We start from the raw sequence: 140088 nt of genomic DNA, 5'->3' as shown, positions 1-140088 counted from the left end.
GCTGCTAGATTCTATTGAGCAGGCGCTGTTGCCAGCAGGAGGTCCGGATTGGGGAAAGATCGGGGCCATAAAACAAAAGGCAGGAGAACCAATTGGAGAGTACCGAGAAAGGTTGGAAAAGGCCATTGCGCGCTGGGGAGGACTGGGTCCGATGCAGCTGGGAGGGCTACCCCAACCATTGGTAAATCAATATCTAATCGAGGGGCTTCGGCCGGTGTTAAAGAAACAGGTACAGACCGTCCTCTTCGGCTGGAAGGGAATGACAACCAACGAATTATGCGACAAACTGGAACAATGCCCGGGCTCCTCCCTAGAGGAGAAGAAGGATATTAAGGAGGAAATATTGCAAATGTTTGTCCAAGAGAAACGGGCTCAATTTAATCAGAATAAAAAGGGGGATCAGAGTCAGAACTACATACACGAACAGTGCCAGAAGTGGGGACCTGTTCGAGGTCCAGAGGAACATAGGAGGAGTTGTTATCCTCTTTTCTATAAGGGCCAATTCCCCAACGGAGAGTGGATCCACAACGAAAATGAGAACTGCGACGGTTGTACTGAGGAAGATTTTGGACTAATTAATATGAACGAGGTGAAACAACAATGGACAATACCACCCCCTTTTCCCCCTCCTCCTCAAAACCCTCAAACTTGGACTGTGCAAGGGCCCCCTCCCCAAAATTGGTATCCACCAAGACCCCTTCTCCAAAACCCCGGACCACCCCCCAATAGTGGGATGCAGAACGGACCAAGGGGGAACTGGGCCCCGCCTCGGGGTCCGCCGCAGTGGCAACCAGTGAACCAGTCACATTGGGGGCCGCCAGAACGCCGGCAGGGCGGAAGGGGCGCTGTAGAGGGACGACCTATGCCCTCCGCACCACCGGTTCCGCAGGAACCGTGCCATTATTGCAAGCAGATGGGACACTGGATACGTGATTGCCCAAAGGCTCGTAAGGGGTTTCAGCCCCAATACAATAGAGGGGCCTATTGACGGGACGCTGGCGAGTCGCCCAAGGAGTGTCCTCTCTTGACCATGACACCGGCAGAGGAACCAACCATAATGTTGGACGTGGAGGGAAGACAATTAGAATTTCTCGTAGATACGGGCGCGACTCGCAGCACAATTAACAAGGGGCAATTGCCCTCTTTGCGCCCTACGGCCAGGAACGTTCAAATACTGGGTGTTTCGGGTTTACCCCAAGCGCTTCCTATTTCGGAGGAAGTGCGAGTAACATGCGGCCCGCTGGAGGCTAAACATGCTTTTTTGATGACCACTACCGCCCCGACGAATTTGCTGGGACGGGATTTATTGTGCCGTTTGGGCTGTCAGATCTCATGTACCGAGGAGGGAGTTTTCATAGACGTCGCGGAATCTAAACGCGACTTGGTAATGACGGCATTGTCTCGGCCCGGCCCCACCGTGTATTGGTGGCGCATGGATGAAGGGGCTCTGGCTACCTGGATGCATATCATAGATAATGTGTGTTTGGACAACGCAGTTCTGCGAGATTGGCTACAACTGCACGAAATTTCGATAAAAACCTTAAAGGATAGTCCACCCCATTGCACTGCGTACTATGATGCAACGGGCGACGACGAGAATTATCGAGAAAAGGTTAAGGAAAAGCTGGGCGAGCGCACGCCTCTACACTTGTCACGGATGTGGATCGGCCGCGAGGGAATAGGAATCGAGGCAGTCCTAACCTCGAGTCAGCGTGCATTGACCCGATACCCCGAAGGAGCGGCCGCCCATGTTACCCTCACTACTGCCAAGGGGTGGCCGCCGGAAAGTGTAGGTTGGATGGTAGGGAGGTTACGTGAAGTTCCCCTACAAGGTTATCGGAGTAAGAAGGGCCGTTGGACTTTGAAACGGCTCCAAAATGGCGAAGGGTTCTCAATTGACTTCAAGACACAACGGAGGGATGGAACGTTCGAAGCAACAGAGTTGCCTCCTAAGGGCACCTATGCCATGAGGGCAGTGCTGACGGACCCGGGTGAGTCAGATTACCTCCTAGCGGAGGTGCCAGACAATTTATGGCCCAAAAGCGACGGTGAGGTTGGACGGATGCGAGACGCCGAACCTCTAGTGATAGCAGTGCAGCCGGGGATGCGCTTGCCAAATGTAAAACAGTATAAGCTACGACCTGAGGCCGACGTAGGCATAGCACCAGTGATTCAATCCCTAGTGGAACAGAAGATTATCGTGGAAACTAACAGCCCATGTAATACACCAATTTTGCCAGTTAAAAAGCCGTCAAAGGACAAATGGAGGTTTGTACAGGATTTAAGGGAGGTGAACAAGGTGATACAGGGCATACACCCACTAGTTCCAAACGGAGAAACCCTCATGATGTCAATTCCACCGGACGCAACATACTTCACGGTCATCGACCTTTGTTCTGCGTTTTTCTCTGTGCCCATCGCGCCTGAGTCACAATACTTATTCGCTTTCACCCATAGGGGGCGCCAGTATACTTGGACAGTACTACCTCAGGGGTTTTCAGATAGCCCCACTCTGTTTTCCCGGGCGCTGCACCGCGACCTGGCGGATGTGGAATTGAAGGGAGGGTCAGTGTTGCTGCAATACGTTGACGATTTGTTGATTTGCTCCCCTTCAAAGGAGGCGTGCGAAATGGATTCTTTGGCCCTATTAAAGGCCTTGGCGGCCAAAGGCCACAAAGTAGGCAGACCAAAACTTCAGTTTGTGCGGCAGGTTGTAACTTACTTGGGACACGCCATTTCGCATGGAAAACGAGAATTGGATGCTGGACGGGTGACCGCTATCATGGAGCTGCCTCGCCCTCGCTGGCAACGACAAATGCTGCGCTTCCTAGGTATGACGGGATATTGCCGCACTTGGATACTTGATTTTGCGCTGCTGGCTAAACCACTGTACGAGGCGACCAAATCAAATGCCCCGGACCTATTGATATGGACGGATGAATTGAGGCGATGTTTTGACGGGCTGAAACAGGCGCTGGTTACGGCACCGTCATTAGGACTCCCGGATTATGCGAAACCATTTACCCTTTACACTCACGCCGTGGGAGGTTTCGCCCAGTCAGTTTTGACACAGACCCATGGGGATAAGGAGCGGCCGGTGGCCTACTTTAGTAAAAAGTTAGACCCGGTCGAACAAGGGTTTCCGGTGTGCTTGCAAGCCGTGGCAGCGGCCAGGTACGCAGTAGAAAGAACAGCGGACATTGTTATGGGACACCCAGTAACGCTACGAGTACCGCATTGCGTCACTTCGCTGTTGTTACAGCGAAGCACACAGCATTTGTCTAACACTAGATTAATGCAATACGAATCCGCACTGATCACTGCAGCCAACATCACGATCGAACGTTGCACGACGCTCAACCCAGCCTCACTGATGCCCACTCCTGAGGAGGGCGAACCTCATGTGTGCTCCGACGTTGTGCAGCTAGTCTCCACGGTGCGATCGGATTTAAAGGACAATCCCTTAGAATACCCCGACTGTATATATTATGTCGATGGATCAGCTAGGCGCGCATGGGACGGGTCTCTGTTGTCCGGGTACGCCGTGTGCTCGGATAGCGAAACGGTAGAGAGCGGGCGTCTTCCACCTACATTTTCCGCACAGCAGGCGGAGCTGTGCGCCTTGACCAGAGCGTGCAGCTTGGCGGAAGGCCTTGCCGTCAACATTTACACAGATTCGGCCTACGCTCACGGCGTAGTCCACGATAAAGGAGCCATCTGGAAGATGAGAGGTTTTCTCACATCTGCCGGTTCAGTGATAAAGAACGGCGCGCTGGTAGAAGGGCTCCTCCGAAGCATTTTACTTCCCCGCGCTATCGCGGTAATTAAGTGTCGTGGCCACCAAAGGGCGGACACTGACGTTGCCCGGGGCAACGCAAGGGCGGACGAGGCGGCAGGAAAGGCCGCCAACCAACAGATAGAACGCAACATGCCGATGGTGACACGAGCACAGAAGACAGCCGCACAGATTGCTGACATACCGACTGCGGGACCACCCGCCACACCAACTAAGGACGATATCATAAATTTGCAAAATGCTGCACCGACGGCCGAACACGAGGTCTGGCTCAAACGAGGAGCGATACGCCCTGGGCCAGGGGAAATGTGGACCCTTGATGAAAAACCTATAGCACCCCAGGCTTTACTGCCTTGGCTGGCACGCATGGCTCATCAGAATGGTCATGTGTGCCAGAGGGGGGTGATGGGACAGATAGACTACACTTGGGCAGCGCCAGGACTGTCACGGATTGTATCCGAAGTGTGCCGATCGTGTGTGGTCTGCCAGCAACACAATAGAGGGGCGCCGCCGAGACATGCACATGATGGGGGACGGCCCCCGCCAAGTGGGCCGTTCGCAACTATTGAGTTCGATTTTACAGAATTGGAACCAAGCTTGTCGTTTCGCTATGTGTTGGTAATCGTAGATACGTTCACCAAATGGGTCGAAGCATACCCATGCGTCAAATCCGATGCTCCGACAGTAGTGAAGCGCCTCGTGCGGGATTTTATGTGCAGATTTGGCATTCCCCAGATAATTTCGTCAGATCAAGGAGGCCATTTCACGGCGCAGGTGGTTAAGGGCATCCTGAAGGCGTTGGGCGTTAAACAATCCTTCCATTGCGTCTACCACCCACAGTCCTCAGGACTTGTGGAACGAACGAACAAGACTTTAAAGAATAAACTAGCGAAACTTTGCGCAGACACAGGCTTGAGGTGGCCAGAGGCTCTTCCGCTTGCATTGATGAGCATTCGTTCCACCCCGGGTCGCACTACGGGCCTTTCCCCCCACGAAATATTAATGGGACGACCTATGAGCTTGCCCGTTTCAGCACCAACAGACATGTCCACCCTTGCTTTGCCAGTAATGGATGACATGCTTTTGAGATTTTGCATAGGCTTGTCGAATGTGGCACGCAGCATCCATGCTCGAGTACGAGAGGCGCTGCCTGAACCAATAGGCCACGCCATCCACAACTTTCAGGCCGGCGACTGGGTGCTCGTGAAGCACTTCACCCGCAAGGCTGCTTTGGAGCCACGGTGGAAGGGACCATTCCAGGTGCTACTGGTCACACCGACGGCAGTCTTCTGCGAGGGTAAACCTTCGTGGATCCACGCCACCCATTGTAAGTTGTCCTTCCCCGCACCACAAGCCACACAAGACACCGCACCTCACATTGCTGCAGACACCACACCTCACACCGCTGAAGACAATGCACCGTCTAGGGCACCACAGTCTCCTAAGGGCGGCGATGACGGTCATGATGATGGGAATTCTGGGCAGCTGCCTAACAAACCCCGCCAAGGATAGGCTTCTGCAGTTTAACCCACTGAGAGAGGATCTCCCCAAATACCCAGGACACGACAACTACACGTTATTTAAACTTTACTCCGTCAAATACATAACGGCTCCCCGGGGACAGGGGATAGTAGTACATTGCTGTGAGTTGGAGACACATTTCAAGTGGTTATCTGTAAGATGGATGGAAGCCATGGTGGTACACAATGGGACACCACAGGCACGCATGACAACCCCACGCATAGTCTTAACTAAAGTTAGACAGGTGGAAAATGGAAGGTTTACTGGGACCGTGAATAGTCACGCCGCCGCAGGATATCAATGGGGCACGGGCATCGACAATACTACTCTCCTACTGTCGCATGCCCTCGTCGGCCCACACACCACGATAATACTTGAATGTGGAATATGGCCCCCGCGCACGCTGATTAGAAGGAACAAAAAGAGGGGAGAGACCCAACACCAATTCCGGCCTAGTTGTGCCGCCTACGTCATTAAACCCCCTCCTGCCCAGGAAGTAAGAAGGAAGCCAGAGGAGAACACATACTGGAAGGTCGCACGGCATATGGCCACAGTACAGAATAGGACACAGTGTTGGATGTGTATGCACCTTCCCCGCACCAGCACAGCAGGCATACCAATGGTAGTGTTACCCCTATCACTCAATGATTTGTGCTCGAAGCCACTAGATACCAAATGCATTAGTACAACTCTGACAAGCCAAGGTTCTGATGAAACCGCGTGTAAACGAGTTTTCCAGTACTCCCCTCCCATCCTGTCCCGACACTTTGAGGAACGTCCGGCGCCGGTTTGGGTCAAGCCGGCATGGGGGGCCCTCTGCTTAGAAGGAAAGGGCCAAGTAATGGTAGGCAAATCCGTGTGTAGAGATACCCTTCCCGCGGACCCGAGAAAAGGGAAACACACGCTCCTAGTGAACGTTACAAGCTCGCCCTTGCATAACCTCACACACCTCCAGTTGGCATGGAAAGGGGAAAACGGGACAAACACTATCCCAGGTCTTCTCACTTGCATGACCACCCATTTAGTGGCCCCGCACGGGACCATGTTTGTATGCGGGAATAAAGCTTACCCGTATTTACCTGATAATTGGGGAGGAATTTGCTATTTAGGATCAGTTTTCCCAGAGATGGAAATGCGACAGCACTTGCATAATACCACCGCACTCATAAGGACACAACGAAGCACCTATTGGCACGACGACGACACCACTACTTTACACGGCGCTGATTGGGAGAAAGCCGTTAGCTTCTTCTTCCCATGGGCTGGGACGGTCATGAACAGTTACCGCATTGACAAAATTGCGTTAATCTTAGAAACTGTGGCCAACGCCACCGCTACAGCACACGACGAAATGTTGGACACAGTTGTCCATCTGCGTACAATGGTTATGCAAAATAGGGTTGCATTAGATATGCTATTGGCAGAACGAGGAGGGGTATGTGGGATAATTGAGGGTAAATGTTGCACTTTTATTCCTGACCCCTCACAGGGTGTCAGTGCTGCTATTATAACGTTAAGGGAAAGCGCTCACTCATTGACAAGGGATCGATTGGATCGGGAAGCCTCCCACCAGTGGCTTACCGACTGGTTCAAGGGGTGGACAGGCACAATTGTAAAGTGGGTACTAACCGCCTTGGCAATAGTCCTTGGAATCGTGGTTTGTTGTGTAATAATCAAGGCTTTAGTCCTTGCGTGTGTGAGGAAGTTTTCCACAGGATGGACACTGAAGACGACAACAGAAAGGGCCATGGTGATGCTTGAAAAGCTGACCGTGGGTCCAGAGGACACACTGGCCGTCGACGTGACTGCAGACCGCGGATCCTGGAACGACGACCCGGACGAGCCACTGGGCCGCGACAATGAGATCTCCGCTTCCGAAGATTGTTCTTCCATTGTTGATATTACCGATAATGACGTCGAGTACACTTATGCGGACCTCGAAGCATTTCAGGCTACCAGGAGGCCGTTTAAACTGGGCCCCGACACGTCGGAAGAAGAAATCGATGATTTCCTGAAGGATTCCTCTCGTTTCTTCACGATATGCCATGCCGTGGCTATGACTATGGGCCGTCCACTCCGCAGGCCTACGCCACCTGAAAATAATGTTACTGATGATGTTACCAATGATGATGTGGGCCACTTGCGAGGGTCCCCGGCTGATGTTTATGTTTCAATGCAGGCTCTGCCTCTCCATGTTTCACGAGCTCACCTTTATGTCTCACAAGCCCACAGTGAGTCAAACGCCACTGACCCAGTTCGGGATTTGGACCCAGCTGTGAACCCAAGCCCGGATGGAGAGGAACTCGATCGTGAAAATACTCTGAGTTCCGAGTCTGATTGTTTTGGAGATTCGCCCTTGAATAACAGCGAAGCAAGCAGCATCGCCTCGGACGATCTCGACTTTGACCCAAAGGAAGTTTCTCTCCCACCTTTGGATCGTTATGCTTTATTTCATGGCCATAGGTTTGAGCCACCTGATACTGACGATGTTGTGTCTTCCCCAGATCACCAGCACGTAAGAGACCTCATGAACATGAATATCGATTGAGCGCTGAAGATCGACAAGGATTTCACTTGGGGAAGCCTGGGCGAGCTCCAGTTGGGGAGGAGTCCGGCTGCACCTCTGTGGACCAAGGGTGGGTCGGAGATCTTCCTGGGTGTGGACCCCGGTGGAACCAGAGGTCTTCGTTGTGGATTTGGCGCGCTATTCGATCTTCATGTCTCTACGGTCTCACCTCATACACCCATCTACACCCGACTTACATCATACATCCACTTACACCCACTTGCACCCACACACCCGCGGATCAGCCTGCTGGGTTCGTTGTGCGGTACTGGGTACGGGACATGCTCACTGGGCTGCATTCGTGTGGTACGTTACGTTTAGTTACACTCTCTCTCTCTCCCACCTCTTTTGGTGGATTTTGTGTGCCATTTGATCACTCTGCTTTTACGGCCTTACATTGCATACTCACATACAGACGCGAATCATCCTACTGAGTTTGTGTGGTGCTTTGGTACGGGACATTCTTACGGGGCTGCCTTCGCGTGATATGTTGAATGATTTTTCTGTTTTTGTTTGAAATAAAGGCCTTTGATTGGCTCGTAGATAACTTTGTATCTTAGATCCAAAAGGGCGGTATGTAGGGAGCTGTAATGCCCCTCCCCCTTTGTATATCCTTGCTGCTTTACCAATTACCAAGTATAACCAATTATATGTTTTGTTTTGACTTGCTACTGTACTCTTTTATGATACTGAGTTCTTTCTACTGCATTGAGGATGTGTAATATCCTAATAAGGAGTTCTCTGCCTGTGTGCTCTGGCCTGCGTGGGCACAATCTCTAGTTCCCCTTTCCAGGCCTTGGAGGCAACTCTTATCTCTCTTTGCCTTTTTCCTGATTTTGCCATTATCTTGCAAGTTGACAGTTTTACGAGTGTCCACTCCCCTTTGTACTTTCCCAAGCCAGCTGCTATACAGAAAGTTGTAAACATGTTGTCACATAATGCTGACCATCTCCTTATCAGAAGCTAACCCATGACTGGCCTTGGATGAACTTCCTTTAATTAACTGAACAACAGGATGGGACTATGGTGGGGGACCCAATGAGCCCATTCTGTCTCTGTGTCTTGTGAGCTAACTCCACCCCTGACTTTCCTTTATATTGTTGTGGATATGAGAATGTTTTTTGTATTTTGTTGTTGTGGTAAAATGTTGTTGTAAAAGGTTGTTGTAAAATATCACCCCTCCTCCCTCCGTTTGTGGTTGTATAAAGGTCAAAGGGCGTTTCCGTAGTTAGTCCATAAAACATACATGCAGGACACGATATATCCTTTCTTTTGACAGTTATATCCTTATTATGTGTATTAGCGTAAGGCTGTGTCTTCCATTAATTGAAATACTCCATTGCACCAGTGAAAGAGAATAGATCCCCTTTCCTTCCCATCCCCAAAATCTCCATCCCATATTACATCCCCTCTCGTCACCGCTGAGCCCTCGATTGCCCATATTACCTCCGATCCAATTGCCGCCATTGACCACGAGGCAGGGTTGGGGGAAGGAAGGCGTTTCCCCACCTCGTCAGAGAGGGGAGGAGTGAACCAGCCCCGCTCGACCAACCATGAGCCAGGGGTTTGGCTACAGAGGGCGGAGGAAGAGCGGCCGGGGAGGTTCGCAAAGGTTGAGGGGCGGGGGCCTATATAACCCAAGGCAGGGGTGTGGCCAGGAGAGATGCGTTTTTACAGAGGAGAGCAGAAGACAGAAAGGCCTGGAGTTGGACTTTGAGTTGGTCTGAGTTGGTTGGGAGTCGGTCGTCAAGTGCAGAGTGGTGAAGAGTCAGTCAGTAGAGGTGGTGGTCAAGTGGTTGCGTTGGTTGCGGTGAGGAGTCGGTGGTAAAGAGTGAGGGACCAAGAAAGAAAGAGAAAGAGTCCTGAAGCACGAGAGGAAGTTGTTGGACTGGGTGGGACTAAGGAAGGAGAGAGAACCCGTCACACCAATCCACCAAGCTCCGCGTTGGCTCCACCAAGCGTTCAGCTCCACCAAGCTCCGCGTTGGCTCCACCAAGCGTTCAGCTCCACCAAGCTCCGCGTTGGCTCCACCAAGCGTTCAGCTCCACCAAGCCCCGCGTTGGCTCCACCAAGCGTTCAGCTCCACCAAGCTCCGCGTTGGCTCCACCAAGCGTTCACCTCCAGCCATCCACCTCCTGCAATTCCCCGCGTGAGTCCGTCTTTTGTTTGTTCTGTCCTGGGTTAATTAAGTCTGTATAAGCTAGTATTTTCCCTGTGTCACCTGCGTCTTATGTGTTGTAAATAAACCTTGATTGCTTTCTTTTTGCTTGTGTGTAAATAGCCAATAAATTCAGTCGTATTTCCAAACCTTTCTTTGCCTTCTTTTTCCTCTTTGCATTCGTCGCCTTTGTCTTTTCCCCATTGGGCAGCTACGGTGCGATACGGCCAAAGTTCGGGTGGAATCGGGTGAGTTTTGTTAGGTCGCGGTCTTACACCACCGCTCGGTCTATAACATCTAACCGCGATCTATAACAATTGGTGTCGGGAGTGAGATTCGAGGCCCGACCAAATTTTGAAAAAAAAAAACGAATAGAGGAAAAAAAAAAATTTGGTCAAAATTTGGAGCGGCCGAAATTTGTTTTGTTTTACGAAACTCGAATTTTGCAAGTCGCGCCATGGCTGTTCAAGGCGACGGGATGCCGGTGGGAGAGATAGACGGGGTAGAATCGACCCAGGACTTAGGAAAAAAAATGGTGGAGGAGAGTAAAGAAGGTGTGGTTGAGGGTGTATCAGGTGCACAAAATGGCGTCCTCACGCACGTGGGTGAAGCGGCACCAAATTTTGCCGCGCCCGTGACCGTACCACTACCAGCGGGCTTTGATGTGGGGGACTTCATGGCGCAATTCACCGAGATGCTGAGAATAGAGGGGGAGAAATTGAGTAATAGAATTGACGCGATATTAATGAACGGAATGAGGGCCAATAATGAGGGAATGGCGAGGGACAGAGCCGCATACGAGGAAAGGGAGCAGAGGGACAGAGACCGCAAGTTGGGCGAAAGGGTCCCAGGGGTGCACGAGGAAGTAACGCGGGCCGAAAAGCGCTGGTTGAGCGAAGCGGAGGAAAGCACGGGTACAATGACGGGGGTAGAAATCGCGACCCGGGGTTTGGAAAAGCCGGCGACCGATGAGGTAGAGGGAATTTTATTAAAGCCAACGGTCGTCGAGGTGAACAAAGAAATTATGGGTATAGTTGAAATTGGAGAGACCGGGGACTTAAAGTTAAAAGAGCAACAATCGGAGGAAGGAATGGAAATTGCTCAAAGTCTAAATGCACATCCTGATGCTGTACTCGCTAATCCAAATGGAAGTTTGCAGGTTTTGGTGCAGGGAGGAAGAAGAACCCCGAAGGTGAGACGTGCTGTATATGGTGCGGGTAGATTTTGCAGGAGGATGTTTAGCGACAAAAGAATTTTCGCGCGCTTGGGATCGAGGAAACACCCGGGCGTTGGTGAAGGGTCCCGTGTGAGTGGAAATGGCACGCGTGGGAAAAAAAAGTGTGCGTCGGCGAGTGGGTGTGGTATAAAGTGTGGGAGTGAAACCGAGTGCGAGCAAGAATGCACGTCGGTGTGTACGGGGTGTGACACAGGGAGTGAGAGCAATACGGAGTGCACGCCCATGGTGAGTGTTACGGAGGACGTAACGGAGGAGAGGTGTGGACCGAAGTGTGCGCAAGAGGTGTGGTGTGTAACAGAGAGAGCGTTGGTGGAATGTACGGACGGCGTTGGAACGCCAGGTTTTGTGAGGGTGAAAGGGGTAGCGTATGCTTGTAAGCATGCAAGTGAAGCGTCGATGGTAACCGGTTTAGTGGTTAGAGCGACGGATAGCCGATGCGAGCACTCGGTGCGAGGGGTGCTTGGTTGGGTGCGAGGCCCGGCGTCGATCGAAGCTGCGTCGTTTCTCTTCGAAGCGTCGTTGCCGATTCGGGCTTGGCCCCGCCCCGCACGGTCGAGTCCGGGCTTTGTCGGGCGAGGCGACCGGTCCGGTTCAAGGGCGAGTGGGAGGAGGCGGAACGGTGCCCCCTCGTGGGGACGGGGTTCCGACCGGGGGAGATGGAGCCATCGGGCCCGGGACCGCAAGGTGCCGCGCCGAGATGGTGCGTGGAATCTCGGTCCAACCAAACCACCTCCCTTGAACCGAAAGCCGGACGGATTCAACCTGCAGGCAACCAAACCACCCGAATTCATTGCTCGGCTTTACGAAGCCGAGTTTTAATGATGTCATGACGCACCGAGGCTAGGATATAGCGGACTGTGATGATGGTGATCGTGATAGTGATAGTGTTTTGGACCCAAAATTTGATGATTGGCAACGGATTGGCAGTAGTGATTGGCAGATGATGGGCAGTGATTGGCCAAATTTTTAATTTGTTGAAATTTGATGTGCAAAATTGGTAGTGAGAGACCCCCGATGTGGTGGGATGGCAAATCCACCATCCCTCACAGACGTGGGGCAAAGGAGCTATAGTTTATGGGGTGTATGGCAGTGAAAACTAGCCCGGGTGGGTTAGGATATATTGTAGGGATCTAGAAGAGATTGACATTAGGTAACGTTAAGGTTAGTTAGTGACTGATACCTGTAGTGGGGACGCAGGTAGATTAGTGTGGATTATAATGACGAGGGAGCGCAATAGTTAAAGGGACGACTGGGAAGCGCAAGTTTCAGAAGGGAGTAGTTAGCTGAGATGATGTGGTGTGTGTGAGGATTGAACAAGTGTGATTGCACAGGTGTGCAACTGGACAGGTGTGTGGAGCAGTGTATGAGTAGTGAGTGTTGTGGATCAGCGCGAATGCGCTTGGGGAGAGAAGGGTGCAGGTGGCACCAGGTGTGAGAGCACAGGTGTGCAACTGAACAGGTGTGTGGAGCAGTGTATGAGGGAGTAGTGGTGATTGTGTGTTGTGTTGACCAACTGGTCCAGGAAGAGGAGGAGGGTGCAGGTGGCACCAGGTAGGATTGCACAGGTGTGCAACAACAGGTGTATGTGGTTGTATGGAATAAATGGTATGGAGTAGTGGAATGGATGGTCGTGGAGTGAGAATGGTGGAAATTGTGGAGTGGAGTGGATGGTGCAAAGGTGTGAATGGGGGAAGAGTGGACCCCCATCACGGATACCCGGGGCGGGTAGTGTAAGTGTTAGGTAGAGGGTACAGGTAAATTGTAGTTGGATATTGGCATCTGTGGTGCGGGTGACAGAATGGTATGTGGATGGGTGCGTTGGTGTTGTGGAAATGGCTGGGCGTGTAGCCTGTTAGTGTGTGTAGTTGGTTGGGCGCTCCACCACTGTGAGGATGTCGGCCAGGTGAGGCCGCAGGTGGGCTCTGGGAGCCGGTAGTAGTTGTTGTGGATGGGGCCCGAGGATCCGGAGGACGGACCCGGGTAGCCCAGTGCCAGAGGGCACCGAGTGGGGTGACAGAGCCAGGAGGGGCCTGCCCCAGTTAGATAGGTTAGGGTGAGGAGCTAGGTAAGCTCGGGTGGCAACTGCAGTGGTGGAGGTGTGCAGGTGGGTAGACCCACTGGGAGAGGTACACGTCGCAGCCCAGAAATTGTGCTAGAGCACCGGGAGATGAATCGGGGGAGTGAGACCCCAAATTGAGAAGCACCACAGTTTGGCCAATGGGAATTGGTTTTTAGAACCCATAGTGTAAGAGGGCCAATGGTTTGGCCGGAGAAAGACCCCGGGTAGTGTAAAGTGTGTTAATGTCATTTAGAAAGTAGTTAGGATGAAGTCTCCTCGCACCATCTGCATCCACTCACCTGAGGTGACAGGTACTCCACACCATGCCATGTTTAATTATTTTTACTGTGCAAATGTTTGGAATGTGAGACGCATCATGACGTGGGTGTGACATTGTGCGTAATTCCATCTCTTCCTCCTTACGAGGATTGATGATGAATTGATGATGGCAAATTTTTGAAGTAGAGGGATTGTGGTGACGAATTTGGTATAGGGGAAATATGGGGAAGACGTGACAGTAGTGACGAATTGGTAATGTGTAGATTTTGTACATATGGCGTAAGGGCAAGGGTAGGCTAGGTGACAGGGGGGTGACGTACGGTAGGGACGAGCTTTCTCACTTCGCCCTCCGTACGCATTTTGCCTTGCATTGCCTTTTTGACGTGTACCCTTGAGACCTTACCCCTCGCTCATCTGTCTTGTCCCCCCTTTTTGTCTCCCACATGAGGACCTGAGCGCCGTTGGGCGCCGAGGGGAGCGTGCGTGGGTCGGCCATTGTGCGCCCGAAATTCCCAGAACCAGCTGTCTGCATCGATGCACCACGTTATGGACCACATGTCAGTGGCCGAGCACCACTTATGGACCCCATGGGTTGGGGCAAGGCCCCTCTGCTGGAACCGGCCATGAGGGCCCGAAATCTTGCTGGCGGACCTTGGCCACAGGGCACCGATGCCCCACAGGTGAACCACACTAGTCGGCCCTGTGGGCCATAAATAAAATCAAATAAAAAAAGGACACATTGGGCACACTTTATTGAAAATAGGCCGCCAGTAAGCAAAGCAAAAGAATGACAACATCTGGAAGAACAAATAATAACCAGCAGAGGGAGCCGAAGAGCAAGAGATCACCTGCAGGGTTTGGGTTTGTTGGATTTATTTTATTGATGAACAGTGGTGACTGCACTGATTGGTGCTTGAGGGTGTGTTGGTGCGTTATAGGTGCTTTCATGGTGCATTGATGCAGAGCAGACTGTCCTCCCCCCAGAAAGAACAATTACAGGTCCTGGGTTAGTTTTGTAAATAAAAATAGCGTCAATTGTAAATAATGCTTCCCACCGTCAGTGTGTAGTTTGAAGACCATTCCGCAATTCGGTTAACTGTGGGCGTAAGTCTGTTAGGCAGGGTGCAATGGAGCAGCGGGACACATTTATTTATGTTTTTAAAACTGTCGCACTCAGGGTCAGGCTAAAAGTAGAGGGAACTACACCTACATGCCACACTAAGGTAAAAGTAATAGGCCCGGGACGTGCCTAAGGGGAGGAGGGTGCAGTGTTGTGGATATGAGAATGTTTTTTGTATTTTGTTGTTGTGGTAAAATGTTGTTGTAAAAGGTTGTTGTAAAATATCACCCCTCCTCCCTCCGTTTGTGGTTGTATAAAGGTCAAAGGGCGTTTCCGTAGTTAGTCCATAAAACATACATGCAGGACACGATATATCCTTTCTTTTGACAGTTATATCCTTATTATGTGTATTAGCGTAAGGCTGTGTCTTCCATTAATTGAAATACTCCATTGCACCAGTGAAAGAGAATAGATCCCCTTTCCTTCCCATCCCCAAAATCTCCATCCCATATTACATCCCCTCTCGTCACCGCTGAGCCCTCGATTGCCCATATTACCTCCGATCCAATTGCCGCCATTGACCACGAGGCAGGGTTGGGGGAAGGAAGGCGTTTCCCCACCTCGTCAGAGAGGGGAGGAGTGAACCAGCCCCGCTCGACCAACCATGAGCCAGGGGTTTGGCTACAGAGGGCGGAGGAAGAGCGGCCGGGGAGGTTCGCAAAGGTTGAGGGGCGGGGGCCTATATAACCCAAGGCAGGGGTGTGGCCAGGAGAGATGCGTTTTTACAGAGGAGAGCAGAAGACAGAAAGGCCTGGAGTTGGACTTTGAGTTGGTCTGAGTTGGTTGGGAGTCGGTCGTCAAGTGCAGAGTGGTGAAGAGTCAGTCAGTAGAGGTGGTGGTCAAGTGGTTGCGTTGGTTGCGGTGAGGAGTCGGTGGTAAAGAGTGAGGGACCAAGAAAGAAAGAGAAAGAGTCCTGAAGCACGAGAGGAAGTTGTTGGACTGGGTGGGACTAAGGAAGGAGAGAGAACCCGTCACACCAATCCACCAAGCTCCGCGTTGGCTCCACCAAGCGTTCAGCTCCACCAAGCTCCGCGTTGGCTCCACCAAGCGTTCAGCTCCACCAAGCTCCGCGTTGGCTCCACCAAGCGTTCAGCTCCACCAAGCCCCGCGTTGGCTCCACCAAGCGTTCAGCTCCACCAAGCTCCGCGTTGGCTCCACCAAGCGTTCACCTCCAGCCATCCACCTCCTGCAATTCCCCGCGTGAGTCCGTCTTTTGTTTGTTCTGTCCTGGGTTAATTAAGTCTGTATAAGCTAGTATTTTCCCTGTGTCACCTGCGTCTTATGTGTTGTAAATAAACCTTGATTGCTTTCTTTTTGCTTGTGTGTAAATAGCCAATAAATTCAGTCGTATTTCCAAACCTTTCTTTGCCTTCTTTTTCCTCTTTGCATTCGTCGCCTTTGTCTTTTCCCCATTGGGCAGCTACGGTGCGATACGGCCAAAGTTCGGGTGGAATCGGGTGAGTTTTGTTAGGTCGCGGTCTTACACCACCGCTCGGTCTATAACATCTAACCGCGATCTATAACAATATAAAGCAATGTTAATTGAATTATTTCAGAGCATCTTGTTGTACTGTTGGTCATTCCTTGTGAGTTTCAATGCAACTTTGCTGTCCTCAAGCTTGAGTACTCGAGTTCCAATAAATATATCCGTTGCTCCTTTCTTCTGAGTTCTTCTGAGTCCCAAGTCCTAAGTCCCAATCCGACATATATATATATATATATATATATATATATATATATATATATATATATATATATATATATATATATATATTCCACTGGTTTATGTGAAATATCATGAAGAAGGGTAGGACTCCATATGGGGAGATAGAATGGGGAAAAAATGCTCGACCCATCAAATGTATACAAAATGATACGCTTAAAAGCTGTTAAGTGAAGTCATAAGCCTTTAAAAGCCACACCTCTTATCCTCGAGCATTTGCATAACTTCAAGACTGATAAAGATGCCAGAATACATCGCTATATTACCAAATTGGGATAGCCTAAACCGCCAAATTGTACTTCTTCTTTCTTCAGCCAGCCTAGCACAATAATGGCTGTAGCGATTCTAATGATTCTAATGTGAGGAAACGTCAGTGTCTCTGGGGTATTGCACTCATACCACAACAATCCCAAAAAAAATTAAAATAATTGCTGAAACAAACAACAACAAAAAACAAAAAAAACAATACCGTCCCTACTACCATTTTAGATCGACCCCAATCCAAAACCATATTTTATACCTTCGTTAACCCCCCCCCCCCCCCCATACACCCACCCCAATCCCTCCTCCTTCCAAATTTCCAGCTTTCCTTCCTGACTTCCTTTCTGTGGCCATTTTGTCCACCCCAGGCATCCTCTCCTGATCCCCTATTCCTCCCCACACTCTGTCTTGTTGTCATGGATTACACGATAATTGCAGATTGCATAATTACCCCTCATGCATTGCACAAAGTGGGCTTGAGCAATTGGTTCACTGTCTGTCTGCCAGTCGATTTATATGGTCGAGGAACTACTTGATTTCAATTTAATTCTATATTTTGAACACTGTAGAACACGAATAGGAACGTGAGTCAGAGCACAAACCTGCAGCTTAGCAGTAATTTGGCTCTGAATTTGGTAGATTCTATGAATCTTGTCCCGAGTACACATGTGCACAACGTGGTAAGGCAATTGCTTTTGTCTGTCTGTTTGTCTGTTAAACAAAATTGAAAATCATTCCAAACAGAAAACTTACTGTTTTTAAGGACGTCATAAAGGACACAAACAACAGGCAAGAAGAATTAATGTGACATGTTAGATAGGGTGGTGTAAAAGACGGTGCATCAATGGCGCTAAACTTACAATTAACGGTTTGTTTTTGGGGGTTTTTTCTACACACTTTATTTGTTAATTTTTTTTGTATACAAAGTCAAGACATGTGGAAGAGCTAGAACACAGAATGGTATCAGAACACGACAACACAAAAGGAACCACAGAAGGTGGTGGGAAATACCAACAGCAGGGCAGAGGGACAAAATAGACAGAGATGGACAAACAAGGGATGCGGGTAATGATGAGGCATAGGGGACAATGCAGGAGGTGGACAAGATGCGTAAAAAAGCAAGCAGTACCTTCTTCTTCTTTTTTTACGAATAAGCACCGACAACAAATACCAGCACCCACTTAAACCATGAAAATGGTACAAAAGTGGTTGGGGAATAATTGGACTTCAGTGTAATCCACCAGATAAGGAACATGATTTCCACTGTTTCAGCAAGTGTAACCGCCCTCTTCCCCACGGGTGTAGTTTTGTGGTTTCCGGGTGTAGTTTTGTGGTTGCCGTTGGCTAAATTCTAGCTCATCTGCCTCATATTGAGGGTTCCTCTACCCCTCTCAGCTACCCGAGCTGCCCCAAACCAGTCCAATCCGGATGGGTGTTTTTTTTTAGGAGACGCCATCTTGCTGGATGGCCGTTGGCTCCCGAAGGGAGCTTATCTGCCCTTTTGTCTGGTATTGTTTTTAGTCTTGGCAGGGTTTCACAGTCACCTTCCCCACTACCAAAGGCTGTGATGGGTTTAGTCATTTTTAGTCATTTAGGTTTAGTCAAATTTAGTCACCTACAACTCGACCATGCACAGGTAGCACTGGGTTACATGTTACCAGTGGCAGTCGCAAAAGACTGACCGAACTAACATTGAATGTTTTTCTTGTGCAAAAGGTTACCAATCAGTTTTGCCTCTCACACCCTCAGGTCAGGGGAACTTTGAGATTCTTTGTCTTCTTCATATTCCAATAAAGTTCGATGCCCAAATCCTATTATTACTTGGCAATTGGTCACTGGCTTTGACACCAATACAAATTTTTATTACGGACCATAGGTATCAAATAGCTACATATAATCTAACAAAGTTTCAAATGGAACACCTCGCTGCCATTGGAGCATTTAAATTACATCAGATGCTCCCAGCTTACCGACTCGATGACAGAAGTCGCCATTTGCATTTTCCTGCTTCCATCCCGACCGGTTTAGAATCCCGTGCGGGCACGGGTAACTTCCTAGTTCCAATGAGGCCCATGTCCAAATTCCAATAAAATCCCATGTCCTTTTTCTCAAAACTGCATGGGGAAAGGTGTTCTATGAACTCTCTAGTGTACAAGGGGAAATGGTTCAGAATAAACAGAACTGTTAAACATGTAGGTGTTGAGCTAGGCTACTTAGGCCTCCTCTATCAGGCTGGAGTAAATGAGAACTTTACAGAATGAGAGACATCTACTAAGACTGCAGGGCAGATGGTGGTTATAAGAGGAGTTCCCAAACAAGGAGCGTAGACACAGGGGAAGGACATTAGGCCCATCAAAGCCTGCACGATTATTACCAACATATGGTTGTTGTTTGTCCATGCTCTATCCTTTTTAAATGCTGAGCAAGGAGGCAGCACTAACATTTTTAAAGTCTTTGGTATGACTCGGCCAGCGTTCGAACCTCCGTCACTCGCAGCAGACACTCCATCCATAGCAGCTATGCATCTCCTGCAGGGGTTAACACAATACTTATTACCCTGCACACACGAAGCGAAAAGTGGGGTTAAGCAATTAGGTCACTTCTGTCTGTCTGTCCATGTGCCTACAAACTTCAGTTTATGATCAAGGAACATATTGATTTCAATTGAATGATAGTTTTTGAACATGAATCAGAAAACGAACATGTAGTTTAGCAATAGTTTGGTTTCCAGACAGGAAACCTACTGTTTTTAAGGATGTCATAAAGGACACAAACAACAGACAAAATGAACTAATGTAACGTGTTAGATAAAGTGGTGTATAAGACAATGCATGAATGACGGTAAACTTCCGGAATTAATCCTTTTTTCTGCAACTTTTGAAATCTTTATTTTATTTCAATTTAATTATATACTTGAACACTACAACACAAATCACTTTCTACCAATTCCACAAAATACCAGTTTTGCAGCACTTGGACGTGTTAAATAAGGTGGTGTGTACGACACTACACAACGGCGCTAAACAGGATTATGCATTCATTATTATTCTCGCACCGAAGTGGATGTGAGACTATTGCATTGCCCCGTCTGCCTGTCTGTGTCTACGTCTGTATGTTTTCACTTTAAAAAAAAAAAAAGGTTTTCTCTGCAACCGCTTGATCGATCAATGCAAAACTTTAAACATAGGAGGGAATCCCCAAGGAGAATATTTTATTGCTGACTCTGACGTCATAGGTCACATTGTATGGCAGCCATATTCAATTAAAGGGGGGAAAAAATCGCACCCTTGTCCGAAGGAAGCGGTGCAGTTTGGCAATATGTGTGCAATCCATGCAAGTTACAGGACTTCCAGATGCTGACAACTTTAGAACCCTTTAGAATTACCCTTTAGAAATACCGTTTAGAACCCATTATAATTACCCTTTAGAAGCCATTAGAATTACCCTTTAGAATTACCCTTTAGACCCCTCTCGAATAACACTTAATAACCCTTTAAAATTAAACACGGTGGGTTGGAAAGGTTCTTCTTCATTTTTGACGGACAGATGGACGGATGGAAGGATGGAAGGACATACCCTTCACATACCACTTCCATACACCTATAAAATTAAACACGGTGGGTTGGAAAGGTTCTTCTTCATTTTTGACGGACAGATGGACGGATGGAACGACATACCCTTCACCACTTAAAAACATGGACATCATTTTCTCCGAAATTACTCAGCAAAAAAAATTGAATCTTGGCATATATCATCAACTCCCCATGGGGTATATAGGCCATTATAGGGTGATAACAATGATATCACCAGTGAAGTGGTATTCCAGCCATAATTGATCGAATTGAAATCTTTATCCAAATTTTTTGGTTAACTTCATATATCTGATATATACGACCCGATATGAGTGAAGAATTAAATTTATGATGTTCATAACCCATGCCAAGAAACTATGCGACATAATAAGATGCATGGATGATATGGGTATCTAGGCCATAATAGCAGTGGGCCATAATAGTAGCATTGTTCCGTCGACTATGGTATTTTTGATCAGAATGAATGCACGAGTCGAGACGATGCGCTCTACGTCTGCCACCGTTCTAATTAATTATTGCCAAATGATACTGCTATTATTATTGTCGTTAATATGATTAATATTAATTAATGTACGCTTTGTTACAATGTTACAATGTTACGACTGCCGCCGTTCCAATTAATTACTGCCAAATGATACTGCTATTATTATTGTTGTTAATATGATTAATCTTACTATAATTCACCAAATGCCTGTCTGTCTGTCTGTCTGTCTGTCCGTCCATCTGTCTGTTCCCAGGTACCGCAAAAACGGCTGAACCGATCGCAACAAAGTTTTGGGTGGGTAATCCTCGGACCCCCTGGAGTAAAATAGGCTATATTGTTTTTCCATTTTTTTTTTCAAATTTTCCAATTTCTAATTTTTCCACTTTTCCAGTTTTTCCAAACACGATGGAATAATATTTACCGATATGAACAGTGATGTGGCTTTTATTGAAATTCTACAAATACTGTTTAGATTTTGATGATTTGCATGTGATATGATTTAACGGATGTTTATATAAATCGTTTGAAAATAAAAAAAAAGCCTTCAATTTCTGATATTTTGCCTTTTCATTTGGGCCTCCCAATTGAAGCCCCGCCCGTAGGGCGGGTGCCGTTGCTAATATTAATTAATGTACGCTTTGTTACAATATTATCATGGTTTTTCTTCTATATTTTACAACTTCTTTATTTCCACAGCCATGCTGTGAAAGGACCTATTAAGCTGCTTTATACACCTTAACAAGGCGTGTGTTTAAAACATGGGAATTCTTCCGGATTCTTTGTAGTTAATTAGCCTAATCAACTTAGGAGGTCATGACGATCATTTTGATGTATCATATTCCACATCAGAAAGTTCTTGTAGAACTCTCAAAAAACATGCCTCACACACATACATACATACACCTCATCCATTTATTCTTCTCCTCCTGTTCTTCTTCCCATTATAAGGGGTGAGGTCCAATGGTACCAAGCTTCTGCCCTGTCTTGACACGATACTTCTTCACTTCCCTCTGTCCTCAGCCAACTCCTTCCACCCTCCAACCACCCACACCTTGCTGATGTCCCTCCTCACACAATCCTCCCATCCCAGCTGCGGTCTACCTCCTTTTCCTCCTACTTTGCTCCTTCAACCCATCCACTCTCTTTCTCTCTTTGCCATTCTCTCTTCCCCCATCCACACAAAGTGTCCAGCCCATCTAAGTCGGCATTTCGCCAATCTCCCCGTCAAGCTCATCTGCACACCAATCTCCTACCTCAGTTCGTCCTTCCTTCTCATATCCACCCTTTTCACTCCCACAATCCTCATCACTCAGTTGTTCTCGCAAACCCGCAGCCTCTGTTGTTGTCTCTGTCAGTGCCATCGTCTCCAGACCGTAAAGGCAGGCCGGCATTACACATGACATCTGAACCTTTTCTTTCAATTTCCTTGATATATTTCTGTCTGCCTTTACTCTTGCGCCCTCCTCGATGCATTCACACCCACCTGGATCCTCCTCCGCACCTCTGCCTCCGACTTACCATCCCTGATCACCGTTTCACCCAGACACTCAAACCTATTTCCTTGTCCAAGCTTGTTCCCCTCAACCTGATATTCATTTATTTTCATCTCTGCCACCAATTTGCTATCCTCAGTCACTGTTTCCCCCCAGATACTCAAACCTATTTATCTGTCTGATCTCCAACATGATATTCATTTTTTCCCTGCTACCCTACCCACATCAGCTCACTTTTCTCCATACTCATCTTCAGACCATGTTTTCTGGAATGCTTCCTTCCACTCCCCCAGTATTTCCTGTATCTCCCACCCACTCTCTACCACAACAACCAGATCGTCCGCATACAACACACTCCCCAGAATACCCCTCATGTTAACCTTCCTGCTTCCCAGCTCCATCACCATGATAACGATGAGTGGACTGAGAGAGCTTCCCTGCCTTAAACCGATGTTCACGCTAAACTCCTTTGACATCCCAGGACCAACCAAACTCTTTCCTTCATTCCCTTGCACATCCCTTCCACCAACCTAACTTCTGCTTCCGGCACTCCCATCCATCTCGGTGCCGCCATCAGCATCTCTCTCGGGACAGTGTCGTAGGCCTTCTCCAGGTCCACAAATCCCAATGCCATTTCCCCTTGCGTCTCCAAGCGTTTCTTCCCCAGATCTCTCAGTGTGAACATTCCACCCGTCCTTCCTCTCCCGTTTCTAAACCCCTGCTGCTCTTCTCCGCTTTCCTTCTCCACACTCTTCTTTATCCTCCTGTCCAGAACCCTTTTCCAGCACCTCCATGACATGTCATGGGAGTGTAATGCATCTGGAGGATCTGTGACATCTGCAATTCGTCTCTCAATCCAAGCAGCCATCGACTTATTCATGATGCATTCCCAACCATTTTTACATTATGAATAAAATATTCATCCAAAGTTCTCAGATGAGGTTGACCTCCCACTAATGGTAAACACCGCTCTAAAGATTGTGGGTGTGTATATGTGATGTCATCAGTGGATGAAACCGATTAAGAAATGTCAGATCCTTCAACTGAACATGATTGCTTTCACTTTGATGTGCTTGTTCCTTCTTTGTTTTATTAAGGGGCAATCTATATATTATGTACGCAAATATGGCTGACCTTTGGAGTTCCAATCTTGCCACCTCTTGCAATTCCTCCCCTTATTCCTATTTCTTCCAAAGCTCATTGGTCCTTCCCTTCCCGCTCTCATAACCTCCCAACTAGATCATCCTTCCAGCTCTCAATTTACTTTCCCTGCCCCCCAAAGTCCTCCCCCCATGCATATGTAATAAACAGATGGTCTATAAACTCTTCAATTTCTCTGGTCGAAACATTGCCAACGTGTTTAATCATTTCCCCTGTATCGGGATAATTTCCTGATTAATGTCTGCCTTTCGTCGTTTATTTGTTTATGAAGCATTCGTTCGCAATTCAATTGAATATGCTTCTCCCTCCTTGGACTGCAGTTCCTCCTGCCCATCTGTCATATCTTCTGCAGGCCTGCTGGCCACTATTACTATCAGGCCCTAATGCCCATCTTCAGGACACATTGATCCGAAAAGGATTCGCTTTTGAGTTGTGGTCATGGTAGATAGTGCAATGGCATTCTCTCCTTGCATTGCCAACATTTCATTCTCTCTAGATCAGAGTGAACTAGAAAGGGACCAAGCTGTTTTGTATTCCACCGACAGGCCGGATCTGGATTCGGACCTGAACCAAAATCCAATCGGCTTGTTCTTGTCGCCGAACCAACTCATCCATCGAGTTTTGTCATAATCCGTCAACAACATTTTGAAATATCGACCTTTGCATATATCGTTTTGGCCATATCACTCAATGGTGAAGAATCACTCAAAAATTTCTCGTATCCCGATCCGGATCCTCACGAAAATTGAATCAATTCTTCCTTGTCGAAAACCCAACCTGTACACCAAGTTCCGTCATAATCCGTCAATAACGTTTTAGGATTTCCTGCTCACAGACAGACAAACAGACAGGGGTGAAAACACAAGCTCCGTCCACATTCGGTGTGCGGAGGTAATTAACGCAAAATAACCAAGTCCTCCATTAATCCTCCACATCCGCAAAGGCTTGAGCACATCGAAATGGAGAATAGGCCAAGAGTAATCGTGTATATAGGCCCAAACCTGGAAAAAAATTATAACAAGCTGAAAATTTCAGGAAAGATGCCTCTGGGTATGATAAATAACATATAAAAAGTCCCCGAAAATCCTCCTTGTGCTTTTCAAGATGGACGCCAAAATGGCCGCCATTTTGTTTTTTATCATATCTTAACAAGTAGACATGGTAGAAATGCAAACAAAGTGTCGAAACATAGGTTTTCAAATACAAGCAAGCCTATAAAATCATTAATTACATGATTAAAACACTCAAAATATCCAAAACCAAGATGGCGGCCAATATGACCCCAAATATGGCCACCGTTCTCTATTTTATCATATCTTAGCAACCAGATATGGTAGAAATGCAAATAAAGAGTCTAAATATATACACAAAGAATTAAGTTAAGCACCCCCCCGTTTTTTTACAACCTCGCACATTACAAGTTTGTTGTCGTCAAAACAGTGTAATATACCCATGATATTGCTATATTTTCTGGAGAAGTGATATTATGGTCACATAAAAACATAACAATCATGCCGTTTTCAATATTTTATTCTGAATAATTTAAGGTGAAATTTTTTGGGAATTTTAGGCATATTTTCACCTCAATTTAAGTATGGAGCTATAGGTCCATCACGGACAGTGTGGATGACGTTTATGTTTTCTAACGTACAGTCATTGTTCTGAGAAGACCTCTAGCGATCTTTGCGTCAATAACGTGTGTAGGACCCACGTGATCGGATGGAGCAAGGTGCTGTGACAACCATCCCCTGGCCTGCGTACAGTCCTGACCTGAACCCCCTCGAGCACGTTTGGGACATGTTGGGACGACAAATTGCGAAGATGGTCCCTCCAATAGCCAATCTGGATGAATTGGAACGTGCATTACATCGGGAATGGAACAACCTGCCACAGCAACGCATACGACGGCTTACAGGGTCTATGAGACGTAGGGTTGAGTCAGTGATCCGATCACGTGGGTCCTACACACGTTATTGACGCAAAGATCGCTAGAGGTCTTCTCAGAACAATGACTGTACGTTAGAAAACATAAACGTCATCCACACTGTCCGTGATGGACCTATAGCTCCATACTTAAATTGAGGTGAAAATATGCCTAAAATTCCCAAAAAATTTCACCTTAAATTATTCAGAATAAAATATTGAAAACGGCATGATTGTTATGTTTTTATGTGACCATAATATCACTTCTCCAGAAAATATAGCAATATCATGGGTATATTACACTGTTTTGACGACAACAAACTTGTAATGTGCGAGGTTGTAAAAAAACGGGGGGGTGCTTAACTTAATTCTTTGTGTATAGGTTTGAATCCATTTAGATCATTAAGTATATGACTAAAACATTAAAAATATCCAAAACCAAGATGGCAGCCAATATGGCAGTAAATATGGCCGCTGTTCTCAATTTCATATCTTAGCAACCACTTGCGATAGAAATGCATAGGTTTGAAGACCCAAGCAATCTCATGAAATTATTAATTACATGTTTTAAAAACCCCAAATCCCCCCAACCAAGGTTTCTACTTTTATTTGTCATTTCAGATCATGGATGTGCCTTGTATAATATGCAAAGAGAAGCTGGGTTTGACTGACGTTGCAACAGTTGGCGATAAGGGCCGCAAAACACTTGTTTTGGAAAGCTTCAAGCGAGGAGATGGGCTTCATGAAGTACTGAAGAAAACATCACCACTGAGACTTCATGTTGCATGCCGCAAGAACTATACCCGTCAAAGCACAATAACTGCTGAAAAGAGGAAATCATCTGCTACTCTGATACAAGATGAAGAAACACCACAACTGCGATCAGGTGTTTCTACATTTGACATCAAACGTGACTGTATGTTCTGTTCAGAAGTTATAGCTGTTGACTATAAAATAGCGACCAAACGCAGGAAAGTTGTTAGCAACGTTGAAACCCTACTATTCCAGGAAACTGTCTTGAATCATGCCACAAATAGACAAGATGATTGGGGTAATGTTGTTGCAGATCGCATACGACACGCCTTTGATCTAGTGGCAGCTGAGGCAAAATATCACCGTAATTGTGCCTCAGCATTCCTCGGAGATAAACATGAAAAATCCGTTGGCAGGCCAAATGATAAAGTAAAGGATGAAGCTTTCAAGCAGCTTTGTGAATTTCTCGATGAGAATGCCAACCACCACAACACAAGCAGCATTCTTAGCTAACAGTAACAATACGAAGAGACTAATACAAACTCTACGTGAAAAGATGCTTATGGCTGGCATACGTGTCAAGCAGGCTGAAGCAGACGCAGACACACTGATTGTTTCAACAGCGCTAGCCGTTGCAGAGTCAGAAGAGCTGCCAGTTGTTGTCGTTGGTACAGACACTGACTTACTTGTCATGTTGGTGGCTCGAGCAACCGCTACTACAGATATGTACATGTTATGCCGCAGCAATCCTGTAACGGTCTACAACATTCATGATATTCAGCATGCCATAGGAGACACCAGCAATCACTTGATGTTTCTACATGCTGTGACAGGTTGTGACACTGTGTCTGCGATCTGTCGTCAGGGCAAGCGTAAAGCTTTCAACATTGTGCACCAAAAACAGGACTATGACTTGTTGGATACCTTCACAAAAATTGGAAGCACCCATGACGAGGTGAAACGAGCAGGAGAAAGCTTTATTCTCAAGCTGTATGCGGCCAACAACTTTGAATCGCTTGATGAATACCGCCACATTGCATACAAACGGGCAATTGGTCGCAGTTCCCTGAGTTCATCTTTTCAGCTAGCAAGTCTGCCTCCAACTAGAGCTGCAGCAAAGCAACATTCGTACCGCACTTATCTCACGGTTCAAGAATGGATGGGAAATACTTTGCCACCAACAGATTGGGGATGGAGGTCACAGGATAATACCCTCGCACCAGTGGAAACCGACATCCCTGTTGCCCCTGACACTTTGCTCAACATGATTTTATGCGGGTGCAAGGTTGATGGATGTGGTGGTATGTCATGTGGATGCAAGAAACAGGGATTGTTTTGCATTTCAATGTGCAGCAAATGTACCGGCCAATCATGCAAGAATACTACACCAACATTGTTGGATATGGATGATGAAGATACAGCACCAATACCATTGGATAACGAGACTGAAGATGACAATGAGGATCATCCATGAAGCAACATGGTAATAAATGACTTTATGCTCAATTCATAAACTATGAAAAGAACTAAGCTTAGAGGGTATTAAGGCTTCCCTAATTTCCTTTTATATTATACTACTGTGTTCAAAAAGTATCCGACCTTTATTTTTCGTGCGTAAAAAAAAAAGAAGCTAGGGAGGCGTTGATTGGTGCACGTATGTAGGCGATCCTAATGCGCACGCGTGAATTTTTTCCCACCTGCAGAAGCTGTCATTCGAAGGCAGACCGCCGATGAGCGAGGACATGTAAGCGAGCGCCGTCGGATTTTCGTTTTTGACAAAATGACGGAAAAACTTGAACAACGCCACTGCATCAAATTTTGTGTAAAGCTTGGCGATTCCCAAGTGGAAACGATCCGCAAGATTCAACACCGTTCATTCCATTATGAAGGAGGATTTGGGCTTCAGGAGAATCTCAGCGAAGTTCGTACCAAAGCTGCTAACGATTGAGCAGAAGCAACTCCGTTTGGTAGTCTAGTAGGAAGACTAGGTCCCCCTGCACCCCCCGGAGATATACTTCTAATCAGTGTTTCTAGATTGGAAAAAATGTGTAGAAAATGACTAGCTATGGCCCCAAGCTGAAAAAATGTCCCACATACCATTTTTATGCAAATTACTGCTGCAAATTTTATGCAAAATTATGCAAATTTTATGCAAATTTTTGATGAGGAGTAGAGTTGAGGGGTCTTTGAGGGCTTCATCGAGGTGCTCTCGGTTGCAAGACTGGGTCATTCTGAGAAGCACAGCAGGGTCAGAGATCATGATGTTCTCCTCCTCAGTGAATCTCTCCATCAACAGCCTCTCCATTGCCTCACACACTGTTTTGAGGCAAAAGAGGGACTTTGCGTAGGCCTTTCCACTGAGAACACCTTTGAGAGATCCACTTGTTACTAGTTGTGCCTCAAAGAGAATCTCTGCATATCCAGAACCACGCATCTTGTGTCCAGTGAGCATCCCGATGTAGTTCATGGATGTGTGGAAGGGTCCAATCGTTACTACATGACTAGCAAATTCATTTGGCCAGCGCCAGATGATGGGAAGGGCTTTCATGCAGACACCCAGATCAAATGTATTCAGGACCCATCTCTGACCCACCTCAGCAGTTGCTGCCTCGGAACGCTTCAGTAGCTCACGAACAACTGCGTTGTCTGTGATCGGTTGGTGGATAGGCGTGCAGTAGTCGACTGTTGATTTGCTGGGTGGGGGAGAACCAGTTGCAGAGGTGAAACCCCCTAGCCCAGGCACAGGCTGCAGGCCATTGCCATGCCATGCAGGCACCAGGCACAGACCGATCACAGACAACGCAGTTGTTCGTGAGCTACTGAAGCGTTCCGAGGCAGCAACTGCTGAGGTGGGTCAGAGATGGGTCCTGAATACATTTGATCTGGGTGTCTGCATGAAAGCCCTTCCCATCATCTGGCGCTGGCCAAATGAATTTGCTAGTCATGTAGTAACGATTGGACCCTTCCACACATCCATGAACTACATCGGGATGCTCACTGGACACAAGATGCGTGGTTCTGGATATGCAGAGATTCTCTTTGAGGCACAACTAGTAACAAGTGGATCTCTCAAAGGTGTTCTCAGTGGAAAGGCCTACGCAAAGTCCCTCTTTTGCCTCAAAACAGTGTGTGAGGCAATGGAGAGGCTGTTGATGGAGAGATTCACTGAGGAGGAGAACATCATGATCTCTGACCCTGCTGTGCTTCTCAGAATGACCCAGTCTTGCAACCGAGAGCACCTCGATGAAGCCCTCAAAGACCCCTCAACTCTACTCCTCATCAAAAATTTGCATAAAATTTGCATAATTTTGCATAAAATTTGCAGCAGTAATTTGCATAAAAATGGTATGTGGGACATTTTTTCAGCTTGGGGCCATAGCTAGTCATTTTCTACACATTTTCTCCAATCTAGAAACACTGATTAGAAGTATATCTCCGGGGGGTGCAGGGGGACCTAGCCTTCCTACTAGACTATGGAGATCGCACAGGACATGCTGGAGACTGTGAACAGCGATCCCAGCTTCCTCAACACAGTGATCACTGGCGATGAGTCCTGGGTTTATGGGTACGACCCAGAAACCAAGTTGCAGTCATCACAATGGAAGCATCCAACATCCCCGAGGCCAAAAAACACAAAATTTGATGCAGTAGCGTTGTTCAAGTTTTTCCGTCATTTTGTCAAAAACGAAAATCCGACGGCGCTCGCTTACATTTCCTCACTCATCGGCGGTCTGCCGTCGAATGACAGCTTCTGCAGGTGGGAAAAAATTCACGCGTGCGCATTAGGATCGCCTACATACGTGCACCAATCAACGCCTCCCTAGCTTCTTTTTTTTTACGCACGAAAAATAAAGGTCGGATACTTTTTGAACACACTACGTACATAATTTATATGTGCCTACTCATAAAAGTAAGGTTTGATTTGGCTTGGATTTGTCAGCCACACTGACGTTCATACTGGTCGCCATCTTGATTTTTACATTTTGGGCTTTTTAATCATGTGATTAATGATTTCATTGGATTGCTTGTGTCTTCAAACCTATATTTAGACACTTTGTTTGCATTTCTATCATATGTGGTTGCTAAGATATGATAAAATAGAGAACGGTGGCCATATTTCGCACCATACTGGCCGCCATCTTGGTTTTGGATATTTTGAGTGTTTTAGTCATGTAATTAATGATTTTATAGGATTGCTTGTGTTTGAAAACCTATGTTTCGACACTTTGTTTGCATTTCTACCATGTCTACTTCTTAAGATATGATAAAAAACAAAATGGCGGCCATTTTTGCGGCCATCTTGAAAAACACAAGGAGGATTTTCGGGGACTTTTGGTATGTTTTTTAACTCATTTTTCTGGACCTTTCCTGAAATTTTCAGCTTGTTATAAATTTTTTCCAGGTTTAACTTATAATTCTTGGCCTAGAAGTGCTTTTCAAGGTAATGCGTGAGCATATCTCAACGACATGTCACGGATACCAAGGGCTGCGGATTTTGGGTCTTTGGGTAAACTAGTATGGTGCCTAGAACTAGTGTGGTGTCTAGAACTAGTGTGGTGTCCAGAACTGGTGTGGTGTCTAGAACTAGTGTGGTGCCTAGAACTAGTGTGGTGTCCAGAACTGGTGTGGTGTCTAGAACTAGTGTGGTGTCTAGAACTAGTGTGGTGTCTAGAACTAGTGTGGTGTCTAGAACTAGCATGGTGCCTAGCACTAGTGTGGTGTCTAGAACTAGTGTGGTGTCTAGAACTAGCATGGTGCCTAGCACTAGTGTGGTGTCTACAACTAGTGTGGTGTCTAGAACTAGTGTGGTGTGTGGAACTAGTGTGGTGTCTAGAACTAGTGTGGTGTGTGGAACTAGTGTGGTGTCTAGAACTAGTGTGGTGTCTAGAACTAGCATGGTGCCTAGCACTAGTGTGGTGTCTACAACTAGTGTGGTGTCTAGAACTAGTGTGGTGTGTGGAACTAGTGTGGTGTCTAGAACTAGTGTGGTGTCTAGAACTAGCATGGTGCCTAGCACTAGTGTGGTGTCTACAACTAGTGTGGTGTCTAGAACTAGTGTGGTGTGTGGAACTAGTGTGGTGTCTAGAACTAGTGTGATGTCTAGAACTAGTGTGATGTCTAGAACTAGTGTGGTGTCTAGAACTAGCATGGTGCCTAGCACTAGTGTGGTGTCTACAACTAGTGTGGTGTCTAGAACTAGTGTGGTGTGTGGAACTAGTGTGGTGTCTAGAACTAGTGTGGTGTCTCGAACTAGTGTGGTGTCTAGAACCAGTGTGGTGTCTAGAACTAGTGTGGTGTCTAGAACTAGTGTGGTGTCTAGAACTAGCATGGTGCCTAGCACTAGTGTGGTGTCTAGAACAAGTGTGGTGTCTAGAACTAGTGTGGTGTCTAGAACTAGTGTGGTGTATAGAACGAGCATGGTGCCTAGCACTAGTGTGGTGTCTAGAACTAGTGTGGTGTCTAGAACTAGTGTGGTGTGTGGAACTAGTGTGGTGCCTAGAACTAGTGTGGTGTCTAGAACTAGTGTGGTGTCTAGAACTAGTGTGGTGCCTAGCACTTGTGTGGTGCCTCAAACTCGTGTGGTGTCTAGAACTAGTGTGGTGTCTAGAACTAGTGTGGTGCCTAGCACTAGTGTGGTGTCTAGAACTAGTGTGGTGTCTAGAACTAGTGTGGTGTGTGGAACTAGTGTGGTGTCTGGAACTAGTGTGGTGTCTAGAACTAGTGTGGTGTCTAGAACTAGTGTGGTGTCTAGAACTAGTGTGGTGTCTAGAACTAGTGTGGTGTCTAGAACTAGTGTGGTGTCTAGAACTAGTGTGGTGTCTAGAACTAGCATGGTGCCTAGCACTAGTGTGGTGTCTAGAACTAGTGTGGTGTCTAGAACTAGTGTGGTGTCTAGAACTAGTGTGGTGTCTAGAACTAGCATGGTGCCTAGCACTAGTGTGGTGTCTAGAACTAGTGTGGTGTCTAGAACTAGTGTGGTGTGTGGAACTAGTGTGGTGCCTAGAACTAGTGTGGTGTCTAGAACTAGTGTGGTGTCTAGAACTAGTGTGGTGCCTAGCACTTGTGTTGTGCCTCAAACTCGTGTGGTGTCTAGAACTGGTGTGCTGTGTAGAACTAGTGTGGTGCCGAGAACTAGTGTTGTGCCTAGAACTAGTGTGGTGCCTAGAACTAGTGTGGTGCCTAGAACTAGTGTGGTGCGGAGCATGAGTGTGGTGTCTAGAACTAGTGTGCTGTCTAGAACTAGTGTGGTGTCTAGAAAAGTGTGGTGTGTAGAACTAGCGTGGTGCCTGTAACTAGTGTGGTGCCTAGAACTAGTGTTGTGCCTAGAACTAGTGTGGTGCCTAGAACTAGTTGTGGTGTCTAGAACTCGTGTGGTGTCTAGAACTTGTGTGGTGCCTAGAAATGATGTGTTGCTTAGAACTAGTGTGGTGCCTAGAACTGATGTGTTGCCAAGCACAAGTGTGGTGCCTAGCACTAGTGTGGTGCTTCAAACTGATGTGTCACCTAGAACTAGTGTGGTGCCTAGAACTAGTGTGGTGCCTTGAACTGATGTGTCACCTAGAACTAGTGTGGTGCCTAGAACTAGTGTAATGCCTAGAACTAGTGTAGTGCCTAGAACTGATGTGTTGCCTAGAACTCGTGTGGTGCCTAGAACTGATGTGTCGCCTAGAACTAGTCTGATGCCTAGAACTAGTGTGGTGCCTATCACTAGTGCGGTGCCTGAAACGAGTGTAGTGTCTGGAACTAGTGTGGTGCCTAGAACTAGTGTGGTGCCTAGAAATTGTGTGGTGCCTAGTGCTAGTGTGGTACCTAGAACTAGTGTGGTACTGAGAACTAGGGTGGTACCGAAAACGAGTGTGGTGCCTGGAACGAGTGTGGTGCCTAGAAATTGTGTGGTGCCTAGAAATTGTGTGGTGCATATAAATTGTGTGGTGCATAGAAATCGTGTGGTGCCTAGCACTAGTGTGATGCCTAGAACTAGTGTGGTGCCTAGAACTCGTGTGTTCCCTGGAAATTGTGTGGTGCATATAAATCGTGTGCTGCCTAGCACTAGTGTGGTGTCTAGAACTAGTGTGATGTCTTGAACTAGTCTGATGTCTTGAACTAGTCTGATGCCTAGAACTAGTCTGATGCCTAGAACTAGTCTGATGCCTAGAACTTGTGTGGTGCCTAGAAGTTGTGTGGTGCCTAGAACTAGTGTGGTGTCTAGAACTTGTGTGGTGCCTAGAACTAGTCTGATGTCTAGAACTTGTGTGGTGCCTACCACCAGTGTGGTGCCTATAACTAGTCTGGTGCCTAGAACTAGTGTGGTGCCTAGCACTAGTGTGATGCCTAGAACTAGTGTGGTGCCTAGAACTAGTGTGGTGCCTAGATCTAGTCTGATGCCTAGAACTTGTGTGGTGCCTAGAACTAGTGTGGTGTCTAGAACTTGTGTGGTGCCTAGAACTAGTCTGATGTCTAGAACTTGTGTGGTGCCTACAACTAGTCTGGTGCCTAGAACTAGTGTGGTGCCTAGCACTAGTGTGATGCCTAGAACTAGTGTGGTGCCTAGAACTAGTGTGGTGCCTAGAACTAGTCTGGTGCCTCGAACTAGCGTGGTGCCTAGCACTGGTGTGGTGACTAGAACTTGTGTGGTGCCTCGAACTAGTCTGGTGCCCAGAACTAGTGTGGTGCCTCGCACTAGTGTGGTGCCTAGAACTCGTGTGGTGCCTAGAACTAGTCTGGTGCCTAGAACTAGTCTGGTGCCTAGAACTAGTGTGGTGCCTAGCACTAGTGTGGTGCCTAGAACTCGTGTGGTGCCTAGAACTAGTGTGGTGCCATGCCCTGGTGTGGTGCCTAGAACTAGTGTGGTGCCTAGCACTAGTGTGGTGCCATGCCCTGGTGTGGTGCCTAGAACTCGTGTGGTGCCTAGAACTAGTGTGGTCCCATGCCCTGGTGTGGTGCCTAGAACTCGTGTGGTGCCTAGAACTAGTGTGGTCCCATGCCCTGGTGTGGTGCCTAGAACTAGTGTGGTGCCTAGCACGCTCCGTCGAGATTCTTGCTTGCACCCTCTCCAACCGTGTGCCGTCGCTTCAATGCAAGATGTCCTGTTGGGGTTTCATGGAGGTGGATCACATGTTGAGTTTGAAACAGGATCCAACTGATCTTGGGATACAATCTGTAGTGCGGTTGACCTCTGGTGAAAACAACATTGTGGTGCGAATGAGGTGCACGGAGAACGATGGCTCAGATATTTACATGAAGGACAAGGGACACGTGCCAACAAAATGTTCTCTCGACCAGAATTTCACATACAGTAGGTGATGTCGCCATACTATCATCATTATGTGTGCCAAGCAGCGAATGGCGACTCCATATCCCGTGCCCCACACCGCTCCGGCTTCAAATTCCATTTCTGCGCAGCTTGCGCCATCTGCCGGAACACAACAACCAGCCAAATCCAAAGGGAAAATACAGGGAAGCTGTGAGCCAATCAGCCAAGGGTTTCAATAGGATTTTCCAAGTAGTTCCAAAGTTTTCCTCAAGTAATCTGACCCAATGCTGACGATAAACGCCCCTCTCTAGGTTGGTAGATGATGATGTCATACTTTGAAAAAAATGAAAAACTAAAGGTAAAAAATAAAAGACCGGTAGATTTAACATGCCTGGGTTGCATTTCATTGCGCATTCTCAGTCAAAATCCACCATAAAGAGCCCAATAAAAGTTGGAAGCCATCACGTGACTCGACCAGCCTATTTGGGTCCACTGCAGGACAAAGACCACCCTCAACGTGGTCCTTTCTGTTCTCTTCAATGCAATTTGTGGCCATCTCATCCTTAATCCATCTATGCTTATCTACCAGGGCCTTATTCATAGCCAATCAAGAAAGAGCAATAAGATATTGCAGACCCTCGCCTGGATTTGTTTTGTGCGGTGTTTGTGTGTTGGTGAAATTTGTTGAAATCTTCCATAATGATTGTGGCTGTGCCGCTGATGCAATGCCCTCTGCTGGTTAGCCCAGGGATTTGGATTTGGCCTGGTTGCCCGCAATAGCTCGCCTACTTTTAGCACCCGCAAGTGCACTCATGTCGTTTCTCCACGGCTGACTTGTAATACCCTCTCACCACCACCAGGTGGTGCTATACTGGATACGTCGGGGTCGGTTGATGACAAACAAACACCGTGTTTTATGGTTTTATTACAAAGAACTAACAAACCTGCTCAAGTTCCAATAGTAGGTAATTACCCTGCGCTCACGAAGCGAAAAGCGGGGTTAAGCATTCAGGTGCCTACGTGTGCCGTGTGTGTGCCGTACGTGTGCCGTACGTGTCTGCATTTTAAAAATTCATTTTCTCGGCAACCGTTGGTCCGATTGACACGAAATTTTACCATAGAAGCGCCTCCGCCTGTAGAATATTTTTATTCATAATTATGACGTCATAGGTCACGTGGAATGGACGCCATTTTGGAAAAACGTTACACCTCTATATCTCCCAAACCGCTCAATGGAAAAATTGAAACATGGCTCATTGTCAAGTACTCACCATGGGGAATAAGATATGTTGATGGTGATGTCATCGGTGCCTTAATTATGACGTCATAATTCGACAAGTACAACGCTTGATCTGATCAGTATGAATAAAACAAAAATTCCTCTGCAACTGTTGGACCGATGGACACTAAATTTTCAGATTATATGCGGCTCCTCCTCTAGTATGTTTTTAATGATAATTATAACGTCATAGGTCACATGGTACAGACGACATCTTGGAAAAAATCGAAAAAAGTTGCACCTCTATATCTCCAAAACCGCTCCATGGAAAAAATTTAAACATGGCTCATTGTCAAGTACTCCCCTTAGGGAATAAGATATGTTAATGATGATGTCATGGGTGCCTTCGTTATGACGTCATAATTCGACAAGTACAACACTTATCTGAAAATTGTGAAAAAAAATTCTCAGCAACTGTTGGTCTGATGGGCACGAAATTTTCACCATAGGAACGCCTTCTCATGTATAATATTTTAATGATGATCATGATGTCATAGGTCATGTGGTACAGGCGCCATCTTGGAAAAAACGAAAAATGCTGCACCTCTATATCTCCAAAACCACTGCATAGAAAAAATTGAAACATGGCTTATTGTCAAGAACTCCATATGGGGAATAGGTGTTGTTAACGATGACGTCATTGGTGCCATAATTATGACGTCATAATTCGACAGGGACAACGCTTCGTCTGATCAGTTTGAAATGTATTGAGCGTGATCTATGCAACAATTATATTAGAGAATATAAATTTATGATGTCATCGCTCACGTGGTCTGGCAGCCATATTGGATGAAAGAAAAAAATGTTAAAGAACAGAAGAGTTGGCTCGCAACAAGTTGACTGCGCAGGGTAAGTATTCTATGAATACCATCTAGTTAAGAGACGTAATCACGTGGCAATTTTGATTTGATGTTCCGTACTCTTTGCAGTGCATTTGCAGTTCACCTGGGACGGAGAACCACTTCGTTTCTCTGGGAATGGTCACGCGTTTGTGTCTATCACCGGCGAATAATCATCGCAAGGATGAATTGTCTGAAAGAGACTTCCAATACTAAATAATCGAGCATGCAAAGCACTACTGTCCCACCCTCTACTTTCCTTCCTATCATTATCCTTACATTTTGGAATCCTCACCATCCCTAACTCAAGAACTGAATCAGGCCCTCTGATGACAATCTCGACAATTTTTGGCCAGGGCCAATTTTCAGTCGGCCAGGTTTTTTGGTTTTTCAACTGACAAAAGCTTCCAATAACTCGCCACGATGAGGCACATCCACTACAATTTCTTTAACTGAGATTGTTCCCACCTTCTTGTCGGGTCGGTCAGGGACCGTTTTTGGAACAAGTCTTCCACCAACCAGCATGCCAGGCCTTGAAAGACGTTCGACTGAAGGAGTTGAAAGACGTTCGACAAATACTTGGACTTCTCCACGTGTCAGGATTGGCAGGATAGCCTCGAGGTACGCACACTCCCCTCTAAGCTGTCCAGCCTGGGTTCAAATCCCAACCCAGCTATAAACTTTCATCCTTGAATGGACGTTAAACTGGGCGTCCCATCTACCGACATTAGTTGGTGGACGTTAAAGATCGCACGGTGTCCTTCGCAAAGGGTAGGCGCGTACCCAAGAACAAATTACAAATTCCTACCCTAAATACTGCTGGGCAGGCAATGGCAAACCACCCAGAATAACCCTCGCCGAGAAACTGCTCCAGCAGCACAGACGTTCTAACATCGTATGGCACATCAGAATCAGAACTGTTTCTCAAACCCTTCATTCCATCCAACCGCCATTTTCCATCAAGCCTTCATCCTCCTCAAATCTTTATGCTCGCCTTGCCAACTGATCTAAACTCGTGATGAAGCCACATGTCCCTGTCGTCATCACATCGTGGCTTTCATTCCTTCCCTTCTGTTTAGCCTCATCGGTGACATGTTCACGAAGGGAAGTGTTTTAGCAGTAATTATTTCAACATAAATGCAAATGCTTCTTATTATTTTTGAAAGGACGTTTTGCGGGGTTTTTTTTGGTGGGTAAAAGTACTTGACCCACCTTTAGACCCACGTTTAGACCCACCTTTAGAGGCCATTTTTACCCGCAGAGCAGGGGTTGGCCTTTTTCGGGCACCGTGGTCCCCTTTTTGAAGGAATGTTTTATGGCCGGATGCTCTTCCTGCTGCCAACCCTGTTAGTCGCCTCTTGCGACACACAGGGAACTAGATGGTATTCATAGAATACTTACCTTGCACAGTCAACTTGGTGTGAGCCAACTCTTCTGTTTTTGAACGTTTCTTTTTTTTTGATCCAATATGGCTGCTTTTTTTTGATCCAGACCACGTGAGCGATGACATCATAAATTTATATTCTCTAAATAATTGTTACATAGATCATGCTCAATAAATTTTAAAACTGATCAGACTAAGCGTTGCCCTGTCAAATTATGACGTCATAATTATGGCACCAATGACGTCATCGTTAACAACACCTATTCCCCATATGGAGTTATTTACAATGAGCCACGTTTCAATTTTTTCCATAGAGCGGTTTTTGGAGATAGAGGTGCAACGTTTTTCGATTTTCCCAAGATGGCACCTGTAACACATGACCTATCACGTCATGACCATCATTAAAATATTCTAAAGGAGGAGGCACTCCTATGGAGAAAATTTCTTGTCCATCAGACCAACGGTTGCTGAAAAAAAATTCATAATGATCGGATGGATAAGTGTTGTATTTGTCGAATTATGACGTCATAACGAAGGCACCCATGACATCATCATTAACATATCTTATTCCCCATGGGGAATAGTTGACAATGAGCCAGGTCTCAATTTATTCCTTGGAGTGGTTTCAGAGATAGAAGTGCGAAGTTTTTTCAAGATGGCGCCTGTGCCACGTGACCTATGACGTCATAATAATCATTAAAATATTCTGCAGTAGGACACCCTCCTATGGTGAAAATTTCGTGTCAATCGGACCGAGGATTGCAGAGAAAAAAATTCATACTGATAAAATCAAGCATTGTACTTGTCCAATTATGACGTCATAATTAAAGTACCGATGACATCATCATTAGCATACCTTATTCCCCAAGCGGAGTACTTGACAATGAGCCATGTTTCAGTTTTTTCCATGAAGCGGTTTCAGAGAATATAGAGGTGCAACATTTTTTCGATTTTTCCAAGTTGGCGCCTGTACCACGTGACATATGACGTCATAATTATCCTTTTTAAAATTCCACAGGAGGCGCCGCTCATATTCTAAAAATTTCGTGCCAATCGGACGAACAGTTGCAGAGAATTTTTATTTTTTTAATACTGATCAGATCAAGTGTTGTACTTGTCGAATTATGACGTCATAATTAAGGCACCGATGACATCATCATCAACATATCTTATTCTCCATGGTGAGTACTTGACAATGAGTCATGTGTCCATTTTTTCCATCGAGCGGTTTGGGAGATATAGAGGTGTAACGTTTTTCCAAGATGGCGCCTGTACCACGTGACCTATGACGTCATAATATTCACCCTAACCGCGAAGCCAACACCAGGCTTGGGTAAAAGTACTCGGAAGAAAGATTAACTGAACGTCGTTGCACAACGGAGTGCTTCCTTCCCTGCTGCACTTCTCCAATACTAATGAAGTGCTTTTCTCCACCACCAGTAAACTCCACCACCAGTAAAGGGTAATGTGGGAAGGGAAGCATCGGGGTAAGGGCGGTTGGTAAGGGATTAAAATGCAGCTATTGGTGGAGATGAAACACTATTTCAAGGTATTAAGGGAATGATTTGGTTTTTTGTGGGGTTTCTGTTTTAAGATCTTCATCGATTAAGCGTATGATTGGAACATTTTGAAATATTAAAATAACAGGTAGTAACGACCGAGACATCCAGCGAACTGGAGGGCTGACGAAGGAATGAAAGTTGTCGGAATGGCGTTCGGGAGAATAAGAAAAATAAAAGCCATCGTACGATAAACGGTTTCTAAGCACAGTGAAAAATATCACCCAGGTTTCCTGGAAAAGGCTCGAGAAAGGTAAAAACAGTACTTCCCCAAATTCTCACAAGACAGAAGAACTTTGATCGGTAAGATTCTGCCAAAATGACGTAGCGAAGCGCAATATTGGTAAATGGAAGATTTCATTTCAGGGATTTCCAAAGCCTCTCATGTCCCCCTCGCACTCCAATGAACAATGATGATTGCAATTCTTTCCTCAGTCAGATTTCAATCTTCTCAATACGCGCAGGTTCGAACCCCGAGTCTCGAGATAACCATCTGCGTGGCCCCGTGTGAACGCAGAGGCAGCCAAGCCAAGCTAATGCGGTGGCCCAAGTTCCACGTGCATGGTTTCCCACATGGACCCGCGAGCGAAACCCGAGCGCCCTTTGGCCGGCGGTTGCGCGATTCTCAGGGGGATCACAGTCAAAACGTTCTTTATTCCCAGAGCTGTAGAAGAGAGCCGTTAGGCCACTGAGGCTGCCACTCATTGTGTGTGTGTGTGTGTGTGTGTGTGTGTGTGTGTGTGTGTGTGTGTGTGTGTGTGTGTGTGTGTGTGTGTATATCTGTATATATGTGTGTGCGTGTCTGTAAATAAGAGAGAGACAGAATTGTGAGGAACAGAAATGAAAAAATCGAGATTTCTGTGTGCAACCCACTCCCCCATGTGTGTGTGTGTGTGTGTGTGTGTGTGTGTGTGTGTGTGTGTGTGTGTGTGTGTGTGTGTGTGTGTGTGTGTGACCCACTCCCCCGTGTGTGTGTGTGTGTGTGTGTGTGACCCACTCCCGTGTGTGTGTGTGTGTGTGTGTGTGTGTGTGTGTGTGTGTGTGTGTGCGCATATCTGTATATATGTGTGTGTGTGTCTGTAAATAAGAGAGAGACAGAATTGTGAGGAACAGAAATGAAAAAACGAGATGTGTGTGTGTGCGACCAACTCCCCCGTGTGTGTGTGTGTGTGTGTGTGTGTGTGTGTGTGTGTGTGTGTGTGTGTGTGTGTGTGTGTGTGTGTGTGTGTGTGTGCTGTTATCGTCTGAACACACAGTTTGGTCGTCGGTGAGTACGTACTGGACTGGGATTACATTCCGAATTCAACCCCTTAGTTGCATCATTTTCTGAAGCTCTGCTGTGCACATCCGAGTCCGAATCCATATACTTTGTTCCGGATTCCAACGATGAATTGTCGACTCTTCGCGAAGGACACCATGGGATAGGTTCACGTCCACCGAAATAATGCTGGCAGATGGGACACCCGGCTTAACGTCTATCCAAGGGCCGGTGCACACATTTCCATGTAGCACCGCGTTCATTTGGTGAACGTTCGCAGCAATTTGATCGGTAAAAAGGCCACAAATCCGTACAAAACGTGATACAACTGGTCCGCAAACACCAATAAATACATCTCGACATTCGTTTATTGTATTGCACGAAGATGGGGGTCTCATTTCTCCGTCGCAAGCATTGCCTCAGTCCATTTAAGATGGATACCAAAAGTGTGCCATTTGCATAGTTCCCCGACGAGGATCACTGGCCGAAACGTCGAGCATTCGTCTTTGCGACAAAAAAGCGGAGATGTTTATGGCTTTCGAATTACACTGCAGGTTACGAGCAAATTATGTACATCATTCATGCTGCGACGAATTGGAATAGAGTGGGTAAAAAATAGAACCAAACTCGATACGTAGGACCTGGGTAAGTTGTCACCAAGCTATGGTTGTTCATGGTCATCGGTGTATGGTGGAATAGGGTAACAATTACGACCTGCTTGAGGACTTTCCTAATTTAAATAAAAGTCTGCCTTAGTTTTAATGCGGTGATCTTCATGCAATGCCTCCAAATGAATAGAACCAGGACACCACACAAGCACACAAGGACGGATTAATGTTTGGTGCCTTCAAAGTGGCATAGAAAGCTGAAATTTCACAAAATGCTCCAACTTGAAGCCGTTATCCCAGGAACAATCACAAAACCGATGGAAATTGCCCGTAAACGAAAATATCCACAAATAAGGTCGGCCGGTGCAGCCTCTGTCTGCTCACTGTTGGTAGACAATGGAGCTGACACTGGAACTGGTTGCTGCTTCTTATTTTATAACTTTTGCCATGTTGACATTTTAAAAAATCACTATAACTGTAAACGTTTAAAAATAAAGAGCTCATTATATTCACTAATTGTTGATTTATTTGAGTTATTTAGCTGTTTTGTAGAATGTAACAAGAAAGAGCAATGAGAGATTGCAAACCCTCGCCAGGATGTATTTTCAGTGGTTTTTAAGGCCTTTGTGTTAAAACAAATATGGCGGCCGAACAACGTGAGCGATGACATCATAAATTTATATTCTCTAATATAATTGTTGCATAGATCACGCTCAATACATTTCAAACTGATCAGACTAAGCGTTGTACCTGTCGAATTATGACGTCATAATTATGGCACCAATGACGTCATCGTCAACAACACCTATTCCCCATATGGAGTTGTTTACAATGAGCCATGTTTCAATTTTTTCCAAGCAGCAGTTTTGGAGATATAGAAGTACAACATTTTTTTTTTTTTTTTTTTTTTTTTTTTTTTGTATACAAGATCGAGGCTCGTGAAAGAGCTAACATTAATCACACAAAAAGACAAACCGACACACAAAACACAAAAAACAAGGGGAGCGGTAGACAAGATTGGGAGAGAGGGGGAAGGACACAAAAGAGAGGGGGAAGGACACAAACACAACATTTTAGAGCAGGGACATCGGGAGGACTTGGGGGGAGGTGGGAGAGGATTAAAACATATGAACACTGCAAGGACTCTGGGGTGAATTACCGGGGGTAGAAAAGATCAAGGTTTTCGATGGGGGAAGATAAGAGATAGTGGTGAACAGCTGTTTTAAAGACCTGGAGGGAGGAGTGGGATTGAAGGGAGTTTGTTCCAGAGGCGGGAGAAAAGGGGAATGAAAGAGTGAAGGTGAGCAGAGAGCCTAGACTTTGGCAGTTTAACCAGAAGAGGGTTGCAGGCAGATCTTGTGCGACCTGAAGGAATATTGGGGGGACAGAGCACAGAGAGAGCTGGGGGAGCAAGGCCGGAGAGGAGTCGGTAGAAGACAGAAAGACCACCAACCTGCCTGCGGTGAGTGAGTGAAAGGCCCTCGGCGTTGACTACATCGCAGGAGATTCCAATGATTCTGAAAGCTTTGGCCTCAACAGCGTGAAGCCGAGCAAGGTGTGAGGCAGGAGCACCAGCCCAGAGGGGGGAACAGTATTCCATTGAGCTGCGGATGAAAGCCTTGTATGTGGTGAGGAGCTCAGGTGTGCCAAGGAAGGACTTCGCACGACGGAGGATGCCCAGTCGGCGACTGGCTTTGGAGGCCAGCTTGGAAATGTGGTTTTCCCAAGAAAGATCATGGCAGATAGTGAGACCCAAAAGCTTGAGCGACAGAACTTCTTGGAGAGGATTGTTGAGAAAGTAGATGGGAGGGTTGTCCAGACGGTCCTTTCGGAGAGACATTGTAAGAGTGTGAGATTTGTCAGGATTGAAAGACATGTTCCACTTGTTTGACCAGTCTGTGATTTTGTCCAGGTCTGCAGAGAGTGAGGAGGCTGCAGACTGTCGATCTGAGGGATGAGGAATGGAGCGACAGAGAGTAGAGTCGTCAGCAAAGAGATAGAGAGGATTTTCAAGAGAGTCAGAGAGATCATTGATGAAGACCAGAAAAAGCACAGGGCCCAGAACACTACCTTGGGGAACTCCAGCCTGAACAGGAAGATGAGATGAGAGAAACCCATTCAGGGCCACACGTTGACTACGACCAGAGAGGAAGTCCGCCAGCCATGCGTGGAGATTTCCATGGATACCAAAGGAGGAGAGTTTGGAGAGCAGAGCAGGGTGCCAGACCGTATCGAAGGCACGTGAAATGTCAAGGGAGATAGCTCTAATTTCCTGTTTGGCGTTGAGGACCTCCATCCATTGTTGAGAAAGCAGAAGCAGCATGTCCAGAGTAGAGTGACCAGGTCTGAAACCAAATTGATGATCAAGCCATCACCCTCAATTTTTTCCATGGAGCGGTTTCGGAGATATAGAGGTGCAACTTTTTTCGATTTTTTCCAAGATGGCGTCTTTACCACGTGACCTATGACGTTATAATTATCATTATAAAATTGTACAGGAGCCGCGCATATTCTGAAAATTTCGTGTCCATCGGACTAACAGTTGCAAAGGAACTTTTGTTTTTTTCATACTGATCAGATCAAGCGTTGTACTTGTCGACTTATGACGTCATAATTAAGGCACCGATGACATCACCATCAACATATCTTATTCCCCATGGTGAGTACTTGACAATGAGCCATGTTTCATTTCTTTTTTCCATCGAGCGGTTTGGGAGATATAGAGGTGTAACATTTTTCCAAGATGGCGTCCGTACCACGTGACCTCTGATGTCATAATTACGAATACAAAAAGTTATACAGGCGTAGGCGCTTCTGTGGTAAAATTTCGTGTCAATCGGAACAACGGTTGCCGAGAAAATGAATTTTTAAAATGCAGACACGTACGGCACACGGTACATGGACGCACAATGAATGCTTAACCCCGCTTTTCGCTTCGCGAGCGCAGGGTAACAAACTATTATGAAAATCATGCCTCAAGTTTGTCGGATTGCTGTGAGCCAAAGGAAGAAGAAAAAAAAAACTCCTCGATTGTCCAACTACACAAGAGGGGTAAGACCCCTTGGAAGGGGCAAAGATGGCAGACAATCGTGACGGGTAACCTTTGGCATGAACCTCCGATGGCTTGCTGGAGAACGTGGAGGATAAAAGGGGGATATGGGTTCGATTTTATCAAGTGGATGAGACGATCAAGAGTCATGGTCATCCAGAACAACCTCCCGTAGCAAGCGGCGGCAACCGCAACGAGTGGCCCAGAGACCCACGTGGACCAGACGGCCGGAGAGTGGCGGGCAGATTATCCACAACCTGAAGGTTGTTAAATGAGCCAGCTGGGTTTTTACCGACAATCCAATCGTTTATGTGGCAGTTCTCCCGAGACTACCCCCGACTTCCTGAAGCTTAGAATCAAAATCCCTTGTGCTGCTGCCTTCAGCTGGATTTGAACCCATAACGTCTGCGATGTCATTCTCGCATTTGGGATTCAATATGATGCGTCTCACAGCAACCCTATTATTACTGCACATCAAAGAGTAAACAATCAAGTGTTCTTCAGAAGTTCATTAAATGCGTTATAGTACAATGAAGGAAACAGCGACATCTTCTTGTTCTTAAGTCGATCTCGGGCCAAACTCAGAGGACACCGATCCTCAGCTTCCAGTCCGCTGTGTGACGATCCTCTGTCTGCAGACCCGGATCATTGTTCAATATGTCGGTGTAGTCGAGACCTGCTCTCCCCCGCCTCAGCCGCCCATGTTTAGGAGTCCGGAGTGTAAGATTTTTGTGGCGGTAGCAGAGCCAAACAATCCTGAGATTTGTTCTAATTTTAACCGACAACCTTGGAAGTGAAACAGAGCTCCTTCTTTGTCCGATGTTCGGACCAATGGTAAATTTCTCGTGGGTCACAAGTCCCTTCTCCTGGGTCACAGTGAGGATCACAGTGAGGATCACAGTGAGGGTCAGAGTGAGGGCCCATGCTTCACTTCCATAAAGCAGGACGGAATCAACTGCTGCCGCGAACAGTCGTTCCTTGTTAAGCCAAACAAGTGCCGAACAACCCCCCACCTCCAACTTCGGGATAAAGTCGACATGGATATTTCATTTCGAAATGTGTCACCCCCACGTCATCACCCCACATCACCACCTCCACGTCACCACCCCCTCGTCACCATCCTCCGTCACCACACCCTCGTCACCACACCCTCGTCACCACACCCTCGTCACCATCCCCTCGTCACCATCCCCAAGTCACCACCTCCTCGTCACCATCCCCACGTCACCATCCCCTCGTCAGTCACCATCCCCTCGTCACCACCCCACCACGTCGTCACCACCCCCTCGTCACCATCCCCTCGTCACCACCCTCTTGTCACCATCCCCACGTCACCACCCCCTCGTCACCACACCACGTCACCATCCCCTCGTCACCATCCCCTCGTCACCATCCCCTCGTCACCATACCACGTCACCATCTCCTCATACGTCGACTACAGTTTCTGAAACATATGTAATTAATACTTTTACTTTATAATTCACACCGGTCAACAGCAGCAGAAACGATAAAGGAGTTGTAGAATCGTGAACAAAATGACATCTCAACAGAGCATCAAAATGGACCGCTACCAACAAGGAACAGTGTGTCGTGCTCACATGGCTTTCATCAACAATGGTAAAAGAAAGCCTAAATATCCCAGATGGTGTGGATGACCCGACACCCAGGGTACCGGCACCCAATGGCACACTCTTTTCGAAATTGGAAAGACAAGGTGGGATCTTTAACGTCCGCCAAGCCAGAGGATAGGATAGCCGGCTTGTTTCGGACTCTCTCTGAAGGGTCTCGCACTCGTCGATGCCAAAGTCCCAACCACGGAGTATACAGTTTACCTCGTCAGTGGCGGGAATCGAACCTGAGAGCGAGAGCTTTGGGGAAATCCTGTCAGCTTCGTGTCAAAACCTCGAGGGCAATGGAGACACCGCGCGCGGAAACTCAGGAGTTTCTAAACGACGAAATAAAAACGTCTCCGAAGCAGGAGACGGTTCTGAGGGGGGCTCGAAACAAAGCGATGAAACCGGAATAAAAAATATTTTTACTTTTTAAATGTTGGATACTCACCTGTCACGTGACGCCTCCATTTCCAAGCCTCCTGCGACGTCGTATCAGCGCGCGGAATGCCGACATCCTATTGGTTCAAGCGATCCAGCGACGCCTCACGTATCAGTTTTCATCCCATTGCGCGTCGAAATATAGTCCGACAGGAAATCAAATCATTTCGAAACTATGCGGGGATTTTCGCTGACGATAGTTGTTGATTCCCATTGGGGATTGTTGATTACTGTACTTACAGTTACATGTGCAGAGGTTGGAATGGAATGGAGTCAGGTAGTGTATATATATATATAATCGCTGCAGTCTAATTCAACGCAGGACATCGCATTGATTCATGAGTTTTCATTTGTAGATATATCAACCCAAGTATTTAAATTGACAATCCCACAAGAATTAAATATACGTACTAAAGTACCAAGACAGTATTAAGGAGATAGTTTCTCATTTGTAGGCGGTGTATTGAAGCGTACACTGTTTCTTTTGCATGTACAGTATTTAGTTTGCATTATTTTAAATAAAAAAAAAGGAGTTTCTATTTAAAACGCTGTGTAAATTACACAGAGCCAGTGTGTGAAATTATATTGCATAAAGTACGTAAGTCACAAGGCGAGACACGGCCGGGCGCTTTGGCAAGGGGTGCAGGAAATGCTTGGCGGGCCCGGGTCGTGCCTGCCTCGGGTTGGCTCCAGCAATGCTCCTTGCATTTCCACCCCATACCCGCACCGCTCTGTTTTCCTGCAGCCTGTGCAATGTAAGAACAGCACAAACGTACATCGTGCAATTGAAACAACGCACACGGTGCGAGGCTGCGTATGCACCGCACCAGTAACCGTCCTCAGTGCCCATCAACAGATCCTGTGTAGTAGTTAAGGTTATACCCTCAAATACTTATGTACAAACAACCCTCCACTAACCGTGCCAGCTTGGCACGACTCATTACGAAAAAAAAAAAAAAAAAATCCAAAACGGCATGTTACCTCAAACCAAAGAAGGAAACAGAACTGCAGAGTTTCTACTTGAAATCCAATGATATAGTTATACTTATACCCAGGGCCGGCGCTACCATTAGGCCAACTAGGCAGCCGCCTGGGGCGCAGACATCAGAGGGGCGCATTACTGAACTTGTAGCAATAGCTCAAAGACTTCCAAAGTCTATGCCGCCACAAGAAGTACTTCTCTTCATACTACAACAAAACTCCTGGATAATGTGCCTAATGTTTCCGTTGCTTTAAGGATCCTTCTCACACTTCCAGTATCAGTGGCAAGTGGTGAACGTAGTTTCTCAAAGCTCAAAGTTATAAAAACTTACATACGCTCTACAATGTTGGAAAAGAGACTAGTTGGCTTGGCAACTACATCAATTGAACATGCCCAGGCATCAGCACTCGATCTGGTTGAATTTGTGACAAAATTTGCAAAGGAAAAGGCACGCAAAGTGAGATGTTGATGTGTCTGAAATTGAAACTTTTATGAGACATTTTTAACTCTGTTTGTCTGTTTTTTTGTTTGTTTACCTGTCTGACTGTAAGCGAAATATTGTGGTGACATGACGGGTTGGTTATGCCAAGTATCCTTAAATGGTATATATACTTAAAGGTGTGTGAAGTAAAAGGTTTGAATGTTGTGTTGCCAATGGCTGAGGTTTGCATTATACCGAGTGCCCTTTAGTTCAAAATGATTTGTGTGCCAAAATATTTTATTTTGTATTTGCGAAATAAAATCAAAGATCGATTATTTAAAATTTTGATTTTGCATGTCTAAACCTTATTGCTCAAACCAAAAACTGTTTTGTTTATCTGTAATTTCCATTCACACACTCATAAAGGGACCACTTTCTTTATTTTGCATTGCAAACCACATGTAGTATCATATTTTTTTGAGTGAAAGCCCATTTGCTCCAAAGCGTGGGGGTAGCAGGGCCACTGCCATATTAATGGATATTGCGCCTTTATTCTTGCAAGTTAAAATAAATTTGGCAGTTTCAAGTTTTCTGCTTTTTATTTTTTCAACAAAACATCTTTTTAATAATTGAAGTTGGCAAAAAAAAAAATTTGGGGGGGGGGGGGGAGGGGATGCAAGTAGCTGGCCTTGCCCCGGGCGCAAAATAGTCTGGCGCCAGCCCTGCTTATACCAATATATATATATATATATATATATATATATATATATATATATATATATATATAAACCACTCACTCGCTGATATTAATGTTCGGTACCTTCCGGGTGACGTAGAAATCTGAAATTTGGCGTGCCAACGGACATCAAAGCCGATACACCGGGAAAAATCACACAACCGTCGGAAAGCATCCGAAAATGAAAATTTACGTTAGAAAACCACAAACACGTCCGCAAAAACAAAAAAACAAAAAAAACAATAGATATCCAGTAGGAGGTCGGCGAGGCTTGCCTTCTATTTATTATATACCTATGTACGAAGCACGGTTTGTTATTGCTTACAATGTGTAAGCATTCCACACTAATATACATATATATATATATATATTTTTTTTTTAAATTTTAATTGGTTGCATTTAAAATACGCATTATTAAAAATGATGTAAACACCAATGTCCTCTAACCAAGTAACTTCCACAACACGTGACGTGTCCGAATTTAAGTGACACAATGTGGTGACTGTATATAAAATATTTATTGCTAATATAATCAGGCAAATGTTTTTATTGCGAACGATTAATTTCTAAACAGCAGATCATAGTCACACTTTTAGAAATACCTGGCACTGACATTAGAACAGATCACGATTAAATAGCATTACAATTGCAATAACAATAGTTACTGAACTGCGCTGTTGTTGATCCATTCAGTGCACAGACTAAGGATGAGCCACTGAGCCAGGCTGGGTTGGAAGGCTGTTCTAGACTGTTCCAGGCTGAGTCCTAAGACTGAGTTCCAAGGCTGTTCCAAGGCTTCTCCCGGATGTGTCCTAATCCTTCGGCTGAGTACTAAAGATGTTGTAGACTGGGCCCTAAGGCTGTTCCAGGCTGAGCCCTAAGGCTGTTCCAGGCTGGGTCCTAAGGCTTTTCTCAGATGTGTCCTAATCCTACAGCTGAGTTCTAAAGATGTTGCAGGCTGGGCCCTAAGGCTGCTCCAGGCTAGGTTCGAAGGCCAGGTCCTAAGGCTTTTCCCAGATGTGTCCTAATCATAAGACCGAGTTCTAAAGCTGTTGCAGGCTGAGTCCCAAGGCTGTTCCAGACTGTTCCAGGCTGAGTCCTATGACTGCGTTCGAAGACTGTTCCAGGCTGAGTCCTATGACTGAGTTCTAAGACTGTTCCAGGCTGACTTCCAATCGGCTTTTCCAGGCTGTTCCAAGGCTGTGTCCGAAGGCTGGGTCTTAAGGCTGTTCCAGCCTGGGTCCTAAGGCTTTTCCCAGATGTGTCCTAATCCTAAGACCGAGTTCTAAGGCTGTTCCAGGCTGGGTCCTAAAGCTGTTCCAGGCTAGGTTCTAAAGCCAAATCCTCAGGCTTTTCCCGAATGTGTCCTAATCCTAAGACTGAGTTCCAAGACTGGTCCAGGCTGGGTCCTAAGACTGGGTCCTAAAGCTGTTTCTGAGGTGTTAGCTCTTATACGAGCCTCGGCTAAGTATGCAAAAAAAAAATACAAAAAAGAAAACCTCAGAGGGAAAGGATTTAAGAAAAATAGGTGTACAAGCAATATCCAGTCGGTTGGTTCACGGTCGAGCGGCATGAAGTGGAAATGTACAAAATATATATATATATATACACATTTGACACGCAAAGTTTTCTAACAATAACAAAACATGGAAAATATAAATATATTAATGTTCGGAATTGTAAAATTGTATAAAATTCCACGGGAGAACTGTACAGGGGCCACGTGCGTTGGTTATTTACACAAGGTTAACCTACACGGAGTACACTCGACAATACAACGGTAATTTACAGGTGCTGGATACGTTGAATGATAGCTTTGAGATTTTTGCAAATAAATTGTGGATTGTCGCAAAAAGGAAACAATCTTTACTTTGCTACGAGATGATCGATCAGGGCAAATAGGTCGGCGATTGGAATTCCATGATCGATTTGGAATTATGTATCGAGCCGCTTCAATGTGCGAGATGCGTTGTGGGTTCATGGACCGTTTCAGGTGTGCGCTGACGTTGCGTGGCGCAAGGGGCTTGTCCGATTTCCACAGGTGCCTCAAAGTAAACCCACGATCACCTGGAAACGCGTGTGCATGTGTACATGCGAGTGTAGAGTTCATGTCCGAGGTTAAACGCCAGGTGTCGAGTCCTGTACGGAATTGTGGTTAGAAGTATGAACAATAAACCCAGGTGGGATTTTAAAGGTATTCTAGCATTGAAGACGGGATAGATTGATGGAGATGATGGTCAACAATTGCAACGAGATACACGTGGGTTCACCTTTTATAGACACGCAGGTAAGATTGGGGTGGGGATGCAGATACAGGCATAGTTAGTCATTTTTGGGTGGAAGGAGAGAGGGAAATTTCAGGGTCTGCTCAGCTGGGTGTACACAGGTGCCTCCCAGGGTTGCCCGGGGCTATGCGGTCCACTCCCTGCCTCGCTCACAGGTGCGTACAGTGGGCGTTGGTGCGCACTCAGATACGCGGGGAAAGCTTGGTAGAGACCCTGGCTGTAAAAAGAGGCTGCAGAGAGATGTTCTGCCGAAGGATAATCGGGTAACTGCGGACGCCCACTGGCTGCAAGTTCCGCAGGTAGAGCGGCGACGAACGACTGTGGGGCGGCGTGAACCCCGAGGGGAGTAAAGGCGCCCTGCGCCTGCTGATGCTGCTGCTGCTGGTGGTGGTGGTGGTGGTGGTGGTGTTGCGGCGGTGGAGGTGGTGGTGGAGGGAGTGGAGGAGGTGGTGGAGGAGGTGGTGGTGGTGGAGGAGAAAACCTTCCAGGGCTCGCCTGCTCCGCCTTGACCCCAGCTCGTATGCGACTGTCCCTCTCTATCGAAGATGCCCTGTGTGCCCACGTGCCCTGGTGGGCATAGCCTGTGGGAGCGTACGCTGGCAGAGACGCGATGACCGAGTGACCGTTCTGTGGCAGGTACTGATCGAACTCGGCGACGTCAAATGTCCCGATGTTGGAGATGACCTCCGGACTCAGCTCGCCAATTCCGATGCCCGAAAAGTCCAAAGGTGGTCTGTTCGTGTCCCCCGGAGTGCACTGGCGCTTCCCCTCGCCCTTGCCCTGCATTCCCTCCGCTTTGGGCGTACTCGGAGGGGTCGGTGGACTCTGGCCCGAACCTGGAGGAACAAAAAAAACGGTTGTGGTGAAGGTGACGAGGAAACTGGCTCGCAGTTTTATATACCATGTGTAACCGACAAAATCAAAAGAAAACAATTAAAAACATGACGGCAACATTAAGAAATGCGATGTTTTCATAAAGTTATAAAATATTTCAAGTGCTGCAAATCAAAATTGCAGGTCTACACCCCTGAAAATCCACAACAATCACAAGACCTGTTAACATGACGTCACGATTCAATCACGTGCATTAGCCAAACTCGACAAGAAGTACCAGTGCAAATGTATCATGAACGCACACAAGGAATGTATCAAATGCCATCAGAAAGTATTCACACCCCTTGACTCTCTTCACATTTTGTTATGTTTCAGCCCGAATTTAAAATGGATTTAATTGAGATTTTTTTTATGCCTCCATTGACGAAGTCGCCGGAGTCATTATGTTTTCAGGATGTCCGTCCGTCCGTCCGTCCGTCCGTCCATCCGTCGTCCGTCCGTGATAGGTTTTCGTTACCGCGATAACCTGAGAACGGCTGAAGGGATCTTAGTCAAACTTGGTGCAGGTATGCATAATGAGGTAACGATGAACTGATTCGATTTGGGGGTCACGAGGTCAAAGGCCAAAGGTGAAAGGTCATGTTAGGTAAAAATCCTGTTACCACGATAACCTGTGAACCAGTGATGGTATTCTGACCAAACTTGGTACACTTATCTAGAATGATGTAAAGATGAACTGATTAGATTTTGGGGTCAAAATGTCGAAGGTCAAAGTCTAATATGTCTATAACTTGAGAACGGCTGAATAGATCCAATTCAAACTTGGTAGAGGTATGTATAATGATATAAAGATTAACTGATTCGATTTTGAGGGCAAAGGTCAAAGGTCAAAGTCCTAATAGGTCTACAACTTAACGGCTGAATTGATCCAATTCAAACTTGGTAGAGGTATCTATAAGGATGTAAAGGTCAACTGATTAGACTTTGGAGTCAAGAGGTCAAAGGTCAAAGTCTGTAATAGGTCTATAACTTGAGAACGGCTGAAGTATCTCATTCAAACTTGGTACACATATGTATAGTGATGTAAAGATTAACTGATTAGAATTTGGTGTCCCGTGGTCAAAGGTCAGAGGTCACATCAGGTAAAAATGTGATAACATGTGAATAGCTGAAGGGATTTAAATGAAAACTTGGTACAGGTATGGATAATGATGTAAACATGAACGGATTAAATTTTGGGGTCAAGAGGTCAAAGCTCAGAGGTCATGTCAGGTAAAAATGTGATAACTTAAGTACAGCCATATGGATTTAAAGCAAACTTGGTACAAGTATTATAATGATGTAATAATGTGGGCGGAGACATATCGGTCGACGTCGTACCGTCAAAGAGTATCGTTCTAGTTTTGTCACTGATTTACACACACATAAAGCCTAGATTTGTGGAGTGCTGCAGAAACTGTTGTCCTTCCAGCAGGTTCTCCCATCTCAGCCAAGGAACTCTGTAGTTCTATCAGAGTTGTCATTGTGTCATTAGTCACCTCCCTGACCAACGTCCTTCTTGCACGGTTGCTCAGTTTGGTCAGACAGCCAGCTCGAGGAAGAGTCTGTGTCGTTCTATATTCTTTCCATTTCCAAATGATGAGTCTCAATGTGGTCTTGGGAACTTTCCACACTCGAGAAATTATTTTATACCCTTCTACAGATCTTTACCTCCTCATAATTCTATCTCAGAGTTCTACTGACAGTTCCTTGGACTTCCTGGTGGGTTTTCTGCTCTGACATGGAGTGTGAACGATGGCAAATTGCATAGAAAGGTGTGTTGCCTTCTAAATCAAGTCCAATCAATTGAATTGGTCACAGATGGAATCCAATGAAGTTGTAGAGACATCTGGCCGATGATCAAAGGAAATAGGATACACCTGAGCTCAATTTGGAGTGTCATAGTAAAGGGGTTGAATACTTATTGACTCAAGAAATTTCAGCATTTCAATTTCAATGAATTTGTGAAAACCTTTTTTTTTTAAACAACACACTAACATTATGGAGGTGTTATGTATAGATGAGTGACAAAACAAAATCTCAATTTAATCCATTTTAAATTCAGGCTGTAACATAACAAAATGTAAAAAAAGTCAAGGAGCGTGAATACTTTCTAAAAGCACTGTAAATGCACACCTGTCCATAACTATAGTTTATTGGACTTGTTCAGCAATATACAGTATTTGTCCATCTAAAAAAATTCTATATGTATATATATATATATATATATATATGTATATATATATATATATATTAGCTTGGCTCGGCTCGCTCCGCTCGCCTCACCGAGCGTCGTTACTGAGGAACGGGCTTATTTTAGCTGAGGATAATGACTGCACCTGAGTTGCTGTGTTGTCATGATTTACACCAATCATAATACAAACAATAAGCGCGTAATATAAGAGCTCGCATGGGACTACTTAGAGAGTCGGTCGGCCGGAGAGAGTCTGCCGGAGTCGGAGTCTGAGAGGCTGCCGGGGAGAGTGGCACCCTTGGAGAGAACGAGATCCATGACGAGAGACGCGGGTGGAGAGTCACGAGGCACGCGTCACGATTCCTCCGATTCACGGATGCAATTCCTCCCCGATATATGAACCCCCCCCCCCCCCAACCCCCCCTGGCATGTAAGGTCTGCTCGTGCCGACAATACCAACCGCGCTGCCTGCCAGGTTTCGCCACGGAACCGGAGCCTGAACCGAGTTGGAGCGTGGACCCGAGTGGAGCATGAACCGGGGCCAGAGCCAACGCTGGCCCATCTGCTTGGACCTTCCTTCCTGCTATTCCCCTTTCGTGTACGTCTGTTTGTGTTGTCCTGGGCGTGTTAATCAAGACAGTATAAGGTTGCCCTGTGTCCGCTTCTTCCTCTTCCCTTGTACATGCCCTTCTTTCGTTTCCTCTTCGGGTTTTTTACGTAATTAATAAATCTCTGTTCTTCCTACCTTTTGGTTTCCTCTCCATCCGATCGTTTTAGTGATTTCTCAATTGAGTATACATGGCACGATTAGAACCGCTCAGAATCGGGTTAGTCTTTTTGCTAGCGGCTCGAATCGCAGATTGCTAAACCGCTCGGCAATTTCCACCTGTCCGTGGTTCGAGCGGGAGTTATTTCCCTGCTTCGCGGAGGGATGGGCATGCAGGTATTTGGGAATCCATCTTGACCAATCACCCTGGCCAATCTCGACCGCAGAGGAGCGTTGTAACTTCCAGGACTGGGGAGAACGGCTAGCTTAAAAGACAAGGGGACTACCCCCCCTCCCCACCCCCTTGGTAAGGGGAGCGCCGACCCCCGGATCCACAACAATATATATATTATACTAGCTTATATTATACTAGCAATATATATATTATACTAATATATATATATACTAGCTTGGCTCGGCTCGCTCCGCTCGCCTCACAAAGCGTCGTTACTGAGGACTGGGCTTATTTTAGCTGAGGATAATGACTGCACCTGAGTTGCTGTGTTGTCATGATTTACATTTTACACCAATCATAATACAAACAATTATTATTTTGCACAAATTTATTTGTGGTGTTTGTGATATTACAATTTTATAGGCAATTTAGGTTGAAGATTTAGGTTGAATGTTTTTTTTTCAAGAAAGAACCCCTCAGCACATACATAGGGGAGGGGTACGTGCAGACTGGAAGTTTGGGACGATTACACCTCACCACCACGTAATTAAAAACACCTCACCACCACATAATTTAAAACACCTCACCATCACATAATTTAAAACACCTCACCACCACGAAATTTAAATCACCTCACAGCCATAAAACACGTAATAAAAACACTTCACAGCCACGAAATTATAAACACCTCACCACCACGAAATTAAAAACACCTCACAGCCATAGAACACGTAACAAAAACACCTTACAGCCACGAAATTAAAAACACCTCACCACCCCGAAATTAAAAACACCTCACAGCCATAAAACACGTAATAAAAACACCCCACAGCCACGAAATTAAAAACACCTCACCACCACAAAATTGAAAACACCTCACAGCCACGAAATTGAAAACACTTCACCACCACGAAATTGAAAACACCTCACAGCCATAAAACACGTAATAAAAACACCTCACAGCCACGAAATGGAAAACACTTCACCACCACGAAATTAAAAACACCTCACAGCCATAAAACACGTAAAAAAAAAAAACTCACAGCCACGAAATTAAAAACACATCACCACCACGAAATTGAAAACACCTCACCACCACAAAATTAAAAACACCAAACAGCCATAAAACATAGAATAAAAACACCTCACCACCAAGTAATTGAAAACACCTCACAGCCATAAAACACGTAATGAAAACACCTCACAGGCATAAAACACATAATAAAAACACCTCACAGCCATAAAACACGTCATAAAAACACCTCACAGCCATAAAACACGTAATAAAAACACCTCACAGCCATAAAACATAATAAAAACACCTCACAGCCATAAAACACAAAATAAAAACACCTCACAGCCATAAAACACGTAATAAAAAAACCTCACAGCCATAAAACACGTAATAAAAACACCTCACAGCCATAAAACACGTAATAAAAACACCTCACAGCCATAAAACGTAATAAAAACACCTCACAGCCATAAAACACATAATAAAAACACCTCACAGCCATAAAACACATAATAAAAACACCTCACAGCCATAAAACACATAATAAAAACACCTCACAGCCATAAAACACGTAATAAAAACACCTCACAGCCATAAAACGTAATAAAAACACCTCACAGCCATAAAACACATAATAAAAACACCTCACAGCCATAAAACACATAATAAAAACACCTCACAGCCATAAAACACATAATAAAAACATCTCACAGCCATAAAACACGTAATAAAAACACCTCACAGCCATAAAACACGTAATAAAAACACCTCAGCCATAAAACACATAATAAAAACACCTCACAGCCATAAAACACGAAATAAAAACACCTCACAGCCATAAAACACATAATAAAAACACCTCACAGCCATAAAACACATAATAAAAACACCTCACAGCCATAAAACACATAATAAAAACACCTCACAGCCATAAAACACATAATAAAAACACCTCAGCCATAAAACACATAATAAAAACACCTCACAGCCATAAAACACGAAATAAAAACACCTCACAGCCATAAAACACGTAATAAAAACACCTCACTACCACGAAATTAAAAACACCTCAGCCATAAAACACATAATAAAAACACCTCACAGCCATAAAACACGAAATAAAAACACCTCACAGCCATAAAACACGTAATAAAAACACCTCACAGCCATAAAACACGTAATAAAAACACCTCACAGCCATAAACCACGTAATAAAAACACCTCACAGCCATAAACCACGTAATAAAAACACCTCACAGCCATAAAACACATAATAAAAACACCTCACAGCCATAAACCACGTAATAAAAACACCTCACAGCCATAAACCACGTAATAAAAACACCTCACAGCCATAAAACACGTTTAAAAAAAACCTCACCACCACAAAATTAAAAACACCTCACAGCCATAAAACACGAAATAAAAACACCTCACAGCCATAAAACACGAAATAAAAACACCTCACAGCCATAAAACACATAATAAAAACACTTCACAGCCATAAAACACATAATAAAAACACCTCACAGCCATAAACCACGTAATAAAAACACCTCACAGCCATAAAACACATAATAAAAACACCTCACAGCCATAAAACACATAATAAAAACACCTCACAGCCATAAAACACATAATAAAAACACCTCACAGCCATAAAACACATAATAAAAACACCTCAGCCATAAAACACATAATAAAAACACCTCACAGCCATAAAACACGAAATAAAAACACCTCACAGCCATAAAACACGTAATAAAAACACCTCACTACCACGAAATTAAAAACACCTCAGCCATAAAACACATAATAAAAACACCTCACAGCCATAAAACACGAAATAAAAACACCTCACAGCCATAAAACACGTAATAAAAACACCTCACAGCCATAAAACACATAATAAAAACACCTCACAGCCATAAACCACGTAATAAAAACACCTCACAGCCATAAACCACGTAATAAAAACACCTCACAGCCATAAACCACGTAATAAAAACACCTCACAGCCATAAAACACGTTTTTAAAAAACCTCACCACCACAAAATTAAAAACACCTCAGCCATAAAACACGAAATAAAAACACCTCACAGCCATAAAACACGAAATAAAAACACCTCACAGCCATAAAACACATAATAAAAACACTTCACAGCCATAAAACACATAATAAAAACACCTCACAGCCATAAAACACGTAATAAAAACACCTCACAGCCATAAAACACGAAATAAAAACACCTCACAGCCATAAAACACATAATAAAAACACTTCACAGCCATAAAACACATAATAAAAACACCTCACAGCCATAAAACACGTAATAAAAACACCTCACAGCCATAAACCACGTAATAAAAACACCTCACTACCACGAAATTAAAAACACCTCAGCCATAAAACACATAATAAAAACACCTCACAGCCATAAAACACATAATAAAAACACCTCACAGCCATAAAACACATAATAAAAACACCTCACAGCCATAAAACACATAATAAAAACATCTCACAGCCATAAAACACGTAATAAAAACACCTCACAGCCATAAAACACGTAATAAAAACACCTCAGCCATAAAACACATAATAAAAACACCTCACAGCCATAAAACACGAAATAAAAACACCTCACAGCCATAAAACACATAATAAAAACACCTCACAGCCATAAAACACATAATAAAAACACCTCACAGCCATAAAACACATAATAAAAACACCTCAGCCATAAAACACATAATAAAAACACCTCACAGCCATAAAACACGAAATAAAAACACCTCACAGCCATAAAACACGTAATAAAAACACCTCACTACCACGAAATTAAAAACACCTCAGCCATAAAACACATAATAAAAACACCTCACAGCCATAAAACACGAAATAAAAACACCTCACAGCCATAAAACACGTAATAAAAACACCTCACAGCCATAAAACACGTAATAAAAACACCTCACAGCCATAAAACACATAATAAAAACACCTCACAGCCATAAACCATGTAATAAAAACACCTCACAGCCATAAACCACGTAATAAAAACACCTCACAGCCATAAAACACATAATAAAAACACCTCACAGCCATAAACCACGTAATAAAAACACCTCACAGCCATAAACCACGTAATAAAAACACCTCACAGCCATAAAACACGTTTAAAAAAAACCTCACCACCACAAAATTAAAAACACCTCACAGCCATAAAACACGAAATAAAAACACCTCACAGCCATAAAACACGAAATAAAAACACCTCACAGCCATAAAACACATAATAAAAACACTTCACAGCCATAAAACACATAATAAAAACACCTCACAGCCATAAACCACGTAATAAAAACACCTCACAGCCATAAAACACATAATAAAAACACCTCACAGCCATAAAACACATAATAAAAACACCTCACAGCCATAAAACACATAATAAAAACACCTCAGCCATAAAACACGTAATAAAAACACCTCACAGCCATAAACCACGTAATAAAAACACCTCACAGCCATAAAACACATAATAAAAACACCTCACAGCCATAAAACACATAATAAAAACACCTCACAGCCATAAAACACATAATAAAAACACCTCAGCCATAAAACACATAATAAAAACACCTCACAGCCATAAAACACGAAATAAAAACACCTCACAGCCATAAAACACGTAATAAAAACACCTCACTACCACGAAATTAAAAACACCTCAGCCATAAAACACATAATAAAAACACCTCACAGCCATAAAACACGAAATAAAAACACCTCACAGCCATAAAACACGTAATAAAAACACCTCACAGCCATAAAACACGTAATAAAAACACCTCACAGCCATAAAACACATAATAAAAACACCTCACAGCCATAAACCACGTAATAAAAACACCTCACAGCCATAAACCACGTAATAAAAACACCTCACAGCCATAAAACACGTTTTTAAAAAACCTCACCACCACAAAATTAAAAACACCTCAGCCATAAAACACGAAATAAAAACACCTCACAGCCATAAAACACGAAATAAAAACACCTCACAGCCATAAAACACATAATAAAAACACTTCACAGCCATAAAACACATAATAAAAACACTTCACAGCCATAAAACACGAAATAAAAACACCTCACAGCCATAAAACACATAATAAAAACACTTCACAGCCATAAAACACATGATAAAAACACCTCACAGCCATAAAACACGTAATAAAAACACCTCACAGCCATAAAACACATAATAAAAACACCTCACAGCCATAAACCACATAATAAAAACACCTCACAGCCATAAAACACGTTTTAAAAAAACCTCACCACCACAAAATTAAAAACACCTCAGCCATAAAACACGAAATAAAAACACCTCACAGCCATAAAACACATAATAAAAACACCCCACAGCCATAAAACACATAATAAAAACACCTCACCACCACGAAATTAAAAACACGTCACAGCCATAAAACACGTAATAAAAACACCTCACAGCCATAAAACACGTAAACACCTCACCACCACAAAATTAAAAACACCTCACAGCCATAAAACACGTAATAAAAACACCTCACAGCCACAAAATTAAAAACACCTCACCACCACGTCATTTAAAAACACCTCACCACCACATAATTCAAAACACCTCATCACCAACTAATTCAAAACACCACATCACCAACTAATTCAAAACACCTCACCACCACATAATTAAAAACACCTCACCATCACGTAATTATAAATACCTCACCACCACATAATTTAAAAACACCTCACCACCATGTGATTTAAAAACACCTCACCACCATGTGATTTAAAAACGCCTCACCACCACGTCATTTAAAAACACCTCACCACCACATAATTAAAAACACCTCACCACCACGTAATTATAAATACCTCACCACCACGTAAATCAAAACACCTCACCACCATGTCATTTAAAAACACTTCACCACCATGTGATTTAAAAACACCTCACCACCACGTCATTTAAAAACACCTCACCACCACATAATTCAAAATACCTCACCACCACGTGATTCTAAACCACCACAACGTTATTAAAAACACTTCACAACCACGGAAACAAAAGTTTGAGGGAGTCGTTAAGTGACAACACAGACACTGCCCAGATGTGTAGATATCTATCTATAATTCCAGCAATCTCTGTGTGTCTGTGTGTCTGTGTGTCTGTGTGTCTGTGTGTCTGTGTGTCTGTGACCGCTGTTTCTCGACAACCACGGGTCCGATATACTTGAAACTTGCCAGGTATATTGCTGGGGACCCGAGGATGTGCCTTTTCAAGGTTTTAAATTAATCGGAGAAGTACTTACCGAGCTATGTCCAAAAAACGCTTCAACCAATCAGAGAGCAGCGAGCTATCACGTGTGCCGAACGTGGCGATCAGACTCTGCCTCGGACGGCACATTTGACAGCGTATTCATTTATTTCACGTTGGAAAACTATGTTGCCGTTAAACTATGTTTTAAAACGAATTCAAACTGCGATTAAATTAAAACGATTCATCGTAACTGCGATTTGCGAACTTCCGGACAGTGAAGACTTCACTTCCGGCAGCCAATCACAGAACGCTTTGTTGCGTAGGCGTGGCCGATGTGAGACGAGCGGAGCTGAGCGCGTTACGAGCTGACCGCCATTACGGTACGTAATTCGATTTCTTATGCGCATTATTTCTCCCAATTCAGTCAGAGCGAAGGGCGGAAGCGAAGAGCGTTGTTTTTTTTGTTTACGGGCGTACGGGCGGGGTAGAGCGTACGGGTAGCGTTTTTTTTTTTTTTTTGGCAAGGAACGGGCACCCACGTACGGGCAATGCCCTAGTATAGATAAATGACTGTATGGTTTTGCCGTTTTGTTGCCGTTGCCGTTTTGTCAAGTTGCCGTTTTGTCATGGTTTAAACCAATCATAATTCAAACAATTATTTTGCACAAATGTATTTGTAATATACGTGATATCACATTTTATAAACAATTGAAGTTTAAAACGTAAGTTGAAAAAAAAAGATAATTCCCCCCCAAAAAAAAAACAATTGGAAATTTTTTTTAAAAAAATACCCTTAGGACATACCGACGGGAGAGATATGTGCATACCAGAAGTTTGGTACGATTTCATAAAAGTTTGAGAAAGTAGTTCAGTGACAAGACAACAGGACAGGACAGACGCTGCACAGATGTGTGTGTATACATATATATATATATATATATATATATATATATATATATATATATATATATATATATATATATATATATATATATATATATATATATATATATATATACTGTATATATATATATATATATATATATATATATATATATATATATATATATATATATATATATATATATATATATATGTATATATATATATATATATGTATATGTATATATATATATATATATGTATATATATATATATATATGTATATATATATATATATATGTATATATATATATATATATTATGTATATATATATATATGTATATATATATATATATATATATATATATATATATATATATATATATATATATATATATATTTATATATATATATATATATATATATATACTAGCAGAAGTACCTGGCATTGCCGGGCGGGGGAGGGGAACGGGGGGGGAGGGGGAAGGGGAACGGGGGGGGGAGGGGAGGAGAGGGGGGAGGGGAGGGGGAGGGGGAAGGGGGAAGGGGAGGGGAAGGGAAGGGGGAAGGGGAGGGGAAGGGAAGGGGGGGAAGGGGGAAGGGGAGGGGGAAGGGGAGGGGAAAGGGGAGGGGGAAAAGGAGGGGGGAGGGGAGGGAGGAGGAGAGGGGGAGGGAAGAAGGGGAAGGGGGAGGGAAGAAGGGGAAGGGGTAGGGGGGAAGGGGAAGGGGTAGGGGTAGGGGGGAGGGGGGAGGTGGGAGGGGAGAGGGAAGGGGAGGGGGAAGGGGGAGGGGGGAGGGGGAAGGGGGAGGGGGAAGGGGGAGGGGTGAAAGGGAGGAGGAGGGGAGGGGGAAGGGGAGGGGTAGGGTGGAGGGAGAAGGGAGGGGGAAGGGGAGCGGGAGGGGAAGGAGGGAAGGGGAGCGGGAGGGGAAGGAGGGAAGGGGAGGGGAGGACGGAGGGGGAGGGGAGGACGGAGGGGGAGGGGAGGACAGAGGGGGGAGGGGGAAGGGGGAGGGAAGGGGAGGGCCAGTCAACAATGACGTTGCAGTTCTCATGGTAGGAGAGCAGCACAACAATCGTGACATCATCCTGCATCTTCGCAACAACAGCACGAAATGGATCCTGTGACGCCCTCCAGTACCGGTGTTGCCGGGCAGGGGAAGGGAGATCCGTACATTCGCCCTCTCGCCTCAAGCTCACTTGGACAAAAGCCTCGCACAAATTACACCGTGAAGGCCCAATGGCCATGTCTATGCCACAAATCAAGTACGTGAGCGAGTCTGGCGCATTGAATTGAAAATATATAGAACGCTCATACTCCGTGAAAAGTGAAGCCGCCGTGTCGCCATCTTGGTTCGCACGACTCGACCAACTCACTTCGCGGATCTCGTTTGTATTGAACGTGTCCCAGATTTTTAAAAACCAGACAACTGTTAAAATGCCATTTTGTGCAGCAATAAACTGCTCCAATCGGTTACGGAAGGGTTGTGGAAAGACGTTTCACAGCTGTTTCAAAGACGTTTAATTAATATCGCACAAAATCGACAAAAATCGACACAAAACACGATCGCATAAAAGGTGAAAAAACGCAATCGCTTTTCGCTCTGAATTACGTGCAAACGTGTGACGGAAATCACCATCGCCCAGCATCGAGTGCCAACCAAGGTGGCGCTCGGGAGCTGCATCTCCACCTATGTGGTGTGAATGGCAATGGTCATTCTATATATTTTCAGTTCAATGGTCTGGCGGCGGGGATGGAACATCACGTGATCGCTCTGAGCGAATCAGCGAGTTGCTCTGGCACCGGCTGAGATTCCGTGTATAATGTTCCTCGCTGAAATGCGCTGAGGTAAATATGAATAAAAAATATGGATCTCGTCAAATATTTTGAGGTAGGCCATGTCCATCACAGGCTCAATGGCCATGTCTATGCCAAATATCAAGCACGTGAGCCTCTCCGTTTAGGAGTCTATCGGTAACATTACACACACGCAAACTGTGTTTTATATATATATATATATATATATATATATATATATATATATATATATATATATATATTGTTGCGGATATGGGATTTGGATCCATCCATATCCGCTTGTAAATATTCCCCTATTTCCTCAATACTTCCCAACTATCCCCAATCCCCCATTCCCTAGTCCCATTTTCTGTAAACAACACTCTGTAGACCCGACCTTCCCCTATTTCCCCCATTAAATGTCGCATCCAGGTCCACCGCATCTCACGTAGACAACTATAGGACATCTTGCTAGTTATTCTTAGTCTATGTCAGTTAAGGACTCGTTTCCATTAATTCTGACTCTTCGTTGCACCAGAATGTGATTGTATGGCACCGTTAGGAAGTTTAGGACCTCCCAATACCTCCCCGCAGCTCTTCCTCACGGTTCAACAACAACAACAACAACAACGGCGGTGGCGCGGGGAGTGTGCGTCCTCACTCCGGCTTGGTTGGTAGGGGGTGTTGGGAGTGCACCATGCCTGTCCAACGAGCCGCCATCGAGCATGTGCTCGACGGGGTTACCAGGTAGGGGCTCGCTGTCAGCTCCTCGTCAAGGGCGGAGCCCGGTAACCCCCGCACCCAATAGAAGCGGCGGACCGATCCCATCTGGGGCGGAGCCAACGAGCCGAGGGCGTGTCACTCCCCGCTGAGCATGCGCAGAAAGAGGGAGGTGACGTCAGATGCGCGCTGAGCTGAAGGAGAAAGGACGCACCCTCGGAGCGCCGAGAGACCTCCCAAAGACTGAGCTGTATCCTGTCCCTGAGCCAAGGTGCACCTTGTGCTATCGACTGCCTGTCCTTCCCTGCCATCAATCCCTGTGTAAGTCAGTCTTGTTCCGTTTGTCTGTGGTCTGTCTGGGATAGATAAGATTGTGTCTAAGTGCCTATCTCTTCTGTGTCTTTACCTCCTTACCTTGTAATCTACCCCTTTTCTCCACCACCAATTATATCCTCCTCCGGAGGTCTTGAGAACTGTACCCCTTGTGTCGTTTCATTGATCCCAGTCGTTGTGTCCTTTCCAAATCATTGATTTAGCATAGCGCGACTTGGTCAACGTCGGGTGGAATCGGGTGAGTTGGGGAAGAATCGGGGGGAATTGTTAGGTCGCGGCAATACCACCGCTCGGTAAATAACATCTAATCCGCGATCCGTAACAATATATATATATATATATATATATATATATATATATATATATATATCTCGCAGTGTTAGTGTGAAAAATCTCTGAGGATATCCCGGAGACTCAATAGCTCAGTGGGCTGTCACCGTGTAAGTGATGAGGGTCCTGGGTTTGAGTCACGGGTTGAGTCAAAAAAAATTCACACTATCCCCACGCAGGAATTTACTTCCAGTTTCTTTAAAAAAAAAAAAGAAAAAAAAAATTATACATACATGTATATATATATATATATATATATATATATATATATATATATATATATATATATATATATATATATATATATATATATACTGTATATATATATATATATACATATATATATATATATATATATATATATTTGACATATGTTTTATGTTACATCAATTGATACATGTGGGAAAATTATACGCCCAGACACAGAAGCGAACCCAGATCCTTTAAACCCTAAATATTTGTTACAACACATCATCCTCCATAGGGTGCACTTTCAAACAGACACTTTATAAGCTACATGTCCCTGCTTATTACATCGAGATTGGCTAACTACTCGTACATGCACCATACTACTCTCCACAGTTGTATCTGTTATAAGATAATCTCTACCTCCCCCCTACAAATGGAACTTTATATGTAACATGAGATGTTACATCGCTATTCGCGGGGATACATTCCTGGAAAATGCCACGAATTGCGAAACCGCGAATGGGGGGGGGGGGGGGGGGGGATTGGTTCAATGGAAAAAGGGAGGATTGGTTCCCAAATCGCAAAAATCCATGAATAGAGGAACATACTGCGAATGGCGAGGCAAAATCGACAAATGGTGAGGCAAATCCCATGAATGTTGACGATAATCCGCGAATGTCGATGAGTCCCGGAAATGGTGAGGCAAAACCCGCGAATGTCCATGAAAATCTGTGAATGCATGCCGTGCCATTGTTTCAATAATTGAATAAGACAGCTAATTACATGAATAGATACTGCGCAGCGTTTTCATTCTGTGCAGTAACTCTCGGGGACGATGTGTTATGCAGCTGATGGGATATCCCACGAAGCAATGTTTACCTGTGAACGGAGGAATATCAGGTAAAAGATGGGTTTTATAAATGTGTCAAGCTGGTGGCTCATGAAAAAAAAAATTTGCGCCCGAGAAAAACCGCGAATTCGCGGGACCGGCTGCGAATATGGAAAAAAACGCGAATTTGCAGGACACTTTTTCGCGAATAGAGAAATGGGTCACATTTTATCAGTCGCGAATATGCGGAACCCGCAAATAGTGGGGTCTGGCGGTATTATATACATATATATATATATATATATATATATATATATATATATATATATATATATATATATATATATATATACATTCATACACACACGTCTACCTTTTTAATAGCCCACCATATTGTGGTGGTTGGCTGAGAGGAAGGTTTGAGCCAATATTTTACGAAACCGCTGGCCGAAACCGAGGACGTTCGACTGCAGCTGATTAGGCCAAGGATTTGTCAATTAATTCCTAGTGTCGGTGATAACTCGCCTGCTTTTGATGAAGGACACCATGGGATCTTTATCAACTACCAACTAGTCTACTATGTTTTCGGGTCTACTATGTTTTCGGGTCTACTATGAGGAGTTTCGGTGTTACTATAAGGAGAAAAGTTTTGGGTCTACTATGAGGGGGATCCACAGTTCCCCTTGAACTTACCAGGCTTGATGCCACCGACCATGAATAGCTTTGTGCTACGGCAGGTTGTTCGGCAATCGCAAATGCCAATTGGTCTACCATGTGGTCCCAGAGTTCTCTGTCTGACTACCGTTTGCCCGAGTCATGCGGCTTCCCAATCGGGGGACGCGCCCTCAGTTTTGCGTCAATCTAATCTTAATTTAATCTTGATTAAGGTGGCTGAGCCAACACTGGTGCATGCCGGACTTGAATAGGAGCCAATTAAGTTGGGAATTATAACCTTCCAGTCTAACCTAATGTGTGAACAGTGCTGAACCAATGAAGCAAAATACGAATACGTACAGATTGAAAAGGAAGTTCAACAAGAGGGATTTATTATTTACAAACTAAGGATAAATGTGAAATGCGGGGTCATGCAAAGGGGGACGAGAGATAAATGTGATCAATGTGAAATGATAAATCTGATAAATGTGAAATGCGGGATCATGCAAAGGGGGACGGAACTCAAGGACTTTAATGTACAGCGAGGGGTAATCAAAATGGATCAAAAAGGGGGAATGCAATTCAAAATGTTTAAGCAATCATGAGCAATGAAGAGTGAAGTGATATTTACACAACAAAGAAAATGGACAAGAGCAGAACTTAACCAATGCCTTACGTACCAGATAAACACAACATGGGTACCCAATCAGACCATCCGCGGAGGGAGATAAGAACAGAAGAAACAGTATTAGGGTTATCGGCCTCTTAGCTCACAGGGTGGGTTAGTGCTGTGGGGCAGTCGTGCCCGTGACTCAATTATTCAAATGGGCTCGTGCCCGTGTTACACAGCGCGCGCCACAAAGTTTGTAACAACACAACAACAACAACAACAGACATTTTAAGGCCATTTCCCCTGCTAGAGCGGGGGTTAGCCTTGTAAATAAATCATAATTACCCCCTAGGAAATGGGGAGAAATAGGGAAAACCTCTGACCCTCACCAAGGCATTGTATCACATTCTAACCCATTAGACCAGGGGAACGGACTACTTTAACCTTACACTATGGAAATAACTGCACCAAGGGACCTGTATGTTGGGTGCCATTGCTTTCGGGGCCATTCATATCTTGAATAATATCATTTGAAATACCAACTTCTTTCCTGGAAGTCCTTGCAGTGTCCATATGTTTTATACCTCTCCCACCTCCTCCCCCCCCCCCCCCCCGAAGCCCTCTCCCTCCCACAGATCTCCCGATGTCCCTGCTCTCAAATGTTGTGTTTGTGCACTTCCCCCTCTCTCCCCATCTTGTCTGCCGCTCCCCTTATTATATGTTTGATGTGTCTGATTTTTTTTGTGTGATTAATGTTAGCTCTTACACGAGCCTCGATCTTGTATACAAAAAGGAAGAAGAAAAAACATTTTTTTAAATATTGTGCTGTATATATCGGTTTAAGCCCAATCACTCAATGGTGAAGAATCACTGAAAAAAATTCTCTGATCCGGATTTGAATCTTCACCAAAATTAAAATAACTCTTCCTTGTCACACACTCAACCTGTCCACCAAGTTTCCTCTGAATTCGTCCACAACCTTTTACGATATCCTGCTATATATCGGGGTTTTTTTGCCCTATCACTCAATGGTGAAGGTTCACTTCCAAATTCTGTGATGCAGATCCAGATCCGGATGTTCACCAAAATCTAATAATTTCATCCATGTCACACACCCAACCTCTCCATCAAGTTTCATCCGAATCAGTCCACAACTTTTTGAGATATCCTGTTCACAAACAGACAAATAAATAGACAGAGAGGGGTGAAACATGACCTCTATCCACCTACTGTGGCGGAGGAAACAAAGACATCATCCAGATTCCGTTTTCTTCCCACAACATCCAACCGATCACAACTAAAAAGTGCAAAAACCAGACAGAGGGCAGACATGATGCAGACAGAGGTCGTCTATACCAGGGTAGGGATGTGTGCCGTGCCGAGAATCCACACCGTCACTTTCGCCTTTGGGTGGCTTCCTACGCCGTGGCTGATACTTGTAGTCCGGATGGTCCTTCTTGTGCTGGACCCGCAGTCTCTCGGCTTCCTCGATGAATGGCCGCTTCTCGTGCTCGTTCAAGAGTCTAGGGGCGCACACACGTCCTCAGTGATTAATATCATGAAACGACAAGGATTAATATCAAACGCCTTGATCAATTGCATATGCAATGCTTATTTTATTTATTTTTTTGTATACAAGATCGAGGCTCGTGTAAGAGCTAACATTAATGACAAAAAAAACAAACAACAAACGGACACATGAGACGAAATAAAGGGAGCGGGAGACAAGATGGGGAGAGAGGGAGAAGCACACAAGTTCAACATTTGAGAGCAGGGACATCGGGAGATCTGTGGGAGGGAGAGGGCTTGGGTGGAGGAGGCGTGGGAAGAGGTGTGGGAGAGGTAAAAAAAACAAAAAACACATGGACACTGCTGGGACTTCCAGGAAAGAAGTCGGTATTTCAGAAAAGTGGTTTCTTGTTTCTTGATTTGAAATAAATTTCAGAATCTTGCCTTCGCAAGATTCTTGGCATCACCTGGCGAGACAGAATACCTAACACCTCAATCCTAGACTGCCGTCATATCCAAGGTATTGAGTATTTTCTGATGCAAGCCCATCTTCGCTAGTCAGGACACCTCGCACGCATGGAAGACCACAGAATCCCAAGAGCGCTTTTCTAAGGACAACTTAAATTTGGTAAACGGTCAAGTGGTGGACAAAGAAAGTTCTACAAGGATGTCTTTAAGCCTACAGTCAAGTCTTGTGCCCTCCCAGTTGTCACCTGGGAACATCAGGCCACAAACAGGTCAGCTTGGCGCAACATTTGCCACGAAGGCCTGGGTCGCTTTGAATACGGGAGACTTGCGATTGAGATACAGCAGAGGCAAGAAAGGAAAACCTGCCAACTTGCGCACCAATGAAGGGAGGAGATTCATCCAAAACGATGACTCACACCATCAAATATAATAACTATTTTAATCTACTGCTTATTTATTTTTCACATACATTCGACCCGCCTTACATGGAACGCACAGTCACATGAAACCTTCCCCATCTGAGTGAGGTCTTGCCACAACTCCATCGAACCGATCTCACTCTACCAGCACCAATCCCAAATCATCTTCACTTCATCAATCAAAACAATTAATCACAGAGATTTCTGCAAAGTAACAAGTTTTTTTTTTCCTTTGAAGGAATTTATTGAAGCACAATGGTGGTTTTGTTTGTGATAATGAGGTTCAACTGCAGTTTGATGTGGGGAAGAAGGAAGAAAAACTTGCTTGCCGGGATTGAAACCCCAAACGAGTTTGCTTTCTTGGAAACCAAAGGCACGGAACAAAGAAAATATTATTTTCGAAAGAGAAAACTGTATTTCTGCCCTCCCCTCACGAATATGAACGAGGTGCTGGATTATCATTATAATAATAATAATAATAATAATAATAATAATAATAATAATAAATGATAGTGATTAATGATCAAAGTCCTGTTCACTGTGCTTTGATTACACTCTGTGTCTGTGTGTGTGTCTGTGTGTGTGTCTGTGTGTGTGTCTGTGTGTGTGTGTGTGTGTGTGTGTGTGTCTGTGTGTGTGTCTGTGTGTGTGTCTGTGTGTGTGTGTGTGTGTGTGTGTGTGTCTGTGTGTGTGTCTGTGTGTGTGTCTGTGTGTGTGTCTGTGTGTGTGTCTGTGTGTGTGTCTGTGTGTGTGTCTGTGTGTGTGTCTGTGTGTGTGTCTCTGTGTGTGTGTGTGTGTGTCTCTGTGTGTGTGTGTCTCTGTGTGTGTGTGTCTCTGTGTGTGTGTGTCTCTGTGTGTGTGTGTCTCTGTGTGTGTGTGTCTCTGTGTGTGTTTGTCTCTGTGTGTGTGTGTCTCTGTGTGTGTGTGTCTGTGTGTCTGTGTGTGTGTGTGTGTGTGTGTGTGTGTGTGTGTCTGTGTGTGTGTGTGTGTGTGTGTGTCTGTGTGTGTGTGTCTCTGTGTGTGTGTGTCTCTGTGTGTGTGTGTCTCTGTGTGTGTGTGTCTCTGTGTGTGTGTGTCTCTGTGTGTGTGTGTCTCTGTGTGTGTCTCTCTGTGTGTGTGTGTGTGTGTGTCTCTGTGTGTGTGTGTGTGTGTGTCTGTGTGTGTGTGTGTGTGTGTGTGTCTGTGTGTGTCTGTGTGTGTGTCTGTGTGTGTCTGTGTGTGTCTCTCTGTCTCTGTCTCTGTCTCTCTCCCAAGTACACAACTTGTGTATTCTTTCAATCAAACAAGGGTAGCGAACACAGTGTGTTTTTATCATGGACTAGCTCTTCTGATCGCTTGAAGTGACCGAAATTCTTCCATTAAAGGGAATTCTTCACGGAATCATGATGTGCAGGGCCCATGACGCTTTTCCACATGGACGGGCTGACCCAGGCCACGTCTCGAAAAACCGGGATAATGACGATGACCTGATATAATTATATCCGTCATGCTCATATTTCGATTCTTATTCCGATTATGTGAGCTATCTTTTAGAATCAGGATGCCTCCTGTGCATAATAATATTTGTACACTATACATTTTAAAAAAACAATTCAAAAACAATTAATGTAGCTGCCAAGCAGTAAGGGGCTTCATGAAAAGGCAGGAAAGGGGAGCCGAGCCTCCCCTTTGGCAATAGTAGAGGAAGTGCAAAGTATACAAATATACCTGCTACCCACTCTCCTTTTTAATTATGCTGGTTTCTGCTACTTAACAGGCAATGTGGGGAACCCTCCTCTCTCACATGGCAATTAGAAATATTCTGGTTGCACTCCTGCTCGCAGGCCAGGCTCAAGTCCGACATTTTGACGTGCCTGTACTATACATCGTGCGTGTATTGTTCACAGTTCCCAGGCAATATAAGGGAGGGATCACAAAGTTCTTTCAGTTCAAATCATCAATTAAAATGGACGCGATGACCAGGTTTCCGTTGACCAACGACGAGTTGCCCGCCTTGTGCGATGCAAAATTAAAGGCTCTGCAAGCACCAAAATAGATACAGGAGTTCAAGTTGTTGAGAAATTTAAAGGGTGAGAGAAGAATTTCTTGGAAAAAGTGAAAAAAAAAAACAATAATGAAAGAAACAACTTGGAGAAGAAAAAAAAATAAACAAGGTATGGTGTAAACATGAAATAAACAATGATTTAACACAATGTAAAAAAACAGTTTTAACACAAGATAAACACATTATAAATACAATTTCAATACATGATCATAAAAACAAAAACCGGTCTAAACAATACTGTAACATTAAACACAGTAGAAACACATTATAAATACACAATGTAAACAAAAACCAGTCGAAACAATACTGTATCAGTAAACAATAAACACATTATAATCACATTAAAAATACATTATAAATACATTATCATGCAAACAAAAACCAGTATAAACAATACTGTATCAGTAAACAATAAACACATTATAATCACATTAAAAATATATTATAAATATAGTTATGATAATAGCCTGGTGTTGGCTTAGCCGTTAGGGTGCTGGCTTGGGATCCTAGGATCCTGGGTTCAAATCCCGGCCGATCACTGAATTAACGCCAGGGGAGTTGACTCAGCCTGTCATCCTTCTGAGGTCGGCAAATTGAGGACCAGCTTGCAGGGATGAAAGTGTCAGCGTCTACCCCAGTTTAAAATAGGTAAACCATATCCCTGCGTGTCGTAAGAGGCAACTAAAGGGTTGGTGTCAGGAAGGGCATTTGGCCATAAAAACATTGCCTCAAAAAGGGAACCATGATGATCGTCATGGGGCCCGCAAGGCTAACCCCCGCTAGAGCAGGGAAAAATGGCCTTAAAAAGGGATGAAAAAAAAAAAACCGGTGTAAGATAAATACATCATCATGCAAAACAAAAACCAGTATAAATAATGCTGCAGCAGTAAACACATTATAAATACATTATAAACATTATCATATAAACAAAAACTAGTATAAACAATACTGTATCAGTTGACAGTTAACACATTATAAATACATTATAAAGATATTATAAACACCTAATAAATACATTATCGTAGAAACAAAAACATAGGGGCAAATACCCCTGGTGCTCACCTGGTAGAATAAAGAGTATACCACAGTACCACACTGACTAAAGGGTATTTTAAACCAATTTGAATAGTTTCTCGAAGACATTGCAGCATGTAGATTCATACCAACATAATCATAAGACTTTAAACAAAAAAATATTAAAAACATATTTTGGGGGGCAACACCACCGTCGACCCCTCACAGCACAATTTTTTTTAAATGCTGTGAACTTTGGTCCATCACGGGTCATGAAGGTTGTGGTCAAGTTTCATTGAAATATTGTGTGTAGTTTCAGAGGAAAAAGCAAATATCTATTTTGGGGGGTCAAACCTGGACCCACTTTGATCTCCCATAGACCCCAAAAGGGGCAGATTGTTTTTTCAATGCCGTGAACAAATTTTAGTCACAACACAACAAATATCATTTGTGCCAAATTTGGTCGCAATCCCAACAGCGGTTTCAGAGAAGATGTTTCAAGTGTTTACGGATGGACGGACGGACTGATGGACAGACTGACGAACGGACGACGCACCATCGCATAAGCTCCCCTGAACTTTGTTCCAGGTGAGCTAAAAACAGTATAAACAAGTGCAGATTCAAAGTACACCACCCCCATGCCAAATAAATAAATAACATCCTCCAGTGCGTGGCACCCGGCGATACCGCCATGCAGCACATAGAGATGCAGATGTGTACAATAATTGATTGATGAATTGCATCATTAAAATCAATAAATAACAAGTGAATCCTCTTGGATTGCGCTGAGGTTTGGGCATGGAATTTCTAGGAGGAAGTATAATTTGTATGCAATGAAAGTACATGTAATATGGGATCGAGTAAGATCGAGTAAGCTTCACCAGTGCGCGTGCGCGAATTTACGTCACGTCGGCAGCGAGAAGGCGTTCCCCAACACGAACCAATCAGGAACTGCCACGCCCACTTATATGATCTCAGAATTCCTGTGACAGGAATTAGCGTTACACTGGCTGGAAGTCATTCGCTAGAGGCGCTTCCTCAGCGCCAATCACCAGTGCGCGTGCGCGAATTTACGTCACGTCGGCAGCGAGAAGGCGTTCCCCAACACGAACCAATCAGGAACTGCCACGCCCACTTATATGATCTCAGAATTCCTGTGACAGGAATTAGCGTTACACTGGCTGGAAGTCAATCGCTAAAGGCGCTTCCTCAGCGCCAATAATCGTAAAATAATTTTTTCATCAATTGGCTAACAGCAGACCCAAACCACCAATGTTTCATCTGAAGCTCTAACTTTTTGAAAATTAAATAAATAATTAATCCCCAAAAAATAATTATTAATTGAATAAATTTATCAATCAATAAATTAATTCATCGATTGATTGATTAATCAATAAGTCAAAAATATCATTTATAGCCAAATCACTTAGTCACTGTTGTGTTGCATAATTAATATGCAATTGATTAATTGCATAATTAAAATTGATTAATTGCATCTTCTGCCTCGCTCGTAGGCTTAGACTACCGTACCATCTCCGACCTTGGGGTTTTGTTTTTCTCTCAGCGATTCGTCGAATGCGCTGAAATTATTTTCGTTCTCTGTTTCGTCCCAGTCGTTCACCCCGTACCTCCTTGTTTAATATCTCTACTCACAAAAAAATAAAAATAAAAACCCCCAAAAAAATATTTCCTTCCCAGGTCTTATTCGTTTATTTGTTGATCTTTTTGTTCGTTCGTTCTTCGTTCGCGATCACGCGGTTAGAAATGTATAATCTCTCCCCTGAACAACTATTTTCTCTCATATATTATAACACCCTTTTCTTCTTTTCCTACAAAAGGATGCTTTCGTCTTACTCACCAAATCTATTCATTCCAAAAAATATATATAATACCATCTCTTACAGTTCCTCCTTTCTACATTCCCTAAACTATCCAGAACTCCACCCCTCCTCCAGTGTCCTCAAACGTATTTTTGACTCGAAGGACTCAAACTCATTTTGCAAAAAACGTTCGTTTCCCATGAATCGTACACTTTTCAAAATCCAATCTCACCCCTCCCCTCCAAATCCTCCCCATCACCCATCCCTTTCAAATCTCCCCCCTTGCCCCTTCCCTCCCCTCCCTCCTAGACTCCCCTCTCACCCCTCCTCCTCAAAGCATCCTCCCTGCTTCTTCCCCCTTCCAACTTTCACCTTCATCTCCCCAAACCTTCTGCCTCGCTTTTCCCCCTCCTCAAATAACACCTCACTGTGCCTCACCCAATCTCCATCAAACCTTTTGTCCGCCCCATTCTTCCCTTTCTCCAAGCTATTCTGAAATCTCTGAAATCTCTGACAAACCTTCAACAGCTCTCCCTACCTCTTCCTCCTCTTCCACATCTTACCCTACCCCTCCCCCCCCTGTTCTGGACCCGATGCTCCCCCTTCCTCTTCATTAACGGTATGGACCTCAAACATCCGGGGCCTTCGCTCAAACTTGACTGACCTCTCCATACAGGTTGCTTCTGACAAACCAGATGTGATCTGCTTAACAGAAACTTTCCTCCTTCATGATGTCTCCTTTTGTCCACCCCATTCTTCCCTTTCTCCAAGCTATTCTGAAATCTCTGAAATCTCTGACACACCTTCAACAGCTCTCCCTACCTCTTCCTCCTCTTCCACATCTTACCCTACCCCTCCCCCCCCCCTGTTCTGGACCCGATGCTCCCCCTTCCTCTTCATTAATGGTATGGACCTCAAACATCCGGGGCCTTCGCTCAAACTTGACTGACCTCTCCATACAGGTTGCTTCTGACAAACCAGATGTGATCTGCTTAACAGAAACTTTCCTCCTTCATGATGTCTCTGATGCCTTGGTATCTCTCCCAGGTTACACCCTCCTCCGGTATGATAGACCTGAGCCTCGTCCTGGAGGTGGGGTTGCTATCTTTATAAAAAACTCTCTTCCTCACTCGCCCTCCACTGCACTCTCTCCACCTCAGCCCCAGGAATACCTTTGGCTACGGCTTCCCCTTCGCTCCCACCTTTTGTTCAAATGTGTGTTGTACCGTCCACCAAACAGCGATGACTCCATCTACATCTCACTGTCTGATAATATGGACCAACTTCTATCTACCCATCCCAACTCTCTCTTCCTCATATGTGGTGATTTCAATTGTCACCATGCCAGTTGGCTGGGTGTGGGTACCTCTCTCACCAGCCATGGCTCTTCAGCAAAGGACTTCTGCGACTCACTGGGACTGACACAATCTGTCAATTTCCCGACCCGGATCTCAGTCAACGGAGCATCTTCTCTTCTGGATTTGGTTATGACAAACTTCCCTGAAAATGTCTGCTGCTCTTCTTCTGCTCCAATCGGCTCATCTGATCATGTGCTTGTCAAAGTGGACATCTCTCTGACCATTCTCAGAGAGCCTCCTCAGCGTCGACGAGTCTGGCATTTCACTCAGGCCAACTGGCACGGTCTTCAAGCAGCCATCAATCATCTGGACTGGTCTCCCATCTCTACTGCCTCTGACATCAACTCATCCTGGGAATTCTTTCAAAGTAAATTGCTCTCTCTCATGCACAGATTTATCCCATCTCGTCTTCAGTTGTCATACCCTTCCTCCTGTCCATGGTACACGGAATCTTGTGGTGAGGCTGTTGCCCTGAAACAACTTGCTTTCGTCTCCTGGAAAGCAAATCCAACGGAAGGAAATCTCATTTCCTTTCACAAAGCCCGAAACAAGTGTGTGTCCACCCTCAGGAGAGCCAGGAAACAATATCTCACCGTTCTCAAGACCGAACTCTCTTATCTGTCTCCCTCTTCCAAATCCTGGTGGCATCTAGTCAAATCTGTTTCTGGTGTTTGTTCCCCCTCCATCCCCTCCCTCACCTCAAACGGCTTAACGGCTGACCCCGCACGTGAAAAAGCTGAATGCCTCAACTCTGTGTTTGCCTCTAAATCTTGTGTCCCAAACCCATCCCTCTCTGTACCCACCGTACCCAGTCATACCCAGCTGCTTCTGGACTCTGTGTCCTTTCCTCCTGACAAGGTGGAAAAGTTTCTGTCAACCCTCGACTCTGATTCTGCAACTGGTCCTGACGGCATCAGCCCACGGGTCCTAAAATCATGTTCTTCTGCTCTTTCACTCCCTCTTTCTGTTCTCTTCACCCTCTCTTTTGCTCAAGGTCATCTGCCATCTGCTTGGAAATCAGCCAACATCACCGCTTTGCACAAAAAAGGTGCAAAAACAGATCCCAGCAACTACAGACCAATCAGCCTTCTCCCAATTATCAGCAAAGTCATGGAATCCATCATTGCTTCAGATATTAAATCTTTCCTCTTCTCCAATGGCTTGATCTCTGATCATCAATTTGGTTTCAGACCTGGTCACTCTACTCTGGACATGCTGCTTCTGCTTTCTCAACAATGGATGGAGGTCCTCAACGCCAAACAGGAAATTAGAGCTGTCTCCCTTGACATTTCACGTGCCTTCGATACGGTCTGGCACCCTGCTCTGCTCACCAAACCCTCCTCCTTTGGTATCCATGGAAATCTCCACGCATGGCTGGCGGACTTCCTCTCTGGTCGTAGTCAACGTGTGGCCCTGAATGGGTTTCTCTCATCTCCTCTTCCTGTTCAGGCTGGAGTTCCCCAAGGTAGTGTTCTGGGCCCTGTGCTTTTTCTGGTCTTCATCAATGATCTCTCTGACTCTCTTGAAAATCCTCTCTATCTCTTTGCTGACGACTCTACTCTCTGTCGCTCCATTCCTCATCCCTCAGATCGGCAGTCTGCAGCCTCCTCACTCTCTGCAGACCTGGACAAAATCACAGACTGGTCAAACAAGTGGAACATGTCTTTCAATCCTGACAAATCTCACACTCTTACAATGTCTCTCCAAAAGGACCGACTGGACAACCCTCCCATCTACTTTCTCAACAATCCTCTCCAAGAAGTTCTGTCGCTCAAGCTTTTGGGTCTCACTATCTGCCATGATCTTTCTTGGGAAAACCACATTTCCAAGCTGGCCTCCAAAGCCAGTCGCCGACTGGGCATCCTCCGTCGTGCGAAGTCCTTCCTTGGCACACCTGAGCTCCTCACCACATACAAGGCCTTCATCCGCAGCTCAATAGAATACTGTTCCCCCCTCTGGGCTGGTGCTCCTGCCTCACACCTTGCTCGGCTTCACGCTGTTGAGGCCAAAGCTTTCAGAATCATTGGAATCTCCTGCGATGTAGTCAACTCCGAGGGCCTTTCACTCACTCACCGCAGGCAGGTTGGTGGTCTTTCTATCTTCTACCGACTCCTCTCCGGCCTTGCTCCCCCAGCTCTCTCTGTGCTCTGTCCCCCCAATATTCCTTCAGGTCGCACAAGATCTGCCTGCAACCCTCTTATGGTTAAACTGCCAAAGTCTAGACTCTCTGCTCACCTTCACTCTTTCATTCCCCGTTTCTCCCGCCTCTGGAACAAACTCCCCCACTCCCTTCAATCCCACTCCTCCCTCCAGGTCTTTAAAACAGCTGTTCACCACCATCTCTTATCTTCCCCCATCGAAAACCTTGATCTTTTCTACCCCCGGTAATTCACCCCAGAGTCCTTGCAGTGTTCATATGTTTTATTCCTCTCCCACCTCCCCCCAAGTCCTCCCGATGTCCCTGCTCTCAAATGTTGTGTTTGTGTCCTTCCCCCTCTTCCCCCTCTCTTTTGTGTCCTTCCCCCTCTCTCCCCATCTTGTCTGCCGCTCCCCTTGTTTTTTGTGTTTTGTGTGTCGGTTTGTCTTTTTGTGTGATTAATGTTCGCTCTTTCACGAGCCTCGATCTTGTATACAAAAAAAAATAATAATAATAAAAAAAAATAATAATAATAATCAAAACATATTTAAATGATTAATCAATTGGCAAACAGCAAACCTAAACAACCACTATTTCATCCAAATCTGTAACTTAAAAAAAAAAATTTGTGATTTATATAATAATTAAATAATTAATTGATCAATTAATGAATCAACAAATCAAAAATACCCTTTATAGCCAAATCACTTGGTCATTGTCATGTCCAAACATCAGCTTCCCAGCTCAAAAGATGCCTGAGACAATGCCCAGATGAGAAAGGAAATAAATAAGTGATCAATAATGAAAATGATGAATAATAATCGTAAAATAATCAATTAATCAATTGGCTAATAGAATACCTAAACTACCACCATTTCATCCGAATCTGTAACTTAAAAAAAAATTAATGGTCATTAATCAAATAATTAAATAATTAATATATTAATTGATTAATCAATAAATCAAAAATACCCTTTACAGCCAAATCATTTGGTCATTGTCATGTCCTAATATCAGCTTCCTAGATATTTCCCAGATGAGAAAGGAAATAAATAAGTACTTAATTAATCGATAATAATTAAGTAATTAATCAATTAATTGATTAATCGAAAGAAAAAATACTGTTTTTGCCAAATCACATGTGCACTATTCTGCTCAAATTTCCGTTTCCGAGCTCAAAAGATGGCTGAGATAGTGCCCAGAAAAATAAACAAGACAAGAAAACAAAAAAACAAGAAGTGAAAACTGCGTATGCCCTTTCAGCGCGCATCATCGCCAGACACCTTTCGGTGCCCGGCAATGACGTCATGCAGCGCCTGGAGATGGAATAGGAAAGGAGCGGTGTACAATACATTATAACCACATGATAAATACATTATAATCACCTTATAAATACATTATCATGCAAACAAAAAAACAGTATAAACAATATTGTATCAGTAAAAAGTGAACACATTATAAATGCATTATAAATAGATTATAATAACCTTATAAATGTATTATGGTGGAAACAAAAACCAGAATAAACAATACTGTATCAGTAAAAAGTGAACACATTATAAATGCATTATAAATAGATTATAATAACCTTATAAATATATTATGGTGGAAACAAAAACCAGAATAAACAATATTGTATCAGTAAAAAGTGAACACATTATAAATGCATTATAAATAGATTATAATAACCTTATAAATGTATTATGGTGGAAACAAAAACCAGAATAAACAATACTGTATCAGTAAAAAGTGAACACATTATAAATGCATTATAAATAGATTATAATAACCTTATAAATATATTATGGTGGAAACAAAAACCAGAATAAACAATACTGTATCAGTAAACAGTATAAAACCTTATAAAAACATTATAAATAAAATAAAGAAATAAATACATGATCATATAAATAAATAAAAACAGTATCCCCTACAAAAAATCTGAAAAGGCAAAGCCCATCCGCGTCCGTTTGTATTCAGACGTCTTCGTCTTCTTCCGTATGCTCAAAATAACGAAAACAGTTTTAAAAAATACAAAATGGAAATTGATGATTTTATGCAGCCTTGACCTCTGAGGTTTTGATCCAAAAAAAACAACAACAATCACTTTGTAGCTTTGATTGGTGAACCAATTCAGTGACCCAACATGCAAATTCTTTCAATTTTAGGTCAATCTGGTGAAAATTGGCAATTTTACACAAATTTACACCTTTGACCTTTTGATTAAAAAAACAAAAACATTCAGTTTTTAGCTTTTCATTGGTGAACCAATTAATTGACCCAAAATGCAAATTCTTAAAATTTCAGATCAATCGGATGAAAATTGACGATTTTATGTGGCACTGACCTTTGTCCTTTTGATCAAATTATTAATTTGCCTTCTCCATATTCTCATAATAAAGCTTTGTTGAAAGTTTGATGACAAAACTCAAAGGGTAAATTTAAATTTCAGATCAATTGGATGAAAATTGATGATTTTAGGACTTAGGTGACACTGACCTTTGACCTTTTGACAAATTTTTAATTTGCCTTCTTGGTATTATCATAAGAAAGCTTTGGTGAAAATGTGATGACAATACCTCAACTGGTTAAAAAAAGGAAAGGTCCGGCCCAGACACCCAGACACCCAGACACCCACACAGAAGTGATTACAAACCCCCGTCTCCTAAAGCGCAGGGGACGGGCTAACAATACTGTATCAGTAAACACGTTATAAATACATTATAAACACCTTATAAATACATTGTTGTGGAAGCAATAACTAGTATAACCAATACTGTATCAGTAAACACAGTATAAGCACATTATAAACACACTAGTGGGGGCACCTGTGGGAATCCCAGGGGCATGGACGTGTGACATTTGGACATCTTGAGTTAGATGCTCCACAATCAGATTTACAAAATGATTACTGGCTATTTATTAGATCCACAAATGATATAATCCACACAATTTATTTACTTTACATATTATGTTCCGCCTCACTCAACTCCTCTCCTCTCCCTCTGATTCATCTCTTCCCCCCCCCCTCCTCCTCCCCCTCTCCTCCCCATCACTCGACTTCTCCGTCTCCCCCTCATTCCCCTCCAACTCCTCCTCACTCCTCTCTTCCCTTTACTCTTCTCCCCACACTCCCTTCCAACTCTTATAAGCATAAATGATATTTTATTTTATGCTTTGTTACAGCATAAATGATACGAAATGACATTGTTTAAGTGTCAGTATTGTCAGAGAGTAAATATCTCTCGGCAATTTCTCATCTGTGTTATTTGGGCGGTATATGATATACGGTGCCGTGGATTTTTAATATATCTCAGCAATTTCCCGTCTGTCGGTGAATTTTCTCAACTATTGCTGAAACTGAGTCTAAAACCATCGATAAAAATTAAATCATATGGTGAATTATAGTCGAGATAAAGCTGTGAGGGATTCTCAATGGACTTTACAGTCACGTGAAAAAGTAAGTAGACCCCATGTAAAGTTTTGACTTTTTCAACATATTTCAACATACAGTTATTTGATCTTCATTTCAACAATATTGATAGATAAAGGTGATATAATCTAACAAATATCATGAAACATTTACATTTTGTAGTCCATTGTATAATTTAAATAAACATAAATGCAAATTTCGCATGTGGACTAAGTAAGTACACCCCTACATTTATCACGACTTCAAATACCTAAAATTAGAATCAGGTGCACCAGCTCATCAGGTGCAAATGATTAGAACATCGTTAGAGAGGATCTTGGAGGAACCTGTCTTATATAAACCTTAGACACTTAGTTTGGTTTGCTCTTTGTTGTTGAAGTGTGCGGCGTCACCATGCCGAGATCAAAAGAGCTCTCTGAGGCCTTCAGAAAGAAGGTTATAGATGCCTACGAGTCTGGGAAGGGATTTAAAAAGATCTCCAAACAATTTGAAATCAATCATTCGACTGTCCGGAAGATCAACTACAAGTGGAGAAGATTCAAAACAACTGCCAACTTGTTCAGTCCAGGCCACCCCAGCAAGTTCAGCCCGAGAGCAGACCGCAAGATGCTGAAAGAAGTCTCTAAGAACCCCAGAATGCCATCACGGGACCTACAGGTAGCTCTTGCCACTGTTGATGTCAAAGTGCACGAGTCTACCATTAGAAAGAGACTGCACAAATTTGATCTACATGGGAGGTGTGCCAGGGGGAAACCTTTGCTGTCCAGAAAGAACATCAGGGCAAGACTAAAGTTTGCCAATGAACACCTTGGCCAAGACCAGCACTTCTGGAACAATGTGCTCTGGACAGATGAGTCAAAGGTGGAGCTATTTGGCCACAGTACCAGAAGACATGTTTGGCGAAAACCAAAGACAGCATTTGACCACAAGAACCTCATACCAACTGTAAAGCATGGTGGTGGAAATATTATGGTTTGGGGCAGCTTTGCTGCATCAGGGCCTGGGCAGTTCACCATCATAGAATCCACTATGAATTCTTCATTGTACCAGAGGGTGCTTGAGGATAATGTGAGGCCATCTGTCGGAAAGTTGAAGCTCAACCGAAGGTGGACCTTGCAACATGACAATGACCCTAAACATACCAGTAAATCCACCAAGGAATGGCTAAAAAGAAAGAAATGGAGGGTTCTGGAATGGCCAAGTCAATGCCTAGATCTAAATCCCATCGAGATGTTGTGGGGGGATTTGAAACGAACTGTGCATGCAATTGTGCATGCTGTGCAACATTGTTTTGTTGAATAAATTATTGCAAAGTCAATTTCTCATTGTTTTTTGTTCAATTAGATCACCTTTATCTATAGATACTGTTTAAATGAAGATCAAATATTGATATGTCCACATATGTTAAAAAGATAAAACATTTCATGGGGTGTACTTACTTTTTCCACATGCGAAATTTGCATTTATGTTTATTTAAATTATACAATGGACTACAAAATGTAAATGTTTCATGATATTTGTTATATTATATCACCTTTATCTCTCAATATTGTTGAAAGGAAGATCAAATAGCTGTATGTTGAAATATGTTGAAAAAGTCAAAACTTTAAATGGGGTGTACTTACTTTTTCACATGACTGTATGTTACAGGCCTTTGAAAATGCATTTTGTTATATAAACGGTAATTTTCATCCAATTTTCCTCCCTTTTTTTTGCAAACGAGTCCAAAACCATGTTAGCAACTGTGAAAAATGAAATCAGGTATCGAATTAGAGTTTAAATAATACTGTGAGAGAGTAAGAAACTGCTAGCCTAACAAAAGAGGCCTCAAAGCTATGCAAGGAAACAAAATGGTGGAGATTTGTTTTTGAAGCCCCTCCCAGAATGGGTATAGACAGACACTCCCCATAGACAGACACGCAGACAGACAGACAGACTCACATTCGCAGAATATTCTATGGATTATCATGGAAACAAAAAAAAACATTACAAACAATACTGTATCAGTAAACACAGTACAAGCACATTATAAACACATCATATAAACAAAAAACATAGGGGCAATAAATACCCCTGGCGCTCACCTCATAGAATAAACAGTATAATGCACCGACTAAGGGTATTTTAAACTAATTAAAATGGTTGCTAGAAGACGGGGCAGCATGTAGAATAATACCAACATAATCATAAGACTTTAAACAAACAAAGAAGAAAATACCTATTTTGTGGGGCAATGCTCCCTCCACAACCCCATATACCTCCTAATACCCCAATTTTTTGAATGCCTTGAACAAACATTGGTACATCATGGGTGATTAAGGTTGTGGTGAAGTTTCATCGAAATTGCGTGTGTAGTTTCTGAGAAAAAAGCAAATACCTACTTTGGGGGGCAACCCCCGGTAAACCCTCAAAGGGGCAGATTTTTTTAATGCCGTGAACAAACTTTGGTTCATCACGGGTGGTGAAGGTTGTGGTCAAGATTCATCGAAATAGTGTGTGTAGTTTCTGAGAAGAAAGCAAAGACCTAATTTGGGGGGGTCAAACTTGGATCCATTTTGACTCCGGTAAATCCCCTTAGACCTCGATTATTTTAATGCCGTGAACAAACTTTAGTCACAACACAACAAGTATAATTTGTGCCAAATTTGGTCACAATCCCATCAACGGTTTCAGAGAAGTTTCAAGTGTTTACCGACTGACGGACTGACGGGCGGACAACGTGCAATCACATAAGCTCCCCGAACTTCGTTCCAGGTGAGCTAACCAGAAAAATCAATACTATATCAGTAAACAGTACACACAGTGTAAACACATTATAAACAAGATCAGAGATTGAAGACCCTCACTAGGATGTATTTTTAGTGTTTTTTAAGGCTTTTGTGTTAAAACAAATATGGCGGCCAAACCACCTGACCGATGACGTCATCATTATTTAGTTATTTTCTCCACCAATTTATCCATAGTGATGCTCAAGAAATTTCATCTTGACGGATGAAGTTTTGTACTTGTCGAATTATGACATCATTAACATATTTTATTCCCCATGGAGAGGTCTTTCCAATGAGCCATGTCTCAATTTTTTTCTATGCAGCATTTTCGGAGATATAGAGGTGCAAAGTTTATCGTTTTTTCAAAGATGGCGCCCATACCACGTGACTTGTGACGTTATAATTATCATTTTAAAATATCTACAGGAGGAAGTGCACCTGTGGTGAAAATTTCCTGTCAATCGGACCAATGGTTGCAGAGAAAATCATATTTCTTCTGTGCGGACAAACAGACAAACAAACAAACAGACAGACAGACAGACAGACAAACAGACAGAGAGACAAACAGACAGACAGACAAACGGACTCAAATGCAATACCCTCTCCTCTGACCAGGGTAACAAGAAAGAGCAAGATGTCAGAGATTGCAGACCCTCACCAGGAAGTGTTTGTGAGGTGTATTTCACTATTTTGCACAACCCCACTTTCATCCTCTTTACATCCTCTTTACATTCATCAGCATGACACATTACATCCTCTTTGTAAAACCGAATTCAGGATTGTATTTTAAATATATATATTTTTAATGAGGCTGTCCCCGTGGTCTTTTGAGTCCCCGGGGTCTTTTGAGTCCCCAGGGTCTTTTGGGTCATCAGGATCCTATGGCTCTTTGGGTTTTCAGGGTCTTTTGGTGTTTTGAGTCCTCAGGATATTTTGGGTCCTCAGAGTCTTCAGGGTCTTTTCGGTTCTTCAGGGTATTTTGGGTCCTTAGGGTCCTCTGGTTTTTAATGGTATTTTAGGATCTTCAGGGTATCTTGGGATCTTGGTGGTCTTAAGGATCTTGAGTGGTCTTAAAGGTTCTTCCAAGGTCTAATGGGTCTCAGCAGTCCAAAGTGTCGAAAGGTACATTCTGATAGTACATAATTAATAGACGTACATAATTAATAGACAGGATGACACTGACTTCAAACATTATATAATATTGTTGCAGTTGTGCCATAAAGGCAGACCCCCTATAGTTCATTGCACGACAACATGTAGCCTGCAGTAGTTAGATATGTCTTTTTGAATGTAAAATTTAGCCCTTTCCCATTGTGTAGTAATAAAGACCAAATATGCGTTGAGTTAGGCAGGATGTCAAGCCTTCGTGGCTGGGAGAAGCCATTACTAATGTGCAGGAAGGCGTGGCCAGAAGCATAGGCCCACGTGACCAGTGAGGAGGCGGGAACACCTGGCCAGGATGCGACATGCCTCAGCCAATGGAAGGCTCTGGAATATTTTGAAGGGCGTGGGCGGGTCTGGTAAAAGCCCACGCGGAGCGCATTATCAGTCTCTTTTGCCAAGGATTTCGCTGCGCACAGGACGACCTCCGGCTCTGGACTCTCTTGTTTTAGCTCCAACGACACGTGTTTTGGCCTTTGTTCTTCGTCGACACCAATCGCTTCTGCGCCGATCTTTTGCGCCATCTGGCTGACCTGCAAGCTTGTCCAACCTGTGCTGAAGTTCGTCTGTACCAACTTCGAGGCGGCGGTTCGTCCTTTGGACCTTACCTCATCCAGGCTGCACGTCCGGATTGGGTATTGAACTGTGAGCCACGCACACCAGACCACGTGGTCACCAGCGAGGCAATTCCAGCACGTACGCGCCCTTAACCAGTGTCCTTTTTCCGTGTGTGTGTGTGTGTGTGTGTGTGTGTGTGTGTGTGTGTGTGTGTGTGTGTGTCAGAGTGTGAAGGCACCAAGTCGGGGTTATTATTAGGTAATAATTATTGATAAGCTGAATCTTCGTCTCTGTTTCTCTGTGCCTTCAAAATAAAAGGCTGTACATTTTGTTGTTACTTTCCAACCTGTTCAGTACGTCTTTTCTCCATTGGCCTAGCATCATCCGGGACCGCATTTGGCTAGACTCAGGTCCATAAATCTCGCGGGGGTAACGCCGCTTTCCACACCGTGCAAATCCGCTCGGCACGCAATTGAATAATGTGTGTGAAAGAGAGGGTTCGATCGCGCGGTTCTTCGGCACGCGCGTGCACCTTGATCCGTACACCTTGAAGGTATTCGTGATTCTCCGGTATTAACTGAGGGGAATCACGCAAAAAAAATTGTTGTGCAAGAAGGGGGTTTTGAACGCGGCCCCCACAACAAATTGTTGTTAAGGAGTGGGATAATTTGAACCACCACAACAAATTGTCAGGAGTGGGGATTTGAACCACCGCAACAAATTGTTGTTAGGAGTGGGGATTTGAACCACCGCAACAATATATATATTGAAAACTCACATGGCTGGAGAAGATAATATAGTAGAGTTTCTTCTTCTTGAAACAATGCGGCTGCCAGACCGTAAGACCAATCCTATTGTTACGGTACGCGGTTAAGGATGGTATGTTTGCCGAGCGGAGGCTCCGCGACCGAACAGTTGTTCCCCGACTAAACCCGATTCACCCAAACGTTGGCCGTATCGTGCCACCGCTATTCAATCGGGAAAAGACTAAGACGACGAATGCAAAGAGGAAGAAGAAGACGTACAGAAGAGTAATGGGGTTTATTATTATTTACACACATAAGCAAAAAGAGCAGTCACGGGTATTTACAGCGGACATTAAAACGCAGGTGACACAGTGAAAATTACTAGCTTATACAGACTTAGTTTACTACCCAGGACAGCACGAACAGAACAAACTCACGTACGCAAATGGATGGAAGGGTAGGAATCGCTTGGAGGGATGAGCAGGTGGGATCACAGGGCACAGCGAGCAGGTCCACTCCAGGCGGGAAGCGAGGAGCCGGCAGCTCCTTGTATTTGGCTTTACAGCGCACGCCGGCAGCTCCTTGTATTCGGCTTTACAGCGCACGCCGGCAGGGTCACTCGGCTGGTTGAAACGGGGCTGGTTGAAGCGGCTCTTTGTCAAAGGCTTTTCGTATCTCTCACGCAACCCCGGTGCAACTCTGAACTCTCTCCCGGTGGACTGCCAACCCTCTTACGCACCTGGACTCATCTGCCGTATCTCTCGTGTAGCTTGTCCCAGCGATCGTCGCACCCTTCTCTGCCAACCTTCAGCGCGGGTCTGACACGCCCTCCTCGGTTTCAGTCCCGCCCTCTCCCCCGTGCTCTGTTTCGTGACCTTGTATGGTAATCCCACGGGCTTGTCTCCTTATTTGGGCATGGCGCCGACGGCACGCCCCTCGTGGCGAGCCACGGGCTTGTTTCCTTATTTGGGCATGGGGCTGAACAGCCCCGCCATTCGTGGCGCGCCCTGGGCTTGCCTCTACCGGGCGACCCCGCCCCTCCTGTTCAAACAGAGCACGGAGCACATATTCACTATAGCAGCGAAATGAGAGGGCGTGCACCCCACGCTTGTGAACTGCTTTACCCGCAGATGGAGAGTTTGGCTGGGAAATGGAAGTATTGAAGGGGAGCTATTCTTAATTGATTCGGTGCAATGGAGTATTATTCTAATGGAAGACAAGGCCTTACTCTAAAACACATAATAAGATATAAGCTACTGAACAAGGGTTTTATCGGGTCCTGCAATGTGGTGTTTCATGGAATAACTACCGGGACGCCCTTTTTACCTTTACACAACTCTGGAGGCAGGAGGGGCCATATCCAACAATGTTCATCACCATTTCCAATATAATACAACACAATCAAAACTAGAACGGGCACTCGGTAGAGCGCATACCTTCGCCGCAGCTACTGTTCTGTACTTGGTAAAAATACGATTTTGACCTTTTCGTGACCTTGACCTTGACCTTTGACCCGATTGCTCCCAAAATCTAATCAAATGTGTCCCGTATAATAACCAATCATCCCACCAAATTTCATGCAATTCGGTTGAATACTTTTTGAGTTATGCGAATAACATACACACACACACACAGACATACAAATAAATACACAGCGATCAAAACATAACCTTCCGCTTTTGCGAAGGTAAAAATGCAATCCTCATATCCGCAACAATATTGTAATTTCAAAAACGTGTTCCGCTTTACGACTACTACATTACTTTGAAGTTTCACATCGATCAATGTAGCGGTTCAAGAGATATAATTTTTTAAGATTTTCGTTCAACCCAACATGGCCGCCAAACCATGTGAGGTATGCATTATTCAAGGGCAGCATGGTATACGCAAGGCATGGGGAACATGTGTGACGTTTCCATCGATCTGTTCAGCCGAACCAACCATGGACAATATCGGTCTTAGTGGGACATTTTCTTTTTGTGTCTTTGGCAAGCCTTTGTGGGCTATCACGAAATGCAGAAACTTACTGGTCAGCAAGGTGTGGATGTTCCCATCCTGTACTATCGGTATGTTTAGTCAGGTTCACAATGTTTTTTCGTTCAAAATTTTGGTAGATTAGCAAAACTATACATTTTTGGAATATTCAGAGCATGAGGAATCCAAAAATTAATGTTTACATTTGCGTAGACACCTTTGCGAAAATGACACTCAGGACAGTGATGAAGATCTGTAAAAGCATATTCCTGAACGGTATAGACCTCGTAGATCCTGTGTATAGGACTTATAGTTCAATCTGATACTACCTATAACAACCTATAACTTCAAAGGACTTGCAATATCATGTATTATGTAATACAGTTGTATCACAAATATAAAGACAATGGTTTTCAATTACCTTTGTTTGTTGCTTTTCTATAACCCTGAGCACTATTTTGAGGTCTTTATTGGATTCCTTGACCCAGAAAACATAGGATTAGCATATTTAATTAAGTCTCTAGGTTGACTAGAAGCCGAGATCGCGCAAAATATGTATTTTATGGCGGCCATTTTCAAAATCCAAAATGGCGGCCATGCAGGTGTCTGTGCAAATGCCAACATTGATTTTCGGATTCTCCATGCTCTGAAGATTCCAAAAATGCACAGGTTTGCTAATCCCAAAATTTTGAACAAAATTATATTTGTTAACATAGTGAACCTGACTAGTTGATGACATTTTTCTTTGTTTGAGTCTCAGATGGAATGTGACGCATTTATTGACACAGCTCAACACTCTCCATCCAACGCTGAAGTTCACCATGGAGCTGGAATCTCCAAACACTACCATTCTTGGACATGTTGGGCGAAAGATCCGCACGTGGTTTCACTACATCCATCTACCGGAAGCTTACCTTCACTCTCTGGGATTCCTATAGCTCCACGAGATACAAAATTGCCTTGATCAATATCCTTGTGAACAGAGCTTGGAGGATTTGCTCATCTTGTAATCTTCCTGCTGAACTGGACAAAATCATGAATATACTCGGTGACAATGGTTATTCAGAGTATATAATTAAGAGATATGTGTCCAAGCTTCTCAACACAACAAAGGAACACAAGATCAGTCCTGACAAATGTCCGGTATACAGTTGTGGCCGAAAATATTGGCACCCTTGCGCTTTTTTCAAATAACTCACAATTTTCTCGAAAAATAAGTTGAAATTGACACAAGTATTTGTTCTCCACAATTCTTTATTTCACTGTTAATATTACAGAACCTCTGTTTTTTGATTCAGAACTTAATATATCCTTTTATATCAAAAAAATAAAAAGAAATGGCATTGACAAAATTATTGACACCCCAGACTTAATATTTGGCAGCACAGCCTTTGGACAAAATAACTGCAGTCAAGCACTTCCTATAGCCATGAATGAGCTTCCTGCACCTCTCTACTGGCAGTTTGGCCCACTCCTCTTGTGCAAACTGCTCCAGTTTTCCCAGATTTGAAGGGTGCCTTCTCCCAACTGCTGTTTTCAGATGTCCCCATAGGTGTTCAATGGGATGTAGATCTGGACTCATTGCTGGCCACTTCAGAACAGTCCAGCTTTTTGTCTTGAACCATTCCTGGGTGCTTTTTCAAGTGTGTTTGGGGTCATTGTCCTGCTAGAAGACCCATGACCTTCAACGGAGACCCAGCTTTCTGACACCGGGTTGAACATTGCGCTCCAAAATGCTTTGGTAACCTCCGGATTTCATGATTCCATGCACACATCCAAGGCACCCAGTGCCAGAGGCAGCACGGCAACCCCAAAACATCACTGAACCTCCTCCATGTTTGACTGTAGGGAAGGTGTTCTTTTCTTTGAAGGCTTCATTTTGTTTTCTGTAAACATAGAGATGATGTGCTTTACCAAAAAGCTCTAATTTGGTCTCATCTGTCCACAGGATATTCTCCCAGAAGGATTTTGGTTTGTTCATGTGTGTTTTGGAAAACTCCAGTCAGGCTTTCTTATGTCTCTCTCTCAGCAGTGGGGTCCTCCTGGGTCTATTACCATAGAACCCCCTTTCATTGAGTTGGGGACAGATGGTGTGAGTTGAAACTGTCGTACCTTGTGTCTGAAGGTCAGCTTGAATCTGTTTGGCAGTTGATCGAAGTGCTTTCTCCACCATTCGAAAAATCCTCTGCTGCAATCTTTGATCAAGTTTTCTCTTGCGGCCACATCCAGGGAGGCTGGCTACAGTGCTAACTTCCTGATAACATTGCGTACGGTGATCACAGGAACATTAAGGTCTCTGGAGATGGACTTTGTAGCAAAGTATGGACAATCACAAGGCTAAAATCTTGTGTCTGACATCCTCAGACAATTCTCTGGTTTTATTTATTTTCTCCATGCTCCTTGCGGTACACACAGTGACACAAAACAGCAGAATGACTCCTTTTGTCTATTCAAACTGGTTGAATGAGTGATATTTATATTGCAGGCACCTGCAACTCACCATAGGTGAGTTAAATTCCAAAGTAAAGGAGAATTACCTGCTTAAAATCTAATTATTTCCAAAAACTTCTTAAAGGTACCAATAATATTGTCCGGGCCATTTTAGGATTTCTGTGTGGAATAAGCTAAGCTTTCGTAATTTTTTCAGCTTTTTTGTTCTGTTCCACTGAAAAGCAAAGAAATACAAATGTGGATACCAAAATCTATCTATAATTCCACTAATCTCTGTGTGTGTGTATGTTTGTATGTTTGTATGTTTGTATGTTTGTATGTTTGTTTGTGACCGCTGTTTCTCGACAACCACGGGTCCGATATACTTTAAACTTGCCAGGTATATTGCTGGGGACCCGAGGATGTGCCTTTTCAAGGTTTCATATTAATCGGACAAGTAGTTACCGAGCTATGTCCAAAAAACGATTCAACCAATCAGAGAGCAGCGAGTTATCACGTGTGCCGAACGTGGCGAACAGACTCTGCCTCGGACGGCACATTTGAGAGCGTATTCATTTATTTCACGTTGGCAAACTATGTTGGCGTTAAACTATGTTTTAAAACTAATTAAAACTACTATCTATAATTCCACGGGTCCGATAAAAAACACCGTACTCGCAAGCCGTTCGCTTTGGACCAAACCATTTCATGTAAATAGAGGGGGGGATTGTCACCGTACTCGCAAGCCGTTCGCTTTGGACCAAACCATTTCATGTAAATAGAGGGGGGGGATATAATTTTAGATATATATATAGTACGGGCATGCCCTAGTAATTTTTAATTTCAACAATTTTCTGGAAGAAATGGTGCATTATTTGAAAAAGAAATTTGGCCACGACTATGCATCAGGATGCCATGGAAAGGACAATCATCATGAAGGTTTGAAGAACAAATCAAACATACGGTATCAAACACATACCTGGCTGTGCAACCTAACCTTCACCTCTCGCCGTGTGCTTACGTCAGTCAGCAAGGATGTGCTGCCCACCTCACAAATGAGCAAAGTTATATTATATATATGAGTACAAGTTGACAAAGTTGACTTCCGTTTCCGGTCAGTCAGCAAGGATGTGCTGCCCACCTCACAAATGAGCAAAGTTATATTATATATGAGTACAAGTTGACAAAGTTGACTTCCGTTTCCGGTCCCTGGAGCAAGGAAGCGTGTTCGACCTCTGGACGGCAGCAAAAGTTAAAGTATTTTTTCCATTCGTGTATTCGTCAATTTCTACTCGTTTTTTATTGTGCATGTGTTGCAGTGTGTTTTCCAGTTGCTGTTGATTCGCAATTCCTGCAAACTTTTGTATAATTTAATCCTTTTCTGTCCCCCCGCGTGCGCGGCCTAGTTTATCTCGGCTTCCCTACCCCCATAGGTGTTCTGCGAATTTAAGTTCTTTCCTTCGCTGTATTGCTTATTTCTTAGATTTTCTCTTCTCCCCCTAACTTCCCCGAACATCGACCACTTGTCCAACGTTTTAAATCTCTTCAAAGTCTCTTCACGTCTCTTCTCGTCTCGGGAAGTCACGTGACGTCACGTCTCTTCAAAGCTGTGCATGCGCGCACGCTTTCGAAGTTAATAAGTAACTTTTCACAATTGTGTTTTTGTCGTAATACCGGCTTTACCACAGGTCGAAACTTTATCTTTCTTTCGGTGTGTATGTAACTATTGGTCTGTCTCCAATAGTATTCTTGGTGTTGGTTTTTCATACCTGTGTACAGAATACCTGTGTGTGTACCTGTGTACAGAATACCTGTGTACCTGAATACCTGAATACCTGAATACCTGTGTACAGAATCGGCGGTACAGTTCGTGTCGCATATTCTGACGCCAAGCGTAGGACTAGTAGTAGGAGGCTACCGTGTCTGACCTTGGCTTGAGGCTTCGTTTCTGTCTCAGCGGTTTCTTCGATTGCGCTCGCAATTCCTTACGGTCTCTATTTTTCACGTTCCACGTTCAGTCTCTGTCTCTGTTTTCATCCCAACTCCAAAAAAAAAAAAAATTCCCTTCTCTGTTCTTATCCGTTTCGTTCTTATTTGTTCGTTCGTTCTTTGACCACGTTGTTCGTGATCACGTGTTCACATCATTAAAAAATGTTTCATCTGTCCCCTGAAGAAGAATTTTTTTTTTTTTTTTTTTTTGTCCCCTGAAGAATGGTATTCTGTCATATACTATAACACCTTTTTCTTCTTGTTCTATAAAAGGATGCTTTCGACTTGCTCACGAAATCTATTCATTCCAAAAAAAAATTCCATCTCTTACAGCTACAGTGCCTCTTTCATTCATTCCCTAAACTCTCCAGAACTCCACCCATCCTTCAGCGTCCTCAAACGTATTTTTGACTCGAAGGTCGCAAGAAACTCATTTTGCAAGAAATGTTCGTTTCCCATTAATCGTACATTTTTCAAAATCCAATCTCACCCCTCCCCTCCAAATCTTCCCCATCACCCATCCCTTTCAAATCTTCCCCCTTGCCCCTCCCCTCCAAATCTTCCCCATCACCCATCCCTTTCAGATCTCCCCCCTTGCCCCTTCCCTCCTAAACTCCCCCCCTACCCCTCCCCTCTGAGACCCTCCCTCACTCCTCCCCTCCTAGACTCCCCTCTCACCCCTCCTCCTCAAAGCGTCCTCCCCACTTCTTCCCCTTTCCAACTCTCACCTTCATCTCCCTCAACCTTCTGCCTCACTCTTCCCCTCCTCAAACAACACCTCACTGCGCCTCACCCAATCACCATCAAACCTTTTGTCCGCCCCATTCTTCCCTTTCTCCAAGCTGTTCTGAAATCTCTGACACACCTTCAACAGCTCTCCCTACCTCTTCCTCCTCTTCCACATCATACCCTACCACTCCCCCCCCCCCCCCCTGTTCTGTATCCGATGCTCCCCATTCCTCTTCTTTAACAGTATGGACCTCAAACATCCGGGGCCTTCGCTCAAACTTGACTGATCTCTCCATACAGGTTTCTTCTGACAAACCAGACGTGATCTGCTTAACAGAAACTTTCCTCCTTCATGATGTCTCTGATTCCTTGGTATCTCTCCCAGGTTACTCCCTCCTCCGGTATGATAGACCTGAGCCTCGTCCTGGAGGGGGGGTTGCTATCTTTATTAAAAAAACTCTCTTCCTCACTCGCCCTGCACTGCCCTCTCTCCACCTCACCCCCAGGAATACCTTTGGCTACGGCTTCCCCTTCGCTCCCACCTTTTGTTCATATGTGTGTTGTACCGTACACCAAACAGTGATGACTCCATCTACATCTCGCTGTCTGATAACATGGACCAACTTCTATCTACCCATCCCAACTCTCTCTTCCTCATATGTGGTGATTTCAATTGTCACCATGCCAGTTGGCTGGGTGTGGGTACCTCTCTCACCAGCCATGGCTCTTCAGCAAAGGACTTCTGTGACTCACTGGGACTGACACAATCTGTCAATTTCCCGACCCGGATCTCAATCAACGGAGCATCTTCTCTTCTGGACTTGGTTATGACTAACTTCCCTGAAAATGTCTGCTGCTCTTCTTCTGCTCCAATCGGCTCATCTGATCATGTGCTTGTTAAAGTGGACATCTCTCTGACCATTCTCAGAGAGCCTCCTCAGCGTCGACGAGTCTGGCATTTCACTCAGGCCAACTGGCATGGTCTTCAAGCAGCCATCAATCATCTGGACTGGTCTCCCATCTCTACCACCTCTGACATCAACTCATCCTGGGAATTCTTCCAAAGTAAACTGCTCTCTCTCATGCACAGATTTATCCCATCTTGTCTTCAGTTGTCATACCCTTCCTCCCGTCCATGGTACACGGAATGTTGTGGTGAGGCTGTTGCCCAGAAACAACTTGCTTTCGTCTCCTGGAAAGCAAATCCAACCGAAGGAAATCTCATTTCCTTTCACAAAGCCCAAAACAAGTGTGTGTCCACCCTCAGGAGAGCCAGGAAACAATATCTCTCCGTTCTCAGGACAGAACTCTCTTATCTGTCTCCCTCTTCCAAATCCTGGTGACGTCTGGTCAAATCTGTTTCTGGTGTTTGTTCCCCCTCCATCCCCTCCCTCACCTCAAACGGCCACACGGCTGACTCCGCGCGTGAAAAAGCTGAATGCCTCAACTCTGTGTTTGCCTCTAAATCTTGTGTCCCGAACCCATCCCTCTCTGTACCCACCGTACCCAGTTGTACCCAGCTGCTCCTGGACTCTGTGTCCTTTCCTCCTGACAAGGTGGAAAAGTTTCTGTCAACCCTCAACTCTGATTCTGCAACTGGACCTGACGGCATCAGCCCACGGGTCCTAAAATCTTGTTCTTCCGCTCTTTCACTCCCTCTCTCTGTTCTCTTCACACTCTCTTTTGCTCAAGGTCATCTGCCAGCTGCTTGGAAATCTGCCAACATCACCGCTTTGCACAAAAAAGGTGCCAAAACAGATCCCAGCAACTACAGACCAATCAGCCTTCTCTCAATTATCAGTAAAGTCATGGAATCCATCATTGCTTCAGATATGAAATCTTTCCACTTCTCCAATGGCTTGATCTCTGATCATCAATTTGGTTTCAGACCTGGTCACTTTACTCTGGACATGCTGCTACTGCTTTCTCAGCAATGGATGGAGGTCCTCAATGCCAAACAGGAAATTAGAGCTGTCTCCCTTGACATATCACGTGCCTTCGATACGGTCTGGCACCCCGCTCTGCTCACCAAACTCTCCTCTGTTGGTATCCATGGAAATCTCCACGCATGGCTGGCGGACTTCCTCTCTAGTCGTAGTCAACGTGTGGCCCTGAATGGGTTTCTCTTATCTCCTCTTCCTGTTCAGGCTGGAGTTCCCCAAGGCAGTGTTCTGGGCCCTGTGCTTTTTCTGGTCTTCATCAATGATCTCTCCGACTCTCTTGAAAATCCTCTCTATCTCTTTGCTGATGACTCTACTCTCTGTCGCTCCATTCTTCATCCCTCAGATCGGCAGTCTGCAGCCTCCTCACTCTCTGCAGACCTGGACAAAATCACAGACTGGGCAAACAAGTGGAACATGTCTTTCAATCCTGACAAATCTCACACTCTTACGATGTCTCTCCGAAAAGACCAACTGGACAACCCTCCCATCTACTTTCTGAATAATCCTCTCCAAGAAGTTCTGTCACTCAAACTTTTGGGTCTCACTATCTGCCATGATCTTTCCTGGGAAAAACCACATTTCAAATCTGGCCTCCAAAGCCAGTCGCCGACTGGGCATCCTCCGTCGTGCGAAGTCCTTCCTTGGCACACCTGAGCTCCTCACCACGTACAAGGCTTTCATCCGCAGCTCAATGGAATACTGCTCTCCCCTCTGGGCTGGTGCTCCTGCCTCACACCTAGCTCGTCTTCATGCTGTTGAAAGCAAAGCATTCAGAATCATTGGAATCTCCCGCGATGAAGCTAACTCCAAGGGCCTCTCACTCACTCACCGCAGGCAGGTTGGTGGTCTTTCCGTCTTCTACCGACTCCTCTCTGGCTTTGCCCCCCCAGCTCTCTCTGGGCTCTGTCCCGCAAATATTCCTACAGGTCGCACAAGATCTGCCTGCAACCCTCTTATGGTTAAACTGCCAAAATCAAGACTCTCTGCTCACCTTAGTAGGTGATAAATGTTGCTTCTGAGACACCTCCGTTTAACATGGGAAATCCCTATCTAATGTCATTTACCCCCCCTGTTTTAAAAAAAATCATAAACACCTCTATTTCTCCCTCTATGAACCTATAATCCTTCTCGCCTTATGAACCTATAATCCTTCTCGCCTTATGAACCTATAATCCTTCTCACCTTATGAACCTATAATCCTTCTAGCCTTATGAACCTATGATTTTCTTCCTTTATGAATCTATAATCCTTCTAGCCTTATGAACCTATGATCCTTCTCACTTACATGTAATTTTTACCCTATTCCCCCCACTACCCCTTTAATGTAGTTCCTTAGACCACTCTACTAATGAGCCTATAAATATATTATCTCTTTCTAACTTTTTTAAGAGTTCCATTCTCCTATATAACTCATCCCCATCAAGTATATTTATAAAGTATACAGGTTCCTTAACCTTTTGTTGTGAAAGTATAAAGTGGTATGTTTCACGGAGGGTTCTTGTTTGACCTCCTCCTCTCCCACATACCATTTTAAAATTATAATATTTATTATCCGATTGATAACCATTAAAGTTCTCACTCCACTCTAATATATTTTTCTTCCCACCCTCCATTACCCCACTTAACAAATGAATACGTTTATCCGTCTTGAGAACCTTCTGACCAGTGATTCTCTCAACCTCTTGAATCTGATATTTTTCACATTCGTTATGTTTTCCATTTATATACCAAGGTTGATTACACCTCCACTCTTTAGTCTGGTTGATACTTGGTTCTATCATTTATATAATAGTAAAAAAGGTGGCGGTAGCCCGTTAAAATCCCCAACCCCCCTTTTTAACTTATCACTTATATATATCTTATCACTTATATATATATCTTATCACTTATATATCTTATCACATATATCTTATCACTTATATCTTATCACTTATATATCTTATCATTTATATACTTATATAACCATAAGGGAGACTATCAATTCCATTTTCTAAAATAAACCTCTTATCATCAAAAGCCCCCAATGCTTTCTTATTCACCTCTTCTGAATATAATTGATGTTTATAACTTCTTATTCCATTAATCTTTCTAAACTCTTCTTTCTTTGTTGTTAAACAGTTATAATAATCCTTAAAGTTTATTGTTTCTTTAATGACATTTTTCTTTATACCTTTTAACTTCTTATCAGTCTTTTCAACGTTATTCACAATGTATTTATAAGCATAAGCCTTCGACCTCAATCCCACAAATTCACTCATAACATTTCCTCCCAATTCATCCTTGAACTTTCCAATCACCTTTTTATTTTTAGAAGAGAACAACTCACTCTCTGGACTGTAATTACTTGTATCATAGATATTAATGTCCTTTTTCATGTCTGAATAAACATCATCAGTATTAATTTTCAAAATAAAACTATCAGTATCCATATACAACAATGACACATTATCCTTATACTTTGATTTTAGATTAATATAAAAGTAATCATACATTAATGACTTTGACAAGTCAAGAATTGATGTTCCAATGTAAATAGGTTTGTCCATTTCAATACTCTCTTTAACCAAATGGATCGCACAAAAGTTCTCAGTAAAGACCTCAGCTCTAGTAAAACTCGGTCTATTAATTAATTTTGATGCTTGTTCCCAAGATGTTGCTAGTCTGATATTTTGTCTTTTCCTCACATTCTCCATGGTCTTACCAAAGACCGCATTATTCATCAATTTATAAAAGTCTTTCTCAAAATCTGTTTTTGACTCTGTTCTTCTTTGTGTATTAAAATCAATGTACCCCTTTAACCAATGACTTTGATTGAACTTTAGAACCCTGTGGATCTTCTCTACTCTTAGACCTTTTGATAAATATTGTCGCAAATTTCTTTGGTGTAGTACATAATTTTTCTTGTTATATAATGTAGTAAGTAATTTTTTTGTTGATTCACCTATATCAAACGATCGTTGATAATCACTCAACCATTCTTTCTTTGGACTTTCTTTCTCACAAGCAAATGGAAGATCTTTATGTTTGATATGAAGTTCTTCAGGATATTTTAAATCGACCTCAAAATAATAACCAACCTTTGAATCATCCAATTGTTTTTGTGTAGAGATACATACATCTTGTAAAACCTTTGTGTAGTCTTTTTCCTTTACCCATCTTAGTTTCCCATAAGGAAGAGCTTGAGACATTGCCCAGCCATACAAGTTGTTTGCGTCATAGTACATCAAGTAAGAACTCTCTTTCGTTGAATCATAATTTGGAAGATATTTGTTATTTGCTTTTGCGTATCTGCTCGAGCATACTTGTGAAATTCCACCTCTTTTTGCCTTTTCAATCATCAAAAGCATATCGACATCGGTTATCAAATCCAAATCTTGTTTTGTCATTTTCAACATCGCGCTCCAAGCCAATCCAGGTGCTGTGTAGTAGTGAGCAGGATCCAATCCATATCCAGTGCGACAAACAGATCTAAAGGCTTCAAATACATCGGCCAATAAAAGCACATCAGTTTTGAGATACAAATCGTGATACTCACCAAGATTCTTGATGTTATATTTTTCCCAAACATTTTGTGCGTGTACATAATCTTTATCAGATATATGACTGTTGTTTAATTTGTTATCGAAATTTTCTTTTAAAGGAAGTTGTGTTTCATTGAATCTCTCAAATGAGTCCATATAGTCATAAGGGTAAATTCCCTTTTGTGTTAGAAAATCTTTATCTGAAAAATACTCTGAAAGACATGGAAACTCTTTTAGATTTTGAACCAAGTTAGCCAATGGACTTGCCATGAATTTAAATGTATCAAGAAATCTGATATGAGTAATAGGAGATGTGTGAATTGTTTTTGTGAATGAAATGTATTTCTGATCTGTGTTAGGAATTGCTGAAATGTGTCCAGATGTCTTTGAAAGTTCATTAATAAATAGATGCGTATCATAATGAGCATTGTTATGAAGAAAGACAGGAATGAAAGAGGGGAGTTGATAATTAATATTACAACTTTGATGAGCTGGACCTCTATATTTACCAGTGAGATGACAATGATCTCTAACCTTTAGACCTTCACCAATTTTTTCCTCACAAATATGACAAACATTGTTTTTTCTAAATTCCCTTTTCTGTTCACTCGTCAAGGACATTGGTTTATTAGTTTCTCTCATTATCTTGGTTAATCGAACACAGTCTTTTTCTAGTCGTTTCACAAACTCCTCTGGGGTATTTGAGCCTCTATACTCCTCTAACTTGTTATATTTATCACCAACGGATGATTTGATATAATAACAAAAACCGCAAGGAGTATGTTTTTGATATTTATTTGTGTATGAATCTTTTGGATCTGGAGAAGCAGTATCTATTTTTTCTAGAATACTTTCAAAATCAGCATATATAACAAATGGATGTTTGATCTTTTTCTTTTCATCTTTGAATGTGATATTTGAGCCTTCTTTAGGCATATTGATTACCGTTGATTTATGTTCACCACAATAATTTGAATGTTTATCTAATCTTTCTTGTGTATGGAAGAAGTTAAGACAACGCAAACAAATATATATTTTATTTGTTCTTTTACATACTTGTGGTTTTATTAATTTAGCAATATCTTTAATGTATGTATAATGTGAATTTTCCTCTGAATTAAAATATAGAAGATTAATATGAGTTTGTTTACAATTGTCAGAAAGCTTTAAAACCTGAATGCTGTTTGTTTCTGTTAGACCATAAACATTAACTGATAAATTATTTATCTTTTCAAATTTAGGAATATCATTTAAAGCCATCGGAAACTTTAGATCTTTCGTATTTAATGTATTCTCATATTTTTTATAATGAGATACTCTTTCATCATGAAAATGTGGAGGATGTAAGTGTGCTAGAATAGACCAGAGAAAACATTTATTGTCTTTATTTTTGATATTGATAACTGCTTTTCTATTTTTGATAACACTGGGTAAATCAATGTAGGAAGAAGCTTTTAGAGGATCTGATTTAAGAATATGAATGTCTATGTAAATAATTTTTCCTATATTGAATCCACTTCCTACGATTGAATTATCCACATCTTGCTCTTGTTTAATAAGTTCATCATAGACTCCTGATGTTTTAAAATCTTGATATGAAGATATAAAGTGTGGCTCAGTTCTCATGTATGGTGTATCTATAACTCCTTCGTCCTTTGTCATTTCTAATTTTACTCCCATATAAAATTTAAGTGGTTTCATTTCTTTTAGTGTTTTTTCAATCAACGTTTGAACAGCAGGTTTAACTATTTCTACAGCATCAACTATAGACTCTGGTTCAGGAGGTTTGAAGTTAAAGACTCTTATTTTAATATGTTCTTTGAATGCGCCATCAGAGTTTTTAGTTGTGATAAAATTTGATAAATGTAGAATTGTTTTAAGATGTATTTCGAAGCCTTTCTTGAGGATATTTTTATTACATGCAGAACAGTGTTTTGTTTCCTTCTGAATAGGAGATAGTAGGTGAAGTAGATTAAATGTGTGTTTGTTAGTTTTAAGGTGTCTTTTGTATTGTTTATATTCTTGTTCACAAACATCGCAATACGTTGCTTTGATCATATTTATTTATATAGTAAAATTATACTTAAAACAAAGTGCCTTTTTTAGAGGCTTTTTTAAAGATGAAACTGTGCTTAAAGTAAACACCTTTGAGCTTTTCAACTCGTTTTATGTATATAACTTTACTTAAAGTAAAATACCTTTGAGCTTTTCAACTCGTTTTATGTATATAACTTTACTTAAAGTAAAACACCTTTGAGCTTTTCAACTCGTTTTATGTATATAACTTTACTTAAAGTAAAACACCTTTGAGCTTTTCAACTCGTTTTATGTATATAACTTTACTTAAAGTAAAACACCTTTGAGCTTTTCAACTCGTTTTATGTATATAACTTTACTTAAAGTAAAACACCTTTGAGCTTTTCAACTCGTTTTATGTATATAACTTTACTTAAAGTAAAACACCTTTGAGCTTTTCAACTCGTTTTATGTATATAACTTTACTTAAAGTAAAACACCTTTGAGCTTTTCAACTCGTTTTATGTATATAACTTTACTTAAAGTAAAACACCTTTGAGCTTTTCAACTCGTTTTATGTATATAACTTTACTTAAAGTAAAGCGTCTATGTATTAGCCAGAAAGTTTAGATACTCTAGTTCATCAATTTCAATTTCACTATCTGAGTCATCAATAAAGCTACTCTCATAACTATCATTTGAACACAAACTATTAGTATCATAACTATCTTCAGATCCTAGACTCTCAGTATAATAACTCTCAGAGTATTGACTGTTAATATCACTCATTTACATACCATTAAACTTCCATCAATATCTATATATTTTCTTTCATTAGAACTAATAACCACAATATTTTTTACATTAAATGTTATTTTCAAATAATCTCTAATAATCAGAGTACGGAATGATAGTTCACCACTAATATTCATATTATTAATTTCACCCACATCTTTGGGTCTATTAAAGAATATACAAATGTTTCCTCTAGAATCGTTGATGGTCTTATCATTCATTTTCAAAGCTTCTTTATCAATGACCTTTTCAAGCTTTGAGTAAATTGTTAGTAGTAGTGGAGAAACTTTTGCCAAATTTACTTTAATAGAGTTATTAATTAACATAGCTTGTCCCGTAAATTTAATAAAAGGACACATGTTATTCTCCATTATGGGTTTAATCCAAAAATTTCCATATTTATCTTTGTTCAATTTAACATCTTTAACATATTTTTCTATATCTTCCACCGAAGTAGAGATTGATTGAAATTTGTCTTTTGTGTTTTGAAACATTGTATTTATTAGCTATTAAATTTGCGTTTACTTTAAGTAAAGTTATATACATAAAACGTGTTGAAAAGCTCAAAGGTGTTTTACTTTAAGTAAAGTTATATACATAAAACGAGTTGAAAAGCTCAAAGGTGTTTTACTTTAAGTAAAGTTATATACATAAAACGAGTTGAAAAGCTCAAAGGTGTTTTACTTTAAGTAAAGTTATATACATAAAACGAGTTGAAAAGCTCAAAGGTGTTTTACTTTAAGTAAAGTTATATACATAAAACGAGTTGAAAAGCTCAAAGGTGTTTTACTTTAAGTAAAGTTATATACATAAAACGAGTTGAAAAGCTCAAAGGTGTTTTACTTTAAGTAAAGTTATATACATAAAACGAGTTGAAAAGCTCAAAGGTGTTTTACTTTAAGTAAAGTTATATACATAAAACGAGTTGAAAAGCTCAAAGGTGTTTTACTTTAAGTAAAGTTATATACATAAAACGAGTTGAAAAGCTCAAAGGTGTTTTACTTTAAGCACAGTTTCATCTTTAAAAAAGCCTCTAAAAAAGGCACTTTGTTTTAAGTATAATTTTACTATATAAATATGATAAATTCTGAAGGATATTTAGAATTTCCAGACTCTCCATATGATAAATTAGAGAATTGTCCGGCTTGTGGTAGAGTGGGGCTTAATACAGAATCAGAAGCATATAAACAATGTATTTTCTGTGATTATCTTCTAATTAATGATAATAAAAAATATAGAAAAATATATAACTCTTTTAAATTAGAACCAAAAATGAATTACTTTACAAGATTAATAAGAGAGATGAATGTTAAGTATTATGGTGATAATACACCATTTCTTACAAGGGAAGAGACTATTTGTATTGAGGAAATGTATAAGGGTTTAATGATATTTATTATTCAAAATAATTTTAATGGAAATGTTAATACAAGATACTATATAAACAAAATAATGGATTATTTTGAAATTAAACCTGAACTCAGGATAAAATATAGAGTTTCTCAAAAAACTCAAAAAAAGTTGGATGACTTGTTTTCCAAATATATAAATGAATGATTTTTTACCCGTTTGGGAAAATAAGATAAAATTTAATAACCATAAAAATCTTCCAAATTCATTGAGATGTCTAATAGTTGGTTCAAGCGGATGTGGAAAAACCTGTTTACTTTTAAAGATGCTCCTTAGTCCTAATTTTTTAGATTATGATAATTTAATAATTTTTACAAAGTCAAGTTTTCAACCTGAGTATCAACTACTCTCACAGGGTTTTAATGCGGGTCTTAAAAAGGAAGACATTATCGGTTTATTTAAACTTCAAAACAAACTAAATGATTATAATATTGATGATATAATACAATTATTTTGTGATACACAGAAATCAAAATCAAAACTAAAACCCATAACTTGTATTCTCAGTGATAATACGGATGATATACCTTCACCTCAAGATTTAGATAAATCAAAAAAGAACCTCGTTATCTTTGATGATTGTGTTAATGAGAGAAACCAAACAGTAATGGATAGCTACTATACAAGAGGGAGACATTCTTCTTGTAATTGTATTTATCTTAGTCAGTCATATTTTCAACTCCCTCGGCGCTCAATAAGAAACAATGCTAATACTTTTATTTTATTTAAGTTAAATTCAATAGATACAAATAATTTTTGGAGAGATAATTGTTCTACATTACGTAGTAAGAAGGAATTTGAAAATAATATGAAACACACGATCGGAAAATATAAATATATTGTTGTGAAACAAGATGAGATACTAAATGATATTTTTCAATAAATAAATATAGAAAATGAATACCGAAGAAAGAGTAAGAAAGTTTAAAGAACATCAAGAGTTGGTTTCAAAAGTTGTAAAGCAACAGGAAGACATAAAGAAGAAAAGGAGACAGAAACTAACTGGTGAAGAAGCCTTTGAAAGAAAACAAGAGAAATTTTTTAAACCACTTTTAAAAACTCAACAAACGATTTCACCTACAGTTCCCACGGTAGAATTTACTCCAAAAAAATTTCAAATGCTCAAAGATTTTAGTCAAATGACAGAGCAAGAACTTGGAGAATTAGAATATGATGATGAAGGATTATTTCAGCATCTTGAGAAGGTAAATAAACTTTCCAATTATATTGTAGAAGCTCTTCAAAACAATGAATATTTGAAGGGTTCAAAAACCAGAGCAGGTCTCATTCCAACAGAAGAACCAGCACAGTTCCATCTTGTGAAAGAAAAGTTATTGATATTTAATGATAAATTGGTGTTCTTAAGTTCTGACCAACCAAATGTTGAATTAACCCCAAGATTAATGTTTCTTCTAACAAAAGATGGACATTCTAATTCACCTTATTTTGATGAACCGCTTGAAATGGAAAGAGAGGAAGATAGAGAGTATATTGAGTTGCTAAACGCACTTGATTATGGAGTTTCTGTTGCTGGTAAAAGTAAGAAGAATGAGAAGGAGAAACATATTATTGATGCTTTAAGTAAGCTTGGTTCGGGTGTTAGTTTTCTTCCAAATGACCCATCACAATTAGTTAATAGGTTATTATTGTTGTTAGGTAGTAAGAAGGCTGGAAACAACAATTGTTTTAATGAAGCATCCGCCATTTTAGATCAGTTGATGAATATGAAAATAATTAATAAATGTCAATACAAAGATATTTTATTAGATATTAAATAAGATGAGAAGCACAATTCTTAGTTTTAATTTCACAACGAGTGATTACACAGCTTCATTCCCTTACCCACTACAACTTGACCCCAAAAAAGAATATGAGGCTTCTTTGTTGTCAATGGAGACTTATAATACCTTGTTTAATATCACAGAGAAAAACAACAAGTTTAGTTATAATCCAGGAAGTGGATATAAAACTATAACCGTTTCACCCGGTGCTTACGAGATTTCTCAAATATCTTCAGAAGTCTCTCGCCTTATGAAAGAAAAAGGTGATGAACCAAAAAATATTGTAATAGATATTCAAAAACACACTTCAAAATCAACTATTAAACTTAAAAATAATTATAAAGTTGATTTCACAATTGAAAATTCGTTCAGAGAGCTATTGGGGTTCTCTTCTAAAAAGATTGAAGCTAACGGGACGTCTTACAGTGATAATGTCATTCAAATATCCTCCGGTATAAATTCAGTATTAATTCATTGTGATTTGATTGATGGTGCTTATAACGATGGAATAAGAACAAATACAATATTTTCATTCAGCGCATACTCAACCCCGATTGGTTATAAATTTAATATGGAACCAAAAAATCTTGTCTATTTACCTGTGTCAGGAAAAACCATATATAGAGTAAATTTTAGGATAACCGACCAAGATAATCGTATGATATCCTTTAATGATGAAATTATATCCATCAGAATTCACCTACGTGAAGTTTTTCAATAAATAAATAATGGTTATTGTGAGAAAACACGAGTTGGGAAAATATAAAATAATTACAGGGGATGGGATGTTCCTTTCACCATACTATAAGGGTGAAGGTATGTTTCTTGGGAGAGGATACTATAAACCAAAGAGACAACGGGGTGTGGGACATCAATTTAGAAATAAAGGAGATGGGATAATTGATACTCTAATGGGTATTGGTTCAACCATCCTTAAACATAAAGACCTAATTGGTTCAACTGCTTCAGCCGTGGGCTCAGTTGCGGGTGCTATAAAGAGTATAAAAGATGCTCAAAAGGAGTCTCATAAATTACAAGCAATCAAAGAAATTAAAAAAGGTAAAACTCAACTATCTTCACAAGAACGACAAAAAATCATTAAAATACTTGGGTCAGGGTTTCAACGATTTTAATGCTATATAAATACAAGTATGGAAGCGATTGATAGTATCTATGATTTGGATGATACGATTATCATTTCAAACTCTACTAAAAAGGAAGACTATTTTAAGGTAAATGCTATAACAGGAACAGACTGGAATTCAAACGGAACAAAAAGTTTTGAAATAAATAATCAACAAACTTACTTGAATATAGCTGATAGTTTCTAGCTGTGTAAATTTAAATTCACTAAGGCTGCGAATAATACTAATGCTACACTCGTAAATGATTTCTTCTGGAAAATGTTTGACAGTGTCCGCCTGTATATTGGAACACAAGAGGTTGAAGCGGTTGATTATGTCTCTGCTACATCTGAAATGATGAAATTTACACTATATTCGTTTAGTGATAGAATGGGTAAGGGAGCTGTTGAAGGTTTTATTCCTGATATGTCAACGGGAACAAATGCTGACCCTGGTTATAGTCAAAGGAAGTCAATGTATAATGATGATACAAAAGCAGAGAATAGTTTTACGGTAGCAGTACCTCTGAAAGGTATATTTGGATTTTGTGATTATGATAAAGTTTTGTATGGTCTTAAAATTAGATTTCAACTACAAAGGAATGATAATGTAAATAGGTTGCTTTTTGGGGTTGAAAATGCTTTTGGCGACAATAATAAATTTGTTATTAATGATTTGTGTTGGTATATTAGTGAATATACTCCTAATCTTAAAACGGAAGAGATGTTAAATAGAAGACTTAACTCAAAGAAACCGCTAAATGTATCATACCTTAAAAGAAGATGTCAACACGTTAAACTGGAACACACTACCTACACTTGGAATTTGGGTGTTCTTGAAGGAAAGCCACGATACCTATGGCTCATTTTTAAGAAACCAGATGGAGAGGAGGGTACTGATAAGAATAATGCGCTGAGTGATAATGCTAAGGTGAAACAACTTCGGGTTTCTCTTGATGGAACATTTTATCCGCGAGATAGATTGGAAATTGATTGGGAAAAAAATGATTATGCGGAAGCCTACAAGTCTTACCAAATGGTGTGTGAAAGCAACGGTAATAATGAACCTATTTTGGATATGGTTGCGTTTCAAAAACTTTATACAATCTATGCAATTGACCTGAGTTCTCAAAAGGAAACTATAAAGTCTAATAGAGTGGATACTTCTCTATACATTGAAAGAGGAGAGAATGAAGAAGTTGATGCTTATTGTTTGCTTTTGGAGGAAACAGAATTACAGATTAATACAGATAATGGTGTTATGATTAATATCACATAGGTTTTTTCTCATAAATAAATGGTAGGGGTATATGTTAATCAAATCAATCTTAATAAATTAACATCTTGTATTCAAAATCAAAAGCCTTGTATTATTAACGTTAATACAATTCAAAGAAAAGGAGCAGTAAGAATTGATGTTTTACTCACAAGAGAGCAGGTGAAAACACTAAATGATGCTGGATCACTTAAAATTAAAATGACAAAACCTATGTTAAAGAAATATTCAATAGACGAGTCAAGAGGAGGATTTCTCCCATTTCTAATTCCTTTATTTGCTGGTTTAAGTGCGGCGGGAGCATTGACTGGTGGTATTTCAGCAGCGATAAAAACTGCTAACGAAAGGAAGGCACAACTAAAAGCTCAAAAAGAATTGGAAAGACATAACAAGGAGTTGGAGAAACAAATTAGTGGAAGTGGTGTAATTGTAGATTTTGCTCAAAAACTTGAAAGTCTACCTGATAAAGCTAGATTGTTAGTTGGAGATATGCTTTCCTCTATCGCTCAAGCGGGTGTTAAACTAACTAAAAGGGGTAATGGGTTATATCTTTCTCATAAATAAATGGATAAATGGTTTAAACAATTTGGAAAGAATACAACGTCAAATATAGAACTTACTAAATATTGTAAAAAACTAAAAATTGATAATGTGGTTATTTGTATGAGAGATGAATTTAAAAAGTTGTCCAAGAATACAATGAATATTATTATGAATTTAGACACACAGAATGGTTCTCATTGGGTTTGTATTCATAATAGTCAGGATAAATATTATTTTGATAGTTATGGTATGCCACCACCTGTTGAAGTAATACAATTCTTACAGAATGGTGTTTATCAAACATTTCAAGTTCAAGAAATTAATTCTAAATGTTGTGGTCAATTATGTTTATATGTATTATTTCAACTCAACAATAATGAAAATTTTTATGATATCATTTTTAATCTAATATAAATGACTTATGTTGGAAAAGATGGTTCTATTTTTGGAAAATCCTCTCAGGATATTGATTTATCAAATTATTATACAAAGGCACAGGCTGAACGACAAAAATATAGTGTAAGTAAAAATATTAATATGAAGAATACTTATAAATTAATCAATTATCCAAACCCTACAGATGCGAATGACTTAATTAGATTAAGTGATTTATCACAATATATATTTTTAAAGAAAACAGCACGTTTTGTTAAACAAGTAAAATTTACAACCACAACACCCGGTTATACTGACCATACACCTTTCCTCATTGAATTTAACTACCTGCTTACAATTGAATTTTATAAAGAAGGACATTTAGTTAATATGCGAATTAATAAATGGGGGTATGATATGCCTGATTTAGGGTATAATTGGTCTTTTTCAATAAACATAGAAGACCTACATGATTTAAATCAGTCTCGTAAAGAAGAATATTATCCACTTGGTGAAGATAAGGATTTATGTGGAAGTACAATTAGTAAACAACAAATACGTGATTTTAAGAAAAGAAAAATATATGATAGTATAGCGATGGTTCGCATGACAAAGAAGGAAGGTAATGAGATAAGGATAGAAAGCCGAGGAATACAAACCGATTTGGTAGTGGGAAGATGGGGTGGTATTACCTGTCATAATATTAATCTCACATATATTTCTGATACATAAATGGCAGGAAGAAGACTACAAGAGAATTATAATTTTTGTATTCAAGGATACCTACAAGAAAAGGGTGCTCGGTATTACATACCTTATGATTTGGAGCATATACATGGGAATTTTGTCATTAAAAACTGGCCTTATACTGATATTGTTAAACCCACAAATAGAGACTTGTTTAAAATATTAAATAAAAATGAACTTCTCAAAGTTATGAAATATAAAACTCTTTTAGAAATCGTCAACAAATCTTATTGGTATCCTATTATGAGAAAAATAATTATAGATACAAGAATATCTCAAAATCCAGATGAGTATATGTATAATATTCTTTGGGGTTCAAACTCAAGGGTAGCAAGGGATGAGGAAGGAGTTGAAGAAGAGAAGGAGGAAGGAGTTGAAGAAGAGAAGGAGGAAAGAGAGAAGGAGGAGAAGGGGGAAAGGGAGAAGGAGGAGAGGGAGGAAAAGGAGAAGGAGGAGAAGGATGAAAGGGAGAAAAAGGAGAAGGAGGAGAGGGAGGAAAGGGAGAAAAAGGAGGAGGAGGAGAGGGAGGAAAGAGAGAGGGGGGAAAAATATAAAAATATGACCATTCCTGAGATTAATGAAAGATTGAAGGTATTACGACAAATAAATAAATCTCAACGCACTGAAGAGGAAAATAAAGAATTAATGACTCTTCCGAACTTATTGGTTTTTAAATTTGCTATAATGAATTCAGAGCGCAGATATACAACATATAGTTGATGATGTTGGTGTTATTGACTTTAGTTAGTTTTATTTGTAAATAAATGGAGGAGAGAGTGAAGCCATTTCTAAGGATTCTTTATGTTTTAAAAATCAAGATAGAAATGTATATGTTGAAAACCAAAAAGGTTTTGGCACTATGTATAACTTTTTCTCATAAATAAATATGAGTTATTGTCTCAAATGTAAAAAGAAAACTAAATCTAAAAATATCTCTTATGTTAAAGCTAAAAATAATAGAGTTTATCAAAAAGGAATATGTCAAGTGTGTGGCTCTAAAAAGTGTCAATTCATCTCTCCTAAAAGTGGAGGAGACATACAAAAGTTTTTGTCAGGCAGCAAATTTACAACAACTGGAATTCCGGGGGAATTACACCTTCCAGGGTATTCTTTCTGTGGCCCAGGAACAAACTTGGATAAAAGATTAGATGAGGCTGACAATCCTAAACCTTGGTCTAAACCTACAAATAGGGTTGATGAAGTGTGTATGAAGCATGATATTGCTTATGGGAAAACCACTACATTGACTGAAAAACATAAAGCCGACAGAGAAATGTTGTATAATTTGTCTTTGATACAAAATCCAACGTTGAGAGAGAAAGTTGATAGGTTTATTGTGAGAAATTTGATAAATGCTAAATTGAAACTTGGCCTTGGTTATTCACCCTCAAAAAACTATTAGGCTCTCATGATGTCATCAAGACTGAGGAGCTTTTGGCTGATGAATTACATAAACCTATAATCACAAAGTTTAAAAGAAGGAAAGTTTATTCTAAATACACCGACCACATATGGTCCGCTGATTTAATCGAACTAAAAAATGATAAGGGATACAAGTATGCTTTAACCGTTATTGATTTGAGGAGTAGATTTGCTTGGGTTGTTCCTTTGAAAAACAAGAGAGGTTATACTCTGAAGTTAGCCTTCCAACAGATATTTAATAAAAGTAAAAGAAAACCAAAGAAACTGTGGACCGATGAGGGAACAGAGTTCTATAACAAAATATTTATGAAATTTCTTAAGGGGGAGGGTATTAAATTATACAGCACCTTTAATGAAGGAAAAGCAGTTGTTATTGAGCGTTTTAATCGTACTTTAAAAGAGAAATTATATAAAAAATTCACACAACTCGGTTCCCAAAAATGGGTGTATTTTATTCAGGATATTGTAGATAATTACAATAATACAGTTCATTCATCAACAAAATCAAAACCATCAGAAACATTTACAAAATTAGAATATGAAAAGGAGATTAATTTGAGAAAGCCCAAGTTCAAAGTTGGTGATATTGTAAGAATATACAGATGGAAAAGTCATTTTGAGAAAGGTTATACAAAGAGATGGACTAATGAATTATTCAAAATCGTTGATGTAATGGATACTATGCCTTGGACTTACAAATTATATGATATGAATTGGGAAGAAATCTTGGGTTCATTTTACTCACAAGAATTACAAAAAACAAAACTGATAATTCATTAAACAACAACCATCCATACTTTCATCCACCCAGATTAGCTAATTTAATTAGTAGTAATAAAAAAAATTAAATAAATAAATAAAAATCATAAGCCACACCCACACAGACCCCACCCACAAACCCCACCCACACAGACCCCACCCACACAGACCCCACCCACACAGACCACACCCACACAGACCACACCCACACAGACCCCGCCCACACATAAGAAAGCATTGGGGGCTTTTGATGATAAGAGGTTTATTTTAGAAAATGGAATTGATAGTCTCCCTTATGGTTATATAAGTATATAAATGATAAGATATATAAGTGATAAGATATAAGTGATAAGATATAAGTGATAAGATATATGTGATAAGATATATAAGTGATAAGATATATATAAGTGATAAGTTAAAAAGGGGGGTTGGGGATTTTAACGGGCTACCGCCACCTTTTTTACTATTATATAAATGATAGAACCAAGTATCAACCAGACTAAAGAGTGGAGGTGTAATCAACCTTGGTATATAAATGGAAAACATAACGAATGTGAAAAATATCAGATTCAAGAGGTTGAGAGAATCACTGGTCAGAAGGTTCTCAAGACGGATAAACGTATTCATTTGTTAAGTGGGGTAATGGAGGGTGGGAAGAAAAATATATTAGAGTGGAGTGAGAACTTTAATGGTTATCAATCGGATAATAAATATTATAATTTTAAAATGGTATGTGGGAGAGGAGGAGGTCAAACAAGAACCCTCCGTGAAACATACCACTTTATACTTTCACAACAAAAGGTTAAGGAACCTGTATACTTTATAAATATACTTGATGGGGATGAGTTATATAGGAGAATGGAACTCTTAAAAAAGTTAGAAAGAGATAATATATTTATAGGCTCATTAGTAGAGTGGTCTAAGGAACTACATTAAAGGGGTAGTGGGGGGAATAGGGTAAAAATTACATGTAAGTGAGAAGGATCATAGGTTCATAAGGCTAGAAGGATTATAGATTCATAAAGGAAGAAAATCATAGGTTCATAAGGCTAGAAGGATTATAGGTTCATAAGGTGAGAAGGATTATAGGTTCATAAGGCGAGAAGGATTATAGGTTCATAAGGCGAGAAGGATTATAGGTTCATAGAGGGAGAAATAGAGGTGTTTATGATTTTTTTTAAAACAGGGGGGTAAATGACATTAGATAGGGATTTCCCATGTTAAACGGAGGTGTCCCAGAAGCAACATTTATCACCTACTCACCTTCACTCCTTCATTCCTCTTTTCTCCCGCCTCTGGAACAAACTCCCTCACTCTCTTCAATCCCACTCCACCCTCCAGGTCTTTAAAACAGCTGTTCACCACCATCTCTTATCTTCCCCCATCCAAAACCTTGATCTTTTCTATCCCCGATAATTTCACCCCAATTCCACTTTTTCAAATACCAACTTCTGTCCTGGAAGTCCTTGGTGTCCTTGTGTTTTATACTTCTCCCACCCCCCCCCCCCTTCCCACGCCTCCTCCCCCCAAGCCCTCTCCCCCCCACACATCTCCCTGCTCTTAAATGTTGTGTGCTCTCAAGCGTTTGTGTGCTTCCCATTCTCTTTTCTTCCGCTCCCTCTTTTTATATATTTTGTTTGTCTGGTTGATGTGTTTGTGAAGTAAATGTCAGCTCTTTCACGAGCCTCGATTCAGTATCCAAAAAAAAAAAAAAAAAAAAAAAAAAAAAGTGCCGATGTGAAGCTTGGTACGTTCGCCATACCACCCAAAGATTGGCTGATCATATCAAACAGCATGTCCCCCTGGTGATTCGAAGAAAGAACTTGGGAGTGAGAACTCAACCTGTATGGGCATTGGGCATGCAAGAACATTCAAGGACCGTCGACCATTTTTTCTTCCTCTTCTTCTTCTTGTTCTTCTTCTTCTTCTTCTGCCATTGCAGGGCACTTGGATGACAACCTCGATTGTGCAGAGCAGTACAAGGCAGATATGTTCAAGATATTGAGCCGAGGTCGGAGTACGTTACATCTACATATGTTAGAAGCAACCTTCATCCATTACACGGACCCTACATTGCGTCATCAAAAGGAATTTGTACATTCTCTCATTCTCTTTCAACATGGAAAGATTAAAGGTATTTCCCTGACCGCTGTCCAAGGTAATGATGCAAATGGTGCGTCATCACTGACAACTCTGCTCCAGCCAATCGGAGCCCGGGATCTCGCGATAACTATCGCGATAACGATAATGGAGATTAATTATCGCGATAACTGCTGCTCATGCTGTAGAATGTAAATCACACTTTGAACCTGAATATTGAGGTATATTGACTGCATTTAGTTTCTCTCAAAATATTTGCCAGTATTAAATGCAGGGCTATACAGTAAAATATAGGAGTGATATAACATGGAATGTGCATCTCCAAGATGCAATTTAAATGGTACATCATTAAGCAATAAATGTCCAAACAAACAACGACTCAAGGCGCCGGTGCTTCCAGTGTTGAAATCGGCAATCCGTTTCGAGTTTGCTTTGCCTGTGTGCGAGGTTAACCACCCAAGGCAACATCATGTCAAAGATCGAGAAGATGAGCATCCACAGTGTGCAGAGGTTTGGCATTGAGGACAAGGACAAGTGGTAATCTAGTTCTCTCCTTTCACCATTCTCGTTGGACCAAACAGAGTGGGAAACAAAGTGTGGCATGTGTTTCATTTATTTATTCATTTTCACATTTTTGTCACATGGGATTGCTTTGCATTTGTTATTCGTGAAGTTCCACATCAAAGACGTTATTTTAAATGTATGAAGATAGTCATATATGACTTTCTCCACAAACGTCCCAATTGGTAAGCAGCTTGCTTGGTGCGTTCCGTTAGAAAATGAATGAATGAATGATCGTTTTTTTTTAAGGCCATTTTCCCCGCTAGAGCGGGGGTTAGCCTTGCGGGCCCCATTACAATCATGGTTCCCTGTTTGAGGCAATGTTTTTATGGTTGGATGCCCTTCCTGACGCCAACCCTTGGTCACGCTCTTCGATGCACAGGGATACGGTGTACCTATTCTGAATCCGGGTACACACCATGATCATTCATCCCAGCAAGCTGGTACTCAATTTGCCGACCTCGGAAGGATGACAGGCTGAGTCAACCCCCCTGGCGTTAATTCAGCGATCGACCGGGATTCGAACCCAGGATCCTAGGATCCCAAGCCGGCACCCTAACCGCTAAGCCAACACCAGGCTTAGAAAGTAGAATGAAAGTTAGAAAGTAGCATCAAAATAAATAAATAATCGATCAATTAATTAATCAATAAATCAAAAATATTCCTTAGAGCCAAAGCACTTGGTCATTGTCGTGTTGAAATATCAGCTTCGTAGCTCAAAGGGTGCCTTAGATATTGCCCGGATGAGAAAGAAAATAAATAAGCCTTGATTAATAATTAAATAGTAATCATAAAATAATTAACTTCTTAATCAATTGGTTAATGGCATACCTAAACCACCACCGTTTCATCCGAATCTGGAACATTTTGAAAATTAATCAACCAAATGATTAATCGAGTAATTAAATAATTAATCGATTAATTGATAAAGCAATAAATCAACAAAACAAAATTACCCTCCACAGCCAAATCACTTGGTCACTGTTTTATCCAAATATCAGCTTCCGAGCTCAAACGGTGCCTGAGATATTGCCCAGATGAGAAAGAAAGTAAATCAATACTCAATAAATTGATAATTAAGTAATTAATCAATAATTTATTTTAATCAAAAAATAAAAAATACCATTTTTGCCAAAGCACGTGCTAACTTTTTTGCCCAAATTTCAGCTTCCTAACGCAAAGGATGGATGAGATCGCCTGGACAAACAAACACGAAAGCAAGAAAGAAAGAAAAAAAAGAAACCAGTGAAAACCAAGTACTCCCTTTCAGGTAACAAACAAGCAGACCCAAATCCAATAAATACCCTCTCCTCTGGTAAGGGTAACAATACTGTACGAATAAAGAGTAAGCACAGAGAAAGCACATAATAAACACATTATCATGTAAACAATAAACAGTATAAACATACAAAAATCCTTGTCACACACCCAACCTGTCCACTAAGTTTCGTCCAAATCCGTCCACAACTTTTTGAGATATCCTGCTATATATCGTTTTTTCACCCATCTATCAATGGTGAAAAATCACAAACATTCTCCGATGCAGATCCGGATCTGGATCTTCACCAAAATCGAATAATCTTGTCTTTGTCACATACCCAACCTCTCCATCAAATTTCGGCTGAATCCATCCACAACTTTTTGAGATATCCTGTTCACAAAACAGACAAATAAACAGGGGTGAAAACATGACCGTTATCAACCTTCGGTGGTGGAGGAAACAAAGACTTCATCCAGATTCCATTTTTTCCACAACATCACCCAGATCACAACTAAAGAGAGCAAAAGACAGACAGAGCGCAGACATGATGTATTTTCTATACTGGGATAGGGGTGTGCGCCGTCCCGAGAATCTACACCATATCCTGATATTTATCCGATTTTATCTTTATCTAATATTTATCTAATCATTTCGTCCTCGTCACATACCCACCTTCTCCACCAAATTTTGTCCGAATCCATCCACACCTCTTTTACGAATCAAACAGAAAAAAAGAACGTCGTGCAGAGCACGATGTTTGCGAAATCCCTGAAATTTGACCTGAGAAATAATTGGTGGTTCAATTAAATGATCAAATATGCAAATCCTCTTCTACTTTCAAGTCAATCGGATGAAAATTGACGGTTTTACAAACTTGGCCTATGTTGACTTAAAAATAATTGGTGGTTGAATTCCGTTACCTGATGTGCAAATCCTCCTTGTGCAAGTCAATAATTAGACAATAGAGAATTTTAGAAACATGGCAAAGTTGTTGAGCTTTTGACCTCAAAATCAATAAGCTTCTTCCTTATGACCAGCTTCACCATTTGGTGAAGTTTCGTGAAGTTCGGTTTAAAATTGTCACCTGTATGTGATTGACAAACAGCCAGACAGAATAACAGACGAGATCAATTTTGCAAGAATTTCAATTTTGCAAGAAAATTTCAAAATTTCAATTTAATCAATTTTGCAAGAAACAAACAAAGACAGGGGTGAAAACACAACTTTCGGTGGCAGACATAACGAGAGAGTTTATAAAACATGATACCCCGTACAGTGTTCAAGTGCAGTATATAATTTATTGGTTTAAACCGAACTGAACTGGGCGATTTTGAGCTCTCCCCGACTGATCTCGGCGTTGTCCGATGAATTTGAAAATTTGCACGAGCATCGAAAATCACGTAACGAACGCGATGGTAAAATTATTTTTTTCATCATGTTAATTTGTCCAATTATTGCCTAAATATATCGTTATATAATTATTCAGCATGTCTTAGACAACATGCTAAAACACTCAGAAGAAATTACAGACCAATTAATTTACACGAACAGTGTCCTGATGCATGAAACCCTTATTCACATGTTTGTTATTGTTATGCATGAACTTGTGCAAAATTTGCAGTTTTTTTCAGGACTAATTGTCATGTGACACCTGAACGGTAAGTCCGATTTAGACGTGTCCGGTATCAAAATGTGCGCAAGAACCTGGAGAAAAAAGGTATGAGGGGAGAATTTGAAATCCACAGTGGCTGCAAATAAATGCAACAAAAAAAAAATGACAGGGGGGCTAAGCAGCCCCCCCTCCCGCCCCCCGCCCAGTGAAGTTGGGGTTAAATAGCCTTAGGGTATATACATAAATTAATTCCGGGTTTTACCCAGTGTCTATTGCATCACCCTATCTTTACACGTTACATTAGTTTCTTTATTTTTTTACACACACACACACACACACACACACACACACACACACACACACACACACACACACACACACACACACACCTGAACACCACTGAGCTTGGGGAAAGTGCTGTCACTTCCGTCACTTCCATCACTTCCATCACTTCCGTTACTTCCCAGAATACTCTGGGTACCAACGACGACATCACAACAATGGCAACTTTTCTTACCGTAACTCAACTAAGCGAGGCATTTCCTCAGGATACATAATAAAGAAATACATTAATATAAGAAATACAGCGTAAACAAAGTGAACACAAAATACAGAGTAAACAATGTGAACACAAAATGAATACAGAGTAAACAAAGTGAACACAAAAAAAATAGAGTAAAAAAAAGTGAAAACAAAATGAATACAGAGTAAGGAAAGTGAACAAAATAAACAGAGTAAACAAAGTGAACAAAAAATACAGATTTTAAAAAGTGGAAACCAAATGAATACTGAGTAAAAAAAAGTGAACAAAATAAATACAGAGTAAGGAAAGTGAACACAAAATGAATATAAAGTAAAAAATAAAAACAGAGTAAGGAAAGTGAACACAAAATAAATACAGAGTAAGGAAAGTGAACACAAAATGAATATAAAGTAAAAAATAAAAACAGAGTAAGGAAAGTGAACACAAAATGAATACAGAGTAAGTAAAGTGAACAAAATAAATACAGAGTAAGGAAAGTGAACACAAAATGAATACAGAGTAAGGAAAGTGAACACAAAATGAATATAGAGTAAAAAAAAGTGAACAAAATAAATACAGAGTAAGGAAAGTGAACACAAAATGAATACAGAGTAAGGAAAGTGAACACAAAATGAATACAGAGTAAAAAAAAAGTGAACAAAATAAATAGAGTAAGCAAAGTGAACACAAAATGAATACAGAGTAAGGAAAGTGAACACAAAATAAATACAGAATAAGGAAAGTAAACACAAAATGAATACAGAGTAAGGAAAGTGAACACAAAATGAATATAGAGTAAAAAAAAAGTGAACAAAATAAATACAGAGTAAGGAAAGTGAACACAAAATGAATACAGAGTAAGGAAAGTGAACACAAAATGAATACAGAGTAAGGAAAGTGAACACAAAATGAATACAGAGTAAGGAAAGTGAACACAAAATGAATACAGAGTAAAAAAAGTGAACACAAAATAAATACAGAATAAGGAAAGTGAACACAAAATGAATACAGAGTAAGGAAAGTGAACACAAAATGAATACAGAGTAAAAAAAAGTGAACAAAATAAATACAGAGTAAGGAAAGTGAACACAAAATGAATACAGAGTAAAACAAAAGTGAACAAAATAAATACAGAGTAAGGAAAGTGAACACAAAATGAATACAGAGTAAACAAAGTGGACAAAATAAATACAGAGTAAAAAAAAAGTGAACAAAATAAATACAGAGTAAGGAAAGTGAACACAAAATGAATACAGAGTAAGAACAAAGTGAACAAAATAAATACAGAGTAAGGAAAGTGAACACAAAATGAATACAGAGTAAGGAAAGTGAACAGAAAATGAATACAGAGTAAGGAAAGTGAACAGAAAATGAATACAGAGTAAAAAAAGTGAACACAAAATAAATACAGAATAAGGAAAGTAAACAAAATTGATAGTGTAAACAAAGTAAATACAAAATAAATACAGAGCAAACAAAGTAAATACAACATAAATACAAAGTAAACAAAGTAAATACAAAATAAATAGAGTAAACAAAGTGAACACCAAATGAATACAGAGTAAACAAAGTAAATACAAAATAAATAGAGTAAACAAAGTGAACACGAAATGAATAGAGTAATCAAAGTGAAAACAAAATAAATAGAATAAACAAAGTAAATACAAAATAAATAGAGTAATCAAAGTGAAAACAAAATAAATAGAATAAACAAAGTAAATACAAAATAAATAGAGTAAACAAAGTGAACACAAAATAAATAGAGTAATCAAAGTGAAAACAAAATAAATAGAATAAACAAAGTAAATACAAAATAAATAGAGTAATCAAAGTGAAAACAAAATAAATAGAATAAACAAAGTAAATACAAAATAAATATAGAATAAACAAAGTAAATACAGAGTAAACTACAACGGCACTCGGTAGGGGGAAACCCTCCACCAGGCTCAACAGTTTACGTTTTCTATCCACTGATTTTCTATCCACTCCAGATCCGGATCTTCACCAAAATCTAATCATTTCGTCCTTGTTACACATCCAACCTCTCCACCAAATTTCGTCCGAATCCGTCCACAACCTTTTGAGATATCTTCTTCACAAACAGACAAACAAACAGGGGTGAAAACATAACCTGCATTCACCTTCAGTAGCGGAGGTAATAAAAGAGCAAACAAAGAGCCGTTTCCCCACAGTCGATTCCCCTCGATATTGAAAACCGAATCGGATCGATTACAGGTGCACACGGGGACTAATCAAATTAAACATCAACGTATGGAACACAACGGCGGCTACAATGACATTGAGAGAAACTATTACAAGGCCGATTAAGAATGCATTTTAAAGCGCATAAAGGGAAATGAATAACATACATTATTTGTACAATGCTATCAGATCGTTTTTTTTTTAAACGTCACAAACGTCACAAACAGAAACGACGGAACTGTACAGAGCAAACATTACTTTGGATGCAAATTAAATCACAGACACCTGCACCCCATCACGAGTAGTACGACCACGGCCGACGGTGTCGCGTTACCTCCACAACTTTCCCAGGGTCTTGCTGAGCTCCGCGTTGTGTAGTTGCGGGTACTGGTCCGACAGTTTACGTCGCGCCGCCTGCGCCCAAACCATAAACGCGTTCATGGGTCGCTTGACGTGCGGCTTCTCTCCCTTCCCAGCGGCACCTCCGGCGGGGCCCGGACCCCGCACCGGCACCGGCAGGAGGGACCAGTCGTAGCCGTCCAGCACCTGGCTCACCGCCGCCTGGATGTTATCCGCCAGACCGTCTTGACAGGGGCGCTCTTCTTCTTCCTCGGCGGTGCACCCTCCGGGAGAGCGGCTCGCCTCGACCGGCCGCCCGCGCTCCCCGTCGCTCTCGCCCTCCTTAACCCTCTCCGTGAGGTCTTCGTCCCGGTCGTGGTCGCGCTCCTGGCCCCTCTCGGACGAGCAGGGCGACGCGGTGGTCGAACCGTCCTCCGACGAGCACACCGCGGGACTCTGCGCTCGACCGAGTCCGCGATTGGCGGCAGGTGCGGCCGGCGGCCGGTCTTCGGCCATAACGACCCTGGGAGTCGCCGCCAAGCTTGTCCGAGCACCTCCTCCGGTCGTGTCGTGTGAGCACGGGCGGCGCTTCCTCGGGGTTTATGTAGCGCGGGAGGAGCGACGTGGACCGTTTCGAAACGCTCCCCCTTATCGCGATCCGATCCTCCTACTCCTCGGGCCCGGGATCCCCACCGTCTTCATCCTGAGCACAGTATTCCCATTCCCAGCGGAAGCGCGCGCGTTGGTCAGCACGTGGCGAAAGTTCCAAGGCGCGAGTACGGCGCGCGACATCTGCTTATGGCATAGCGATTCGGTGGTGACGTCACCGCATATTAAATAATAATTCGTAACGAATGAAGAGGGAGGGAGCACCGAGAGCACTGTGTACGTGAGGGGAACAGCACGTGTCTGTGTGTCTGTAACCGTGTCCCGCGTGTACAGACGTACATCGCCGCACGGCACGTGCCAGCACAGGCTCGCGTCATCGCGATTGGCGGTTTCTCAAACGGCGGGTGACGTGCTTGGATTTCAATGTACGGAACCCCAAGCAGGACAAACACGCGGGCGATACAGCGGGTACACGCACGTCACAACGAGTCATTCTGGTTACGCTGTGTCCGTTGTACGCGGATTTTTATAAGGACGCCGGCTACGCCAGGATCGCTTTGATGGTCTAGACTGGGTCTTTCACTACTTGGTATACATCCGGCCAAAATTACAATGGGTTCAATAGCATCTGCCTTCCGGAAGACCGTTTCTGATCTATATCTGCTATGGATGATCCATGAGATGCCATAAGACAGCATCTGATCTATATCTGCCATGGTTGATCCACGAGATGCCATAAGACAGCTCCTGATCTATATCTGCCATGGATGATCCATGAGATGCCGTAAGACAGCTCCTGATCTATATCTGCCATGGATGATCCATGAGATGCCGTAAGACAGCTCCTGATCTATATCTGCCATGGATGATCCACGAGATGCCATAAGACAGCTCCTGATCTATATCTGCTATGGATGATCCATGAGATGCCATAAGACCGTTCCTGATCTATATCTGCGATGGATGATCCATGAGATGCCATAAGACAGCTCCTGATCTATATCTGCCATGGATGATCCACGAGATGCCATGAGACCGTTCCTGATCTATATCTGCTATGGATGATCCATGACATGCCATAAGACCGTTCCTGATCTATATCTGCGATGGATGATCCATGAGATGCCATAAGACTGTTCCTGATCTATATCTGCCATGTAGGATCCATGAGATGCCATAAGACAGCTCCTGATCTATATCTGCCATGGATGATCCACGATATGCCATAAGACCGCTCCTGATCTATATCTGCCATGGATGATCCATGAGATGCCATAAGACCGTTCCTGATCTATATCTGCCATGGATGATCCATGAGATGCCATAAGACAGCTCCTGATCTATATCTGCCATGGATGATCCATGAGATGCCATAAGACAGCTCCTGATCTATATCTGCCATGGATGATCCATGAGATGCCATAAGACAGCTCCTGATCTATATCTGCCATGGATGATCCACGAGATGCCATAAGACTGTTCCTGATCTATATCTGCCATGAATGATCCACGAGATGCCATAAGACAGCTCCTGATCTATATCTGCCATGGATGATCCATGAGATGCCATAAGGCAGCTCCTGATCTATATCTGCCAAGGATAATCCACGAGATGCCATAAGACTGTTCCTGATCTATATCTGCTATGGATGATCCACGAGATGCCACAAGACTGTTCCTGATCTATATCTGCCATGGATGATCCATGAGATGCCATAAGACCGCTCCTGATCTATATCTGCCATGGATGATCCATGAGATGCCATAAGACTGTTCCTGATCTATATCTGCCATCGATGATCCATGAGATGCCATAAGACCGCTCCTGATCTATATCTGCCATGGATGATCCATGAGATGCCATAAGACCGTTCCTGATCTATATCTGCCATGGATGATCGATGAGATGCCATAAGACAGCTCTTGATCGATATCTGCCATGGAGGATCCATGACCATAAGACAGCTCCTGATCTATATCTGCCATGGATGATCCATGAGATGCCATAAGACTGTTCCTAATCTATATCTGCCATGGATGATCCATGAGATGCCATAAGACAGCTCCTGATCTATATCTGCCATGGATGATCCATGAGATGCCATAAGACTGTTCCTAATCTATATCTGCCATGGATGATCCATGAGATGCCATAAGACAGCTCCTGATCTATATCTGCCATGGATGATCCATGAGATGCCATAAGACCGCTCCTGATCTATATCTGTCATGGATGATCCATGACATGCCATGAGACAGCTCCTGGTCTATATCTGTCATGGATGATCCATGACATGCCATAAGACAGCTCCTGATCTATATCTGCCATGGATGATCCATGAGATGCCATAAGACCGCTCCTGATCTATATCTGTCATGGATGATCCATGACATGCCATGAGACAGCTACTGATCTATATCTGTCATGGATGATCCATGACATGCCATAAGACAGCTCCTGATCTATATCTGCCATGGATGATCCATGAGATGCCATAAGACCGTTCCTGATCTATGAGATGCCATAAGACTGTTCCTGATCTATATCTGTCATGGATGATCCATGACATGCCATAAGACAGCTCCTGATCTATATCTGCCATGGATGATCCATGAGATGCCATAAGACCGTTCCTGATCTATGAGATGCCATAAGACTGTTCCTGATCTATATCTGTCATGGATGATCCATGACATGCCATGAGACAGCTACTGATCTATATCTGTCATGGATGATCCATGACATGCCATAAGACAGCTCCTGATCTATATCTGCCATGGATGATCCATGAGATGCCATAAGACTGTTCCTCATCTATATCTGCCTTGGATGATCCATGACATGCTACAAGACAGCTCCTGATCTATATCTGCCATGGATGATCCATGAGATGCCATAAGACCGTTCCTGATCTATATCTGCCATGGATGATCCATGAGATGCCATAAGACCGTTCCTGATCTATATCTGCCTTGGATGATCCATGAGATGCCACAAGACAGCTCCTGATCTATATCTGCCAAGGATGATGCATGAGATACCATAAGACTGTTCCTGATCTCTATCTGCCATGGATGATCCACGAGATGCCATAAGATCGTTCCTGATCTAGCCATGGATGATCCATGAGATGCCATAAGACTGTTCCTGATCTATATCTGCCATGGATGATCCATGAGATGCCATAAGACAGCTCCTGATCTATATCTGCCATGGATGATCCATGAGATGCCATAAGACAGCTCCTGATCTATATCCGCTCCCCCTTATCTATATCCTCCATAGGGGCCCATGCGATGCCGCAAGACCGCTCCTGATATATGTCCGCCATGGGGGGCCCATGAGATGCCGCAAGGCCACTCCTGATCTATATCCACCTTGGGGGGTGGGGGGGGGGCATGAAAGGCCGCAAGACCGCTCCTGATCTATATCCACCTTGGGGGGCCCATGAGATGGGAGATGAAATCACGTGTGACAAGTCCGATCTTGAAGGATTCGTGTTAATATAACCCCAATGAGAATGCATACAAATGAAGAGGGAAGCAAGACCGCTGACCTGATCTGCATTGGAGGACATCTATTTGTTACATACACACCGGGTGAGGACGCGAAATTTAGGAAATTTAAATTGACAAAAGGAAGAGACGGAAATGAGTGTGTGTGTGTGTGTGTGTGTGTGTGTGTGTGTGTGTGTGTGTGTGTGTGTGTGTGTGTGTGTGTGTGTGTGTGTGTGTGTGTGTGTGTGTGTGTGTGTGTGTCACGGTGGAGTCGAAAATTCCACTATTTTTGTATACAACGTCGAGGCTCGTGAAAGAGCTAACATTAATCACACAAAAAGTCAAACCAACAAATAAAACATACAATAAGGGTCCAATGTCCAATAAGGGTCCAATAAATCAAAGTAAACATACATAATACATATTTCCGCGTATGTTGGAAATAGATGGCCCTTGTACTTAAAGCAACGTTACCTGTGCACGCGACGGCTCAGTGAAGAGGAAGGAGGGGTTTGGGGTGAGTGGTGAGTGGTGGTGGAGTCGGGGCATCGTGAAAGGCGCATTGTGAACCAGGCATGGACTTGATTTAGGAAAGAGAAAAAATATACAAATCCTTAGTACTTCAGGACTCGATTCTCATACTGAACCATTAAAACTCAAATCGAGAACCCAAAAAAAAAAATCCCCCATTGTATTTCCCACCTGGATCTCATTCTCGGGACGTCATCGACAGTGACGTAAGATTAAAATATGACGTCATCGACATTGTCAAAGCTTGCTCATTAATCACTTTAATTAACCCGGCTCTCACTCCCAACTTCCGTTCTGGTGACCACATACTCGTATGAATGCGTTAATATGACGTCATTATACAATCCGTGTCGCTGATTTGTTCGTCCTTGTGACGAGGCCACGCCCAGTGCTATGACGTCACATTATTGAAAGTTCCCATGACAACGATATGGAGGTGCCTCGTTAGAGCCGTCGAGGAAGATGCCGGTTACACCGTTTAGCATGGCGAGTCCCTCAAAATTGAGCGAGGTCGAGGCTGTTCCTAGTCCCTCCCCTCAAAGGGGAGTGGGAGGGGCTGGGGGAAGGGGAGTGGGAGGGGCTGGGGGAAGGGGAGTTCAGCTTGTATCGGGACAAAGCGTCGGGACAAAGCTCCGTTTCATTGCTGCGGTGGAAATAGCTCCCGGAGGGAGGAGGTTTCGAAACGAGGAAAAAAAGAGTTTAAATAAATAGTATAAATCGAAGAAGAAGAAGAGCGACATTATCCACGTGACGCACATCGTGTTTATAATTCCGCAGCGGGAGGTTCGCGTCTCTGTGTCTCATAAATCGGTACGTACACCTCACCTGGACGTACGTTGGGGAACATGTCACAGTCCAGTACAGGTACGCCTTTACCTGAGCGTGGAAAACGCAGTCGACAGAGTTTTGGGGGAGAATGTAGTTACCAAACGGAGATCGTTTTATTCTCTTTCAGGAGGTAATCGTTGTCATCTCAATACAAAAACATTATGTCCATAAATGAAAACAACTACTACGTCACTGTCACGTGGAATACGTCACTGAAAATACACGGCGAGAGACATGGCGCGTTCCAAAAGTTTTCGGAACAGGATTCTCCCAATAAATAGTCGAAGAAATGTTATAAATTTTCCTAGAAAGTAAAATAGTTCCGAACTCATGTACAATCCATTTTAAATCAATAAATCTGTTCCTCGAAAATCGAATCGTTTATTGAACAAAGAGCAAAGGTACCCGGCGTTGCCAGGCAACGCAGAGTCGCTTCGTGACGGAAGGAGGAGGAGAGAGAGGGGGAGAGAGGGGTGGGGAGGGAGAGAGAGGAGGGGGAGAGAAAGGGGTGGGGAGGGAGAGAGAGGAGGGGGAGAGAAAGGGGTGGGGAGGGAGAGAGAGAGGAGGGGGAGAGAGAGAGGTGGGAAGGGGGAGAGAGAGGGGTGGGAAGTGGGAGAGAGGAGGGGAAGAGAGGAGGAGAAGTGAGGGGTGGGGGGGGGAGAGAGATGAGGGGGAAGAGAGATTTGGGGGGAGGGAGATGTGGGGGGAGGGGGAGAGAAGAAGTTAGAAGAGGAAGGGGAAGGAAAAATCGAGTGTGACAGGTAAAGGAAGTTTGGGAGTAGTTGGTATGAGATACGAGTAAGGATAGGGGAATATGGTGTATGTGGAGCGATGGGGAAAGGGGCAACAAATTGTGCTGTAATTAAATAAACAATCGGTTACAAATATGGCAGCTCTGTGAATTTGAATGGATCATGTGATGTTTACATCACTAGGCCTTCATCAGCCATATTTAATGAGGAATTCAAGCCTCGTGTTGCTTTAAGGATTAAGGTGGCTGACTTGAGATCTTCGTGTATTGAGTTCAAGCCCTTGTCCTCCCATTGAATTAACACCAGGTCGGTTCACTCAACGTCTCGTCCTTCCGAGGTCCGCAAAATGAGTACCACCTGACTGGTAATAGTACCACCTGACTGGTAATACAGGGTATAGCATCAGCAGTACATCGCGCCCCCAGAAAATGATGCAGCCACAAGCTGCAAACGAACCACCACCACCAAGTAGGAATTTGGCCCACCAGGTGCATCACTCTCTGTCCCCGCTCGTCAAGGTAGGAATTTGGAGTTTGGCTTGGATTTGCTATAGCTCTTTTTAACTGTCGCACCTATTCCTGCCTACCTTCTCGTGAGGTAGGCCGTCGAATGTGGAATGTTTTCGGCCAAAGTATTTCATGAACCAGTTGATTCCCCTCTTCTTGGCCAAAGGAAATGTTCGATCTTCGACATCCACCAGGTAATGCTCGTAGAGGGGACGCCCGGCTTAACGTCCCACCTGAAGCACTGGCGATGCAATGTCTCCCCCTGAGAAACACCGACCCAACGGTTTATAGTCAAGTCGGAACAGCTCAACTTTACCTTAATCTCTCGAGTTCACCTGGAATGGAAAACATACAAACAGAGAAAGAAAAATAAATTATCCACCGGGAACATCCCAGGATGCAAAAACAATTACCAAAAATATTACCAAAATATTACCAAAAATGACGTAAAAAATAGTAAATTTAAAAATATTTAAAAAATTATTATAAAAATTATTAAAAAATAAAAAAAAATTGGTAAAAATATTACCAAAAAAATATTACCAAATTACCAAAATTACCAAAAATTACCAAAACGAGGAAAAAAAGAGTTTAAATAAATAGTATAAATCGAAGAAGAAGAAGAGCGACATTATCCACGTGACGACATCATACCTTGATAAATATCAGCACGGATCTCATACCTTGTCTCCCTCCGCCAGTGTTCCAAAATCATTCAGGCTGTTGGCTGGGTTTCCTCTGGGGGTGCAGGGACCACTCTGGGTGAGGATCATGGCCTACATGATGGAGGCTGGTGGAAGAGCTAGAGCAGAATGGAAGGGAACAAAATGAAAAGTGGGAACATAGAGTGAGAGTGAGGTCAAGGGAAGGGGAACGAAGGGGAAATGGGGATGAAACAGAAAAGGAACAAATCAAGTGACAAATAACAAAGGAGAAGAGGTTTTTTTGTTTGTTTGTTTTTTGTATACTGAATCGAGGCTCGTGAAAGAGCTAACATTTATTTCACAAACAAATCAACCAGACAAACAAAATATACAAAAAGAGGGAGCGGAAGACAAGATGGGGAGAGAAGGGGAAGCACACAACCACAACATTTGAGAGCAGGGAGAAGTGTGGTGCAGGTAGAAGTGCAGGGAGAAGTGAAGGAGAAGTGGAAAAAAATCCACAACAAGAGGGGGGGGGGGGCAATTGCTTTGCAATACACGTCCCCTACCGATATGATATGTTCTAAGTCCAAAAAGGGCACAACTCTGTGAAAGATTGACGAAACGCCCTGAAACTCAAACTTGTTCTGTATCTTACCATAATAAAGCCATGTACCAAGTTTCAGTTGAATATGTTAAAGGGGATGGGGAAAAAAGTCTGGAAACCCACAGGTGGGACAGACGGGTGGACAGGATAGACAGACGGAGAGCAAAACTATAGTCCCCTCTGATGAAACAGGTAGGGGACTAATAACCTGGAAAATGGGTTCATTTGGGGTAGAAGAGATCATGAGTACGAATGGGGGATAACCTGAGGTGGTGGTGAACAGTTGTCTTGAAGCCCTGGAGGGAAGAATGGGAACAGACTGGGGAAGTTGGTTCCACAGATTGGGAAAAGAGAGTGGAGGGGAGCAGTGATCCTGCATTTTGGGCCTACATACATCCGATACCAGACACCACATTGCCAAGATCTCATCGAGTAGACTCGGTGGAGGTGGTGGCGTATTTGGTCGAGTGTCCGCTCCAAGTCTGGAAGATCTTTGGTTCGAACTCCGGCCAAGTCATACCGAAGACTAAAATGGAGCGTGTTGTTTCCTTGCTTGACACTCGACATTTAAAAAGGACAGAGCACGGCCAAACAACCATAGGTTGGCTGCCATTGTGCAGGCCTGATGGACCGAATGGTCTCATCCTGCGTTAGAGTTCCTTCAAATGTAAATATATAAAGTTCACAGATATCGTGACTCACTCCGGAGATAAAGATGAGAACAACACAAAAAAAACACTTGTTCTTGTGTCCTCAGAAGGATGTTTCTGGCATGTTCCATTTCAAATGTGTCAGCATCAAAGCGAGGGGTACTTACCCGAGGGGTAGGAGGTGGAGAAAATGAGGGGAGTAATTTAAATATACTGTACTATGAAATGTGCAATATTACCATTAAAACAATATTAATAATAATAATAATAATAGAACAAAAACATATATTCTGAAAAAAATATATATATATATATAAACAAAACTATATAAATAATAAAACAATATAAATTTAAAAATAAATTAATAAACATAAATAAATAATAATAAATAAAATAAAGAAAAAATAATATTTTGAAAATAAATAAATAAACAAAAATAGAAATTTAAATATAAAAATTAAATATACAAAATATATATATATGTAATAAATAATAAATTAAATAAATAAAAAATAATAAAAAAAATATTATGAAATTAAATAAATCAACAAAAATATAGATATTTAAATAAAAAAATAATTAATAAACAAATATATATATATATATATAATAAATAATAAATAAAATAAATAAAAAATAATAAAAATAATATTTTGAAATTAAATAAATAAACAAAAATATAGATATTTAAATAAAAAAATAATTAATAAACAAAAAAAATATATATAATAAAAAATAAATAAAATAAATTAAAAAGAAAAATAATATTTTGAAATTAAATAAATAAACAAAAATATAGATATTTAAAAAGAAAAATTAATTAATAAACAATATATATATACTGTATATATATATATATATAATAAATAAAATAAATTAAAAGTAATAATAAAAATAATATTCTGGCTACCATTAAAATAAATAAATAATTCATTTTAAATAGTTAAATTCCATTCAAGACAAATATCCAACTCCATTGAATGTTTCCATTGGTCTCAGTAACTCTACCAAAGGTGTCTATCAGTCGAAAAGTTGTACGCTCGAGTCCGTGACAATGGAGCGCAACTCAGTCCACTCCACGGATGGCGGTCCTTTTCTCGAGTCACAGGGTAGGATGGCTTTGCCTGACTCACAAAGTGCTAGCTGCTACTTGTGCAGGTATTGATACATATAGAAATGGCCACTTTGAAACTGAAACTTCCCGTCATGCTATCATCCCTAATCCTATAGGCCTAGTTTTTTTCCCCCTTTTTGGGACCAAATAATTTTTACTTGTTGCAAGTCGAGTTTGTTTTACATCTGGTATTTCCAAACCATTTTTAAAGCGATAAATTGAAAAACGTCACTGGGCATGTTTCGCATGTCCTCCAATCAGCAGGCACAAAAATACAAGGGTCACAAAAGTTGGCACGTGCCAAAAAAAGGAAAAAGTGCCGATTCACGTGGAAAGAGTTGAAAGAAGAAAGTGGCGGGAAAAAAAAAACGTCGCTGGATCAAACTATCAATCAAGATAAATATCAGTCACGGTTGGAAAGTCTCAAAAGGAAGATGTGATCACGCGGGAAGGCGAGGAGGTGGGGATGAGGCGGGTGATGAGAAATTACTCTGCCTTTCGAGATGAAGCATCTAATTGTCCGGTCGACCCTCGGGCTACCCGTAGCAGGAACATTTCTCTCTCCCGGCGGCTGCTCGCCAGGAATCCCAGAGTCCCGCGCCCGAAAAAAGCTCGTTCCCCAAAAGCAGGCCGGACACTCCGCGACTCCGAGAGAAAGGCCCTCGTTGTGCGCGGCCCCCGACTCATGTGAAAGGTCGACATTGTTCGAGTTAATGGCTCGATGACATCAAATGGCGAAGGGTCAGTCTGCTTCGGCAATTCGTTTGGTCATCGAGGGTACGCAGCTGGGGAATGCGCGCCCGTTTTTCGGGGGACACTGTGAGACACGACCGAGCACAGACCATTTTCTGTCTTCGTCGCTCATTCTCACTCGTCGTCTCTGCCCCCGCGAATTGTGGTCCATCGGCATGAAAAGATGTCCTGTGAATCGCATGTTCCTGTTGCTTGGTTCCCGTTGCATGTACGTTTCCGCTGTTTACGTGTCTGCAGGGAACCGTCAATTTGCTCGTCCGCACGATCCGATCCGCATGATAGAGAGGCCCTACTTACCGCCTCGTTATCCGGACATCCTCGTTTCGAGTTGAACATTTCTTGCCAAGAAGATCCTAAAATGGAATTGTGTACAAATCATCATGGAGAGTTGATTCGTGAACATGGATACGAGTTCCCTTTCAACAAACTTCAACACAGGAGACCATTAGGCTCTCTTGCATTATGGTTGCTTGTCCGTTTCCTCTTTATGAGACCGAACCTGTTTATTCTTCCCATCTGAGCACAACTTCACGCAATACTGGGATTCCAGGTGCAAATCCCAGATACTGCGCTGATGCTTCAGTCTTTTCCAGGATTTTAAACTCTGAATAAAACATTTTGGTGCTTGGTCAGGTTTTACTTCGTGATTGCTGACAAAACAAAGATGGCCACGATATTAATTTGTGACAACATGAAGACGTTCACTTATTTTAGAACTTCAATTGTGAAGCCGATTCTCACCCACCATTGAGGCTTGTGGATGGGTTTCTATTGCAGAGTTAATATATTGTTACGTTTGTAGGGGGTAGGCAGTGATTACGTTAGTCCAGGTAGAATTGCATAGGTAGTGTGCTCCGAATGTCGTGTAGCCATCTTGATGTACATAAGTCAGACCGTATGCCGTGGAAGACCGTATCTTCGTTCCCATCACGAGGGGTGGGGTTATGTTAATTAGTTAGGGATTAATGGCAAATCCCCTGTATGTAATGGCCTCTGTTATTTTTTTCCTCTGTTCCTTATGACACCAGCAGCACACACACCTAGCCAGGAAATCGCGCATTAATAACCCTAAATAAAAACCAACCGGAAGCAGGACATTGAGCACTACCGCTGATAACACCGACCTGGTGAGCACACATCAATCAGGCAGGCCGTGGGGCCGCACCCCAAAGAGCAGTGGGGCCACGCCCCGAAGAGCAGTCCGGGATTGATTGGCGCAAAGGCTGCTAAGATGAGATTATCAGATTGGTGGAACAGGCACGGATAACGTCAGAGCCCCAAGTATAAAGGAATGATCTGCCTGACATTTGCTCTCTTGTCTTCTCCTGGCCTTTCCTCACTCTCTTGAGTCCTGGCTTTGTTGGTGAACGGTCGCCAAAAAGCTCTCTGCTTCTGGATTTGATCGTGGGCAGTCGGCATTTTATAGTTGGGCTTCTTGACTTTCCCTTATTTTCTTCTTGGCTTTCCCTTATTTTCTTCTTGGCTTTATCTTGGCTTCACCAAAGTCTCTTGGCTTTCCTTCATTCTCTTGGCCTCTTCTCTTCTTCGTCTTCTCATGGCTGGCTCTGATCTTCTGGCTTTGGCGGAGAACGGTCACGATTTGATATCTCGCTCTGCTTCGGGAGTTCATGGCAAGTGGTTGGAGTTCATGGTGCTCTTGCTCTGGGAGACGTGGGTCTTTGTGTTGGTGAACGAGATAGTGAGGACAAGCATGGCTGGAAGAGCGAGCTGCGCACCAAGGTCGTTCCCGTGCACAGACTTCGCGCCAACGAGCGAATTTTCACGTGCAAGGACGCGTGAACCGGGATGATTCCTGACGAGATTCAAGAGCAGCTCAGAGCCAAGTGCCCACAAATTAACACATTTATTTTCGCACTTATTTTTCCCATCGTTTGTATTTGAGTCTGTGTGGAGGCGCTACAGTTATGAATTTATTTTATCGTGCATTCTTTGTGACCAGCATTTTCTTTAATAAAGCCGGTATTTTTGTACATTTTAATCCTGTGTCGTTTGAGTTAATTTATCCAGGTGCAAAGACGTCGGGTGGAAGCCATCCAGTTAAGTTCGTCATCCTCCTTCCCTCGCGTGTAAAGAATACCGTCATCATTGGATGAACGCCTTGGAGTTAAAGCTCGTTTGGTCATCCGTGTTGCCCTGCGGAGTTCACTACAGGGTAGTCACATGACAACTGGTGTCAGGAGTGGCATTCAAACTCGACGGACACTCGGTATCTGATCCCGAAGACGATGGAAGCGAGCCAGAGATAGAGGGATTAGAGGATAGGATTGGAATTTCCCCTGTCCCAAGCGTTCGAACCCTCTCCCCTGTAATGTTGGGGCCTGTGATGCCGGGAACGGCTGCGATGCCTGACCAGGTCTTGTTGCAAATATTGAATAAAATTGATGGCTTGAAGGGAGAGTTAATAGAAGAAATGAATAACAATAGTGAACGATTGGAAAACCAAATTGAAGAAATGAGAAGGATAATGAGGGGAAGTAATGAACGAATGGATGCCCGAAATAAAGAAATATAAGCTGAAAAGAAAGAAACGAAAACCCTTAGAGAACAAACGAATCAATCAAAGGAAGAAATAAAGAATGAAAATGGGGCACAGGAGCAGCCATGGGCAACATCATTTGAATCAAAACGGGAGAAATTAACATCAAAAATGGAAGAGCTGATACACTCGGGACACAGGATACGGCATGATTGGAAGTAAATGGGGAATGTTTGGAAGTCTCACGGCCATGTTCCATGAAATCGAGGGGGTTTTTTTCCTATTCGGGGCCGTGTTCCGTAAATTCGCGGTTTTTCGGGGGTGCAAAAAAATATTTTCACGAGCCTCTGGCTTGACACATTTATAAAACCCATATTTTACCAGCCACGGATGCATAAAGCAGTTGGACGTATGCAAGAAAAACATATTTTACGAGCCGCAAACATGATGGTGTGGGTTTTTTTTCGTTTCACGGTGCGGTATGGTTAGGCTGGTTAAGGACTTTTAATAAACCGTAAGCTTATTCCTTCAATAAATTGGAAATGGTACCTGGTGTTGTCGTTTTTTAAAAATGTATAAGCATTTTTTATGAAACTGTAATCATGTGCACACATTCGTGGGTTTTGTCTCGTCATTTACAGGACTTTCATCGACCTTCGTGGATTATTGTCGACATTATCGGGATTTGCCTAACCATTCGCAGATTTTGCCTTGTCATTCGTGGTTTGTTCCTCTCTATTCGCGGATTTTCGCGACTCGGGAACCTATCTCCCCTTTTCCATTGAAACAATGCCCCGCCATTCGCGGTTCCGCAATCTGCGGCATTTCCCAGGAACGTATCCCCTGCGAATAGTGGGGTCCGACTGTATATACAGTATATATATATATATATATATATATATATATATATATATATATATATATATATATATATATATATATATATATAAATAAATAAATAAATAAATACATATACATAGACATACATCAGTACAGTACATCTCATACATAAGCAAAGTACTAGGCAAAGTACATCACTGGTATAGCTAAAGGAGCCTCCCAGCTCCTTGGCTGCTTATTTCGTGCTAGGTGATACCTTTCCTAAGCTGCTATGCTCCATCTATCCAAGGCCACTATACGTCCTGTCATGGAGTATCATTGCCATATTTGGGCTGGTGCTCCGGCCTGTCACCTATCTCTTCTTGACACGATCCAGCGACGTGCTGCCATTCTGGTGGGACAGGTGTTGGCATCATCCCTGGAACCTCTCTCACTCCGCCACTCTGTTGCTTCCTTGAGCCTTTTCAACATATATTACCACGGAATGTGCTCTGAGGGTCTATCACAGGTTGTTCCACCTGAGCATACTTTCAGTCACTCTACACGTTTGGCAGTTTCCTCCCATCCATACACTGTATTTGTCCCAAGGAGTAAGACTATGAGGTATTCTTCCAGTTTGTTTTTTTTCCCACACCCATCACTCTGGAACAGTTTACCTGAAAGACTCTCTGCTCACCTTCACTCTTTCGTTCGTCTTTTTTCCCGCCTCTGGAACAAACTCCCTCACTCTCTTCAAGCCCACTCCTCCCCCCAGGTCTTCAAAACAGCTGTTCACCACCATCTCTTATTTTCCCCATCCAAAACCTTGACCTTTTTACCCCCGTTAATAAACCCCAAATCCACCTCCTTCAAATTCCGTTTTCTTTCCTGAAAATCCTTGTAGTGTCCATCTTGTTTGTCCAGTGTACCCCACCCCAGCTCTCTGCTTTCCACAGATCTCCCAATGTCCGTATTCTCTATTGTTGCTGTGCTTCCCTCTCTCTCCCCATCTTGTCTCCAGCTCCCTTTATTATAAGTTTATGTGTTGGCTCTCATGCGAGCCTCGAATTGGTATACAAAAACAAAATAATAATAATAATAAATAAAAATCCTGCTTTCCCCTCTATCCCAACGTACCTCAATTCAAGAAGAATGTCAATAGATTTATCTTTTCTATCTAATACTTTCCTTTGTGTGTCCCCCACCTCGAGTGGCCTGAAAGACTTTGTTGTGGGCGATTTTTTTTTTTTTTTTTAAATAATAATTGACATATATATATATATATATTATATATTTACCCATTATTTCTCTGAAATAGATAAAGACTTCTTTATAACCACCCTGTATATATGGATGGCGCAGGGAAAAAATGGCCGCCCATTATGAATATATGGAACTAGTGAGGTATCCGTGCGATGCATGGGTGGGGACGGCGAAGGCAAACAAACAATGCGGAAACAGTGAATGCTAAACAATGAACCAATAAATTCCACATTCCTGTGCCACCTTCAGTTGAACGTCGGGCATGGACAGCAGGTTCGTGAAGGACTTGCACAAACAAGGTACCATTCTGAATGGTTCTATCCCCAGCCAATGGTGAATCTGCACATGACGAATCTGCATATGATGAATCCGCTAATGTCACGGTTAGAAAGTGGAAACCCTCAAGTCATTTCCTCATTCATATTAAAACTCAATAACTCTATTTTCATTCCAAACAGCATCATTCCAATCATACATTAATATTATAGCAAAATACTGTGTTAAATCACGATTGTATTGAGATATCATCGAACCAGCCCATGGTCGTCATCTGTTCATTTCCAGATTTTGGAGCAGACCCGTATCGAGTCAATTAAAAAATCATATTTTTATTGAGGAACCAATGAAAGCTCCTACCTACCTTACAACATCCACCGGGACCCAAAAACGTTCCACAGAAGGTTTGGCAGGTTTAGCCCCAAAACTGAAGGAGTAGTTTGGGGACGGACAGACAGACAGACACTCCTGTTTTATAATATAGATGACTAGAAAATGCACAATATATTGCAGTAATCAACGTCATAAATGTCACACAATGAAAGATAATCATGCATATAATTATACAACTAAAATGGTTATTGGTTGCACAATGGAATAAACATCAACTCCTATTGTTATATAATGTATATAGAACCGATTATAACAAAATGATGCTACAACATCATGAGTAGGGGGTCTGTGGCAGAGCCGAGCCCTCAGCCAATGACGCTACCCCTCAGCCTTGTGCTGCATACTAAAGAAGAAGATGAGTTGGGGGTTGCAAGATCATGAGCTGGATATCTTTTTCATGTGGACATCTTTGGTTTGGACAAGCTTGCATGTGATTTATATGCAAGCCCCACCCCATGAGCATTATGATCACTAAAACAAACAAAAAACAAGATTTAAACAAATACATATTAAATAATGAGAAATAAATGAATTAATGGAGGGGGACAACTGGAGTGATGATGGCAGACAATTAAAGCAAAGAGGTCAAAGAGGAAGAAATAAAAACTAATGTGATTTACAAGTCGAGAACGTGGGAGGGAAACAGGAGAGTTGGAAGTTCTACCCAAAGGAGCAGATGGTACAGGGGTGGACACAGAGTGGACACAAAGACCATAAAACAACTTGTGATAGATAAATAGACTGGATGCAAGTCCTGAGGGATAAAAGAAAAAGCAATGAATAGATCAATTAACACTTAAATAATAGGGACTAATTCCTTAAAAATATAATTAGAGTGAACACAACCACGTTTTTCACAATGCACCCAAAACACACAATGATGTAGCTCACCTGCCAACCAATCAAAGGTGTGCCATGTATAATATGCAGAATTGCATAATTTTATAAAGAATCGTAAGCCAGGTACATACTTACAACAAAGACATACGATAGTCACACAAGATATTCATGCACACAACAAAGACAACCATCCAGGCAACAAAGATACCCATCCCAGCAACAAAGATAACCATCAATGTAACAAAGATACCCATCCATACAACAAAGGTATCCATGCACACAACAAAGATATCCCTCCACACAGCAAAAATATCCATGCACACAACAAAGATATCCATCTACGCAATAAACTTATTCATCCATGCAACAAAGATATCCATCCACGCAACAAAGATATCCATCCATGCAACAAAGATATCCATCCACGCAATGAAGATATCCATCCACGCAATGAAGATATCCATCCACACAACAAAAATATCCATCCACAAAGCAAAAAAATCCATCCACACAACAAAGATACCCATCCACACAACAAAGATATTCATCCATGCAACAAAGGTATTCATCCATGCAACAAAGATATTCATCCACGCAACAAAGGTATTCATCCACGCAACAAAGGTATTCATCCACGCAACAAAGATATCCATCCACACAACAAAGATATCCATCCACGCAATGAAGATATCCATCCACACAACAAAAAAATCCATCCACACAACAAAGATACCCATCCACACAACAAACGTATTCATCCATGCAAAAAAGATATCCATTCATGCAACAAAGGTATTCATCCACGCAACAAAGGTATTCATCCACACAACAAAGATATCCATCCACACAACAAAGATATCCATCCACACAACAAAGATATCCATCCACACAACAAAGATATCCATCCACACAACAAAGATATCCATCCACACAACAAAGATATCCATCCACGCAATGAAGATATCCATCCACACAACAAAAACAATCCATCCACACAACAAAGATACCCATCCACACAACAAAGGTATTCATCCACACAACAAAGGTATTCATCCACACAACAAAGGTATTCATCCATGCAACAAAGGTATTCATCCACACAACAAAGGTATTCATCCACACAACAAAGATATCCATCCACGCAACAAAGACATCCAAGCAATAAAGATATCCATCCACACAACAAAGATACCCATCCACACAACAAAGGTATTCATCCATGTAACAAAGGTATTCATCCACACAACAAAGATATTCATCCACGTAACAAAGGTAATCATCCATGTAACAAAGGTATTCATCCATGTAACAAAGGTATTCATCCACGCAACAAAGATATTCATCCACGTAACAAAGGTATTCATCCACACAACAAAGATATTCCTCCACACAACAAAGGTATTCATCCACACAACAAAGGTATTCATCTACGCAACAAATATATTCCTCCACGCAACAAAGGTATTCATCCACGCAACAAAGATATTCCTCCACACAACAAAGATATTCCTCCATGCAACAAAGGTATTCATCCATGCAACAAAGATATTCCTCCACACAACAAAGATATTCCTCCATGCAACAAAGGTATTCATCCACACAACAAAGGTATTCCTCCACACAACAAAGATATTCCTCCACACAACAAAAGTATTCATCCACGCAACAAAGATATTCCTCCACACAACAAAGATATTCCTCCACGCAACAAAAGTATTCATCCACACAACAAAGATATTCCTCCACGCAACAAAGGTATTCATCCACGCAACAAAGATATGCCTCCACACAACAAAGATATTCCTCCACGCAACAAAAGTATTCATCCACGCAACAAAAGTATTCATCCACGCAACAAAGATATTCCTCCACGCAACAAAGGTATTCATCCACGCAACAAAGATATTCCTCCACACAACAAAGATATTCCTTCACGCAACAAAGGTATTCATCCACGCAACAAAGATATTCCTCCACACAACAAAGATATTCCTCCACACAACAAAGATATTCCTCCACGCAACAAAGATATTCCTTCACGCAACAAAGATATTCCTTCACGCAACAAAGGTATTCATCCACGCAACAAAGGTATTCATCCACGCAACAAAGGTATTCCTCCACACAACAAAGGTATTCCTCCACACAACAAAGGTATTCATCCACGCAACAAAGATATTCCTCCACGCAACAAAAGTATTCATCCACGCAACAAAAGTATTCATCCACGCAACAAAGATATTCCTCCACGCAACAAAGGTATTCATCCACGCAACAAAGATATTCCTCCACGCAACAAAGATATTCCTCCACACAACAAAGATATTCCTTCACGCAACAAAGGTATTCATCCACGCAACAAAGATATTCCTTCACGCAACAAAGGTATTCATCTACAGTGTAGAGTCCAATAAAGAGGAATAGCTTAGGAGACCATTTTTGTTGATAAAAACGTCAATTTGTTTCTCATTTGTTCTCATGTTATTAAAATTTTCACTAATAATTCCTCCAAACGAGATCATCGTATCGATACGATAGTCTTTTCCTATTGATATGTTGTCAACTCTCCATGCTTTATACAGACTCGCATCTTAAACGTTAATTTTTTTTCCATCACCTTCTCTTCATCTCATTACAAAGGTAAGGAATGAACTTTTTTCTGACATGACGAATGGAAAGACATGGTAAGAATTGGCGTGCCAATTCAGCAGTGACGTCACAAGGAGGTCACTGGGATGTAAACATTTGATCATAGAAGGGTGTTTTTCAACTTTGGACCATAAACACGCAACTCAAAAATCCCTCACCACCTAAAACCTTGCCAACCACCCTTTCCAATACCGACACTCCGTTCTGCCCATATACTCCATTCCTCCCTCCCCCCCCCCAACCCCCAAGCCCGTCACACACCTACACACTTCCACCCAACCACCCGCCCCTCCTCCACCCACCCACCACCATTCCAAATCCTCAATCGTCTCCTTTCTTTCCGAGCCACGCAAGGCAACCTTAGCCTCTCCCTCTGTGTCCGCATGTCCAGCCCCCGCAGAGGGGTGTAGACGTGCCCGAGGCGAGCCGGGCCTGCTAGGGGCGGCCAAGCTTTTCCGCTATGAAAGACCGGCCTTTTCAG

General features: G+C 42.4%; 1 protein-coding gene and 2 long non-coding RNA genes across 4 annotated transcripts; all 3 read right to left on the bottom strand.

Annotated features, from left to right (window-relative positions):
• Positions 1 to 18560: 18560 nt before the first annotated feature.
• LOC137428741 (uncharacterized) lies at positions 18561 to 34537 on the bottom strand. Its single transcript, XR_010984725.2, has 2 exons — positions 34423 to 34537; positions 18561 to 19248 (listed from the first exon to the last, which is right to left on the bottom strand). It is a non-coding gene; the product is annotated as an uncharacterized LOC137428741 (long non-coding RNA).
• A 14542-nt stretch (positions 34538 to 49079) lies between these two features.
• LOC137427820 (transcription factor Sox-10-like) lies at positions 49080 to 120996 on the bottom strand. 2 transcript variants are annotated; one of them, XM_068117571.2, is made up of 3 exons: positions 120374 to 120996; positions 68869 to 69035; positions 49080 to 51668 (listed from the first exon to the last, which is right to left on the bottom strand). In XM_068117571.2, the coding sequence occupies exons 1-3, from the start codon at positions 120892 to 120894 to the stop codon at positions 50905 to 50907; spliced, it is 1452 nt and encodes a 483-aa protein (XP_067973672.2). In that variant the 5' UTR covers positions 120895 to 120996; the 3' UTR covers positions 49080 to 50904. The 2 variants fall into 2 exon arrangements, with proteins under 2 accessions (XP_067973672.2, XP_067973673.2); XM_068117572.2 differs by having other exon boundaries at positions 68905 to 69035.
• A 6787-nt stretch (positions 120997 to 127783) lies between these two features.
• On the bottom strand, positions 127784 to 139929 carry LOC137428740 (uncharacterized). The gene is made up of 3 exons (XR_010984724.2): positions 139914 to 139929; positions 136090 to 136152; positions 127784 to 127904 (listed from the first exon to the last, which is right to left on the bottom strand). It is a non-coding gene; the product is annotated as an uncharacterized LOC137428740 (long non-coding RNA).
• Between the last annotated feature and the right edge of the window lie 159 nt (positions 139930 to 140088).

Source organism: Myxine glutinosa, chromosome 5 (genome assembly GCF_964187855.1).
Source record: "Myxine glutinosa chromosome 5, kmMyxGlut1.1, whole genome shotgun sequence".
Lineage (NCBI taxonomy): Eukaryota > Metazoa > Chordata > Myxini > Myxiniformes > Myxinidae > Myxine > Myxine glutinosa.
This window is presented reverse-complemented; position numbering and strand designations above follow the sequence as displayed.

Excerpts from the sequence above, each read along its gene's own strand:
- LOC137427820 (XM_068117571.2), bottom strand. The coding sequence starts at position 120,894 with ATGGCCGAAGACCGGCCGCCGGCCGCACCTGCCGCCAATCGCGGACTC. Across the intron at positions 69,036-120,373 it reads ACCCTGGGAAAGTTGTGGAG|ACTCTTGAACGAGCACGAGA; the intron begins GTAACGCGACAC and ends GTGCGCCCCTAG. Across the intron at positions 51,669-68,868 it reads CGGCACACATCCCTACCCTG|GTTCGGGCCAGAGTCCACCG; the intron begins GTATAGACGACC and ends TTGTTCCTCCAG.